Raw genomic sequence first — 134,460 nt, 5'->3', positions numbered from 1 at the left:
GACTGTCACTGTAGTGCAAACTGGTGTCGTAAATATTTTGGTAAGAAAATTAAGTGACAACCTGCACGTAATGCGTCGTGGGCACCCAGCTGCGCGAGTCGCCTGGAAAAAAGCATTAGTGTGTACCTTTCAGAGGCACAGGTGGAGAAAAAAAAAGAGGCCATTATCCTCGCTATTAACATTCCTTTGTAGAAAGCATCGCAAATACGACACACTCAAACTTGAAAACCTATCATTACACTGTGGAGCTCTTAATTTATGATATTTACTGAAATGCCTAATGAAATGATGAGAAACATTTTACATTTATTGTCTTTCTAATTGAGAGATTGTTTTGCCTTTGTAGACGCCATTTGCCTAGTGAATGACTTTTCATACATTGCTCTATATAGGCTATATATATTTGCTCACTTCGTTTAATATCTAGTTTCTAGTTGCACTGCAGCATTGGTTATTATAAAATTAAATAGATGTACTAATATCACTATTTTCTGTCTACAGACCCAGGAAAGAATACATTTATGATGTACTTTCTTAGAAAAGAGAGCACAAATAGACATTTCCCTTCACAGGAAGTGCATAAATAATTTTTTAAACGATTTGGGAACTTGTCTGCTACAGTAACTTATCGTGATGCATCACTCTAGTATGAAGATGTGACATAGGTATTAGACATGGCCATCTTTAGTGTAATATTTTTTCTGATTGAGCTTTGTCATGTTTAGATATAAGTTATTGCATTTGCTGCTGCTGTTTCCCAGGCATAGTGCTACTAAATTTCACTTTGTGTTACTCTGTTAAGATAGTTTTACTGCTGATTTATTTTTCTTGTTGCTGCACATTGGCTCATATTAGTTGTAATGTTGCATTGCTTGGTAATTTAGATTTATTGCATCTTGCTTTGACAATTTCCATTTTTTTCATTGCTGTTTGTATTAATTGTTTTGTGCTGCTGCATTGCGTCGTCCCTTAGTTTAGCATCTGAGCTCAGTAGGTTTAAGTTAGCTTAAGAGGGGGTAGACTATATAAGAGAATGAGTTGCGATGAATTGGAAGAAATGCATTGAGAAGTTTTACGAAAAAAGCACAGAAAGCAGGTATAGATAGCACTTTTTGAAATAATGAAGAACGAAGGGAGATCTCCAAGAAGTAAAGAAAGTTTTGTTTGCAAGATACTGCAGTAAAACAAACCCTGTCCTTTCCCTTTCTGTTATTCCGCTATGTGTTTGTGTACTCTTGTATATTTGTGTTCTTCCTGTCTTTATGTGTTTAGCTGATATGAGTTATGTTGTGGAATTTTTCTAATAATATGTTATTATCTTTGTAAAGATATTGAGACATTAGTTATTCTCATGTTTATTATGTATGCTCATGTGTGAAGTTGATGTTTCGAAAGTTATTCTGATTTTTTATGTATGTACTAATGTCATAATTCCTGTAACACTGATGTATATGTTATTTCGATTCTTTTGTAAAGCCTCCACAAGACTCTTCAATGATGATTGTGCACCTGCACAGTCACAACAGATGGCTGCTGGCCATCTCTACAAGGACTACAGTGGGTCTGCACCTTTGATGACCCACCAATACCATTATTTCTACAAGGACTGCAGTGGGTCTGCATCTTTGATGACCCACCAATACCATTATTTCTACAAGGACTACAGGGGGTCTACACCGTTGCTGACTCACCAATACCATTATTTCTACAAGGACTACAGTGGGTCTGCACCTCTGGTGGCCCACCAATACCACAATCTCATCAGGACTACAGTGGGTCTACTGTGTGATGACCTACCTACCAATATTCTTCAAAATTTCGAATGACTCTGCTGTGGGTTTGCTCTGTTGTGGCCCATTACCTGTCTGCATGTCGAGAGTCAGCACTCTTTCCGTTGGAAGGACAGCACTACTTCTTCAAGACTGCATGAAAATCCACTACTTCCATGTGCATTTTCTATTACTGCTCAGACTTTGAGAAAAAAACTGCTATTTTACTGTGACGAACGATCAGGACTGTCTTTATGGACTGTGAGAAAATTTTAGCTTTTGACCAACATTGTATCAATAAGTGTGTGTATTTAATTTCTTTGTTACTGTAATTGTGAAAAAATTTTAACAAATATGTATTGGCCAGTGCCCAAAACAATTCGTAAAATTTTTTGTGGGGAGCATGGAGGCTATGTAAGTAGGCTGTTTAGGTTTTTATATTGGTAACACCACGTAGCGCTCTGTATGAAAATCACTGGCTGTGCTGTGTGCAGTCTGTGGCTAGTTTGCATTGTTGTCTGGCATTGTAGTGTTGGGCAGTTGGATGTTAACAGCGCGTAGCGCTGTGCAGTTGGAGGTGAGCCGCCATCAATGGTGGATGTGGGGAGAGAAATGGCAGAGTTTTGAAATTTGTAAGACTGGATGTCATGAACTGCTATGTATATTATATTTTTCAACACTATTAAGGTAAATACATTGTTTGTTCTCTATTAAAATCTTTCATTTGCTAACTATGCCTATCAGTAGTTAGTGCCTTCCGTAGTTTGAATCTTTTTATTTAGCTGGCAGTAGTGGCGCTCGCTGTATTGCAGTAGTTCGAGTAACGAAGATTTTTGTGAGGTAAGTGATTTGTGAAAGGTATAGGTTAATGTTAGTCAGGGCCACTCTTTTGTAGGGATTATTAAAAGTCAGATTGCGTTGCGCTAAAAATATTGTGTGTCAGTTTAAGGACAGTCATGTATGATTGTTCAAAGGGGATGTTTCAAGCTGAGCGTAGCCCTTCACATATTTTTTAAAAAAAAACCTAAATGTAAGTATACATCGCAACAATCGGTTTAATGACCAATTTTCCTCTTGCTTGTACCACATAAACAGGGAAGTGGAGCCGCCGCCGTTCATTTAGGACACATGTCTAATAACAGATGTCGCTGTCGCTCCCTGTCGCACACGTGCGCACATGTGCAGTACTTCCGCACGTCTGCACACTGTGCAGCATTTGGCCGGCCCTGCTTTAAATGATTGTTACACAATTTATCTTGAATTTACGTGTGATCAACTGAGGTAATTCAGATCCTTGTTTAATTTTGTAATGTAATTAACTCCTTTATGATTTCAATGATTTATTTACGTCAGATATACAAGGATACGTAAATACATCCAGTTAAAGATAAAAATTAAAGCACCTCCCACATAGTGACAACTTACACTACGAGTTAAAAATCTCGTGAGACTAGCGCTGTGTATTATCATACATGCTTGTGCAAAGAAGCAATAAAATTTATAAACACTGTGATCGTTTTGACATAAAGGGAGGAGGAGTTAAATAAAATACGGATGACGATTTTGTATGAAGGTGGTTATTCTAATATCGTTTCGTTCTAACGAGATTTTCGTCGCATGTACGAGATAATCGTTTACTCACCATCTCATGACTAATGGTGATGCCCACCATACAACTCATAATGTGCCCGTAAATTTGGGGACTCTTGAGCTTTCGATGCAATTGTCAGGTTTATCTCGGAAGATGTCTCTGGCAGTTGGGGACGAAACGTTATTAAACAGTTTTATACATCGACCGTGGCCTCTTAGTATGGAAGGTTTAACAGAAAAGGGTAGCTGGCATTTGGCTGACACAGATGGGAACACGGCCTCACGGAGTTTTCCTCCTGTTATTTTGTCCGTCAGGCCCCTGTAATATCGTCTTCGTTAAATAGCCAGTGGAAGGGCTCCACGTTCCTAGCTGTACAGTTGGGGCACGCATCGGCGCCTCGTTCACACAAAATAAGGAGCAGACATGCTGATAAACTTGTACCGACACAGTGTGTGAGAGGCCACACTGACTGCAGCACTTAATGGACGAACGGCTCGTGTTTAGCTATGAAACAGAAGTGTTAACACAAGAAAATCCACGACAGGATAACACTGGAAAGCTACTCGTGCACTATTCCATTAAAGAACGCAAAATCTGATTAATAAAAGAAATTTAGAGGATAAAGAACTAGTATTGGTAAAACCTTTAGACTAATCAGTTTCATTAGCACACTTGCAAAGGTACAGGAAAAACTCCTGTGTCACAGGTTACACTCACACAGAGAGCGTCACGGACTTATCCAGTGACAGTCTGGTTTTAGAAAAGGGTAATGTATCGAAGAAGCATTTAACAAGGCGATCGAAACACTTGACAAATGTAACAAAGGACTCACAGTAGCAATATTAATTGACATCACGGTAGCATTCGATAATTTATGATGGCACGCTCTATATACCAGTATGCGTGAACTACCGGTCCCGCAGTATCTGCACTACACGTTCACAGATTAATCGAAGGTTAGAGCTATAGATTGCTCAGTCGGCACACAAGAAGTAATAAAGAGAACTATGGATGGGTGCCCACAGGGGTCGATTTACGGACCAGTGTTTTGGGATCAGGCAGTCGAGCCACTCTTGTGCCAACTGGAAGAAGATGACCACGCCGATGGGGTGGTAGTGTATGTCTGTGATGTCCTGGTTGCGAGGTCGGGGAACTCAAAAGCTCATTAGAAGGAGGTTGTGAATGTGGTCCTCTCCCGAATGCAGCGATAGTGCTTAAACAATAAACTAACCATAGCCCCACACAAAACCACATACATATTCTTTAAAGGCCAACTGTCATTACGTAGGAATCCTACTGTTTAGTTAGAAAGCACCTCCGTCACCAGCCAAAGAGTCATACGATACCTTGAAGTACAGCTGGAAAAGTGCAGCTTCACTCAACTCATTCAGACACTCGCAAACAAAGCAAGTAACATTATGCACAAAATTGTCCCCACCTCAATAGCAGAATAGGAGCTACCTTTTCTTGAATTGAGAACCTTTGACGATGCCATTTTCACGTCTGTCATAGGTTTATGCAGTAAGTGTCTGGGTGCCCAACCTTCCGTGAACACCGAACACGGCACTCTTGCGACGTTAACAGAGCCTGTGCTCCTCAGACTCACAGGGGCCCGCGACACCACGCCAAACCATACTTTACTAGTGATCCTCCGAATCTACCCAGTAGGCATTACGGTAACATGCCTTGCAGCCTCCTACTAGTTACGTCAAAGTGATCTGGTCGTGTACAGCAAATCGCACACCAAAGGTTAACAACGAAGACTCAACTTCTGAACTGGAAAGTGAGTACACGGCAGAACGACTGAGGCAATAGTGAAATGCGTCAGAGAGTTTACCAACTACTCCCGCCTATTCGAGAACACCTAGCGTTTCTCCATGCGCAATCTCACTCAGGGCAACGTGTATTATCCAAAGGGACATGGCCGATGTCCAGTTAGCCTGTAAGGGTTTTACAGGAGAGACAATGATGTCTGTCAGTGTGGTCATACGGGAACACATGACTACATTATCTTTAGCTGTGACGCCTGTAACGGAATTAGGGAACCAGTAGAAACTAAGTAATCATCATACGAACTTACAGGAAACAATGGGTAATGTACAACAATAGAAAATATTTCTAACAGTGTTCCGGGGCATGAAAAGGACAAATTTTGCAGCGTACGGAAATTGCAAAAGCCCTCCCATTATGCACATCATCTCCATAGGAGCGTCTACGTGTATGTATGTTGTGGAAGATGTGAATGCGAGTGCTGTGGCATAAAATGTGCGTGTGGAACCAACATCATAGCAACACACGAGGCAGATCCCGCAGTACCACATCAACGCCACGTCGGCGCAGCTTTTAGTTCCACCTCAGCGACGGAGACGAAAAGATGCTCGTCGAATGTAGATGTACAACACAAGAAGTGTAATACAAATCCGTAAACAAGCCCTATATTTTTCAAGACTGCCTGGTGTTTTATTTTCTTTTTTTTATTTAAAGTAGTTACTACGGCAGAGATGGAACGGTAACGTGCTCTGATGCCATTCCACAGGATATTCACATTTATACACGCACTAATACTTTTATAAGTGGATAGTACTTACTCTAACTGTCTTTTCTGAACATAGCCCTAATCTTTAGAACGTAGTCTGAAATGGCCCTGACCATTCAATATCGTCTGTCCAGTATTCACTCGTCTGATTAAACTTTCACTTCATTCTTTAGTTAATACAGAACTATATAGTCTCTGATATATATATATATATATATATATATATGTGTGTGTGTTACTTGATTATTGTCATTACCACTATTTTCGCTATTTATTATTGTAATTGTTGTTGTTATTATTATTGTTGTTACTATCTTCAATATCTATATTAAAACTGCCATTCTCTTATTACACTGAAGCGTAATTTTTAATCAACTGAAACATGTAACAACTTCAAAAACGTTAAAAACATTATCTATTACATTAATCGGGGTTACATCTAAAAGAAACAATAAAGTGAATAAATAAAAACTATAAATGAATTAAAGATACTCCCGTTTTGATTAATGAGCTTTGACTCTCAACGTGATAATATGGCTTTGATCTCTTGTTTTTTTTTTTTTTTGCTCTCTTATTACGCATGTGTATGGGTGTTGTGTGTAGCTGTTCTTCAGCTTCCAGCGTTATTAATACTGGCCAGTGCAGCACACAATTACAACTACAATACACTGACTGACAAAGAACGTGAAGCACCCAGACGGAGAGGAGGAAACGAAATGAAAGTTTATGGATTCAGAGGATATGCGATACTTTTTCACTGATTGCAAAATTGGGTTAGGTTTACAAAGGGCCTGCCAATATGAGCCCAATTATCAGTATGATGTTGCACTCCCTCTGGGCTGGATGCATGCACTGATTCGGTTGGGAAGGGAATCAGGAAGGTAATGTGTCCTCTCCTGAGGCAACTTGCCCCACAACTGTTTAATTGGTCCTTCATATCATAGATACTAGCACTGGACCGGAATTGACACTCGAACTGGTCCCACACGTGTTCTGTCGGGGAGGCATCTGGGGATCTTGCTGGCCACAAGAGCATCTTAATATCACTCAGACAGTTCGTAGTGATACGTGCTATGTGTGGACGGGTATTGTCGTGTTGAAAAACGGCACCACAGAATTGTTGCGTGAGAGGTAACACACGAGGACGCACGATGTCCGTGAGATATTGTTGTGCCGTCAGAGTTCCCTCAAACACTGCCAGGCATAACCGATGGCTCCCCACACTATAACAGCAGGAGTGACACCGCTGGTTCTCTGAAAAATATTGGAAGAATGGCACCTCTTCCCAGGTCACCGCCGTTCTGACCTACGGTGATCTTTCAGGGTGGAGCAAAACAGCGGTTCATCTTTGAACACAATGCGACGTCATTCATCAGCAGTTATGCTTCCGTCTCATCATGCTTTCCGCTCAAAGCATCAGTCGAAACGCTGCGTTGTAGCGTTAACGGCAACCTATTTGTGGGACGGCAATTCCCTGGTCCGGCAAAAACGTGTCTCCGATCATTGGTTCAAATGGCTCTGAGCGCTGTGGGACTTAATATCTGAGGTCATTAGTCCCATAGAACTTAGAACTACTTAAACCTAACCTAAGGACATCACACACATCCATGCCCGATGCAGGATTCGAACCTGCGATCGTAGCGGTCGCGTGGTTCCAGACTGAAGCGCCTAGAACCGCTCGGCCACTCCGTCCGGCTCCGATCATTGGTAATGGATGACAGATTATTGCAGGGCGTCCAATACTTCTTGCCGGATGGCGTATGTGAAAGGTCTACTATGTGCTTAGTCCACAATACGGCGATCTTTACCTGTGATGGTCTTGAGACACGCGCGAGCAGAACCTTGACGAGGAGTATGTTTGCTCTCATGTTCTCAAGTAGTTCAGCATTGGACTGCTACGGCATTAAAATGTCTCACATATCTGGATGCCAAACGGTTCGACCAGCAGACCAAATGGAAACGCACAACGAGGACTCTTGTAAACTCTATCAGGTGCTGATAATGCTGTCACGTGCTGATAATGCCGTCTTACACAAGTAAGCCGGACCTCTGTGTCCTTCACAGTGATCACTCAGCATCTAACACTGTTCACGTCCCTTATATACCCCACCAGGCCGGGTAACAACACTAAACATGAACATCTAACGTCCAACACATTCTTTCCTCTTCACTGAAATATGAAATCCAAATTTGAATCCTGGTTATGGAGTGAATAAAAACAAGAGAGCTACTCTTTCAGAACACAGTGGATAACCATCTAACTACCGAAATAAGTACAGTGAGCCTAGACAGTGATCTAGATTAAGTACAGGGTATTTATAAATGATTGGTGCGGTTTTAAAAATTAACAATAAATCGATTTATTACTTTATTTGGGCAAATGTTGCAGCACAAACAGCGCAACTCTCCCAATTTTTGATGCGCTAGTCTCTGTTCGCATCTCACGCTTACTGCGCAGTTGGCGTCGCGACAGGGAAAGGCTTTCTGTGTGCTCCGTTATGAGGTGTCCAGATCTGTGGTTACAGTGCAGCGAGATTTTCGTGAAGAGTTTGGGAGAGACTCACCACACAAGAACAACATAGGTACGTGGTAAAACATTAACGGCCGGAAATGTCTCATTTAATAAAATGCTCCGTCCTATTGTGTTGTGGTCGAATGGATTCCACATTTAAACCTAACGTTTCGTCCCCTATCTGCGGAGGAAATTTTCAATTTCAAGGGGGATGGTAGCTTCTTTGAGTGTACGATTCACACCTTGGCTCGCTACTAACTGCAGCAAAATTCCGTTTATGCACGCTGCGTTCAGTGAAGCGACGCCACATGTTTTTGAATACCCGAGCGCAATTGGCCGTTGTCGATTGCGGTCGTTCACTGTTGCTATCACCCCATAGTGGAAGACTAGTACGCATCTTCTTCTGCAGCGGGATTCTAAAACCATTCAGTTCAACGCCCTGCTCCTTCTCTGAAAATGCAGGTGGTTGTACTGTTTGTGGTCCCTCCGTATAGGTTTCCCTGGTATCCGCTTATGACTGCCAACAATTGAGTCCTATCAAAATGAATGTGGTGGTCTCTCGGCTACAAAGGATGTTCCGCAGCAACTAATCGACCAGTTTCCTCCCTTCTACAATTGCCTTTTGCTCTTCTATTTCTTTTTGACCGTTCTTTTCGTAGTACTCACGTACACCTCCCCACAGCCACACGGAATCAACTAAATTCCTTCTTTCTCCAGCGGTTTGCGAGCATCCTTGACCAGTTTTAGGTGATCATGTATATTCCTGGTGCGTTTGTAGATCTCCACGACGTTCTGTTTTTCCAAGAATTTTCCTATGCTGTCAGTAACGTTTTTAATGTCCTCCGCTAGCAGCTGAGTGGTCAGAGCGACGGTATGTCACACATGTCTGCCCGGGTTCGATTCTCGGTTGGATCGGAGATTTTCTCCGATCAGGGACTGGATGTTGTTTTGTCCTTATCATCATTTCATCCCCTTCGATAGGTAAGTCGAAAGACTTGCACCAGGCGAACTGTCTACCCGACGGGAGGCCCTAGCCACACGCTTTTTAGTAACGTTTTTAATGAAGGGCAGGAAAACTTTCGATTTACACTGCTATGGTTGTTGGACGGCGATCTTAACACTCTTTTAACCTTAGCGGACGAATAACCATTCTTGAGCAACGCGTTGGTGAGATGTTTTAATTCTGTTTCAAGCAGCTCTGGTTCGCAAGCGTTCTTTGCTCTATCCGCCAACGTCTTTTTGATGTCTCGCTTTTTTGTGGATGGTGGTTAGAGTCCTGGTGCAGGTCAAGGTCTAAGTGCGTGGGTTTTCGGTCAACAGTGTCGCCTGAGCTGTCATCTTCTGTCTTAAAAACGAGCACTTTAAAAGAATCTAATCCTCAGCCTGCTACCTCCTCGATGGTAAACTGAATCTTCAGATTAATCTCCTTGAGATGTTTCTGAAAACGACCTAGTGCCTCCCTGCCATGCCTCCACAATACAAACGTATCATACACGTAGCAGAACCAAGTATTCGGCTTTCTGTCGGCAGCTTACAGTGCCTGCTTCTCGAACGTTTTTCTTCAAAAATTTGCTCCCCATAGGCACATCCGTCCGTTCATAGAATTCGCCGTTTTATTTGAAATACGCGGTCGTGAGGCAATAGTTAAAGAGCTCTGCAATACTGGAAGGGAAAATCCGATTCAGCTGTTGCAACAATTCATTGAGCGGAACCATAATAAATAGCGTATCACATCAAAACTCGCAAAATGACCTCCGGCTGGACCACAATGCCGCTTAATTCACTGATAAATTGTGACATATTGTTCATAGAGAAATCCGATCGGTGGACATACGGTCGTAGTAATGTTGTCAAGAACTCGTCAGTCGAAAAGATAGGCGAACGAATGGCACTCACTATAGGTCTTAGAGGAACATGTTCTTTGTGCACCTTCAACAACCCACAAAGTCTTGGTGGTGGCGCAGCAGAATTGGGCAGGCTTTTCTGAACTCTCTGATTGATTGAGCACTTTTTTATCAACGGTGTAACAGTTCTGCGTACTTTGTCAGTAGGGTCTCTTCTGAGTTTCCTGTATCACTGTATGTCTATTAAATCGTTAATCTTACTACGACAGTCGGTCACATTCCGAACAGCCACATCATACAAAGTGGAATTAGTGCAGAACCTTACACGAGTAGACAAAGTGAAAAGGCGTGACTTTGTGAAGAGCAGCAGCTAAAAAATGGAGGACGATAGTTTTGTAGAAAGTCTCACCATCAGCGATGATGCCACTTTCCATGTAAGTGGCAATGTGAACTCACACATACAGTGTTCGTATATGGGGAGGAGAGGAACCCCATAAGCTGGTAGAGCATCAGCGTGACCATCCAAAAGTGAATGTTTTCTTTACGGTGTCGCGCGAGAAAGTGTACGAATCAATTTTTTTCGAACAAGAGACGGCGACGGGTAATTCATTTCGAGACATGTTGGAAACATTGTCCTCACCTGGCTGAAGATTAATTATGATGATTACATTTTCCCCCGTCGGAGGTTCGAGTCTTCCCTCGGGCATGGGTGTGTGCGTTGTCCATAGCGTAAGTTACTTTAAGTTTGATTAAGTAGTGTGTAAGCTTAGGGATCGATGACCGAAGCAGTTTGGTCCCATAAGATCTTACCACAAATTTTCAAAATCACATTTTCAGCTGGAAGGTGCTCAATCCCCTTTCCACGGGAATGTACGAGAGCTTCTTAATCGTGTTCTTGATCAACGCTGGACTGGACGTGCTGCAAAATTAGACAACAACCTACTCCCCTTACCACCCCGTTCGCCGGATTTCTTTCTGTGGAGGCTTGTTAAAGACTGAGTTTATGCACGGCCAATGAGGAAGCATATGATCGGATAAAGCACGCACTTCAGACCATCACAAAGGACTTGCTACACCGAGTGTGGAAAGAATTTCATTTTCGTGTCTGGCAAACAAGGGTGCACATATTGAAGGATTCTGACCAATCCATCAAAAGCTTGTACAGTTGCTGCTGATTATGCTGTAAGGTTTGCCACACAAAGTAATATATCAATATATCATTAGTTTTTAAAGCCGCACCAATCATTTATAAACACCCAGCGTAGGAAATCAGTATCGAAAAGACACAGTCGACATGGCAAAATGGTAATAAGTGAAACTCATCAGTCCCTACCTGTTCCTCCTTTTTCTCCTGTTGTAGAGGTTGTGGTAGTGCAGTAAACACAGTTAAGACAAGAGCCGCTACTTACCATTATACTTCCCACTTGAATGTTCGATTAAGATACGCTGGAGCGCCAAAGAAATTGGTATAAGTATGCGTATTCAAATACAGATAATGTAAACAGGCAGAGTATGGAACTGCTGTCGTCAATGCCTATATAAGACGCAAGTGTCTGGCGCAATTGTTAGATCGGTTACTGCTGCTACAATGGCACGGTCTCAAGATTTACGTGAGTTATAGTCGACGCACGAGCGAGGACACAGCATACCCGAAGTAGCGATGAAGTGGGGATTTCCCCATACGACCATTTCACGAGATTACGCGAATATCAGGAATCCGGTAAAACATCAAATCTCCGAAATCGCTGCGACCGGGAAAAGATCCTGCAAGAACGGGACCAACGACGACTGAAGAGAATCGTTCGGCATTACAGAATTGCAACCCTTCCGAAAATTGCTGCAGATTTCAATGCTGGGCCATCAACAAGTGTCAGCCTGTGAACCATTCAACGAAACTTCACCGATATGGGCTTTCGGAGCCGAAGGCCCACTCGTGTACCCTTGATGACTGCACGACACAAAGCTTTACGCAACGCTGGACTGTTGATTCCTGGAAACATGTTGCCTTGTCGGACGAGTCTCGTTTCAAATTGTATCGAACGGATGAACGTGTACGAGTATAAAGACAACCTCATGAATCTATGGACCCTGCATGTCAGCAGGGGACTGTTCAAACTGGTGGAGGTTCAGTAATGGTTGGAGCGCATGCAGTTGGAGTGATATGGGACCCCTGTTATGTCTATATACGACTCTGACGGGCGTCACGTACGTAATCATCCTGTCTGATCACCTGTATCCATTCGTGTCCATTTTGAATTCCGTCGGACTTGAGCAATTACGGTAGAACAATGCGATATCCCACACGTCCAGAATTGCAACACAGTGGCTCCAGGAACACTCTTCTGGGTTTAAACACTTTATCTGGCCACCAGACTCCCCAGATGTGAACACTATTGAGCATATCCGGGATGCCTTGCAACGTACTGTTAGAAGAGACCTCCACCCGCTCGTACTCTAACGGATTTATGGACATCTTTGCAAGGATCATGGTGTCAGTTTCCTCCAGTACTATTTCAGTCATCAGTCGAGTCTATGCTACGTCCTGTTGCGGCATTGCTGCGTGCTCGCGGGGCACTGCGCGATATTAGGCAAGCATACCATTTTCTTTGGCTCTTCAGTCTAAATACCATGAATGTTCCTCATCGAATAGCAATAACTGTGCCAGGAACTGAATGTAAAATTTAACTTTACTACAGAAAAATAACGCCAACAGTGTCAACAACTATAAACTTTGACGTTTTTGCAAAACTGTAATGGTCAGAGAAGACAGAGTTACTGCCGGTTATCTGAATTCCAAAACTATGGAAAACGAAACAGTGTCTTACCTTTAGAATTATTTTTCAGCATGAATTTAATAAACACTGTGTAGTTACTGGTAATGAAAAGACTGTGAATCTGCAAAAACAGTTAAACTTTGTTGTCTAACAGAGAATCACTACAACTTGTCTAGTGCAAACAAAGCATCAACTATACAACGACTTTAACCTAACTTCAGTATGTGTAGGCATATTAGCTATTACCTTACATAGAGTAGCTAAGAATCACTTCATTCCTACTGTGTGGTATTCACTTTCCAACAGTAAACAGTGAAACGTCCCCTTTGAACAATTATACATGACTGTGCTTAAACTGACACACAATCTGACTTTAATAAATCCCTACAAAAGAATGGCCCTGACTAACGTTAACCTATACGTTTCACAAATCACTTACCTCACAAAAATCTTCGTTACTCGAACTACTGCAATAAAGGGAGCGCCACTACTGCCAGCTAAATAAAAATTAATACTACTGAAGGCACAGTTAGCAAAAGAAAGATTTTGATAGAAAACAAACAATGTATTAATATTAATATTGTTCAAAAGTCATATTATATAATCAGTTCATGACATCCAGTCCTACAAATTTACTCTTTCTTAATGAGACACGTCCAAATCGTCCGCTCTCAAAATTCCGCCATCTCTCTCCCCACATCCACGACTGCTGGCAGCTCACCTCCAACTGCACAAAGCTATGAGCTGTTATATATTTATTATGATGAAATATTGAAGAAGTGTCGACGAATATGTATATGTGTAGTAAGGTAAGGAATAATGAGTAGTGGTTAGCGACTTTGGTTTGTGAAAAAGGATGTTGGAATCCAAGAATCGTACTTTAAGAGTTATGAAATGTGTGTATATGCGTGAAGGTATCACAATGCCGGCGAAAATTTTTTGGATGCTGTTATATTTATAGGATTTTCTTTCTACACATTCGTGACGCAAATTCTCGACCTGAGAAATTTTTTTTTATATGAGACTGTCACTGCTGTCGTAAATATTGCGGTAAGAAAGTTAAGTGACCTTCAAGTAATGCGTCGTGGACGCCCAGCTGTGCCACTTGCCTGGAGAAAAAGCCATTAGGTGAAAAAAAAAGAGACTTTTAACCTCGCTGTTGACATTCCATTGTAGAAAGCATCGCAAATACGACATGCTCATTACTTGGAAACATATCATACTTTGTGCTACTTACTAAAATGCTTATGAATTGATGGGAAATATTCTTACATCTGCAAACCTGATTATGACAAGTGCCTTTCTACGAGAGTTGAGAGCTACTGACTTACGTAATGCCACATAGCTATTGAATGATGTTTTTATGCTTTGGTTTGCGTAATTGCTTATTTCATTTGATATCTGTTTTCCTGCTGTGTTGCAGCATTGGTTTTATAAAATAAACTTAAATGTATTTGCTAATGTGAACACTTTCTGTCAACAGATCTATTAAATAATTATTTTATTATCCACATTCTTCGAAAAAGGAGCTCTTGGAATGGAAAGAACAATAAGAAGGGACTAATAACAGTAACTGCAAATATAATTTTCTTTTCAAGTACTTGGTAATTTTTTGTAGAATTAGTTTTTGTGGTGCACCACTTTAATTACATAGACATTAAGATGTGATTATACATTTACCTTATCTGCAATGTTGTCTTTAGTGTACTATTTTTTCTGCTTGTGGGTTTGTCATGTTTAGATATAAGTTATTACATTTACTGCTGCTTGCTTTGCCCATTTCCATTTTTTTGTCATTGCTGTTTGTATTAACTGTTTGTGCTGCTGCATTGCCTCATCCCTTAGTTTATGCATCTGAGATCAGTAGATTTAAGTTAGCTTAAGAGGGGATAGACTATATAAGAGAATGAGTTACGATGAATTGGAAGAAATGCATTGAGAAGTTATATGAAAAAAGTACAGAAATCAGGTATAGATAGGAATTTTTGGAAATAATGAAGAACGAAGGGAGTTCTCCGAGAAGTAAAGAAAGTTTTGTTTGCGAAATACTGCAGTAAAACAAACCCTGTCCTTTCCTTGTGTTATCCCACTATGTGTTTGTGTACCCTTGGATATTTGTGTTCTTCCTGTCTTTATGTGTTTATCTGATGAGAGTTACGTTGTAGAATTTTTCTGATAATATGTTATTTACATTGTAAAGATGTTTAGACATTATTTATTCTGTTTTGTTTTAATGCTCATGTGTGAAGTTGATGTTTCAAAAGTTATTCTGATCTTTTATGTATTTACTTATGTCATAATTCCTGTAACACTGATGTATGTGTTTATTTCTATTCTTTTGTAAAGCCCCTATTATTACAAATGTTATCTGTATTGTTATGTTCTTTAATGATGTATTCTGTACCTTTGTTATTGTATTCTTATGTTATAAAATTGTAATTTACACCAGTTCATCCAATTAAGTAACTTGTAAGTTACATTTCACTGCACACGTTTCTGTTGGTCATAGTATATGGACAATATTTGAGAAGTAGGGACTGATAGTGTTTGCACGTGTGCTAATAATTCAGCAAGGGACTGGATAACAGCATTGCTGGTTATAAGGACATTTCAAACAAATTTTTTGTGAATGGACAAGTGGTGGTTTATGGACTTGCTATATTCTCCGCAAGACTCTTCGATGGTCATTGTGCACCTGCACAGTCGCAACAGATGGCTGCTGGCCGTCTCTAAAAGGACTACAGTGGGTCTACACCTTTTCTGACTCACCAGTACCATTATTTCTACAAGGGCTACAGTGGGTCTACACCTTTGTTGACTCACCAGTACCATTATTTCTACACCTGTGGTGGCCCACCAATACCATAATCTCTACCAGGGCTACAGTGGGTCGGCTCTGAGGTGACCTACCTACCAATATTCTTCAAAACTTCGACTGATTCTGTGGTGGGTTTGCTCTGTTGTGGCCCATTACCTGTCTGCGTGTCAAGAGTCAGCACTGTCTTTCCGTTGGAAGGACAACACTACTTCTTCAAGACTGCATGGAAATCCACTACTTCCATGTGCATTTTCTTTTACTGCTCAGACTTTGAGAAAAACACTGCTATTTTACTGTGATGAACGATCAGCACTGTCTTTATGGACTGTGAGAAAATTTTAGCTTTTGACCAACATTGTATCAATAAGTGTGTGCATTTGATTTCTTTGTTATTGTAATTATGAAACATTTTTTCAAATCTGTATTCGCCATGTCCCAAAACAATTTGCAAATTTTTTTGTGGGGACCATGGGGGCTATGTAAGTAGGCTGTTTATGTTTTCTTATTGGTAACGCCACGTAGCGCTCTGTATGAAAATCACTGGCTGTGCTGTGTGCAGTCTGTGGCTAGTTTGCAATGTCGTCTGCCATTGTAGTGTTGGGCTGTTGGCTGTTAACAGCGTGTAGCGTTGCGCAGTTGGAGGTGAGCCGCCAGCAGTGGTGGATGTGGGGAGAGAGATGGCGGAGTTTCGAGAGCGGATGATCTGGACAGAGACAGTAAATTTGTAATATTGGATATCATGGAGTGATATATATATATATATATATATATATATATATATATATATTTAATGACTTTTGAACACTATTAAGGTAAATACATTGTTTCTTCTATATCAAAATCTTTCATTTGCTAACTATGCCTATCAGTAGTTAGTGCCTTCAGTAGTTTGAATCTTTTATTTAGCTGGCAGTAGTGGCGCTCGCTGTATTGAAGTAGTTTGAGTAACAAAGATTTTTGTGAGGTAAGTGATTTGTGAAAGGTATAGGTTATTGTTAGTCAGGGCCATTCTTTTGTAGGGATTATTAAAAGTCAGATTGCGTTGCGCTAAAAATATTGTGTTTCATTTTAGTGTTGATCAGAATAGGGAAAAAGCGAAATGTCTGAGGACGTTCATTTCTGCTCAGCTGTTTGAAATCAAATAATGTAAGAGGTTTATCAGCAGAGTAATTCATTAATTTTTCTAATGGGACGTTTCAACAGACATTAGCCGATATAACTTCAGTTAACTAAAAAATGTGCATTTGTCTTAGCATTCATTCGCTTCATTGAACAGTAAATTAATTGATTTCACTGTAGAAACAGTTATGCAATCAAAAATGCTTTTTCTGTCAGATCTTTCGGCATTTGTTATTTTACTTGCAATCTAAAACATAGTAAACGTGTAAAAAATTTAGTTCTGCTTTAATTATTTCAAATGAATGTTATGACGATCAAAGGGTGGAGGTATTTTGGATGTGAATTGGTTATATAACTATATACAGATAATCATCCAGATATTTGCATTCTATTCTCACTTGCTATTAAGCAGTACTTCCCTTTGCAAACAACAACAAGTTTGGACAATGTCTAACACGTAATTGGTGGTTTTCATGATCTTGTGTCCCGGAGATGTGCAGCCGAACGAGACCACACGTGGGCAGCGTATGCAGAGCAGCCATCCGCTGGCGATGGGATCGCGGCTTCGAATACCGTTCCTGCCGGGCGTGTCCTCCACAACACACGCCAAGAATCAACGCACCTTGTTCCAGACTTCGGCCGCGGCGTCGGCACTGTCAGCCGTCGGAGAAGCCTTTAGTTGATTTTTCATCGTATAATGATAGGAAATTTTCAACAAAGAAGTTTGTAACTTTTCGGTTATATTCAGAGACATTTTACTAAAAGTGCACATTGCACATGGAGTAATGCATCCTCCATTACACCAAGTGGGATAGACATTAAGAGCTTTGTCTTTATCTGCAATATTACGAATGTGGAGTGCAAAGGGGAGGTGGGATCGATCCATGGAGGGCTTTTGTAGAGCCTTTTTCTCCCGTGCACCGTGCCTGAATAGGTGGACCCTTCGATTAATTGCTGAAGTTACTGGACCCCCTCTCCATGAACTAAAGGGTAATTCAAGGTGCAAAAACTTTAAACAAAAATTAAGCAGCAAAAACAAGTACAGTGAACCCATTAACTGTAAATGAACCGTAGAATTTCAAAGTGTGAAAGCTATGACAAACTGAACCGCACAGTAAGCTTGTGACATTCGCGAACTGTGATAAATAAACTTATGTAGTGTGTGACAGACGCGCAGGTGGTATATCCACAACACTATTACATTTTTGTATGGACATCCCAGGGGGCGATGTTGCATCCTTTGGGTAGTGAATTCAATAAATCGGATACAACGTATAGAAAAAGTGACATTAATAATTAACGAAAAATATTTTTAAACGTATAAAAACGAACAAACTCTGATGTATAGATATTTTGTGTAATTATGTCCAACATTAATTATATGAAAAACGATGAGAAATGTAGATGTAACGAGATATATAAGAATCACTGCCATTGAAATTAGTGTATAAATAGCAATTCACAATTAGAATGTATCTTTATTGTTTTTTTGGTTTTGATCTTGTTGCTCGTAAGTCGAGCTACCTTTGTTTCACTTGTTACAAGAGCTATTGTTCTTATCTGACTTAGATGTCGGTATTGTGGTAAATGTACCGTGATTATGTTTCTTAATACACTGTAAAGCAACACTGAGCGTACATGTATTTATTTGTTAGACCATAACCTCCACTTGCCCATTATTTGGGATTTTCCAGCAATTTAGCACATCTGCTGCGGAGGCAAATAGGATTATCGCTGACCGCCATTTGATCCGCCATTACGAGTACTTTTTAAATTTCAATATATTTAAAACCAACAGCGCACTCTAAGGTCCTACAAACGCTCACAATATGCAGTAAATGATCGTGGCGAGTACTTAAACACAAAAACTTTGATTCAAAAACCAGAACTTGACGTAAGTAGAAAAGTGGCATGACTGTATCAAACTGCGAAATTAGTTGACATCTGATTGCCAACTGTAGTGATAGTGACGTTGATATTTCTGTGATCAGCTTCAAATGTTCCAATTTGAGTATCCCAGTGTGACTCTAATAGCAGCCTAGCTTCATCGTTTATCATAACAGCAAGTTGTAACACTTGAATCAGTTGGCCTTAGTGTACAATCACCTTGGCCATGGTAGGCTGATATGTCCCATGAATGACGTATGGTCGTAGTAACGACATTATCATCCACAGCACTTGCTTAAAATAGATCACGTACAAATTCTTTCCAAGAAGTAAAGGAGCTGTAGAAAAATAAGTTTTGTGCGTTGTGCCGAGTTCTCTCAGCACCGTCGTGATCACAGTACATGCGCAAAGTAGGCCGGTAAGTACAACAACCTCCTAAATATAGAGGGTGTAATGGATGCGCAGATACTCCTGCTGGTGACCGAGGACGGTATACTGAACAACTTTAGATCTACATCTACATCTACATCTACATACATACTCCGCAATCCACCATACGGTGCGTGGCGGAGGGAAAAACGACTGCCTATATGCCTCTGTACGAGCCCTAACCTCTCTTATCTTATCTTTGTGGTCTTTCCGCGAAATATGAGTTGACGGCAGTAAAATTGTACTACAGTCAGCCTCAAATGCTGGTTTTCTAAATTTCCTCAGTAGCGATTCACGAAAAGAGCGCCTCCTTTCCTCCAGAGACTCCCACCCGGGTTCCTGAAGCATTTCTGTAACACTCGCGTGATGATCAAACCTACCAGTAACAAATCTAGCAGCCCGCCTCTGAATTGCTTCTATGTCCTCCCTCAATCCAACCTGATACGGATCCCAAACACTCGAGAAGTACTCAAGAATAGGTCGTATTAGCGTTTTATAAGCGGTCTCCTTTACAGATGAACCACATCTTCCCAAAATTCTACCAGTGAACCGAAGACGACTATCCGCCTTCCCCACAACTGCCATTACGTGCTTGTCCCACTTCATATCGCTCTGCAATGTTACGCCCAAATATTTAATCGACGTGACTGTGTCAAGCGCTACACTACTAATGGTGTATTCAAACATTGCGGGATTCTTTTTCCTATTCATCTGCATTACTTTACATTTATCTATATTTAGAGTTAGCTGCCATTCTTTACACCAATCACAAATCCTGTCCAAGTCGTCTTGTATCCTCCTACAGTCACTCAACGACGACACCTTCTCGTACACCACAGCATCATCAGCAAACAGTCGCACATTGCTATCCACCCTATCCAAAAGATCATTTATGTACATAGAAAACAACAGTGGACCTACCACACTTCCCTGGGGCACTCCAGATGTTACCCTCACCTACGATGAGCACTCACTATCGAGGACAACGTACTGGGTTCTATAAGTAGTGTTTACGTTATGTGGATGCAAGTAACGATAGCAATTACAAGTCGTATGTGTTTAGGTTTCGTAGTACCTCGAAGTACATGTTGCAAGGGCAGGCTTTTAATGCTTATTTTCCACTGGGCAACTCATCAGATGTCCAAATCTGGACCCGTGAACTCAACACGGTTAGTCTATACTGACAAGCATAGTCCACTTAGTCGTGCACTTACGACCATGCAGAAAACATCAGGTCATAAAGTTTGTGGGAACATTATTCAACACATAAAAAACAAGCAACACACTAATGTGTGTACTCATTAAGTTACCACATACAAAAATATATGCACGTGTTCCTGTTACATTGTGTGTGTGTGAGTCCCCCGTTATGGTCCTCTCCTCTCAACATCACTTTTTATAATAACCTCTAATCCAATATTCTTAATCTAACATTCTTTCATAGTATGGCTGTGGACTGTTGCTGCCATGGAGGTGGCTTCCCATCTTTCCTGCCGTTAAAACAGCTGAACATCCTCTCCATAACTGGTTATAAAGACCAAGCGAACAAACCAAAACAGCAAATTGTTAGTGTCGTTTTTAGCGATGAGAGAATATAATCGTCACTCCCCCATGTACCAGACTTGTGGCATAGTGACTCATGAAAATATCACAGGGAAATAAATCATAAGTAGTTTAATAATTGACGTTGATCATGATAGCGGTTTGGCTGAGAACATGTATTTTGTAGTGTGAGAAGTTGCGATAAGTGTCAGCTTTCCGGGTAAAAGTAAAACTAGATCTTCTCTAGTATTCAACCGTTCTTGGGGGAACCGCCTTTGTCTTCCTTACACTTGAGGATGTGCTGTTCTCGTTCTGTTTGTCCAACGCTAAGAAAGGTCCCGCCACTCTTCGGTCACCACATGTGCACACTTCTCGCCGATCATGATGGAGGCGACGTTGGTGTTGCAGCGAACAATTACTGGCATGACGGAGGCGTCAGCTACACGCAGATTGCGCACTCCACGGACTCGCAGCCACGGGTCAACGACCGCGTCAGCATCTGCAGAGGGTCCCATCTTGGCTGTGCCCACTAGGTGGAAAAGCGTGCTGGTTAGGTACGGCACAGCACATCGCCAGTAGTCGTGTTCCAGCAGCGATGAGCGGTTGCAGTTCTTCAGAGGGAACTGCTTTACAGAGTAACCAGCCTTCTTCATTGCCTCTGTCGAGCCCAGCCTGTGGGCGATTTCCACGCCAGCCAGTAGATTCTCGAAGTCGCCAGGGTCTCCAAGATAGCCGGGGTAGATGAGTGGCAGGTCCATCGGGTCGGCAGTCCTCAGTTTGACGCGGCCACGGCTCCTAGGTGCTAATAATGTCACCGAAACTAATATCACGTCCTCGTTTTCAACAAGTTTCTTCAGGGTGCTGGTCACTTCGTCATTCAAATTGAAAGCTTTGGCAACGAGGCTTGCAGTGTTGCTTTGAGCAAGGACGAAGAGGAGCTGTATGTCAGGGTAGTCAGTTGGATCGATACCAGGAAGTGTTGGCGGCGCTTTATCTGTCACTGTGAACCCTGTGTAAGAAAAAAGCCGTATGGTTGAAAGAGGGCCTGTCTTGTTCATCAAATATTTGAATAAATCCTCTTCAGGTCTTGTTCCCACCAACTTTTGCCTTCTGTAATATTGTCCAATGTATGCCAGATGGTCCTGAAGGTTGTAACCAACTCTGAGATCCTTCAGCACTCGTACGCCAACCTTATCCAAGTGGGTTTTTGGCCCAATTCCAGAATGCATCAGTATATGAGGTGTGTTAATAACTCCTGCTGACAGTATTACTTCCTTTCTTGCTCTAACTTCCTTGACAGTACCATCACGCCATATGCTGCCTGGTCCTTTTCCCGAATCAGAACCTTGGTTACGTATGCAAACTTCAGGACATGCAGGTTCGACCTCTGTGTCACTGGCGTCAGGTATCCACGAGCTGTGCTCCACCTCGTACCATTCTTGATGGAGCAGTGTATATCCCCAAACCCCACAAGGGGCTCGGCGCTGTAGTCCTCAATAATTTTGTAGCCTAGTTCTTTGGCAGCAGCGTATAGTGTCTGAAAGGCAGGATCTAGGCGCTCCAGTTTCGTGACGTAAATAGGTCTACTGCGCCCATGTACACCTGCCACGAGCGGCCTTTTCTTCAGTTCTTCCTCATCAAAGGCCTCCAGTTTCTTGAAAAAGGGCAGTACCTCCCGGTAGGACCACCCATCATTGCCGAGCGCTGCCCAGCCATCATAGTCCTGCTGGCTGCCTCTGATGAACAACATGCCATTGATTGAGCTGGTACCACCGAGACCTCGTGGCCAAGCACATCTTCCATTCACCTGCGCCAGGCAAGTTTGATTTTCTGGTTCCGTCCGGTAAGTCCAATCCATCTGGAACAAAAGTAACCCGATTTTCTTTATATTTATTACCTACTTAATGCTCATTTAACTCTTATATAATTGGTTGGGCTTATATTGTCCGAAAATTGTGGTATATTTTTACACCATACACGTAATTGTTATTGTGGTCTTCAGTCTGAAGACTGGTTTGATGCAGGTTTCCACATTCGGCTATGCTGTGTACGTCTCTTCGTCGCTGGATGACTACTGCAACTTACATCTATTTGCATTTGCTTGCTGCAGTTAAGACTTGATCACCCACTTCCATTTTTACCGAGCAATACTTAAATTACAAAATAAACTGTTTTGAGATGCCTTGATGATCTGTCCTACGAATCGATTCCTTCTTTTAGTTACATTTTGCCATACTGTTCTTTTCTCCCCAGCCCGGTGCAGTACCTTTTATCAGTTACTTGACCTATCTCTCTAATTCTCAACATTTCTCTGTAACAATGTATTGCAAAAAATTCTCTTCTCGTTTTGTCTCTACCTCTTACTGTCCACTATTCATTTAATAATAAATTTACTCAGGCAAATATTTTCAGAAAAGACTCTCTAACACCTATATTTACAATAGATGTTAACAGATTTATGTTTTTGAGAAATTATTTTCTTGATATTATTAGTCTTTACCTTATATCTCTTTTTGTTGTCAGCACTGTCAACAGCAAATTTTTGGAAAACAGCAAAACCGAGCAACTACTTTCAGTGTCTCATTTCGTAATGGAATTACTTCAGCATCACCTGATTTTATTCAGCTATATAATATTACTCTTATATTACTTTTGATCGTGTTCATTTAATATCTTCGTTTCAGGACACTACGAATTCCAAATGTTTTATTGTGGTGGACAAATTTACATTGCAATCGGCAATGCTCAAGGTATTTATTTATTCTTCTTGAAGTACAATGAAAATACATGAACTATCTAGAACAGCGGGTTGGACGTAGCAATCAACATTCCCTCAATCTGGTGTCACTGAGGGATCTGTTAATCAGTCAGTGACTGTTGAATATGGCGTACATGAAGAAGGCTGTGAAAAGTTTCCATCGCCGAACTGAAGCCTTTATCAGGTCTACAGACGTGTTACGCGGTATTTGTGTGGTGTCTCCTATTTTACTCTGCGGTATCCTTATTTAACCTCTAGGTGAATGTGGTGGAGCCGCCAGTGATTGATTTCCTGCGTGCCGTGTACACACACAGGCAACGGCCTTGCAGCAGTAGTAACATCGGTTCCCGTCAGATCACCGAAGTTAATCGCTGTCGGGCTGGGCTAGCACTTGTATGGGTGACCATCTGGTCTATCCAGCGCTGTTGGCAAGCGGGGTGCACTCGGCCCTTGTGAGGCAAACTGAGGAGCTACTTGATTGAGGATTAGCGGCTCCGGTCACGAAAACTGACAACGGCCGGGAGAGTGGTGTGCTGACCACATGCGCCTCCATAATCGCATCCAGTGATGCCTGTGGGCTGTGGATGACACGGCGGCTGGTCGGTACCGTCGGGCCTTCATGGTCTCTTCGGACGGAGTTTAGTTTAGTTTTTTGTGTACATACACAATGATCCCTAGCTAAGCCGTCAACAGATAACAGACGCAATGATTATCTGAAGTGTGAAACGCCAATTAAATTTTTATATAAACACGAATGGGGGACGAATGAAGTCTCGAAACGGTGTAGAATGAAACCGAGAGCAAATGTTTCAGTGCAGATGGAAATAAATTTCGATTAACCCTTGTGAATATGTACGGTCTACCTGGTGGTGTTTGTTGTACATAAGAACTACACGTATGTCCGCCCCCGGTAGCTGAGTGGTCAGCGCCACAGAATGTCAATCCAAAAGGCCCGGGTTAGTTTTCCGGCTGGGTCGGAGATTTACTCCTCTCAGCGACTGGGTGTTGTGTTGTCCTAATCATTATCATTTCATCCCCATCGACGCGCAAGTCGCCGAAGTGGCGTCAGATCAAAAGACTTGCACCCGGCGAACGGTCTACCCGACGGGAGGGGCTACTCACACGACATTTGCGTTTTTACTACACTTATGGGCCAAAAATACACCCTAAGACAAAAAACGACGCGTCATGAAGGAATTATCCGAAAGGAATGGAGATCGGTAGATGTGATATACATCTACAAACACTTGATTAAAATTTCAGTAAAATTGAAAGGTTTATTCAAGAAAAAGAGCTTCACCAATTGAGCAAGTCAATAAGCCGTTGTTCCATCTCTGGGCACTGTGAAAGCAGTTACTCGGAATGGAACTGATTGACAGAGTTCTTGGGTGTCCCCCTGGTGCATGTCATGCTAAATTCTATACACTTGGTGCGTTAGATTGTCAAAATCTCTATCTGGTTGGGTGTCCCTGCCCTTAATGCTCCTTACATTCTCAACTGGGGAGAGATCCGGGGACTTTTCTAGTCAACGTAAGGATTGGCAAGCACAAATACAAGCAGTAGAAACTCTCACCATGTGCGGGTAGACGCTGAAAAGTAGGCCCAGGATGGCTTGTCATGACGTACCACTGTGCTGTATGGATGCCACGGATGGTAAACAAAGATGTCCTGCTATGAGATGAAATGTCACCCCAGATCATCACCACTGTCTGGCCATAGGGCGCGCGACAGCCGGGTTGGTATCTCACCGCTGTCTGGTAGGTCTCCAGACATGTCTATGCTGATCGTTGAGGCCTGGAATCTCACTGAATGGGGTACAACTGTCTTCAGTGATGAGTCCTGCACTGAACTGAGCTCTGATGATCAGCAAACACATGTCTAGAGACGCCCCTGACGCCGGTGGGATACGAACCTATCACCCGCCATTCGGACCGACAACCAGGAGTGCGGGTCTGGGGTGCCATTTCAATTCACAGCAAGACTTTTAGGTTCGTACCCTTATAGCGCAGCGGTACATCGATGATATTCTTCGCTTCCTTTTGTTTCCCTTCGTGGCAAGCCATCCTGAGCTTACATTTTAGAAAGATAAGACCTGCACGCAGACGGTGAGAGTTTCTAATGCTTATCATTGTTCTTGCCAAACCATACCACGATCGGCAAGGTCAACAGATCTCTCCGGGATTGAGAACGTTTTGAGCATTGTGGGCAGGGCACACCAACCAGCTCGGGATTTTGACGATCTAACGCGCCAATTGTCATGATGTCCCTCAGGAGGACATCAAACAACTTTATCAATTAATGCCAACTCCAATAACTGTTTGCGTAAGGGCCAGATGTGGACCATTGCGTTAAGAAGTGCCCAATTTGTGAAGTTCTTTCTCCTGAATAATTCATCTAATTTTTCCGAAACTGTATTCATCTGTTTGTCTGTACATGTACGTCAAATCTACTGATTTCGGTCCCATTCGGATAATTCCTTCGTGGTGCGCCGTTTCCCTTTTTTTTTTTTCCTTAGAGTGTGTCATGAACATCTGCCTAACATCCCGTTGGCCGGTGGTCTACATTCGGAACGCAATACAGCAACGACACTGTGTCCCGTACACTCAACAAATCCTTGGCAGGTTTTCAGAGGAACGTGGCACAAGCTGTCTGTTCTTTCGCGTTCGGATCCGGTGAATTTACTGACCGTGACATTAACGTGTGATCATTATCAAGCTACTCGAACTACTGTAGCACGATAGCACGATTATGACCTTGTCTCACAGACAGTTGTCTTCCTAGAAAATGCCATCGTCGTGGGGGAAGATATGAAGCGTGAGTGGATGCAGGTGGTCTGCAGCTAAGTTCAAGCAGACACACAACTGTCATGGTGCCATCTGTTACCACCACAGGTCCCATGAAAACTAAGGTGAAAGTCATGCATGATACTCACCACACTGGCCTACGTCCGCGTTGCAGCGCACGTTTTGAGCAGCCATTCGCCTGGATGATGGCATCTCCGGCCACAACCATTGATCACGAGTAACAAGAAAATCATTTCCATTGATCCACAGTCGAGTCTCAATGATAAGTACCCACTACAGTTGGAAATGGGAGCGGCATTGACTTGATATGGAAACATGTACGTGTGAAAAACTTGCAGCTGCAGAGGCATTATACTCTGCCATGATATTAGCCACAGATCGCTACAGCAGTGCAGATATATGCGTTGTGAAACACTTTATTTGCATTTGCAACATGTTACTAGAGGTCATTGACTGAAATCCCATGACATGAAAAGTCACGCCTCCTTTCAATGACGTCACACATACGGCTTGCCAAGACGCAAGCTGAGATTCTGTGTCAGCAGTAACCTGACACACGGCAAATTCTGCCTCATCTCACACACACACACACACACACACACACACACACACACACACACACACACACACACACCAGACCACAAACATTTTGCTGTGGCAATGAGAGCTCACTGTTTTATCTGTCATTAAAATGAAACAGCCAAAAATAGCCAAGTATTTTAGCTGGCGTTAATAGGTAACAGCCTATCAGTATGTAGCCGCCATCTTGACCGTGCTCAAAAATACCCCCAGACCTGAACTTTCTGTAAATTGGCCCTATGTTCAGAAGGAATCAATTTTTAGTAAAAATACATAGAAAGTGTAGCTTGCAGTTTTTCCATAGCTAAAATATGTGTCAAGAAAACATCAACACACACAGTGTGCCTGCCAGGTGTGTTCAACATGTAATACAAAATATTTTTTTTCTCCACCAGTTTCGGTTACAAATGAGGAATCTGTTTCGTCACACCGTGGAATATTCCCGCCTCAGCTCTTATAGTCTCATGAAGTTCCGATTGGTGGTGGTGCTACATGTAACCTTCAAAAAGACATCTGCAACGGATGTGCTTTCCAACCAGAGAGATGTTATCGAGTTTCTTTTGGCGGAAAACTAGAGCAGCACAGATATCCACAGGCGCTTACAGAATGTCTACGGAGACCTGACCGTGAACGAAAGCGCGGTGAGTCGTTAGGCGAGGCGTCTGTAACCATGGCAACGAGGTCGCACAAATCTGTCCGATTTCCCGCATGCTAGCCAGTGCTCACTGCTGCGCTACCCTCAGGGAATGGAAGAAAAGACTTCAGAATGTTTGTCGCCCCAAGGAAGCAAACGAATTTCTCCTTCTGCATGATAAAACAAGGCCCCACACAAGTCTGCGTAACCGAGTGGAGCTCACAGAAGTTCATTGAACTGTTCATTCTTATCCGACCTACAGCTCGGGTCTCTCACCTTCTGACGAATGAAGGAATGTCGAAACACTGCTCCAGAACGACGTCTGGACTCGGCTGATAACCCGAGAACACTTCATCATCGAGATTCGCCGAGAAAGCCTGCATTCCCTCGATTCAGGATGTTGGGCGAGTGAAAACGAACTAAACCACTCAATTTAAATGCATCGTATGACGCCACATTGTATGACTTTCTTCCAAAAGTAACCAAAAAAAAAACAAAAAAAAACGTGAACAGCTGTGATCAAGTCAGGGACTTGATGAACTTCAACTCTTGTAAGACACATTATGATCACTAGCACTGTGGCCGGCCGCTGTGTCCGAGCGGTTCTAGGCGCTTCAGTCTGGAACCGCGCAACAGTCGCAGGTTCGAATCCTGCCTCTGGCATGGATGTGTGTGATGTCCTTAGGTTAGTTAGGTTTAAGTAGTTCAGAGTCTAGAGGACTGATGACTTGAGATGTTAAGTCCCATAGTGCCCAGAGCCATTTTTGAACCAGCACTGTGAAAACATTAACCAGGGAAATCATATGTGTGTGTGCAACAGAGAGAGTTGGGAGAAAATGTGTGTGGAGAACAGTCTTGCACATCAACCATTCCAATTTCTCATTAAATCAATGTTAACATGCCATGATGAGTTACATTCGTGAACCTTCAAATCAAAGTCTAACTCCGCATTTCTCGTACCAATCCATTGACTACATCGACATCGTGTGATGAAATAATTCAGTGCCTAAAACCGAAGATAATGTTTTGAGTCTGTTTTCTTTAGGTGACATTTTAATGATAGTTAATAAAATATATTATGTGTTCAACTTGGGTAAGAGAGACTGACCTGCAGGTCTTGAACAAGAGCAACAAAAAAATATTGAGATGTAATGTTTGCACATCTTAAACATCAATGACTGATAGTATCATTGTTGATGTGGTATTCAGTCCAGAGACTTGTTTGATGAAGTTCTCTATGCTACTCAATCCTGTGCAGGCTTCTTCATCTCCGAGTAACTATTGCAATCTAACATTCTCCTGAATCAGCTTAGTGTATTCATCTCTTGGTCTCCCTCTACGATTTTTAGCCTCCACGTCTCCCTCCAGTACTAAATTGGTGATCCCTTGACGCCTCAGAAGGTGTCCTATCAACCGATCCCTTCCTCTAGTCAAGTGGTGCCACAAATTCCTCTTCTCACACCTGTCAACACCTGCTTTCTTTGGGATTGGAATTATTATATTCTTCTTGAAGTCTGAGGGTATTTCACCTCTGTCATACATCTTGCTCACCAAATGGTAGAATTTTATCATGGTGAGCTCTCCCGATGTTGTAAGTAGTTCTAATGGAATGTTGTCTACTCCCGGGGGTTAGTTTCAACTTATGTCTTTCAGTCCTCTGTCAGATTCTTCACGCAGTATCATATCTCCCATTTCATCTTCATCTAAGTCCTCTTCAGTTTCCATAATATTGCCCTCAAGTACTTCGCCCTTGTATAGACCCTATGTATACTCCTTCCACATTTCTGCTTTCCCTTCTGTTCTCAGGACTGGTTCTCCATCTGAGCTCTTGATATTCATGCAGGTGGTTCTCTTTATTCCGAAAGTCTCTTTAATTTTCATGTAGGCAGTATTTATCTTACCCCTAGAGATATATGCCTCTACATCCTTGCATTTGTCCTCTAGCCATCTCTGCTTAGCCATTTTGCACTTCCTGTCGATCTCATTTTTTAGATGTTTGTATTCCTTCTCTACTGCTTCATTTGCTGCATTTCTATATTTTCTCTTTCCTCAATTAAATTCAATATCTTTTATGTTATCCAAGGATTTCTACTCGCCTTTCTACCTTTTTGCTCCTCTGCCGCCTTTCCCTGTTTCATCTCTCAGAGCTATCCATTCTTCTTCTACTGCATTTCTTTCTCCTGTTCTTGTCAGTCGTTCCCTAATGCTCTTTCTGAAACTCTCTACAACCTCTGTTTCTTCCAGTTTATCCAGGTCCCATCTCCTTTTTGCAATTTCTTCAGTTTTTATCTACAGTTCATAACCAATAAATTGTGATCAGAGTGACAGTATCAGTATAAAATTGAATATTTTGAATACATAATATAAAAATTCATTTTTTGACTTGTTCTTTCATCTAAGAACCTATACAGAGAACAAGTGTGTAAATTAATATTTGGCCACACTACTGCAAAGTGTGTCATTGTGCAGCTATGTACTATTATGCACATTTTGGCATTTTATCATGTCGTAATGCACATATTTGTAAAACCGATGAATGAGTTTGTGATGTCGTCCAAAGACTGAGGTCTCATTTTACAGCTGGTACCTGACAATGGGACCACAAGCTAAAGACAATACAGTCGGTGCCAAATACAGCCACGAATGAGAGACATAGGTGAAGACACTTGCTCAAGGTGTTCCATACACCACAGCTTTCGGATGTCTGCTTACGTCAGAGCGCAGCGCCGCTGGCCACTCTCTGTGATCATAGATTAAGAGAACATCATCAGCTCTGGCAGCACTAGTATCATTAGTCAGAACTGTGCACCAAAATTTTAATGTTAATTGCACATTAATATGCGACTGCCTCCCTGTATTAGTCATGTACAAACATTTCTTCTTGTAGTCAGCTATAGTAGTATGGTTCAAATGGCTCTGAGCACTATGGGACTTAACATATGAGGTCTTCAGTCCCCTAGAACTTAGAACTACTTAAACCTAACTGACCTAAGGATATCACACACATCCATGTCCGAGGCAGGATTCGAACCTGCGACGGTAGCGGTCGCGCGGTTCCAGACTGAAGCGCCTAGAGCCGCTCGGCCACAGCGGTCGGCAGCGATAGTTATAAATATATATTGTGATTCTAGTGGACAGGGAGTTTATCTGAGTTAAGTATTCTGTATTGAAAAGTTACAGTAAAATGAACTAATATTTTATATGTGTGTTGTAGTACTTACTTGAACTTCTCCTCAAGCAAATGTAAGTTTGCTACGACACAGAGAAGACTTAAATTTTAAGAAATTATTTTGGAGTGACAGTGGGCATCAATTGGTCTTTTAAAAAGGAATGAAAAACTATGATTGAACCTAAATCATCAGTGTGCGAATGAGTAAGAAAATTAATAATGCATCTTTTGTAAAGTCAATAAGAATGAATGAAATTTCAGACAAGAACAGATATTTTAATACTAATTTAAGCGAAAAATGAATTGCTACATTAGCTGATACCCTTAATGAATGTCACGTTGTTTAATTAAGTTATCTTTTATACCATCCAGAAAAAGAGTGAGTGTGTGATGGCGTAGTAGAATAACAAGGGATATGATAAATGATGAAATGCACACTTAGCAAAAATCCTGTCCTTCATGAAGCAATGCAATCTTAGGACAGATCTGTTTGATGCGATAACGCTATAACAAGTTTTGAGTGCAACTGCAGCTGCATAAATTTGAAAAGAGGAGGAAGGGGAAAGTTACATGCGACCTCACATCGCAAAAATGTTCGGGCTCACATGCGGTTCCTCTTTGTCGAAATGCGTCGGCTCAAAATCGTCTAGGGGTTGAACCGCATGTGTCACAATACACGCCCTAAATTAGACAGTTGTGACCCTTTGGTTAAATTGTCCGGCTGATGGCATGTTTGCGAAATTGTATGAAACATACAACGTTAATATAACATGTAACAACGTTAATAATAATGTCGGGAGCTAAATTAACGACCCATACATGATGTAGGCCACACAGTTGCGATTTGGAGAGAATAATGTTTATTCATAAAGCAAACTAATAGCGAAAGTGATCGTATTTAGAGTTACTACTATACTGGAGCGCCAATCCATTTGACACAGTTCGATCATTCACAATCTCATCTCGAAATATAAGTTATCTATGCGAAAAAGTTAGAGTTCACACCAGGCTCACGGCTGCTCACCGCTCAGAGACTAAGTCCCGCCATACCACACTATTTTCTAAGTCGTTTCACTTGCTAGCTACCTAAAGACCGACCGTCCGCTTTCGCATCTCCATCAGCACTGTCCCTCTGCCCGTCCCCGGCCGCGTTTCCCGCTCGCCGAACACACTCGCTCAACTGACTAGGGCATTTCCCTTTCGTGAAGCCGTCCATCTGATTGGCTACAGCTTATTCTACATTATTTTACATTTTAACATGTTTAAATAATCAAAGCTTAACCACTTTCACGTTCTAAATAAAGTAACAATAATATCCATTACATAATAAACGTTAAATTCTTTTACATAAACCAATACCATTTTCTTCTTAACTTTCAATGTCACGGCCAGTAGCCTTGTACCGATGTGCTTTCTGATAAATAAATAAAGAACAAAAGTAACTATTATGCACTAAAATTTACAATAAATGTTCTGTTACCTAATGATTCAATAAGGTGTGATGCTGTCATCGTTCATTGTGTTTTGTATGGAGGAAATGAAGATCTGATGCTGAAGTGAAAATAATAATAACTAAATTTACTATATCTTTCAAACAAATAAAGTTGCAGAGTTGATATTTACAACATTTGTCGTTTTAATGATGCGCTTCTATATGAAATATCGATCGTTAAGATCGACCAAACTGTTCAGATTTCAGCATTCAAATCTTTGTTACAAAATTTGTTAATTTCACTTTAATAGCAAATCCTAAACTATTATAGATATGATCAATATTCGAGTTTTGTTGGGATCGCCATGAAAATTTATGAAGGATGGTAGGTTAAAATTACTGTATCTCCATTCCCTGAATTACTACAGAGCTAAAAAGTTTTCATAAATGTTTCTCTTTATGGCCGATCTTAGGTCCGCCTTATTTAACACTGCTACATCACCATGGCCACACACAGCTTTTACGGGGTTTCCCTATGATGTAGGTTCTTGTCTGTCTCACTGGCACACAACAGCACTTAGGCCTCATTTAGCACAATAGTCGCCTGTGAATTTCCCCAAATTGTAGCGAATCTGCGTTCTTTGTGGCACACGGTCCTGGACGACAGGGTTTGTTTCTGAATTCCTGGATGCTGACTCTTTCGGCCATGTACTTAAATGAGAGTGAAATGCTCATTAACTCACACACCGCCACTTAATAACATGTTGGCGTGACATGTATGTTATGAAGTACCACCCAAATTTGCAAGACACAGATTCATAATACAAAAACATAAATATCCTAAGCGCCAGATCAATAGTGTACTTATTTGTAGTGGTGTTGATGCAGCAAGCTTTAAATTTAAAGAAACTTATATCTAACATAAATTATGAATTGCGGCATTTTAATTAAATGCCAAATAAAACTATACATTTATCAAAATCGACTGTCTATTGAAATGCCGCGGAAATATCAGCGGCACTGCGCTCAGTTTCACAGAACTTTTTGTCACAACGAAGTCTCCAGCGGCGCTCCACAGATTCGGAGCCGAGTACCCCACCGAATTCTGTATGGCTCTGCGTTTCATCGCCAACGTGTTTCGGGAACAAATCTGTTGAAAATCGAATCGGGTGTAGATACCAGAAAACAATCACTTTCCGAAACCACCCAAGATCTGCACTGAACGCTTCCTCCAATGGAATCGATACAAACAGATCTAAACTACACAGTAAACAATTGATTTACAACTCGTAAATTCTTCAATGATTTTAACACGTAATTCAGGTCCCACTAGAGACTTGCATTTCTTGACAGATTCCCAATCGACTTCATCGGCAAATTAATATTTTCTTCATAATTTAAATAACCCCCTTAGACTACATAGAATACATAGAAAGAAGGATCCTTTATTGTATGATTATATGATAGCGGAACAAACACTGGTAGCAGTTACTTCTGTAAAATATCTGGGCGTATGCGTGCGGAACGATTTGAAGTGGAATGGTCATATAAAATTAATTGTCGGTAAGGCGGGTACCAGGTTGAGATTCATTGGGAGAGTGCTTAGAAAATGTAGTCCATTAACAAAGGAGGTGGCTTACAAAACACTGGTTCGACCTATACTTGAGTATTGCTCATCAGTGTGGGATCCGTACCAGATCGGTTTGACGGAGGAGATAGAGAAGATCCAAAGAAGAGCGGCGCGTTTCGTCACAGGGTTATTTGGTAACCGTGATAGCGTTACGGAGATGTTTAATAAACTCAAGTGGCAGACTCTGCAAGAGAGGCGCTCTGCATCGCGGTGTAGCTTGCTCGCCAGGTTTCGAGAGGGTGCGTTTCTGGATGAGGTATCGAATATATTGCTTCCCCCTACTTATACCTCCCGAGGAGATCACGAATGTAAAATTAGAGAGATTAGAGCGCGCACGGAGGCTTTCAGACAGTCGTTCTTCCCGCGAACCATACGCGACTGGAACAGGAAAGGGAGGTAATGACAGTGGCACGTAAAGTGCCCTCCGCCACACACCGTTGGGTAGCTTGCGGAGTATAAATGTAGATGTAGATGTAGATGTAGACTCAAAACTGAATACAAGTATGAACAAATGTAACCCCTCGTTTAACTCCGTTCAGTGAAGCTGTGTACACAGATCGATACTACATACAACAATAAAGTATTCCCCAAAATATTCTCAGATAAGTAGATAAACATTCATCTGTCTTCCTAGGTAAGCATTCTTAATTTTCATTTTCCAAATGTCTCCGACCTCCATGCACCCAAAAAAAAAATGGCTCTGAGCACTATGGGACTTAACATCTATGGTCATCAGTCCCCTAGAACTTAGAACTACTTAAACCTAACTAACCTAAGGACAGCACACAACACCCAGCCATCACGAGGCAGAGAAAATCCCCGACCCCGTCGGGAATCGAACCCGGGAACCCGGGCGTGGGAAGCGAGAACGCTACCGCACGACCACGAGATGCGGGCGCCATGCATCCCAATTGGCCTTGCACTAACTTATAATTTGGAAATTACAGCTAATATAAAACCATCCAAAAACTTAAGTCTAACAGACACATAAATAAATCTCTTGTATACCCTCAAAAACCTAATTTATATGCATACTGTGCACTGATGTTTGACTTGATACCGTTCACCAAATAATTTAGTTCTCTGACCTCCTCGCACCCAAATGTGCGTCTAAACTATCTCTTTATAGTTGCACAGAGCTTGTGCCAAAAAACAAATCCTTATGTGACGAAACAACAAACAAACTACAATAAATCCTGAAATGAAACATTGCAAATTTCCCCCCTTATAATCTAAACCAGATACACTCATTTCTTAACCTACTTTCCCTTTCTCAATGTACAGTCTCAATTTCGTCACATTTCTTAATCCTAGAAATTTTCCTGAAACAGGGTATTTGAGTCGGTAGGCATTAGGTTGTGGACATTCTGCGACTACAAATGGCCCATAGTACAGCTCAAACAACTTTTTTATTTTTCCATCCACTTCGCTGGATTTTTCTTTTGTACGTACTAGGACGTTGTCTCCTATTTTGTATTTAATAGGTTTGTACCGCCCATTATGCCGATTCTTCCTTTCCGCTGCCAACTTCTCCATACGGGATTTTACCACCTGCTTCCTCTCAGCGGCCGACTCAGTCTGGCACTGCGGAGGCTCCACAATTTCCGTCAGTAGAAATTTCGGTTTGACTCCCGTCATCACCTCCAAGGGTGAATATCCTGTTGCGTTACTTTTCACGGTGTTTAGAACGGCCTCAAACGAACGTACGTATTCCACCCACTTTGAGTGTCTATCACTCGCGTAAATCCGACACAGTCGTCCAACTCCTCGCATATACCACTCGCGAGGGTTACTCGCTGTGTGGTACACGGATATTTTAATGTGTTTTATATCCTGGTCGTTCATAAATTTGTTCCAAACGTTTAATGTAAACTGAGATCCGCTGTCAAATAACAACCATTCGGGTTTTATTTCGTTTTTAAATAAATCCTTTTCTAATTTGGCTATCAGCGTGTTTCTGTTAGCTTTCTGTATCGGATAAAGTTTAATAAATTTTGAAAAGAGGTCCACAACAACAAATATGTACGTCATACCTCCATGTCCTGCGGGCAGTTGGCCAAAAATGTCAACCGAAGTAGCTCTCCTACCTTGGTCGGTATTATAAAAAAAGCACTCCGTCTTCAGGCCACGAGTGGCCTACCGGGACCATCCGACCGCCGTGTTATCCTCGGTGGAGGATGCGGATAGGAGGGGCGTGGGGTCAGCACACCGCTATCCCGGTCGTAAGATGGTATTCTTGACCGAAGCCGCTACTATTCGGTCGAGTAGCTCCTCAATTGGCATCACGAGGCTGAGTGCACCCCGAAAACTGGCAACAGCGCATGGCGGCCTGGATGGTCACCTATCCAAGTGCCGACCACGTCCGACAGCCCTTAACATCGGTTATCTCACGGGAACCGGTGTATCATCTGCAGCAGGGCCGTTGCCCTTTGATCGGTATTACACATTGCATTTCCCCTTGTTGAATTGTAGTGCAATATTTTACTCGCTGACATCGATCACAGGCAGCCAGGTTTGTGCGTACTAGTCTAGCGAGGTTATTAATATGGAAGTATTGCTCTATAAGTTCCGTGCATTTCTGGGCCCCATAATTACCGTGACTTACGTGGACGTAATCTATCAGCTGTTCCACATATTTGTCTGGGAAGCACAGTCTCCAGTGATCCGTCTTCTCGTAACTTCTGCGGAACAGCACACCCATGTAGATCTTGAAATAGCGGGGTGTTTTTTCGTAGCCCTTGCTGTCAAAATTGATTTTGATGTTCTTCGGTCCAGGGTCATCATTTTGCTCTCTCTTCGTATCCCTGCAGACCGCACGAATTTCCTTCTCCCCCGATTCATGTACAGCAGTTAAAATTCGTTCTTTGTCTCCTCCCCTTCATTGCCTTCCTCTCCAACGGGAAGCCGTGACAGAGCATCAACAATACAATTCTCGGTCTCTTTAATGTAGCGTATCGGGTAACTAAATTGCTTCAGGAACATTGCCAGGCGCATCAAACGGTCGCTTAGTATTCTACAGTCTTGCAAAAAGCTGAGGGCCTTATGGTCGGATGGCACTGTTACCTCTCTACCTTCGAAATACATACGGAACTTTTTGAATCCATACATGATTGCAAGCAGCTTCTTCTCTGATATGCTGTAGCCGCTCTCGTGTTTGTTGAGTATGCGGCTGGCAAAAGCCACACTCCGATGTTCTATCTTCCTGTTGATTTGTTTTTCTTGGCTGATTTTGCAGCCTATCCCATAATCTGAACTGTCAGACGACAAACAGAACGGAAGTGTCAACGGAAGTGTCATGTCGGGATAATAGAGCATCTTGCTCGAAAACAGTTTATCCTTTATGTTCTGAAATTCTTTTTCACATTCCACGGTCCATTTCCAAGATGCAATTCTCTTTAATAACTTTCATAAATTTGGCTTATTCATTCCTCCATCCTCAAGAATTTTCGATGAAACCCACAAAATCCGACGTACGATTTTAATTGCTTTCTGTTGGTTGGCCTTTTACAATCCGAGATTGACTTTAGTTTCTCGGTACTCGGTAAAATTACCTCAGATGTAAGAGTGTGTCTCAGAAACTGAATTTCCTCTCGGACAAATTCGCATTTAGCAATCTTTAACGTCATCCGACCTTATCTTAAGGCCACAAGCACTTCCTCCAGCCATTTACAATGTTCGTTCCAGGATTCCGTCGCTGTTAAAATGTCGTCAACATAGATCACCAACTTACTCATCAAGTGTTCTTCTAAGACATGGCTTAGCGCTCTCACAAATACTGCCACTGAAATCGTGAGGCCGAATGGTACAACCCTGAACCAGTAGCTACGTCCTTCGAATAAGAAAGCTGTGTAACGTTGAAACTCAATTCTACAGGACTGTGCTTAACCTGACACACAATATTTTGTTAGCGCAACACAATCTGACTTTCAAAATTCCCTACTAAAGAATGGCCCTGACAAACATTAAACTATACCTTTCACAAATCACTTACCTCACAAAAATCTTCGCTGCTCAAGCTACTGCAGTACAGCGAGCGCCACTACTGCCAGCTAAATAGAAGATTCAAACTACTGAAGGCACTAACTACTGATAGGGATAGTTAGCAAATGAAAGATATTAATAGAGAGCAAACAATGTATTTACCTTAATATCATCACAAGTCATAATATATATATCAGTTCATGACCAATTAGAAACCTCCGCCATCTCTCTCCCCACATCCACCACTGCTGGCGGCTCACCTCCAACTGTGCAACGCTACGCGCTGTTAACAGCCCAGCTGCCGCTGCCCAACACTACAATGGCAGACAACAATGCAAACTAGCCACAGACTGCACACAACACAGCCAGTGATTTTCATACAGAGGTGGCGTTACCAATAAAAAACCTAAACAGCCTACTTACGTAGAGAAAACATAAACAGCCTACTTACATAGAGAAAACATAAACAGCCTACTTACATAGCCCCCACGCTCCCCACAAAAATTTTTACAAATGGTGTTGGGCACTGGCCAATACAGATTTGACAAAAATTTTTCACAATTACAGTAACAAAGATATAAAATGCACACACTTATTAATATTATGTTGGTCAAAAGATCAAAATTTCTCACAGTCCATAAAGACAGTCCACATTGTTCATCACAGTAAAAATGCAGAGCTTTTCTCAAAGTCCAAGCAGTAAAAGAAAATGCACATAGAAGTAGTGGATTTCCATGCAGTCTTGAAGAAGTAGTGTTGACCTTCCAACGGAAAGACAGTGCTGACTCTCGACATGCAGACAGGTAATGGGCCACAACAGAGCAAACCCACAGCAGAGTCATTCGAAGTTTGGAAGAATATTGGTAGGTAGGTCATCACAGAGCAGACCCACTGGAGTCCTGGTAGAGATTACGGTATTGGTGGGCCACCAGAGGTGCAGACCCACTGCAGTCCTTGTAGAAATAATGGCGTTGGTAGGTCATCATAGATGCAGACCCACTGTAGTCCTTGTAGAGATAATGGTATTGGTGGGCCACCAGAGGTGCAGACCCACTGGAGTCCTTGTAGAGACGGCCAGCAGCCATCCGTTGCGACTGTGCAGGTGCACAATCACCATCGAAGATTCTTGCGGAGAATATAGCAAGTCCATAAACCACCACTTGTCCACTCACAAAAAATTTGTTTGACATGTCCTTAGAACCAGCAATGCCGTTATCCAGTCCCTTGCTGAATTACCAACACACGTGCAAACACTATCAGTCCCTACTTCTCACATATTGTCCATATACTATGACCAACAGAAATGTGTGCAGTGAAATGGAACTTACAAGTTACTAATATCATGAACTGGTGACAATTACAATTTTATAACAGAAGAATACAATAACAAAGGTACAAAATACATCATTAAAGAACATAACAATATTGATAACAATTGTATTACAGGCTTTACAAAAGAATCGATATAACATATACATCAGTGTTCCAGGAATTATGACATTAGTAAATACATAAAAGATCAGAATAACTTTCAAAACATCAACTTCACACATGAGCATTAAACAGAACGGAATTAATGTCTAACATCTTTACAAAGTAAATAACATATTATTAATGCCAATTATATTCGAGGATAACAGTATTCCTCATCATAGTGAATGTAGCTTAATATTAAAAGAAGAAAAAATTCTATGAAACTACACAGAGACAGGAAGAAAACAAATACACAAGGGTACACACACACATAGTGGGATAACACCAATAGGAAAGGACAGGGTTCGTTTTCAGTGTAACATTTGGTACTGCAGTCCAACCCAAAACTTCATATATCTTTCCTCTTATTTCATCCTTTGTTTCCACCAAAAAAAATTCTAACTAAGCATGCTTTCTGTGTTTATATGTTCACACATTTCTTACCTCATTTTTATTTTCCATTATCTTACCTCATCATTTATTTCCAAGAAGATCCTACCTAAACCTGTTTTCTCAATGCATTTCTTCCAATTCATCGTAACTCATTCTCTTAGAGGCTACCCCCTCTTAAGCTAACTTAAATCTACTGAGCTCAGATGCTAAACTAAGGGACGAGGCAATGCAGCATCACATAACAAATCAACACCAACAGCAATGCAAAAAATGCAAATTGGCAAAGCTAGCAGCATAAATGAGCAAAAGTCAAATTCAATAACACTATGCCTGGCAAACAGCAGCAACTTATACCTAAACATGACATAGCGCAAGCAGAAAAAATATTACACTAAAATGGCCATGTCTAATACCTATGTCACATCTTAACATTAGAGTGATGCATCACAAAAACTTACGCTAGTAGATAAGTTACCAAATCGTAAAAAAATTATTTATGCAATTCCTGTGAAGGGAAATGTTTTTTTTTTTTTTTTGTGCTCCCTCATTTGTTTTGGATAGATTATAAAATTATTTACTGGATCTGTAGGCATAAAATATTTATATTAGTACATATATTAAATTTTATTTTAACCAATGCTGCAGTGCAGCTAGAAACTTGATATTAAACAAAATGTGTAAATAAATACATTAAGCAAGCCATATGGCATTTTTCTTAACTAACAAGGCAATAGCTGTGAAATGTTTCTCATCGTTTCATTAGGCATTTCAGTAAATATCATAAATTACGAGCTCCACAGTATGCTTTCAACAAGGAGATGTCAGTAGCGCGGACAATGGCCTTCCCTTTCTTTTTTTTTTCTACCTGTGCCGCTGAAAAGGGCTCGCAATAATGGCTTTTTCTCCAGGCGTCTGACACAGCTGGGTGCCCGCGACGCATTACGTGCAGGTGGTCACTTTGGTTTCCAACATCCTGTTTCACAAGTCAAGAGTCCCTACCCACTATTCATTACTCCTTACCTTATTACACATATACGTATCCATCGACACTCGTCAATATTTCGTCATTATAAATATGAAGCATATTCAAATAACTCGTATAGCCTCAGCCTATTAATCATAAACATACCTCAGCAGCATAATACACATCGTCGTCGTAAAAATAACCTCATAACACTTCAGTCAAATCTTAAAATCGTCGTAACTTCCTCCAATAATTAAAAAAATTCTCTGCTCATGTCAAAAGTGTCATCTGCCTCAAACGTACTTTAAAAATCATAATCCCTTTACCAAATGCATCATTCAAAGCTCTCATAGTATCACAATGGTTCCGAAAAAATATGAACAGTTTACAATGCACAGACAAAATACAGTTTCATAAGTATAAAGTTACCCAACTGTGTATTGCGTAAACATCTGTCACTGATGTAATAAAAAAATGTTTATCTCTCAGTTAAATGATCAGATAGCTGTGTAATTTGTGTGTTAGAGAAATATGGTACCGATGTGTAAAGTTGTATAAGCAAATACCATATTAGCTAGGGTTCCTTGTGGTTGCCACACACATGGTACACAAAGTAGGCGTGTACCCCCCTGAGGATTAATGTAATTATACCCTCAGGTGTTACAGATTACACCAATGGAATGAAATATATCACGCAAAACTTTCTTTGTAATTCAAAAATCTTTAAAAATAAATGTTTTAAGTATAAAATTGATCACTGAAATGCGTGTCCTGTAGCGCTAAATGTGCATCTTGTTGTAAGATAATCTCTGTGGAAGTGTCGTAGTTATTTTCCTCCGAAAGCTAAGTTCTGCAGAAGCCAATGTACTTACCTCATGATACACAAAAGTGAAATGCTTTGCGTATAAATGTCTTAGTTATTACGCTTATTGCCGTGATGAAGAAAGTACTGTGCAGTAACGTATTGTTATGCCACGAAAAAGGCTGTCTCATTGTTGCTATACCACACAAGTTATATATGAAACGTCCCCTTTGAACAATTATACAGGACTGTGCTTAACCTGACACACAATATTTTGTTAGCGCAACACAATCTGACTTTCAAAATTCCCTACTAAAGAATGGCCCTGACAAACATTAAACTATACCTTTCACAAATCACTTACCTCACAAAAATCTTCGCTGCTCAAGCTACTGCAGTACAGCGAGCGCCACTACTGCCAGCTAAATAGAAGATTCAAACTACTGAAGGCACTAACTACTGATAGGGATAGTTAGCAAATGAAAGATATTAATAGAGAGCAAACAATGTATTTACCTTAATATCATCACAAGTCATAATATATATATCAGTTCATGACCAATTAGAAACCTCCGCCATCTCTCTCCCCACATCCACCACTGCTGGCGGCTCACCTCCAACTGTGCAACGCTACGCGCTGTTAACAGCCCAGCTGCCGCTGCCCAACACTACAATGGCAGACAACAATGCAAACTAGCCACAGACTGCACACAACACAGCCAGTGATTTTCATACAGAGGTGGCGTTACCAATAAAAAACCTAAACAGCCTACTTACATAGAGAAAACATAAACAGCCTACTTACATAGAGAAAACATAAACAGCCTACTTACAACGTCTGTTTTCTTCTGCCAATGAGATTTGCCAAAATCCTGAAGTCCAATCAACACTAGACGTTAATTTTATGTTCCTGAAGTTTTGCAGCAGTTCCTCCATATGACCAGACTGGTCGAGTTCTCTCACAATTACCTTATTTATCTTACGCGCGTCTAACACGATTCTAACCGATTTGTCTTTTTTCTTTACGATTACAATTGGATTACAATAACCGCTCCTACATTTGCCTTAACCTACACCTGACGGCTTCCCGATTAACAATAGGATTTACATAAGGCTTGCACATAATCGACTTGTGCGGCTTTGCTTTAATGGAGTATTCAAAGTCTGTTACTTTACCAGGATGAACATAAAATATGTCCTCATAAAGACACAACAATTCACATAACTCCTTCTTCTCTACCTCCGATATACCCTCGACTGCTTCTAGCGTTTCCTTTACCTAGTCACACACATTGTTATCTTCATCCCTACCATGTGTAATTATGGTGTGCGTAATCTGGTTGTCCCCCGTCAAAAGATTCTTAAACTTTCCTTTCCTTTTGTAAACCCTCAGTTTCAAAATCCAAGCACCTTCCCACGCAGTGAAGCGAAGTTTTATATTTACGTAAGAAATCCGTTCCCAGCACCACATCTTTTACATGTCCTTTCACTTCAAAGCATCCTATATTAAAATCATTCTCCTCGCATTTGAATTCCAAGTCCACTTCATGCCTTATCGGCTTACTTAAACCGCAACTGCTATTTTAATTTTTACACTATTTAATGTAGTAATATTAATTTCTTATTCTTTACCTTACGTATAAAATCATCCGACGCTGCCGACACATTACTTCCAGTGCTGAGCAGTGCATCTACTTTCTCGTCATTAACTTTAATTTCAATGATAGGCTGAACATTTATCGATTCTTTTCGCTCTATATGCTGTTCCCTCAATAAATCATTATTTATGCCTCGTCCCTTCTCTTCCATATCTAGAATACACATATCCTTTTCGATCCACCCCTCAATTTCGTACTCGTCCCAGAATAATTCATTAAATGCTTCTTTCACCCCAATTTTATTTTTTCTCCCTTCTAGACCTCTCGCTATCTTAAACTTCCCTTGAGTCCACAACTGAGGCAATAACGATAGTAATGTTCTACCGTACCATCGCCAATCAGTTACAGTAAAATCACATTCCTTCTTAAGATACCATTCTGTCCAAATATCACTTTCTGTATTAGAATCAAACTCACTGTATTCTCCCTTAAGATTATCGACATTAGTAGCTAAAACATCATTATCATGAAATAAAGCATTACTATTTACTTCTCCTTCATTAGAAACGCGTTTACAAACAGCACATTCAACAGCCGCTGGTACATCATACAACTCGCAACTTAAAATCTCATTTACCTCCGTCGACAAATCACCAATACAAGAACCGTTCATAGTTTCACCACCCTCTGCCATTACATCACCTAAATCATAGCTACAGCGTAGCGCAATTTCAGAATCAACAGTACCGTTAAATTCCGCTACGTTTTGATTTAATCTGACCATGATAACTTTTCCTCTAATACACATTCCTGCGCCACGTCAATTTCAGATCGCACATCAAATTCAGATCCACATTCATTCTCAAACAAACATTCAAGATTCACAGATCCATCCATACTTTCGGGTTCACCTCCATTAGTAGAAAGATACGCACAGGTTTCTTACTCTGAAGTATCAATACCAGCAGCTTCAACTTTCGTAACTTCAGCACATAAAACATCTTTAATACCTTCCTTCAAAAATAATTCGCCAATATCCGCCGATACACGCACAAATTCATCAACAGCTGACGAGACTAATGCTGTGCCACCCTTATTGACCTTCTTAACAACTTTCGCCGTCACAGTATCACTTGAAACCTTCATCACTATAATCGTTAACACTGGTTAGTGCCTCTTTAGAATTTCCATACTATCTAACTCCACCAAATTCAGCTCGACCTCAGCCTCCTTTTGGCGCATAGAATCTTTCATTGTATTAACATTCACACAATTTTTCGTCTCATATTCATAAAACAAATCATCTAGCCCTAAATCGTCGTGATCGTCTTTATCGTTACCCTTCATTATCTTGGAATTACGCATTTTACGTACGATCTCATTTGAACATTTACCTATTTGGTTCTCATCTCTTACTAATTTCATTTCGAAAATTCTGACGCCTTTCTGCCGATTTATTGACACCTATGACATTACCATTTACTCGTGTCCTATTCATCGGCGGATTATTTTGGCATCTCCGAACCTGAGATGCGGCGAATCTGTTTCCCGATCTCCCATTACGCTGGTTCATTTCGCCAGCTGCTGTCCCTCAAATCTTCCTTCTTGGTGTTAGTCCCTGTCATGAAAGTATCCGTTCCCATTACCCCTTTGAAATTTATCATTGGATGTGTTCCTGTTACCATTTCCATTATCAAAACTGCTGTTTGCATTCCGTTGATAATTTCCCGGGTGTCTTTCTTAGTAGTTACTGGGACTGTAGTTACGATTTCCATTCAGAAACTATTTGTCTACTTACTTTGCGATTTAAATTTCATCGCTTGTTCTAATTTTTCTACAAAGTCCAAATATTCGTCTATTGAGTTGCTAAGACTGTGCGCTAGATCCCACTGCAAATTTTCCGGTAACCGCCTTTTAAACGTCGTAATTTCAGTAAGCACTCCGAATGGACGTTTCACACGAATTAATATCGCAAGTTCACGTTCACAAATTCTCACATCGACCCGTTCCCGTATTTAATTGTTGGCTCGTTCAGAAACCCATTTTGGAGTCGCGTTTGCTTCGCTTCACTCCAGAACTTGTGCAGGAAACTGCTTTCAAACATTTCGTAGGTAGTGAATGTATCACTGTGTATATTTGACCACGATTGCGGCTCACCATCCAAACGTCTTTTCACGAATTTTATCTTCGCCTCGTCGGACATTCCACTTCCCTGCATGCTGCTAGAAAATTTACTCGGTCATATTTCCCGTCGTCTCCAAAACATTTGACCGTTCCCGAATGCATCCACGGAACACTGATTACTGTAGAGGTTTGATGTGCAGCTAAAGAATTCAGTTCGCTTTTTATTTCATTGATTTGCTCTTTAACTTCAGCATTTTCATTTTTAATGACAGATTCCAGTTTTCCCTTTATTTTATCTACTTCTTTCTCCCCTTTACCTATTCGAACGGATAGCTTGCTAATAGCCATTGTCGTCTCAGCTATTAGATCATCTTGCCCACTCATACAATTTCTTACGTTGCTTCCCAGATCTGCCTGAAACTTCTCCAACTTATCACTGAAATTTTTCTCCGCTTGATCTACCTTACAGTCAAGTGTCCCAGCTTCATCAGAAATTTTGCCAACTGATGACAAGCAAGCAGAGTTTGCGCATATCGCCACCCAAAGATCGTTGTCATTTTGGCTTAGAGCATGCGATACACGTACACCCGATTTTTGAACCTTCTCCATTCCATGCAAATGTCGCGCGATGGTGGAATGATAGCTGTTCATCATATTTACGAGTTGTCATGTACATTGACGTGGATCATTGTGGGTGAATCCACTGAAACGCTCTTCATGAAACCCTAAAAGTGTTCCTGAATGCTGAGAGTCACTAACGTCAAAACGATTTTTCTTAAAACGAGAAAACCATTTTCCTGCCGCGGTCTGTCCAGCGACAATATTCCCATACCTTCGCTGCTGTCTCCCCTCTGTTCAACTCAAACAGAAGAATATTTCGGAATTATTCCGGTTTCTCCACTTGGCACTCTATTTTCTAATGCCCACAGCTCCACTCACTATCTCCAAGTGACAAAATTACACTCAAATCGCAACAGTGAACTACAAATAAGAAATGACTATCGATAAATAAGTCCATAGTAATCTGAATACCAACATACAAAACGAAAACGCCACGACCTTATGCACCAAACTAATAAAAGAAGTTTAATGAACCCTACATGAGCTTCTTATAATTTTCTGTGTCATAAAACCCACCAGTTAATTGGCGTCCACCAGCGGGATTTCCAAACCGAAGCCAAATATATTTTGCTGTTGTTGTTCTTAGTTGCGATGTGATTTCCACTTATTTACTTTAATTGGATCTTCTTTAGTCCCTACAAATTTTCTCCACGTCTTTGCTGCTGTACCCATTCACCAAGGTCACTTTCTTTCAAACACTCAGTTCCTTTTGTGCTTTCTGTTGCCTTAGCGGCAATCTTAGTAACCTGTACGCCACTGAATTGAAATATGCCCACTTACGTCTTGGACGGTTGCACGAGCGCTCATGAGTGACAACATCTGTAGATGAATGATTCCTACTGTGCTCAATTCATATTTACCGTCTTCCTTTATTAGTGTCAAATTCAAGTAGTTAAGTAGTTTAGACAATTATCTTCTTCAAAGTCCTTAGTGAATTGGATGATGAGAACTTCTTTTATGTGCTAAGCTTCCATTATCATGTTTCTCTTCTTAATGTAATCAAACCCAATAGTCTACATATCTCATGTAATATGCGATTTTCTTTGTAAAATCAAGCCGGCCACGGTGGTCTAGCGGTTCTAGGCGCGCAGTCCGGAACCGCGCGACTGCTACGGTCGCAGGTTCGAATCCTGCCTCGGGCATGGATGTGTGTGATGTCCTTAGGTTAGCTAGGTTTACGTAGTTCTAAGTTCTAGGGGACTGATGACCACAGAAGTTAAGTCCCATAGTGCTCAGAGCCATTCGAACCATTTTGTAAAATCAAAAGGTTCATCAAAAAACTTGTATTTTATAAAAATTTCGGCCATGGTTCCAGCTAAACTTATACCCACTGCAAACTATCCTTCTGCTGGTAAATTTTGTCATTGAATGTGAAGTAACTGCACAAGAACACCAGTTGCAACATTTTCACTAGTTCAATCATTTCATTTTGCTACTTTTTTGTACGAGGAGACTATTTTTGATGGTGTTTTTTTCGCGGGAATATTCCTGTACCCTGAGGTGACAAAAGTCATCGAATAGCGATATGAGCATAAACAGATGGCGACAGTATCGTGTAAACAAAGTGTAAAGGGGCATTCCATTGGCGGAGCCGTCATTTTTACTCAGGTGATTTGTGTGAAAAGGTTCTCTATGTGATTACCGCCGCACGGCGGAAGTTAACAGACTTTGAACGTTGGATGATAGTGGAGCTAGACGCATGGAACATTCCATATCGGAAATCGTTAGGGAAGTCAATATTCCGAGATCAACAGTGTCAAGGGTTTGATGAGAATATAAAATTTCAGGCATTACCTGTCATCACAGACAATGCAGTGGTCGCCGACTTTCACTTAACGACGGAGAGCAAGGTGTTTGCGTAGAGGTATCAGTGCTAACACATAAGCAACGCTGTGTGAAATAGCCACAGAAATCAGTGTGGGACGTACGACGGACGTATTCGTTCGGACATTGCGGCGAGACGTGGCGTTAATGGACTATGGCAGCAGACTACCGACGCTGCTGTCTTTGCTAACAGCATGGCATCGCCTGCAGAGCCTCATCTGGGCTCCTGACCATATCGATTGGACTGTGCAAGCTGGTGGTGGCTTCATAATAGTATGGGCTATGTTTATATGGAATGGCCTGGGCCCTCCGGTCCAGCTGAATCGATCATTGACTGGAAATGGTTATTTTCAGCTACTTGGAGACCATTTGTAATCATTCATGGACATCGTGTACCGAAACAACTATGGATTTTTTCTGGATGACTATGCGACACGTCGCTGGGTCACAGTTGTTCGCGATTGGTTTGAAGAACATTCTGGACATTTTGGCCACCCGGATTGCCCGATACGAATCCCATTGAACATTTAAGGGAACTAATCGAGAGGTCAGTTCGTGCACCAAGTCCTGCACTGGCAACACTTTCGCAATTATCGTCCGCTGTAGCGTTAGCATGGCTCAGTGCTTCTGCATCGAACGTCCAACAACGTATTGAGTCCATGACACGTCGAGTTCCTGCACTATGTCGGGACAAATGGGGTCTGACACAGTATTAGCAGTTAGTGCATGTCTTTTTTACCTCTGTGAATAGTATAGTGAGAAGACAACTTTTTTTCAACTTAAGAGATCGCTCTCCTGCTGACAATATCAGGTAACACTGACGAACCTTCTAGTATTACTACGTCTTTAATTTACTAGGCTAATTCATAACTGTTCTTAATTCGAGGAATTGGAACTTTAATGGTGGCAACTATTTATTTACAGCTCGTACAAAATAGATACGTGATTCAAAGTTTGACTGACCTTCAGAGTAGTCACCAACATTGTGTATAACCCGTTGCCAGCGATGTGGGAGTCGTAGGATACTCTTAGCAGTGCCAGTTGTGTTGACAGTTCGAGCGGTGCGGTCTATTGCCCGACGAATTTGTTGCAGTTCTGAAGTGAATGCCGTGAAGTGTTTCCTTCAGTTTAGAAATCGATTTGAACTCACGAACACAACCTACGACCAGCTTAGAGACAGAAGTGATGACACGTGCTCAAGCACGTACAGTGCAGGCTGTTACTGATTTGTTTGACTCATGGGGATGCCAAGTGCTATACCACTTACTGCATTCTCCTGACTTAAGCCCTCGTGAGTTCAAATCGATTTCTAAACTGAAGGAAACACTTCACGGCATTCACTCCAGAACTGTTACAAATTCGTCGGGCAATAGACCGCGCCGCTAGAACTGTCAACGCAACTGGCACTGCTAAGAGTATCCTATGACTTCCACATCGCTGGCAACGGGTTATACACAATGTTGGTGACTACTCTGAAGGTCAGTAAAAATTTGAAACACGTATCTATTTTGTACGAGCTGTAAATAAATAGTGGCCGCCATTAAAGTTCCAACCTTCGTATTGATATGTGCTTGCCGCCTTCAGTCTTTTATTCAACACATTCTTTATTTTATAATTTGTGCGACAGGTGTTTTTCTCAGTAGGACATATCGAATTTTTCTCCTTATGTAGTTTTCTTGTAAGCGTAATTCGGGGATTCGCTGGCTCATTACTTAAAGTTTAAATGTTTCTCCGTATAGGTAGACTGATAAGGTAAGGAATGAGGAGTTTCTCCAGAGAATCGGCGAGAAAAGGCACTAGATAGAGGTACTAGAGGGAGCTGTAGAAGGAGAGATTGGAACACAAGTGTGTTTATAGACTTTTTACTTGCATCTATTTGAAATTTGCTCGTTGGATCTTTTTTGACTACTATTATTCCATTCTAGGTAAAAAAGAAAAAAAACTCGGTTTCCTTGATGTAGTCCGTAGCATGTACTGTAACCACCGTTGCACCCATATCAGCCATAGTCAAGACAGCCTTCTGTGATTCTAGTTTCTCCAGAATTAGAGACATTTTCGTAAGAAATGTAAAAATAGTCTTCGCACAAATCACTTGTTAAAATTAAGGTTCCGCCATACTCGTAAATCCGCAATAGTAAGAATAAGTTTCAAAATTGAGGTACTGTAATGACTACAGTTAACAATACTCGTACGTAGGATAAACAGGGAATAGAATTGAAACAAGATTTGAATAGCAGAAACACTCTCAGAACAGAACAGTGTTTGGGGCACATGTGGCTACGTGGAGCATCCAGTCGCGAACAGTGAGCAAAACTTGGACATCCTGCAGAGAACCCGAAAGTGACGATACCGTAAAGTCCTGTAGGAGCTTGAAATGTATACTTAGGAAAAGCAAGATCCAAACGTAATTCTGAATAAGTAGAACCAATTCAGTTATAATGTTTATTTCAACGTTTATGTTTATTTAATATGATGATAATTGTTGTGTATATACACTGAAGCTCCAAAGAAACTGGTGTTGGCATGCGTATTCAATTACAGATATATGTAAACAGGCAGAATATGGCGTTGCCGTTGGCAACGCCTATATAGGAGAGCAAGTGTCTGGCGCAGTTGCTACATCCGTTACTGCTGCTACAACCGCGGGTCATCAAGAATTAAGTGAGTTTGAACGTGGTGTTCTAGTCGGCGCACGAACGATGGGACACAGCATCTCCGAGATAGCGATGGAGTGGGGATTTCCCCGTTCAACCATTTCACGGGTGTACCGTGAATATCAGGAATCCGGTGAAACATCAAATCTCCGACATCGCTGCAGCCGGAAAATTATTCTGCAAGAACAGGACCAACGATGACTGAAGAGACTCGTTCAGCGCGACAGAAGTGCAACCCTTCCGAAAATTGCTGCTGATTTCAATACCATCAACAAGTGTTAGCGTGCAAACAGTTAAGCGACACATCAACGATACGGGCTTTCGGAGCCGAGGGCCCACTCATGTATCCTTGATGCCTGCACGACACAAAGCTTTACGCCTCGCCTGGGCTCGTCGACACAACACTGGACTGTTGATGACTGGAAATATGTTGCCTCATCGGACGAGTATCATTTCAAATTGTATCGAGCGGATGGACACATATTGGCTTGAAACAACCTCTTGAATCCATGGGTCATGCATGTCAGCAGGGGACTGTTCAAGCTGTTGAAGGCTCTGCAGTGGTGTGGAGAGTATGCAGTTGCAGTGATACGGGACCCCCGGATACTTCTAGATATGACTCAGGTGATACGTATGTAAGCATCCTGTCTGATCACTTCGATCCATTCATGGCCATTGTGCATTCCAATGGACTTGGACGATTCCAGCAGGACAATGCTACACCCCACATGTCCAGAATTGCTAAAGAGTGGCTCCAGGAACAGTCTACCGAGTTTAAACACTTCTGCTGGCCACCAAACTCCCCAGACATGAACATTATTGAGCATATCAGGGATGGTGGCACTACACGATATTAGGTAGGTGTACCAGTTTCTTTGGCTATGCAGTGTACATTAAAGGCGATAGACGAAAGGAAGCGTGCTGTTGGAAATTTGTGAAATGCATGCCATACATGACACTGGTGAAGGGGCATTCCTTTCCTGCTCTCTGCTACGGCGGTGACCCGCAGACCACTGGTTGGCTCACAGCACAACACCAAAACAGCGATCACAAAAGAAAGCAATTCCCGACGAAGACAAGTCTGCAGCAATGTTATGGATATTTTCGCAAACAGCGATCACAAAAGAAAGCAATTCCCGACGAAGACATGTCTGCAGCAATGTTATGGATATTTTCGCCACTGGCCTTTAACTTTGGCAAATTTTTATGATTTTTTATTCCAGTACATATTCTTAATTTTCAATTAAGTGCCTGCAAGAACACCATTCTCTCTACAAAACAATTATTATTATTATTTCAATGAGAGTGAACACGTATTATTCAAATGTGACAAATATTCCAAATGCCACCCTGTGGCAGCAATCTTCTGGTCTATATTTTTAACTTTAATTATACAAAATCATAATTTTATTATATGATGTAGCATCTACAGTGTGCTGATAGTTGGACAGGTTAGTCTTTTACCCAGTACAGTCAGTTACGTTCTGGTGTATCTGATATTGGCTAGTAGCATGGTTTGATAACCTTTTAGTATTTTCATAGAACTGTAAGGTGGCGTGGTCTCCTGATCTTCATTTCTTACATATTCCGACCTCACCATCGTATTCTGAGTATCAAGACGTTTCATTCGAGCCCAAACTCGATAGGGTAGAGTCAATTTTACATATTTGCATTTCATCGATATGCAAATCTAATAAATACATTGCAAGTGCAAATCTAATAAATAAATCGCAAGTGCACACCGAGATTAAGAAGTCGAGGCTGGTGTACACAAACATTCAAGACACGACAGGCACAGGAGTTTTTGTTTGGTGGAGGCAACCAGCCCACGGGAAAGTCCATAGGAGGGTGAGTTAGCACACAGCTGTGCCGTCTGGCTGACCTCCGAGGGACCAAACCAGTTTTTGCTAAAGAAAAGGGATAATGGCCTGCGTGTTCACCTTAAAAGCAAAACCCACTGTATTGTTTGGGAGAGCCCCCTGCATACGCATTTTTGATGGACCTAGTGCGCAGTTTCAGAGTTCTCACAGATGGACAGTAAATGCCTAACACAGATGCTTAATATTTCCGGATTTGTCGGCTTAAATGGTGCGCCATTCTCCCGTTTGTAAGAGTAACGCTGATAGGAGGACTATTTCTGACGCAATGAGCCGGAGAAGTGAGGGAAAGACAGCGGATGATATACCCCTTCGCTTTTTGCGTGGAGAGAAGTCGTTCCGGTGACACTCTTGAAGTGGGAACATGTAGCAGGAGCAAGTGCGCTCGTGCGTGTACGCAGAGAGCGAGGAACAAAGTCTTTATTCAATACTGCACTGAGAGACCACCTCTGTCGCTAGTGAATCAGAGTGATATTCTGTACTGAGTCGCTCGCAATTAAGCATTGTTGACTGTGTTGGCCACGACACTTAATGTGCAGTGTGAACACAGAGTATTAGTTAGCGCCTGTGAGGGAACATTGAGTGGCATCAAGGTGGACTGGTTATTTGACAAGTGTACCATGCCAATAGTTAGACTAGGGGCAGATAGGAGTCCTTGACTTCATCAAGGCATAGTGAGAGTTTGATTGGTGAAGGTCAATCCAGATGGAAAGAGATAGTTTTGCTATTTTTTAGCGGCGATCAATGCAGGCAGCAGTCGTCGCTCATGGTATTGTGCGCTACAGTGTAGGCGAGCCCCATCTTTCCTCCATTAGAAATAACATACTTCATTCATGTCACTCCATTACATCTCTCACGTGGCAGCCTGGACCGTGCTTAGAAAAATTCAATCGGATAATTATTCAAGTTGAGTAGGTGCACTTCTCAGCCATTCTGCTGAGTAAATAACAATTTTAAAGAAAAGGGATAAAAGAGCTTTCAAACAATTTGTGTATAAATTTCATTAACAGGATTCCAATCCATAAGAGGTAACCTTCTATACCGATAAGAACCCAGAGATTTGTATATTAGTTTATAAATAAAAGTTTCACTTGATTTTCTCAGATTTTGCAGTAAATAATATTTTCCGTTCGTTTAATGTTTTTCTTACACTAACTAGCAATACTCCAGTAGCCAAGTGTCCCACTAGTTACACAATAAAATGGAGAATTTTTGTGTCTGTTCCTTATAGTGGACGACTTCAGAAGCTATTTATTGCTGAAAGTTTTTCAGGCATTTCATTTTGGTACGTTAGGAGCGTCTGTCTGACTTCTGTAGTAGTGTGGGGTGGAAATTGCTTCTGGCAGGATCCCAAGGATACTGGTCAGATCAATCTGTTGCACAACACGTCAACATAACACTACACACACACAGAACATGTGCTGGTTATTTATTTTACTGTCGTCTGTAGATCTGCAGATGGTTCATGTTGTACCGAAATCGGTCGGCCATACTTGACACAAACAAATGGAATTTGTATAACTGTTCTATAAGTGTCAGCTAGTGGAAAGGTGCAATTAAGGTGTAACTTACACTTGAAGCCCAATTCTAAGGGTGATTTGAACAACACAACACTTTATTAGACATGGTGGCTATATGCTCTTCGCTTCCTCTGGCCCTTGAACTTATTTACTGACTTACCCAGACAATTACTAGTAATCTGTAGTTTAATAAGGGCTCCAAACTTCGGTGCAGTTTTGCGCATCTCACATTTACAAATTATGATCTGGGGTGATTTTTTGTGTTTGTCTTTTATCCATGAGCACTATCGATTCCTCATTCATGGCGCGAGGCTACTACATCTGGAAATTCGATAACTCTTTCCTGGCACCTCGTGAGAGGATGCGTGAGCGACTGGTCGTGGTGACTTAACGAGCTACTTTGGCTCTTGGTCAGTTCCGTCTTGCCACTAGCTGGAGATGGAAGTTCCTCAGCTGCCAGAAGCGCTCATTGTGTGGGGCCGTAAACTGATGCGGATTTCTCGGCATTGCGCTGTGTTGGGCTGCTAAGCTCACTTGTCTGAGCAAAGAGACGCTCGAGTTCCAATACGGCCTTGGTTCGGCTTTGCTGTTTGGTCCGTGAGTATACAGATAGAATGGGGCAGCGGACACATATGTATTTGTTTGGTGAACGTCTTGCTTGCTCCTGTGACATGCTTGTGCTCGGCGGTTTAGTGTACCCACTTTCGAGGATGGTGTATCAGTAGCGGCGTTATTGGGTTCTTTTGCCAATGTGCAACTACAGCATTTGCCTTTTGGCTTCAATGTGTTTTCCAAATGTGTGCAGTGCATGGGATGGTTCATGTTCTTTGTTTTGAGCCCAATGAGTTGGTCAGTGCTGGCCATATTTACTTGTACTGCATGAGGCGAAGGGGTTCTGTCAAGCATGAGCCAGTTGAGTCTTTCATGCTATAAGTCATTGGCACCTTTCTTTAATCTTTAATCTGTTGTTTATTTGTTTAATATTTACTTGAAACGAAAAATCCCTTTTCTGTAAACTGTATTTGCCCAAAACTGCCATTTTGAGGATACTTTGTGGTGTAATGTGGACATTGCTTGAAGTTTATGATTACTGAAAAGATAATCTTGAATATGTAGTACGGGCTTTGTTTGAAGTTCAGTATTTTGAGCACAAGTGTTCGTGCAACTGCTGGGGCCTCATTTCCTTAATAGCACTTAGAATCCACCTTCTGTTATAGTCATTGGGTTATGACTCACTGGTTGATCTGTACCGATTCTTCAACCTTCTTGAATGCTGCTTCTCATCAATATATCAAATGTACATTTTTTCTCATTTTTAGTATTGTTTTTCTGATGTAGAATGAACCAGTGGCAGCAAAGACTACAAGTAATTAAATCTCTCCTTTCTGTACCTCCTGTAATTATGTTATTTATACATCACTGTTTTTAAAATTTTGCTCTTTTGCTTGAAAATTGATTCACTAGAGAAGTCTTTTTGTTAAATTATTATTGCTTACTAAGTAACTGTCTTGACCTTTCTTTTCTTTTAAGTTCTTTACACTGTGAGAGTCATCCATTCCGCTGCCATAAGAAAGCGTTTTGTAATAAAAATCAAAGTGGAATATCTGAAATTTTATCGTAATTTATTTTAACTTATGTTTCCAAATAATTGTCTTTTCTTGTTGGGAGGTAACAGGCGAGTTGTGGCGTCCTGAAAATATTCTAAGTTCGGAGTTGCCGTGGCCGCATCGGCCGCTCGATAAGCTGGGGCTCCTCAGCAACCATGTGGTGCCAAATGTTACCTGGAGCAAGAGGGGTAGACCAAGCGCGTGGTCCAGGCCGACCACGTGGCTGCGAATTTCATGTTTATCCTGTGTCGAGGACTGTGAGTTGTTTAAATATCTTCAACATTTCGCGGCCCCGTCAGCAACTGTGTAAACATTAATTTTAATTTTAATAATTAACAGCCTCAGTTGCACTGTTTGCCTAGAATTTACCTAGGTTTCAGTCGGGATAACCCAACCTTCTTCCTAATAACCGTAACTACCGTCTTTCCATAGTCGACATCGTCAAGTTAACACTACAGATCCATAAATTATAGTCAGCCTATAAAACTTATCTGGAACTGCCCCGGCCCCACTTCGTGACTCCGATTTGGCAGCCACGAGTGGTTTCCACAATGGAAAGACGGTAGCTACTGTTATTCTGTAGAAAGTTGGGTTATGCCGACTGAAACCTAGGTAAATTCTAGGCAAACAGTGCAGCTGAGGCTGTTAACTATTAAAATTAAAATTAATAGTGTGCTTTGCGTTGATGAAGGATATTTGTACGCCAGCAGTGCCAAAGATGGCGGATTTCGTGAAACCATAATGGCAGACATTTCACAGTTCATGTAGAAATTAATAATAGTCAGAGTAATCACGATAGAAATAAACATATACTTTACCATTATTTGCACGACGATTCTGATGGTGTAATCAGATTTTCAATATCTTTACTAGTTTAAAGTTTAGTATCTGACCGTAAATTACACAAGTAATACTCAGCAACGAATTTCCAAAATCTAAACGGTTCATCCTATTTTGTCGATCGACATGTCTTTAGAAAGCTATTAGTGTAAACCTAAATTGGTATGAATTACAGGCATGTAACTTGAATAGTACATGAGTTATTAGAGGTCAAAGTGGCGATTACTATTGATCATGTCACACAATAAGTACTTCACAGTTACACAAAAAAACGGTAGCAGCATGCTCATAAATATATATTTATTCGTCTGTGTCGTTGTTTATATCCGATATATACTATTCATGAAGAAATTGATCAAATATTTACTGTGTTTTAGAAAGCATACAGACATTAGGCTACTGGCCTACTTTTGCTTCCATTCCTTTGGTATATGTATATTTAATTTGTTTTTGTATTTAATAATGTGTGTAAGAGCATGTTTATGGTCCAGCCAAAGGAATATTTATTTAATTTAAAGTTATTTAAATGTAAATGCAGTATTTCGTACGTGTTTCAATATGTTTATGAGAGTGCGCTGGCTTGGAGACATGGCGGGAGCGCTTTAGCCAATAACAGCGCTCGTTACTAGAGTAGCCGACTACCGAAGTCAATGGAGAGACTGTATGGAGGTGGGGGAGGAGCACCAGGTGGCACAGGACAGGAGGGAGTGCTGGACGAGAAGGCGCGGTGGACGCTCGCAGGAAATACTTGGAGAGTGTTGAGCAGTTTGTGCGTGGCCACGGGAGATAGAAGTATTTCGTAGTGCCGACTTGTGCACTTGTGATATTTCCGTGGCTTCTGCAGTGAAGACGTAGTATTTGTTTAGAAGTGAATATTTCGCGAGCTATGTTATTGTTCATAACTAATTGCGTGAAGTAGGAACCTATTGTTTCCATGTTCTTCAACTTACATTGTATTGCTAGGCCATCGACACCAACATGTGTTTTGCAGTAATAAACGGCATGCTTAAAGGTACTTCTGCTATCGTACTCATCATTTTAAGTCGTTAAAAATAGTACCTGCAGATTTTATTTGATTGCAATCTTTCATTTATAAATTTCTATGTTGCATTCAAAATTTGTAATTGCCGACTGATAGGGACCTTCGACCATTCGATCCATGTGTACATTCATATTGTATACTGTAGATTCAGCAGTATTTGGCTTGTAACGCGGCAACTACGTATCCCAGCCCCTAGACAATGAAATCAGCCAAAACTTTCAATATTTCAGTTCTGAGTCGGAGGATCGTAGTTGAGGGTCACATTTTTTATTCGAAAGCCAGCATAGTGATAATGTCAAGTTTTATTTGCCAGCACCTTATCGCTTCCAGTTCCCCGCTGCCCTATAACAATCCTTTTTATTTTCTCTATTCTTTCTCGCCAAACCCCCTTTTTTTACTTTTAACGCGCGTGCCATAACTAGTTTAGCACAACCTTTAGTACGCCAGTTTCGCTTTCAACGGCATAGACCCTAAGGCCATCATTACAAAGAAAACTGCTTTAATGTTGAAAACAAAGCTGAAAACAGATATTCTTATCTCTTTTAAACTAAAAGTCTCCTTTTAAATTAATTTTGTTCTCTCCGCAAAAACAAATTTCTTACCTCTTGGGAATGGAAATTCGTTACGTGTTGTTACTCAAAACATTTTTTTCCCTTCTTTGAATGTAGAATTCCTTGTTCTTCAAACTTAAGTGGTTCCGTTTTAGATTAAATCCTTCCCATCGAGCACAGTGTACTACATTCCGTATTGTTACAACTACAACCTGTATGACTGTACTTGAAGATCGGGGTAGACTAAGATTAACCTCCCATTCACGATAATGTCATTAGGGACGAAGCAAAAGCTCGGATTAGAACAGGATAGGGATGGAAAACAGCCACGCCCTTTTCGAAGGAACTATCCCGGCATTCGCATTAACCACGTAAGAGAAATCACGGAAAACGTCAATGTGGATGGCAAGAAGGGTATGTGAACCGCTTTCCTCCCAAATACAAATCTAATATCTCACTACAGAGGCACAAAGCTGAGTTTGTCCTTCGGCGACGTCTGCTGTAATGTATCTAGAAATTCCAACCAGCGCTTTGCTCAGATGGTGTCTTCAATGCTGCTAGACAGCTACATGGATGCAGTATTTATTGATTTCCGAAAAGTATTTCCCGTAGTGCCACACCAATACTTCTTAACGACAGTTCGACGTTATTAGTTCTCCAACAAAATTTTTGACTTAATTGAGGATTTATTGGCAGGGAAGTTGCAGATTAATGACCTGGCGGACAATATTAATAGTAATGTCAGACTTTTATCGATGATGCAGTTGTATCTATAAAGTACGACATTGTGGAAAAGTTGTACAAATATTTCTTCAGACCTAGACGATGTTTCAAAGTGGAGCATAAGTTTCGCGACAAGTTTTAAATATTAAGAAATATAAAAGTGTGTACTTCACATACAACAAACCATATTACGCTATAACTACAAAATAAATCAGTCTCAACTGGAATTTGTCAACTCATACAAATACATGGGCGTAACAAGTTATATGGGTATGAAATTGAATAGCTGTACAGAAAGTCATAGGAAAAGTAGATGGATTACTTCGGCTTATTGATAGGGCACTAGGAAAATGAAGGCAGTTTACTAGAGAGGATTTCTTACAAAATACTCTCGATACTGACCTCGGAACACTGATCAAATATCTGGGACCTATACAACATTGGTCTAAAACGGGACTCAAACAAATACAAGGAATAACAGCACGTGGTATTAAATGTTGTCTGATTCATGGAGGAATGTCATGAGAATGCTGAAGAACATGAAGCAGAAGGTGCTTGAAAGTAACTTGGGAGAATCATTTACGCGGTCTGTCTGTTCTGTCTGTATTTCGCCAAAGAATTATACAATCCAGATTCAATGAGCTGTTAGAATAGTATAAGTGGTTACCATATCAGGAAGAGATTTGTAGTACTATTGCAGTATATTTAATCAGGCCCATCATTTCCTTGTTTCAGGATCGAAACACGACCTTCTTCCTAATCTACATAGACACCAATAGGGTCTCATCCTCACAAAGCAAAAAGGATACATAAGGTCCCATTAATATTTTAAATTTGTATAATTTTTATTTGACTGTTTCGAGAACGTACTCATCACACGATGTCGTCCGAGATAATTTCATTCATTCTAAGATCCTCCCCTAATGAGCTCTGTGACGGAGGTGCGTTCCAAGCACAGAGCTGGCACTGAGTTTCTTTTGGCGGAAAACGAGAGCATCGCAGATATTCATAGGATGTTGTAGAATGCCTTCGGACACCTGGCAGTGAACAAAAGCATCCCGAGTCGTTGGGCGAGGCGACTGCTATCATCGAAACAAGGTCGCGCAAACCCGCCTTATCTGCCGGTTGTCGGCCGTCTACACACAGCAGTGACTACTGCTATGGTGGAACGTGCGGACACTCTCATTCGAAGTGACCGACGGGTCACAATCAGACATTCGCTTTTCAAATGGACGTCTGTGTTGGTAGTGCTGACACACTCGACCACCGGTTCTGGTACTCAAAGGTGTGTTCCCACTGGGTTCCTCGCCAGCAAACAGAAGACTGCAAAGACCAATGAAGGACAATCTGTACGGAATTGCATGCGAGTTACTAGGCTGATAATGACAATTTTTAATCGAATATCGTCATACGCAATGAAGCATGAGTTCAAAGCTTCGATCTGGAGACAAAACCGCAATCTATGGAGTAACGCTACACCACTTCTTCTCTAAAGAAAAAGTTTAAAGCCACAGTTACAGCCAGTGAAGACAAAGCGACGTTCTTCTGGGACTTTGAAAGGGCTATTCTCTTTTATATCCTCCCTCGTGGTTAAAAAATGGTTCAAATGGCTCTGAGCACTATGGGACTTAACATCTGCGGTCATCAATCCCCTAGAACTAAGAACTACTTAAACCTAACTAACCTAAGGACATGACACACATCCACGCCCGAGGCAGTATTCGAACCTGCGACAGTAGCGGTCGCGCGGCTCCAGACTGAAGCGCCTAGAACAGCTCGGCCACTCCGGCCGGCTCCCTCATGGTGTAACGATGAACTCTGGGATGTATTGTACCGCCCTCAGGAAACAAGACACAACTTCAGCGCGTTCATCGACACAAAAATTCAAACGAGTTTCTCTTTCCCCATGGCTACGTAAGGCTTCAGACAAGACTGCTCGCGAGAGAGCGATTCAGAAATCCTCATTGGACTGTTCTTCCTCATTCAGTCTGCAGAACTTTCCAGCTTCCATCTTTTCGGCCCAATGAAGGATGCACTCGGCAGACCCGCCAGGATAGCCGAGAGCGCTAACGCGCTGCTTCCTGGACTCGGGTAGGCGCGCCAGCCCCAGATCAAATCCGCCCGGCGGATTAACGACGACGTGGTTTTTAGGCGGTTTTCCACATCCTACCAGCTGAATACTGGGCTGGTCCCCACGTCCCGCCTCAGTTACACGATTCGCAGACTTCGAATCCGGCCACCCCTTAAAATTAACCATGCCAACTCCGTACTTAACCCTGCCGACCCTCCGCACTATGCGGGATAAAGGCAATAGCAAAAGAAAGAAAGAAAGAATGTGCTCGGCAGGAAGCAGAACGAAGATGGTGGTAGGTTATTGATGCAGCAAGACGTTGGCTCCAACGTCAACCAGTAGAATGGTACCACGAAGCCATAAGAGTCCTCCCAGTAACGTGGCTAAGGCCATCGGATTAAACGTAGATTATGTCGCAAAATTGGGTTTTTTAGCCAATAGAGCGGGGAGTAATATCGTGTTTTGGAATCCTGAATAAAACCAATCAGCTTCAAACAAAAAATTGCGTTGCGTTGCTTGTTGAATGCCCATTGCACATGCCAACTGTCTCGCGATATCCTACTTACACAGTTTCAGGTACTACTATTAAATGAACCATGTAGGAATTTACTACTGCTTCCTGCGCATTGCTCCCACATGGGGACTACGAAGACATACTTACTTAACTACCCTGCGCGTAGCGGGTTTAAAGTACTCGTTATTCCCCTGCTCCATTCGTGAATGGAGTATAAGAAGCTGTAATGCGTGGCACTGTGGGAAGTACCCTGTAACATGTACGCCACAGCGACGTTTACCATGTGGTGTCGTACCTCTGTCTGACGCAACGTCGGGAAGAGACTGGGGACGTCTGACGTTGGGGTCGGGTCTCCGCCCGCCTCCAGGAGCAGAACATTCCAGGCCGGGTTCTCGGAGAGCCTGGAGGCCACCGCCGCCCCCGCGGACCCGGCGCCGACCACCACGAAGTCGTACTCCGGCAACGGGGGTGACGCGTCCCGCGGGAAGATGCCACGGTCGGCGAGCGCGCACTGCGCATGGGCGAGGGAAGCCAGCAGCTGGCAGAACAAGGACCCGGCGCTGCCGCCGCCACTCCCCGCACCGCAAAACTGCGCAGAGGCTGCAACCGCGGATTCACTCATCAGGGCAGGTCTGCAGCGCTGCCACTGTCCATTCTGTAACAGATTTATGGAAAACCTACTACATCTGCATATACTTCTACGTATATAATCCACAAGCCACTGCATGCTGTACAGCGAAGGCACCTGCGTACCACGACTACACTCCGTACCGCAAGAGAAGAGCTGTGACTGTCCTCGATGGTGAGTGTTCATCGGAGGTGAGGGTATCATCTGGAGTGCCCCAGGGAAGTGTGGTAGGTCCGCAGTTGTTTTCTATCTAAATAAATGATCTTTTGGATAGGGTGGATAGCAATGTGCGGCTGTTTGCTGATGGTGCTGTGGTGTACGGGAAGGTGTCGTCGTCGAGTGACTGTAGGAGGATACAAGATGACTTGGACAGGATTTGTGATTGGTGTAAAGAATGGCAGCTAACTCTAAATATAGATAAACGTAAATTAATGCAGATGAATAAGAAAAAGAATCCCGTAATGTTTGAATACTCCATCAGTAGTGTAGCGCTTGACAAAATCACGCCGATTAAATATTTGGGCGTAACACTGCAGAGCGATGTGAAGTGGGACAAGCATGTAATGGCAGTTGTGGGGAAGGCGGATAGTCGTCTTCGGTTCACTGGTAGAATTTTGGCAGGATGTGATTCATGTGTAAAGGAGACCGCTTATAAAACACTAATACGACCTATTCTTGAGTACTGCTCTAGCGTTTGGGATTCCTATCAGGTCGGATTGAGGGAGGAAATAGAAACAATTCAGAGGCGGGCTGCTAGATTTGTTACTGGTAGGTTTGATCATCACGCGAGTGTTACGGAAACGCTTCAGGAACTCGGGTGGGAGTCTCTGGAGGAAGGGAGGCGTTCTTTTCGTGAATCGCTGCTGAGGAAATTTAGAGAACCAGCATTTGAGGCTGACTGCAGTAAAATTTTACTGCCGCCAACTTACATTTCGCGGAAAGACCACAAAGATAAGATAAGGGAGATTGGGGCTCGTACAGAGGGATATAAGCAGTCATTTTTCCCTCGTTCTGTTTGGGAGTGGAACAGGGAGAGAAGATGCTAATTGTGGTACGAGGTACCCTCCGCCAAGCATCGTATGGTGGATTGCGGAGTATGTATGTAGATGTAGATGGAGACAGTTGAAGTCGCCTTGGCGCACGTCCTTCGCACGTCCACCACGACCAATGGGGTCACCACACTTCGTTTACATTACCGTAGCAACGCACCAGTGTTGCCGCAGTGCTAGGCAACCCCTGCTTTCAGTCAGTGCTGCTGCGTGATTCATTCAGGATTGTGTATGTACGTTTACATTCCACTAATTTTGTCAGTTTGTTGCTGTGTGTGTGGAATATGGCTTCCTGTAGTACAGAGAAAAGGACTTTTGGAAAAGGAGCTAAGCTGAACTCTCAAGTACGAGAATTTGTACACAGGCTGCGTGTTTTCTTTGAAAGGGAAAGGGACAATGGTAGGCCTTTGGTACCAGTGAATAAAGTGACTGACAGGGTGGCAGAAGTATTGAACGTATCTGCAGCGTCACTGAAGAGAGTCACAAATGATAAAGAGGCTACCAATTCAGCTGGGACCCCTGTTATAATTGCGCCTGGAAAGTCAAGGAAAAGACTTTGTCGTGTGAGTGAAACAATCAACTTTGATAGAAGTGCTATCAGACACATAGATTGATGAGCCAAAAAATTATGACCACCTGCTTAATAGCCTGATTCTCAGCCTTTGGAACGAAATACATCACTGATTCTACGTACCAGGTTCAAAAATGGTTCAAATGGCTCTAAGCACTATGGGACTTAACATCTGAGGTTATCAGTCCCCAAGACGTAGAAATACTTAAACCTAACTAACTAAGGACATCACACACATCCATGCCCGAGGCAGGATTCGAACCTGCGACCGTAGCAGCAACGCGGTTCCAGACTGAAGCGCCTAGAACGGCTCCGCCACAGTGGCCGGCTTGCGTATCAGGGATCCAACAGTTTCGTGGTAGGTCTTTGGAGGTATGCAGCACTAGACGTCTACGCACAGGTCATGTAATACGTTTAAATATGGGGCCGCTGCTTTTCGTACGTTGTGATGGGTTCCGTAGGATTTACATCAGGCCAGTTTGGTCACAGAGTCATCAACGCGAGTTCCCTATACAGCGTCTCAAACCACTCTAGCACAGTTCTGGCTCCGAGACACGGGCAGTTATGCTCCTAAAAGACGACATCGCCGCCGGGGAAGACATCAAGCATGAATTGATACAGGTGGTTTGCAGCTGTCAGCGTGTCTTTGATTACTACCAAAGGTCCGACACAAGTGCACGATAATGTCTGTCATAGCATAATATTGCTCCCACCAGCCTGTGTCAGGTTTCGAGCTGCCATTCAGCTCGATGACGGCGTTTGTGGAGACGACCCGCGAGCTACTGTAGCAAATATGTGGTTCACCCAAAGAACCGGCACTTTCCCATTGATCTACGGTTGCATCTCGATGGACCCGTGCCCACTGCAATCGTAACTAACAATTTCATTGGGTCACCATGTGAACACGAACGAATGGTCTGCTGCGGATCTCTGTGTTCAACAATGTACGATGAACATTTTGCTCTGAAACATTTGTGCGGCGGGCACCAGCATTGTGCTCTTTCGGCAGAGATGCCACAGATCACCACGTATCTTACTTTAGAGAACAGCCAAGCCTCTGAACCCCATGTTCTCTGAAGAGTCTTGGACGTCCAACCGTTAACTGCCTAAAGGTAGTTTCACTGTCCTTCTACCTCTTTTAGTAGATGCTCACGACAATATCACGTGAAAATGCGGCTAGCTGGCCGCTGTGGCCGAGCGGTTTTAGTCGTTTCAGTTCGGAACCACTCTGCTGCTCCGGTCTAGATTCGAATCCTGCCTCGGGCATCGATGTGTGTGATGTACTTAGGTTAGTTAGGTTTAAGTAGTTCTAAGTCTAGGGGACTGATGACCTCAGAAGTTAAGTCCCATAGTGCTTAGAGCCATTTTGAAAATTTGGTTAGCTTCGCCGTTTTCGAAATACTCGTTCACAGGCCCTGTGTAACAATAATCCGCTCTTTGTCAAAGTCGTTTATCTCAATAGATTTTCCCATTTGCAGCCCATATCTTCGCTACGGTGATCCTCCGTCCGTGTCTGATCTGCTTACATACTTTTGTTACCGCGTCACACGCCCGCAACGCGACCAGGTGGCAACCATCGCGGGGGGCAGTGGTCATAACGTTTCACCTTATCAGCGTGAATAGGCATACTGCAGCCGGGAGGAGTATCTGATTTTTAAAAGTTGATAACATCACTGTCTTTCAGATTCGTATGTGTACATGTACATTCCACTAATTCTGTGAGTTTCTTGCCGTATGTGTGGAGAATGGCTTCCTGTAGTGCGAAGAAGAGGACTTTTGGAAAAGAAGCTACACTGAAATTTCAAGCAGGAGAATTTATATACAAATTGCATGTTAATTTTGAATGAGGAAGGGACAATGGTCGGCCTTTGACAATTGGCAGAAGCACTGAACTTCTCCACAGCGTCAGTGAAGAGAGTCACAAATGATAAACAGGCTGCAGTTTCAGCTGGGAGCCCTGTTTTTGTGACATCTGGAAAACCAAGGAGGACGCCGTGTCGAGGAAGGAGTACCTGACACTTAAAAAGTTGATGGTTTCACTGTAGGACAGTGGTTTGTTCACAGGCAGAACGACAAGTCTCTCTACTGTTTTAGCAAAAATTGGCTTCTGGTGGGAAAAGTTCTCAGGAAGAAAGGTGCCAATGCGATGCACTGACATTGTGGCATGTAGATGTCTTTTCCTGCCTGAGTTGTTAGCAGCAAATCCGGAAATGTAATATGGATTGACGAAAAGTCGGTGGACAGACGACGGAACTATGAGTGTGCCAGCTGGTAAGGGAGGGCAACTAATTACTGTTCAGCCCGCCTGGTTAGCAGTGCGGTCTAACGCACGGCTTTCCGGATTGGGAAGGAGCGCCTGGTACCCGGCACGAATCCGCCCAGCGGACTTGCGTTGAGGTCCAGTGAGCCAGCCAGTCTGTGGGTGGCTTTTAGGCGGTTTTCCATCTGCCTCAGCGAATGCAGGCTGGTTCGCCCTTATTCCGCCTCAGCCACACTATGTCGACAACTGCTGCAAATAAAAGTTCTCCATGTATGAGTGCACCAACATTACTCCACCACGCAAACATAGGAGTTACACTCGTCTGGTGTGAGACGTTCCCTGGGAGGGGGGAGCGAGGAGGGGGGGGGGGTCCACCGGGGGCCGAACCGCACAATAACCTTGAAAGAGTTGTTCGGTGGGGCGGCGGAGGGGTGAAGTGGACTGCGGTAGTCGACATGGGGTTGCGGGCCACTGCGGCTGTGGCAGGGACGGAGCCTGTCCGTCGTTTCAAGGTCACCAGTTAACACACAATACAGTACAATACAACTACTGTTCACGCTGGCTCTATGAATGGTTTTGTGCCTGGTGCGATAATGATGTATCAGTAAAAAAGAAAAAGAAAGAAAGAAACTTTCTATTATCACCAGAAAATTAATATAGATACATTTAAAGGCTGGTCCGTTACTCGTTTGCTACCAAATGACAGTTCTCGTAGTGTTTTTGTAATTGAAGGTGCGCCGTACCATTCAGTAAAATTAAACAACGCACCAACGGCTGCTGCATGGAGAGACGAAATAGTCAGATGGTTAAAAGGTAGTGAAATAGGGTTTGAACAGAATATGCAAATAGTGGAACTTGTGGAATTAGTGTAACTATACAAGCCAATCGTGCTCACAAATGTACACAGTACCACTTCAATTACAACGCTATCGAACTTCGTTCAAAATGGTTCAAATGGCTCTGAGCACTATGGGACTTAACATCTATGGACATCAGACCCCTAGAACTTAGAACTACTTAAACCTAACTAACCTAAGGACATCACACAACATCCAGTCATCACGAGGCAGAGAAAATCCCTGACTCCGCCGGGTATCGAACTTGTATGGGCTCAATAAAAGCAGATGTCGCGGAGCGAAACAAAACATTTACGTCGCAAGACACAGACGGAGAGGCCCGTATATGAGGCTGACACACGAATACCGCCAGAAAATTGGGAGAACGTCGTGAATCATGTGTTGAAAGAGATTACCCAGACGAATATAGGAGAAAGCATAAGAGAAAAGTCCATAGAAAATACTGTAATTTCCTTATCAGACTGGGAGGAGAGCAGCAGCGGAGATACCGAAGTCTGTGTGTTAGTGAGAAGAGATCAATCAGGCAATGATGATCTAGAGGTTTCAGTTGTCCCACACGTAATAAAATGTAACGTCTTCATTCAATATTTTACTCATAACATTTGTGCATTTTGCTGTACGTTGTTAGTGTCGAATATCTCTTTATTTGTGTGTAAATAGGCAACCTGCTAGCATATGAAGAAAAATACTTCCAACAAGAATGCTGCTATCAGTCATGCAGCATTGTCAGGCTCTGTAGCCCAGGCTATCACAGGGCTGAATGGTGGGAGGGGAAGGCCTGTCAACCCGCTCGCTCCCACCCCCCTCCCAGCCCTTTCCGCCAGTCCATGGCCCTCTGCACTTTAATGTCGAATACTAACAACTGCGCTCCCAGCTGTCAAAGCATTCTCTCACAGTTCAGAGTGTAGCCAGTTTCTTTTGTGTTCCACTCCCAAATGAAGTGCGGGAAAGTAACTGAGTATATGCTTCTGTTAGAGCCCTAACTTCTCTTATCTTTCCTCACCATCCTTATGCGAAATTTATTTATTTCTCGTCTCATCCTTTTTTAGCCTTACTCTTTATTGAGAAATGGTACCTAGCATTCACAAATTATGTTTACAGACTGTGGAAAATCCAGTCTGGACTGCATCCTATAATCACTTTGTTAATGTACACGCAATTTGCAATGCTACGTTGTTAGGCTCATCTGTACCGCACTGCATGGTGTCGGGGTTGCAAAGGTGCACCTCGCCATGGACGTCGTCTGAATCGTAACACGACGTCCTGTGGCTGCACGAAAAGCATTATTCAACATGGTGGCGTCGCTGTCAGGGTTCCTCCGAGCCATAATCCGTAGGTAGCTGTCGTCCACTGCAGTAGCAGCCTTTGTGAGGCCTGAGCGAGCCATGCCATCGACAGTTCCTGTCTGTCTGTATCTCCTCCATGTCCGAACAACATTGCTTTGGTTCACTCCGAGACGCCCTTCCTCGCACAAAGTAACAATCCGGACGCGATCGAACCGCGGTATTGACCGCCTAGGCATGGTTAAACTACAGACAACAAGAGCCGTGTGCCTTTTACCTGATGGAATGACTGGAACTGATCGGCAGTCGGACCTCCGCCGGCTTATAGGCGCTGCTCATGCGTGGTTGTTAACATCTTTGTGCGGATTTAGTGACATCTCTAAACAGTCAAAGGGACTGTGTCTGTGATAATATGTCCACAGTCAACGTCTATATTCAGGAATTCTGAGAACCGGGTGATGCAAACTTAGAACTACTTAAACCTAACTAACCTAAGGACATCAGACACATCCATGCCCGAGACAGGATTCGAACCTGCGACCGTAGCGGTCGCGCGGTTCCAGACTGTAGCGCCTAGAACCGCTCTGCCACCACGGCCGGCGAAAATAAGAGGAACCGTCGCTATGGACCAAGTGATAAATCAACCACAGGGAATGTTCTTTACATTGTGGGCATCATGGATTAAAATTTAGCGAGAATAGCGCTTTAGCGAAGACAACGCAGTATCATATGAGCATATACAGAAAGTCAGTGGTAATTTAAAAACGCTATGATTATTTTAACAGCAAAGAAGATGGAGTTAAATAAAATGACAGCTTGGCACCACGCCAGTAATTCAAAGCATCACTTGGTTCTAACGAGAGTGACATCACCTGTTACAAATAATCATGCATTTCTCATCATGTGATCAATGGTGATACCCTCTATACAGCTTCTAATACGCCGATGAATTCAGGGGCTTTGGTACCGTCGATACTATTACCAGTTTTAGCTCTGAGGATTCCTCCCGCCTATGGGCTCGAAACGATATAGAACTGTTTCGTACATCGAACACGGCCTTTCGTTAGGGGAGTCCTAACAGAAACGGTTGCTGGCGTTTGGCTGCTTCGGACGGTAGCGTGGCCTTATTGAGGTTTTCTTCAGCTGCGCTGCCCCTGGGGTCCTGATAACATCTTCTTGGTTAATTAGCCACTTGACGAGCTCCGCTTTCCGAGTTGGACAGCTGAAGACACGCTTCGGCGCGTCGCTCACACAAAGCGAGTATCAGATCTGCTGGTAAACTTGTGCCGACGCCTTTTATGAGAGGCTACACTGAATGTAGGATTCAGTGGACGAAGGACTCATGTTCGACAACGGATACACGTGTTTGTTGGAGAAAATCAACACTGATGGGATAACACTTGGAAGCATCTCGTACAGTATGGCATTAAAGTCACTCATGTTTTCATTAATGAACGTCGACAGCCAACACAATATCGTCGCTTTGCTCTCTGTTTTCATTTTCGTGCTCTTATTATTCTTGTAAAAAGAGGAAAGAGACCAAAACCAGACCCATACTTCTTTTCTCATTTTAAAATAAGTAGTCCAAATATAAGTGTTAATAGAATGTAATATTTACTTTATAATGTTACGCACCATTTACATTTCACTCTTGAAAATGTAATTAAAAGTTATTACGAAATTTTTTTTCAAAAACCTTACACTTAACTATTTTGAAAAATAGCTGCGAGAATCGGACCCTTTTTGAAAATAATCAAAATAACACAAAAGAATGTTAGCAAATATCATGAAATAAGAAAGAGCATAATCCGGTTGCAAAGGAGGTATAATGTAACATCTTACCATCTTCCAGAAATATACAATTTCTCTGTGTTTTCTTCACTGAACCCAAGAGCCTTGCTATAGAATATTCCTGTGGACTTTATTTCTAACAGTTTATATTTGTGGCGTTTTGGAAAAAGAATAAACTACTTTTTCCCAGAAATTTCGTCCCTCAGAGGAAGCTCAATGTTATTTCTCTCTTTCTAGTGTACGGCCATTCATCACGAATCTTCACGAATAAGCTCAGAGGAAGAAGCTTCAACAGCAAGACAATACTGAGATCTTTGCCCAAAATTGTAGGTCTGCTTCTTTTTGTGTTTGCTGCTTCCTCAAGGTACTGTACTTCATGTTGGGCAACCTTGTAAGTATTGTTTTTCGAACAATGAACTTTACTGGCCTTCTTCCAGTCCATCTTCTTTTTCGGAACTGTATCTGTACTTTAGTCATTTTAGACGTACTCCACTTTCTTTGATAAGCCGTCCCCATTACCCTCTTGGAAGCTGCAAGAGAATAAGTGTATGTAGTAATACAGGCAGACTTGAAACATAAGAAATTAAGGGGTCCGGTTTAAGCAAGTGAAGGGGGGCCAGTTTACGCGACTAGAGCCTAAAATTTGTAAAGACTAACTTTTTGTCCAAACGTCTAAATAGAACGATTTGATCGTCAGAAACATTAAGTGCTATTCAAGAACACAAATAAGTTGAAGGTTTTATCTGTCACTATCTAAAAGAAATAGGAAAAATTTGGCACAATGTAAAAAATTTTTCCATTGTCAAAAATTTTAATGGTTAATTGTTAAGTAAAAAGTGAAGCAGGTAACTTGTGTATCTCACTATAGGACGGTTGAAGCCTAAACTACAATGTAGACTTGGTCCCACAAGAACGCTCAGGAGAATTCGGAGACCAGCGGGGATGTGGGGAGTCCTCTATGTCTCGTGCATAGCTGTTCTTCTTCTCCAGCACAATTGATACGAGGTGCGACAATAAAGTAATGAGACTGATTTTCTTTGGAAGATGTGGCAACCCTGCAGGCTTGCGTAGGCACAATGTCTTTGACCTTGGTCTATAAGCTGCTTCTAGTCCAAGCGGCACATCAATGCAATTGCTCAGTCGTGAGTTGCGCTGTAATAAGTTAACATGTGTTTGTGTCTCTCGTTACGGAAACGAAACTGCATAATGTTGTGCAACGGTATGCCATCAATTAAGAATTGTTGAGCCATGTTATCACTGGTGATGAAAGTTGGTTTTTTCAGTACGATCCAGAGACAAAACGCCAAATTTGAGCAATCAATGAACCGTGTACAAAGCCAGACCAACAGACATTACATGCATTGAACAAAAATGATAGTGCATTGAGAATGGGTAGTTTCTAGGTGAAATCTAGATCCGCCAATAAAAATTCCAAAGAACGACTTATAGCTGAAATCTATTATTTACAAATGAAAACGCCAAAGTTCGCAATGGTGCTCAAAGGGATCACCCAGACCAAAAAAAGCTCGAATGTCAAAGTCAAAAGTGAAGTGCAAGCTTGTGTGCTTCTTTGATTCCAAGGGAATTGTTCGTAAAGTGTGAGTGCCCCCTGGACAAACAGTTAACCAATATTATAACAAAGATATTTTATAAAGACTTCGTAAAAGAGTTCTTCATGTCCGTGTCAACATACCTAATAATTCGATTCTGCATCGCGATAATGCGCCATCTCATACTGCTCTGTCAGTACAGCAATTTTTAACCTCAAAACAAATTTCAGTACTAACATAGCCACCTTATTCACCAGATATCACTCCATGCGACTTTTTTCTATTTCCAAGAGTCAAAATGGCGGTAAAGGGAAACCCTTTTCAAACAACACAAGATGTCCAAAAATCTGTGACGAGGATCTTGGAATATATTACAGAAGATGAGTTCCAGAAATGTTACCATCAATGGCAGAAGCAGTGGAAAAAGTGTGTGCAATCAGAAGGGAACTACTTTGAAGGAGACAACACTTAACTAGACTAAAACGGTAAGCAACATTTTTTTCACATCAGTCTCATTACTTTATTGTCACACCTCGTATATGTCATCGCAACACACAATATTTCCCACAATTTTCAACTACGATACACTCACTGACAAAAGGCATTAAAGCATCCCGAAGAGGAGGAGGAAATGAAATGAAAGTTCATGGTTTCAGAAGGTTTGTGATGTTATTTCAGTGATTAAGAATTCGAGTCATATTAATAATAGACGTGGCAGTACGTGCCCACTAATGAGCACCCCGTCTGGCCTGTATGTATGCACTGATTGGAATGGGAAGGGTGTCATAAAACCGTTGTATTTTCTCCTCCCGCTAGCTGGCCCGTAGCTGTTGTAAGTGTTTCTTGATATCCTGTACGTCGGTACTGGGACAGTGTCAATAGCTGAGCTGGCCTGACACATGTTTCATCGGGGGCAGACCAGGGGCTCTTGCTGGCCACAGGAGTATCTCAGCATCACGCACCAGTTCATAGAGTGTGTGAAAATCATTGTCCTGTTCGTAAAGTCCACAACTCCACTGCTGCATGAGAGATAACCCTTGAGGACACATCATGTCCGTGACATACTCTTGTGTCGTCGGAATGCCCCCAAACACTACCAGTCGCAATCGGTTTCTCCACGCACCATGACACCAGGATTAACACAGCTGTGCCTCTCCAAAACACTGGAAGAATAGAACCTATACCCAGGCCGCCGCCGTAGACGCCGACGATGCTTTCCTGTTCAAAATGGATCTGAGCACTATGGGACTTAACAACTGAGGTCATCAGTCCCCTAGAACTTATAACTACTTAAACATAACTAACCTAAGGACATCACACACATCATGCCCGAGGCAGGATTCGAACCTGCGGCCGTAGCGACCACGTGTTTCCAGACTGAAGCACCTAGAACCGCTCGGTCATAACATCCGGCGATGCTTTCCTGTCACGGTATCAAGCGACCCAGCCGTTTGCATTGTGGCGTTAGCGGCAGGCTACGCATGGGACGACAGTTCCATGATAAGGCTGCTCTTAGTCTCCAGTTAATCGTAAGGATGGCCGGCGCAGATGTGAATGGGTTACGATGTGATTCGTGCACAATAAGGCGTTCGTTCCTTCTGGTAGTCAGACACGTCAACTGGAACCTTAACGACGGCAGTCCAACAATGGGTCACTGTCACCTCGGAAGCCCCATGCATCTGGATACTGCACGATTCTATCAGCTGACCAAATGGAGACCAACAATTTGGCTGCTTTCAAACTCTCTCAAGTGCTGACAACTTGGTCTCATAAGAGGACGTGGCATCACGGTGTTATTCACTGTTATCACTCAATATTTGACTCTGTTCACGCCTCTTGGATACCAGGCCTCGTAACAACACTAAACACGAACAACAGTAACGCACCCAGTGGCCGTTCTACTTGTTGTAGAGAATTGGAAGGCACATGATTTACGTACCCGCCGATGATGTCTATATGTAGGTATCAGCATTGATATCCAATCCTGTCTTGTGGATGCTCACTGTTTCTGTCGAGCAATAAATTGTGTTTAATTTTTCTGTAGTGCAGCTAACTGTAGAACTTGGTCTGTATGCTGCGTTTAGAGAAGAACAGCTTGAATAGTAGACACGTAAACACACACATAGAAATACACTAACATACAAGATGACTAATAAAATACAGGGCTATTACAAATGATTGAAGCGATTTCATAAATTCACTGTAGCTCCAATCATTGACATATGGTCACGACACACTACAGATAAGTAGAAAAACTCATAAAGTTTTGTTCGGCTGAAGCCGCTCTTCAGGTTTCTGCCGCCAGTGCGCTCGAGAGCGCAGTGTGACAAATTGGCGACAGGAGCCGAGAAAGCGTATGTCGTGCTTGAAATGCACTCACATCAGTCAGTCATAACAGTGCAACGACACTTCAGGACGAAGTTCAACAAAGATCCACCATCTGCTAACTCCATTCGGCGATGGTATGCGCATTTTAAAGCTTCTGGATGCCTCTGTAAGGGGAAATCAACGGGTCGACCTGCAGTGAGCGAAGGAACGGTTGAACGCGTGCGGGCAAGTTTCACGCGTAGCCAGCGGAAGTCGACGAATAAAGCAAGCAGGGAGCTAAACGTACCACAGCCGACGGTTTGGAAAATCTTACGAAAAAGGCTAAAGCAGAAGCCTCACCGTTTGCAATTGCTACAAGCCCTGACACCGGATGACAAAGTCAAACGTTTTGAATTTTCGGCGCGGTTGCAACAGCTCATGGAAGAGGATGCGTTCAGTGCGAAACTTGTTTTCAGTGATGAAGCAACATTTTTTCTTAATGGTAAAGTGAACAGACACAATGTGCGAATCTGGGAGGTAGAGAATCCTCACGCATTCGTGCAGCAAATTCGCAGTTCACCAAAAGTTAACGTGTTTTGTGCAATCTCACGGATTAAAGTTTACGGCCCCTTTTTCTTCTGCGAAAAAAACGTTACAGGACACGTGTATCTGGACATGCTGGAAAATTGGCTTATGCCACAACTGGAGACCGACAGCGCCGACTTCATCTTTCAACAGGATGGTGCTCCACCGCACTTCCATCATGATGTTCGCCATTTCTTAAACAGGAGATTGGAAAACTGATGGATCGGTCGTGGTGGAGATCATGATCAACAATTCATGTCATGGCCTCCACGCTCTCCCGACTTAACCCCATGCAAATTCTTTCTGTGGGGTTATATGAAAGATTCAGTGTTTAAACCTCCTCTACCAAGAACCGTGCCAGAACTGCGAGCTCGCATCAACGATGCTTTCGAACTCATTGATGGGGACATGCTGCGCCGAGTGTGGGAGGAACTTGATTATCGGCTTGATGTCTGTCGAATCACTAAAGGGGCACATATCGAACATTTGTCAATGCCTAAAAAAACTTTTTGAGTTTTTGTATGTGTGTGCAAGGCATTGTGAAAATATCTCAAATAATAACGTTATTGTAGAGCTGTGAAATCGCTTCAATCATTTGTAATAACCCTGTAGTTAGTGATTATGAAAGATTCACAATCGAACTGTTCCTTGTAAGTACACTGTCACAATATGTAAGTTATGGAGGAAGTATGTCTTAATAAGACGAAAATGGGAAGAGGTACACCATGAACATCTTTACCGAACGCAATCCAACTCATACTCCAGTATTTGCATACCGATGGGATATGTTGATTACAACATCCTTCTTATTTGAGGTAATTTTCAGAAGAGGAAAAAGCCTTCACTCTAGATGATCACTGGTGTGAGTAACTGTACAAAACTATTGTGTGTGGAGATCCCACCTAGATGACGTCCAAGTCAGTCTCATCACCTTGTGAAATACACTGACGGAAAAAATAGGAACAAAAAATAATTAATGTAGAGTAATAAAATCTGGGGAATGTATTTGTCTTGGTAAAGTGATTAGCAATGTCGGATCGCGGCTTAGCGTAAGAGCTAGGTAAGCCATTGCAAATGTGAAACGGTGGTATATTAGAAACCGGTATAACCGCCGGACTGTTGAAGTCGGATACGAAACTTCCTTTCTTTCATGAGTGCTAGTTCTGCATGGTTCGCAGGAGAGCTTCTGTAAAGTTTGGAAGGTAGGAGACGTGGTACTGGCAGAAGTGAAGCTGAGAGGAGGGGGCGTGAGTCGTGCTTGGGTAGCTCAGTTGGTAGAAAACCTGCCCGTGAAAGGCAAAGGTCCCGATTTCGAGTCTCGGTCCGGCACACAGTTTTAATCTGAAAGGAAGTTTTATATCAGCGCACACTCCACCGCAGAGTGAAAATCTCATTCTGGAAACATTGCCCTTGTATAGACCCCCTAAACACTCCTTCCAACTTTCTGCTTTCTCTTATTTGCTTAGAACTGGTATTCTATATGAGCTCTTGATATTCATACAAGTGGTTCTCTTTTCTCCAAAGGTCTCTTTAATTTTCCTGTAGGCAGTATCTACCTTACTCCTAGTGATATACGTATGCCTCTACATTCTTAAATTTGTCCTCTAACCATCCCTGATTTGCCATTTTGCACTTCCTTTCGATCTCATTTTTGAGACGTTTGTATTCCTTTTTGACTGCTTCATTTACTGCATTTTTATATTTTCTCCTGTCATCAATTAAATTCAATATCTCTCCTGTTATCCAAGGATTTCTACTTGCCCTGCGCTTTTTACCTACTTGATCTTCTGCTGCCTTCACTATTTCGTCTCTCAAAGCTACCCTTTATTCTTCTACCGTATTTCTTTCGCCTGTTCCTGTCAATCGTTCCCTAATGCTCTCTCTGAAACTCTCTAAAACCTCTGGTTCTTTGAATTTATCCAGGTCCCATACCCTTAAATTCCCACCTCTTTGCAGTTTCTTCAGATTTACTCTACAGTCCATAACCAATATATTGGGCTCAGAATCCACATCTGGCCCGGGAAATGTCTTACAATTTAAAACCCGGTTCCTGCATCTCTGTCTTACCATTATATAATGTATCTGAAACCTCCAGGCCTCCGCCTATACAAGCTTCTTTCATGATTCTTGAACCAGGTGTTAGCTACGATTAAGTTATGCTCTGTGCAGATTTCTACCATTCGGCTTCCTCCTTCATTCCTTAGCCCCATTGTATATTCACCTACTAGTTTTCCTTCTCTTCCTTTTCCTACGATCATTCCAGTCCCCCATAACTATTAAATTATCGTCTCCCTTCGCTGTCTGAATAATTACTTTTATCTCATCATACATTTCTTCAATCTCTTCATCATCTGCGGAGCTAGTTGGCATATAAACTTGTACTACTGTGGTCGGTATGGGATTCGTGTCTATCTTGGCCACAATAATGCGTTCACTATGCTGTTTGTAGTAGCTTACCCGCATTCCTACTTTCCTATTCATTATTATAGCTACTGCTGCATTACCCCTATTTGATTTTGTATTTATGATCCTGTATTCGCCTGACCAGAAGTCTTGTTCATCCTGCCACCGAACTTCACTAATTCCCACTATATCTAACTTTAACCTATCCATTTCCCTTTTTGAATTTTCTAACCTTCCTGCCCGATTAAGGGATCTGACATTCCACGCTCCTATCCGTAGAACACCAGTTTTCTTTCTCCTGATAACGACTTCCTCTTGAGTAGTCCCCGCCCGGAGATCCGAATGGGGGACGATTTTACCCCCGGATTATTTTACCCAAGAGGACGCCATCATCATTTAACCATACAGTAAAGCTGCATGCCCTCGGGAAAAATTACGGCTATAGTTTCCCCTTGCTTTCAGCCGTTCGCAGTTCCAGCACAGCAAGGCTGTTTTGGTTATTGTTACAAGGCCAGGTCAGTCAATCATCCAAACTGTTGCCCTGCAACTACTGAAAAGGCTGCTGCCCCTCTTCAGGAACCACACGTTTGTCTGGCCTCTCAACAGATACCCCTCCGTTGTGGTTGCACCTACGGTACGGCCATCTGTATCGCTGAGGCACGCAAGCCTCCCCACCAATGGCAAGGTCCATGGTTCATGGGGGGATAATATCGAAAATTGACACAATTAAGTCAAACAAAAATACACATTCAGAACGTTTGAAATCAATACTATTTTGTATGTATATATCGACATGATGAAAATAAAAGGTCCAAATTAGTTCAGAAGATATTTTCACCTTTAATCGTCTTTGTGTTTTGAAAAATGCGATGACGGAGCTCTTCTTTTGTTTGCCGTTTCATCACTCTCCCTAACAAGAATGGCTCTGAGCACTATGGGACTCAACTGCTGAGGTCATTAGTCCCCTAGAACTTAGAACTAGTTAAACGTAACTAACCTAAGGACATCACACACATCCATGCCCGATGCAGGATTCGAACCTGCGACCGTAGTGGTCTCGCGGTTCCAGATTGCAGCGCCAGAACCGCGCGGCCACTTCGGCCGGCCCCTAACAAGAACCCAGCAGTAGTCACCCACCGTGGAAGAGTTCCAATGGCCTTGGTGTCCCATGATAAGAATATCTTGGTTAAAGCGTTCACCATGCTAATTGCTTGCGGCTCTAAAATATCCCGGGAAGAAATCAAAGTGAGAATGTAAAAAGTGAATTTTAAGAGACATTCTACACCCCATGTTCTTATAGTTCTGATCATTCTGTTACGCAAGAAGCCCTTCACAACTGCTTTAATAGAAGACTGAGCAGCTAATTGGATATCTGCGAATTTGGTATCAAAGGTTGGATCTTTCAGCAATTTTCTTATTTGTGGTCCAACAAATATACCCTCCTTCAACTTTGCCTCACTTCATTTGGGAAACTTTTCTTTTAAGTGATTGAAGGCCTCACCATCTTTATCCAGAGCTTTTCCATAATTCTTGATAAGGCCCAACTTGATATGAAGGAGAGGCAAAATGATTTTATCGGGCTCAACCAATGGGGTGTTGTTCACATTTATGTTTCCAGGAACATATGACTTCTTTGTAGGCCATTCCTTGACCGTATGTGGTTCTTGGTGTCACTGATATCCCAAAGGTACAAAAAGCAGCAGTATTTCGTGAATACAGCCTGTAAACCTGCAAGGAGTGCAACAACTTTTAAATCACAGCAAAGCTGCCATTCATGATCTTTATATTTTATTGCCTCTAGAATCTAAGCCAAGGTTTCATAAGAGGCAATAAGCAATAAGGCATAAGCCAAAGGTACCGATGGAAATGCATTGCCATTATGTAGTGGTACTGCTTTTAAGCTGATTTTACTGGAGTCAATAAATGTTCGGTACTCCTGCGGATTATGTTGTACACCTAGGTGCATCAGCAGACCATTGACATCTCTACATACACACATTGAATTCAGCATGTCGAAATACTGAGCGAAGGAAGCACCTCTTGATCTGAAACAGGAAATTTTTGTTGTTGCAGTCTCGACCCCAAGAGTTCAGCTTGCTGTTTCGAAAGTTTTAGATCGCGAACCAAATCGTTCCATTCCTTTTGATTAAAGAGCTGAGGCGAAGTGTCAGATATTGAGGGCAGTACTCTTAGATATGTTCAATAGTTTCTAATTCTCTTGACATGGTGCCTGGTTCCGTGGCTTCCAAGTTGCAGACAGGAACACACAACCCCTTATCATGGGGCACAGGCAAATGCACTGAAGATACATTTGGATACTCTATATTGTGTCTAGTTTTGCTTGAATGTCCCTAAATATTTGTAAGACGGAAGTAACAGTCTGAGTATTGGTCTTTAGGCTCACACCACAGCATGGGAACAGCGAGTGGTATGGCTCGGCGTTTTCCTCTCAACCGCTCGGATAAGGTTGTAGTATTGGTTATGCAGGCAATATGAGGTGCAACATTTTTATCTTGATGACCAACAGGACAATGAAAATACAATTTATATGCCTTCTTAACCAAATCAGTTATTAGAATTATAACGAAATTAGAATTGCGTTAATACGTTCAGCTGCTGAGGGCGTTGATATATATCAACGGGGACAGGTGAAAATGTGTGCCACGACCGGGACTCGAACCTGGGATTTTCTGCTTACATGGCAGCCGCTCTATCCATCTGAGCCACCGAGGGCACAGGGGATAGTGCGACTGCACTATACTCGGGCACTCTTCTCGGTAGACCCACATTACGTTGTATGTTCACACACTACATTTGTAGTGTCCCACCTCAAAGCACTCATTACTCGTGGAAGACTTTCTTACCAAGTCCCGTAAGAGTTCGGGGGATATGTGTGCATCCGCACAGAAGAAGAAGGTCATGGCCGGTATTGCCACAACTATATACTTATATGGATATGGTGTCTGTTCTTTCGGACATGTCCGAAAGAACAGACACCATATCAATATAAGTATAAATCAGTTATTGGTTTTCTTTGGGCTTTTGGAGTGAATTTCCCACACACATAACAAAATTTGTTGGGGTGGTTTAGACAGCAACGAGATTTACTAGTTGCCATTTTTCTTAGTGCATGTTTTAAACGCAAAAAATGTTCAAATGTGTGGGAAATCTTATGGGACTTAACTGCTGAGGTCATCAGTCCCTAAGCTTACACACTACTTAACCTAAATTATCCCAAGGACAAACACACACACCCATGCCCGAGGGAGGAATCGAACCTCCGCCGGGACCCGCCGCGCAGTCCATGACTGCAGCGCCTTTGACCGCTCGGCTAATCCCGCGCGGCTTGAACACAAAAAGTTTGCACTATCTTTCAGAGGAATCACTCACTGAGGATCTGTTTCATACCACTGGATTACCACACCAACCATTTACTGATAATTTGTAGATCTTCTAGCTCTGTTCTGCAGATCAAAAACAAACAATTAAACATCAAAACAGAAGAAAACCAAAAAGCGAAATACTGAATACGAAAAATAAAAAACCTTTAAAAACTCATAAACGGTACGTGCTAGAACATTTTGAAAGGTATATTCGGTTTCTACACACCAAAATACATACTTGTTGATGTATCATATCCCAGATGCCAGATAGCTGTTGACTAGTGTAGCCCTGCCAATGCCATTTTCAATTAGAAACGGACAACAAAAGTGAAAAGAAGCGACGGCATCTCGAATTCCGAATGGAATGAAAGTTTAAGTCTTTAACACTAGTTACGTGATACACAATCCCACAAGTTTTGAAAACCATTGGTCTGGAGATTTGTGGAGCAATACATAATATTTCCGTCCGTGTAGAATACGTCACTGTCGTGACGGAAGATATCTGGGTTCCAAGTGTTACCCGCAACTTAAGGGAAGTATCCTTTTACACACCACATTAGTGTAAGCCACGACGGCTCTAAATGTTATTTCTAGAACCCCTAGTGTTTATGAACAATTTCTATTCAGACACACTGCAGCGGCCAGACTAACGACGTGTTCTCGCTGCAGTTAATTAAGTAAAAGTAAACGCGCCGTGTAGCCGCGGCCTGACGCACGCAGCGCTCTGGTTTCCTGTCGCTGGCGCCATTAGGCGGCTGCTGCGGGCTCTTCATCTGCGTCACAGCTCGCGACAGCCAGGTATCAACATTTCCAGAGTTATTTTAATGAAGAACGACGCGGCGGAAGCCGGGGCTATTTTGATCGAGCGACCCGGTCCGCGGCTGACGGAGACCGTCCTAAAAGGCGGCGGCCATCTAGCACGCGACGTAATTTGTCTCTCCGAAGCGCCAGTGATTAATAGGCCGGCAGTCGACATCAGCGCCTCAAAAACCAAGTACATCGAGTTCACCCTGGTCCGATCACGGCCAGTTAAGTGCCTCGGACACGCAAATGTAGTCTGTAGCGATACGGCAGGGCATTACGTGAAGCAAAGCAGTGGGAATGTACTGCTCACCGTTCTCAGCGAGAGACACGGAGTGCCGCGGGGTTTAAATTATTATTTTGTAGCATCAAACGCAGTAAGGTGAATCAGATTTGTGTGCTGCGGCCAGATGAAAGTGGTAAATATTTTCACATTTACCGCTTTCATCTGAGCGCTGTATTTGTGACACAGTAGTTAAATGGAGCAAAGCATAAACATCAAGTTATGCCAAGAACTGCCAGAAACATATATATGAAAGATACCAGGGAACACTCGTAAAAAGTCGAATTCAACGATTCTGGCTGCCAAGAGAGCAATGAGTGAAGCCTTCAAAGTTACCGTAGCAGAATATTATCGAAAAATCTCTTACAAAATTCAAATAAATTCTGGTTATCAAATGGCTCTGAGCACTATGGGACTTAACATCTATGGTAATCAGTCCCCTAGAACTTAGAACCACTTAAACCTAACTAACCTAAGGACATCACACAACACCCAGCCATCACGCTCTGGTTATCTGTAAAGGCTGTTGGTGGTTAGTGTGTAGACATTCACGGACAAAAAATGAAAGGAAACTGAGGATAGCGAAGGAAAAGCAGAAATGCTGATCTGTTTTCAAATGTTGAAATGCTAAACTCCGTTTTCAAATGTTCCATTGCAAAAGACAATTCAGAGGTTTGGTCCTTATTTAATTCTCGCGCCATTGCAAAGATAAATGAATAATAGATATAGTGCTGATGAGAAACAGGTGAAATCGCTAGAACTGAACCAAAATGCTGAGCTAGACGAAATCGCTATCAGATTCTATACCGGATCTGCGGCTGAGTGAGACCCTCTTTTAACCACAACATATCGCAAATCCCTCGAACAAAAAGCCGTGCCCCGTAGTTGGAAGAAAGCACAGCTCACATCCATCTACAAGAAGGGGTACGAGGAGTGATCCACAAACTTACCGTCTAATATACTTGACATTATTTGTTGTAGAATCTTAGAATATATTCTGAGCTCAAACATAGTGAATAATTAGATATCTTTAACAGAATGACCTCCTCCTCCATGACAACCAAATCGATTCTGAAAACATCGGTCATCTGAGTCCCGACTGCGCGCTTTTATCACGCGAGTTCCCGAAAACCATGGTTAGGGGCAGTCAGGTAAATGCAGTATTTATTGACTTACAAAAGCATTTAAATCAGCACCTCACCTATCCTTATTATCGAAAGCATGATCGTATGTATTATTAAGCGAAATTTGTAACTGGACTGAGTTTTTCCTGGTAGGGAGAACGCAGAATGTTATATTGGCTGGATGACTCCATGTAACGATGCAGAAGTATTTTCAGGTGTGACCCACGGAGATGTGTTGAATCTCTTGCTGTTCATACTGTGCACTAATAACGTTATAGATACTATGTTTCAGACTGTGACTTTTCGCAAGATGAAGCAGTTACGTACACTGTCCAACAAAGAAGAGAAGGAACGTGAAGAGTAGGGAGAAATGAAATGAAACCTTACCAATTGAAATTGTATGTGATGTTATTTGAGTGATTTCAGAATCGAGTCCAATTTACAGAGAACTTGACGGTAGGAGCCTACATATCAGAAGGACGTCAAGCTCCCTCTTGTGACGTCGCGAGTTAATGCACGATAACAATAATTACGGTAAGCTACGTTGCAGTACATCCTGCAGTACTGAAGCCAGAGGCTGTGAAGGAGGCAGCAAGTTGTGTCCTAGCAATGAGTCGTGTGCACCTGTTGCTACTGCAGCATGTGAACACCCCAAGAGTGTTACTTAATAGGAGCTTATATTCATGCCACCTATGAACCTATATAAACTATGTTAGATATAATTCAATCTTGTTCAGAATCGGTACGCTAGATTTTGTTGTTCAAGAGAAGATTGTATATAAATTTCAGTCTTCTATCTGTCATAGTTTCGGAGGTACATAAAATTACCTAAAAAGTCAAAAACCGACACTTATGGAATTAAATTCAGTTAGGAACTGTAACAATTTATCTTTTGGTATCATTTGAAAACATAACCAGAACTGTCAGTGTGCAGCATTATTTAATTAAAATTTACTTACAAAACTTTAATTATTTTTCATTTTCGTAATACAAAAATCATACTAAATTATTATTGTTTATGGATACTATGCCACGACGAATAAAGGCTTGCATCAATGCAAGAGGACGTGCTACTGGGTATTAGGGATACCGGTGTGTACAGCAGTCTGGACCACCACCTCTGAAGGTCTCGCTATTCTGTGCTGTGCTGTCATGCAATGTGTGGTTTTCATGAGCAATAAAAAGGGCGGAAATGGTGTTTATGTTGAGCTCTATTCCAATTTTCTCTACAGGGTCCGGAACACTCGGAACCGAGGTGATGCAAATCTATTTTTGATGTGTGTATAAAAGCATTGTTTAGTGTTTGTTTCCACATACGTAAACCAGAGGGAATGATGTAATTGCAATTAAAGGTAGTATTTGGCGAACTGAGGCGTCTGATATCAGTCTTATCAAAAACCATGTGCAGTGGGGAGACACGTCATTTTTAGAGAGGTGCGCTTCCCCGGTCGAACGGGACGGATGCGCTGCAAGTGACGCTCCGTCTTAATGGCACAATTAGCTTTGTGTGGGAAATAATGTGCTAGTAGCGTCATCTAAGTAAAGTCACTCAGGCAGTGAACTTTAATATTGTATTTACAGTATATTTCTGCAGGGGACAAACGGCAGAGGCTTAGACGTGAATAGTCTATGAATAAAGCTCATGGTGTGTCCGTCGCAGCGCTCCCATGTTTGAAGACATAAATGATTGAAATAGTTCTGAGCACTATGGGACTTAACTTCTCAGGTCATCAGTCCCCTAGAACTTAGAACTACTTAAACCTAACCAACCTAAGGACATCACACATATCCATGCCCGAGGCAGGATTCGAACCTGCGACCGTAGCAGCAGCGCGGTTCCATACTGTAGCGCCTAGAACCGCTCGGCCACTCCAGCCGGCGTGTGAAGACAGATGAGCACTGCGTACTGGTGAACTGTTCTCTACTCTAGTTTTGTCGTGTTGTCGTTGCCGATGGCTTGTCACGTCTCGCAATCTGTGAGAACTGTTCTATTGGATAATATCTGATTCTGTATTTACTGCTTTCGCCGCGTGGGATTAGCCGAGCGGTCTAGGGCGATGCAGTCATGGACTGTGCGGCGAGTCCTCCCTCGGGCATGGGTGTGTGTGTTTGTCCTTAGGATAACTTAGGTCAAGTAGTGTGTAAGCTTAGGGACTGATGACCGCAGGCCGCGGTGGTCTAGCGGTTCTAGGCGCTCAGTCCGGAACCGCGCGACTGCTACGGTCGCAGGTTCGAATCCTGCCTCGGGCATGGATGTGTGTGATGTCCGTAGGTTAGTTAGGTTTAAGTAGTTCTAAGTTCTAGGGGACTGATGACCACAGATGTTAAGTCCCATAGTGCTCGGAGCCATTTGAACCATTTTTGACTGATGACCTTAGCACTTAAGTCCCATAAGATTTCACACACATTTGAACATTTCTTACTGCTTTCCTGGCTATCCTGGCCAGATGTGTGAGATCTCGTGTGGCAAAGAATATTAACGGTGTCTTCCCAAAGCAGATTAGCTGTGTTGTGGTATTTATAAAACATAAATTCTTACGCGAGTGAAGATTCGTGTGTGGTTTTTGTACCACTGGTGACGGCACACTCATGTTTGAGCGAGCTCTTGATATCTCATGGGCACCTTCTTTGAATGTTTCTTAAAAGACATCGTAGTCGCCATTGACTGTATAAAATATTTATTGTTACTATTGCAATTTCGGCATGGCCATTTTCAAGTAACACTGCAAAGTTACATTCTGTCAATATACAAAACTACCCGACATGAGTACATGTCCTCGTCACAATGCAGACTTTTGACCTGTCGAAACGATATCAGGAAAGCTACACGTTTTTCTCCCACATGTGAGTCCAGTGTGCTAAAGACTGTGCCACCTCGTTCGGTGTATGTTTACAGGAGGAAGTTCTAAAAAGAAATGTAACTTTAAGGTAACTTACGTTCTGCAATAGTTTACATGTTTTAGGTCTTGCACGATCTGTTTGAGAATGACTCATATTTTACACAATTAAGTTCGTGCACTCGACTCTCATTGCTCATCTTACCCGAACATTCCTAGAAGTAGATTTCGGTATATTTAATGATCGCACAACTTTGCACGCTCGTTCTGTGTCGTAAAGCAGCAAATTTATGCAAGATAAAAACTGCTGTAGGAGAACAGGAACTAATAAATACACATTCATCTTAATTTCACCTTCGAGTTCTGAATTCCTCCACTTTCAGTGTTTTTCACCGCTTGTGTCATATTCGTCTCGCCAGCTCCCTCGCCTACGGTAGACGGCAGACGTAAATCTCGCACTTCAATGTTTTTGAGTGCGTTTCCGCAGTCAGACGTTTATGATCGAGCGTGGAAATTCGCAGCCAGCGGAGAGCAGGCGAAGGGGCGGGAAACAAATGCGTGCCGTTCGCTTTCCATTTGCCCTGGCGTGCCTACTTTTTGCGTGGAACTTGCAAAGTACACTCGTTCTCTCTAGAATGAACAACTCGTTTGTTCTCAGATAGCAAGCTGGAACGATCCCCATTGCAAATGAAAACGTCGACATTCAAGAACGAAAAACAGTTAGCGAACGGCAGTAGGAGAACATCTGAAGCACAGAAAGGGCGGAAAAGAAATACAGCAGCAGCTTGTGCTGTTCGCAATCGTCAGCTATCACTACGTAAGCAGTGCAGATTAAGAGGCAAGTTCAGACCGGGTGGATAATGCCCTTGGCACCTTTTGCCTTATATTTAAATGTCATATGTAAGCAGGGTGTCAGGCAACTGGACAGTGTTTCGAGATTCTCGGAGAGACGTTTGCTTTTCACTTATTTACTTGCTGAATAGGTGAACATGAATTTAAACTACACTGTTGTCCTTACATTAAGAAGAATAGAGAAAAAGAAGAAAATGAAAAAAAAGGCCAGCCATCACTGCAAACAAGGTTTACGAATTCTTCATAAATTAGAATCATGTTATATGCGTAGAAAAGGAGCAATGAGAGTTTCGAATTGGCATGTGATCCAACCAACAGAAGAATCGAGGAATGTTCTTTTTCTCAAGTGAACCGTCTTGATTCTATCCTTAAGTCATATGGGGCAAAGGTACTGAGACAGCCTGTGACGTTTCAAAATTGCAGTTGAACTACATTATTTCTTCACGACCGATTCTACGCATCCGGTAGCTGTGATTGATAAATGTCTCGAAGCTGAAAAGTCCATCACAAGGACTATAAGTGATATATATTATTCTGAACACACTCACATCTCATCATTCTGCTGAAGAATAAACACAGTTACATTCCACATAGACGCATCCACCAACGCACCCATCCACCCATCCACACACACACACACACACACACACACACACACACACACACACACAGATGTAGAGACAGTCAACCATCCATACACACATATGTAGCTACATACACACATAAAAAATTTAATTATTGTGTAGGACAACATCTTCCTTGAAACTGTAACGTACCAAGATTTGCTGGGCAATGTTAAGGACGAGCTTGTTGCCTCTACTCATTAAAAAATAATTTACAGACTAATGTATAGCTAAAGCTGCGATTATTGTAAAATATTTTGTTATGCTGCGTATACATTGTTGCAGAGAGCTGGAAGGGATAAAAGAACGTCACTACCTCTGTTGTAACGTGTGTTCCAGACAAGCAACATCCCGTGTGACAAAGATCATACTTACCGCCGCAGTTGGCAGCTGTTCGAGATCACAACTGCCTACAACTACAATCTCTAAATTTTTAAAAGTGTAAATAGCGCGCAGCGCGGGGTAGCCGCCCGGTCTTGGGCGTCTTGCTACCGTTCGTGCGGCTACCCCCGTCCTCCCTTGAGCATGGGTGTATGTGCTGTCCCTAGCGTAAGGTCGTTTAAGTTAGATTAAGTAGTGTGTAAGCCTAGGGACCGATGACCTCAGCAGTTTGGTCCCACAGGAACTTATCACAACTTATAATTTTTAGTAAATAGCGCTGTTAGTTTATTCATTTTAATGGTTCCTAGTGGTTTTACATGTGGTTAATAGCCAGTACAGTTTTGGTCGGGGTATGGCTTGGATCAGGTAGGAGGTAGATCATGTGTCCATACTTGAACTTGCCGAGAGGTTCTAGGCGTTACAGTCTGGAACCGCGCGACCGTGTGTGTGATGTTCTTAGGTAAGTTCGGTTTAAGTAGTTCTAGGGGCTGATGACCTCAGAAGTTAAGTCCCATAGTGCTCAGAGCCATTTGAACCATACTGGAACTTGATGTTCGAAGCGGTAAGTCATCGAGAATGTTGTACTTCCAATTAACGTCATGTTGACAGAGGTAGCTTTCGACGTTATGATTCGACTACGAATCGGTATTAAGAAGTGCATGGAATCTTGCATAGTGCGTAACACCAGGGCGTGAATAAATAGTTGAATCCTACGAGATTATGTTTCGATGTTACTGTGTCTCAATGAATCAGTTGTTTTTTGAGGAAAGTGACGAGTGAGAAATTATTGGTGTTGAGTCCGGTACTATGTTCCATTATATTGGAAAAGCGGCCCGGCACAGAACACTCTCGCGCTGAGGAATAATTACTGCGTAGATTATAGGGACTGGTTGTTTGGAAATCACAGTAAGTGCGTAGAGACGATTCATTTGCTTAGGCTGCACTATTCCGTTCTGTTACTGAACTATAGATTCACTGGCCTTGAACTTCGACAACATCTTTGCCAGATTTATTGTTTTCGTTTTTAAGGGAAGGAACCGTTAAAGCGACCAACCATCAGGTACAAATAAACAAATCTGAGTAGTGTGGTGGCTGTATGTGGTACCACCATTGCAAGCCCCATCAATCAAACAAATCAGTGCAACTTTCTGCGTATGTGCCATGCATTGTCCTGCAGAATGATGGGTGTGCAGAAAGAGTCGCAGTTTCTTTCTCTAAGGTCACAGGGTGTGTTCCAAAAATGAACGGTTCAGAGAAAGAAGCTGCGACACTTTCTACAAGACCTGTTTATAGGAAAATTCTTTGATGGAGTTGAGCCCTTGTGATTTCAGCTTGATTCCTGAATTGAAGGAAGGACTTCATGGCAAATGCTTGAGAACTTTTACAGAGATTCGTCAGACAATAGACCACTCCACTCGAACTATCAACACTACTGGCGTTACTAAGTATATCCTATGATTTTCACATCTCTGGCAATGAGTTATACACAACGCTGGTAACTACTTTGAAGGACAGAAAAGTTTAAATATTTTGCGTAAGTTGTAAATAAATAGTTGCCACTACTGAAGTTATAAATCTCCTAGATATAGCAATATCCCAGTATGTGGAAGTTGGAAACTATATAGATAAAGCAGAGTGGAAGTATATATGCCCAGGATCTCTTCAAAACCCCTGGATCGATTCACTCAAATTTGCCAAGCAATCAGCAAACTTCACATTAGCACTGTGGGTTTTATAACCTTCTAGCTCAAATAGGACCGGAGATACAGGAAACAAGCGTTTTTTTTAGCCCCTGCCATATAAGCTGCCATTCACAATAGACCTGTTGCATAGGAATAGAAGCCAGCCTTATCAACCAACTCTGAGGGCAGCCTAAATGTCAGGAGCAAAAACGGTTTTCCAGCCTCAGAATATAGGCGGCCCTGCATGAGAGGTGTGTTGTATTGTCAGCTTACTTTATCAGCCTGCTTCACAGGATAAGAGTATACATCTGGGGTAGAAAACAGTTTTCAAGCCTCTTAATGCAACAAGTATCTTGTGAGACTGGGTTTGATCTGCTTCATCAATCTGTTGTGCTGGGGTTACATGTGTAAATGGGCATGGATGAGGGGGATAGAGATGGATAGGGGAGGGGATAGACAGGGAGAGGTGGGAAGGAGGGAATGGATAGGGAGAGAGGGGGCGGGAATGGATTGACAGAGAGAGAGAGAGAGAGGAACAGCAGGGATGGGCAGAGTCAAGGGTACAGCAGTGTACAGACAAACAGAGGAGGACAGGAGGGGATGGACAGAGACACTAGGGCAGGATGAAATGGTCAGAGACAGAAAGAGAGGAGAAGACGGACATAGAGAGAGAGATGGGAGGAGAAGATGGAAAGAGGAAGGATGAGATGGACTCAGAGGGGGCAAGAGGAAATGGGCAGAGAGGGTGAAAGGAGGAGGTAGTCATAGATGTGGTGGGAGAGTTGGGCAGAGAGTTGGGGAGGAATAAATTGTACAGAGAAAGAGGAGAGAGGAGACAGGTAGGCAGTGAGAAGAGGAGGAGAGTGGAAGCTATAGGAGTGAGGAGATGGAAAGAGGGGGGTGACACAGAGACATAGAGATTAGTGGGCTGTGGGGGGGGGGGGGAGGAGGTGATCAGAGAGAGAGCAAGGTGAAGATGGTCAGAAAGAGGAAAAGGAGGAGATTGGCAGGGGCAAAGAGAAGGAGATGGGACAAGAAGTGGACTAAGAGAGGAGGGAGGAAGATATGTGTGCAATATATGTGCCAATCATGTAAATAGGGAAAGGCTATACATTAAACTGAATGTATGTATAATGGGTGTTCAAAAAGAAAGGAGCCAGTGTCTGGAATGTGCAAACCGGTGACAGGAGGGTAAAATCGAGGCGTGTGTAACGAGATGTGGTTCCAACCAGCCCTTGGCTAGAGGGCACACGTGCATTTCACTTCACTATACACAGATAGCAGCAGCATGCATCAATCATCCAACACTGACAGTCGCATTGCAAACAGAGACATGGAGACATCAAAACAAGAGCAAAGACGTGTTGTTCGTTTTCTGACAGCGGAAGTAGTGGGAGGAACGGACATTCATCGACGAATGTCACAAGTGTATGGCGAAAACTGCATGTCCATTGCAAGGGTCAAAGCATGGCACAAGCGCTCCTGGGAAGGACAGGTGTCGTTAGCCACTGATGCATGGTTAGGAGGACCACACTGCATTACCAATGACATCGTACAGCTGGTGGATACACCGCCAAGTGACAGTGAAAGCCATAGCTGCCATGGTCGGATTGATTGTTGGATGTGTTCCCACCATCAAGAAAGAAAACTTTGGAAACATGTGGTAAGGTTTTATGGGACCAAACTACTTGGGTCATCGGTCCCTAAACCTACACACTAGTTAATCTAACTTGAACTAACTTACACTATGGACAACACACACACCGATGCCTGAGGGAGGACTCGAACTTCCGACGGCGGGAGCTGCATGGACCATGACAAGGTGCCTCAGACTGCATGGCTACCCCGCGTGGCGCTCATGAAGGAATGACTGTACATGCACAAAGAGTATGCCCAATAGGTGCCCCACAGTCCTCAACCACACAAGAAAGCATGTCAAATGGTCCACTGCCTTGCTCATCTGCAGCACTATGCTCTGGAAGGGAATGCGTTCCTGGCACAAGTGGTGGCTGGGGATGAGTCATGGTGTCATCACTTCGAATCTGAATCAAAATGACGAAGTCTCCAGAGGAAGCATCCAGGGTCGCCACCACCAAAAGAAGCCAAGGCCATCCACACGAATGCTGGAAAGATAATGCTAACATTCTACTTTGACCAAGATGGCCCCCTTCTGATTCATTTCCTGCAGCATGGGACAACAGTGAATGCCCAGCGTTACTTGCAAACCTTGACCACCCTTCCCAAAGGGATCAAAGCAAAACGACCAGGCAGCCTGACCTGTGGGGTCATTCTGCTCCATGACAATGCAAAGCCTCATATGGCCAACACAGTCGCGGCACTCCTGTAGAAATTCCAATGGGAGGTTCTCGGCCACTCTCAATACATTCCGGACTTCTCTCCCTCTGATTAAACTATTTTTGGTCCCCTTGAAAAGGCTCTGAGGGGCAAACGACTCACCTCCGACGACGACGTCCATCTGTACACAAGGAACTGGTTAACATAGCAGCCCCAGTAATTTTATGAGACAGCCATTCACTGCCTTGTGTCACAGTGGGACAATTGTCTCATCAGCTGGGGTCAAGACTTCTAACATACAGGTACTGGTTTCTGCAATTATGCCTTTGGCTCATTTCTTCTTGAACGCCTCTTATATGTATGAATGTATAAGCTGGAACTACTCCCACATCCCTGGACCAAAGTGTGCCAAATCTGGCAAACAAACTTATTGCCCTTAGAGGAACAGCATAGAGGTTTCATAATACTCACAGACATAGGGACATGTGTGTTTCTTAAGTCCTTACTGTAAAGGACACCATGCACAACAGGTCATGTGGGAATAATATAGACCTTCCTTATTGACTGGCTTTGCAGGACAGCCTGTGCATCAGGGTCAAGAAATGGTTTTCCTGTCCCAATGTGTAGGCTGCCCAGCCCCAACACATAGGCTGCCCAGCACAACAGGCATGTTGTTTTGGAGTAGTATCAACTAGTTTTATTGGTCTGCTTTGCATGGCAGCTTATACATAATGGGGAAAAAAGGTATCCATGACCTTGGCAAGAGTAGATGTAAGGACAGAGAGAGGAGGGAGGAGAAGATGGACAGAGAGAGAGAGAGAGAGAGAGAGAGAGAGGGGTGGGGGGTAGAGGAGGAGATGGACATAAACAGTGGAGGAAAGTGGACATGGGCTGAGATGGTGGAAGGTAAGATGGACAGATTGGGCACAGGCAGAGAAGAGAGGGAAGGAGGAAATAGACCAAGAAGTGTGTGCATTAAATGTGACATACATGTGAAGCTACGGGGAAAAGGCTACCATACATACGGGGTGTTACAAAAAGGTACGGTCAATCTTTCAGGAAACATTCCTCACACACAAAGAAAGCAAATATGTTATGTGGAAATGTGTCTGGAAACGCTTACTTTCCATGTTAGAGCTCATTTTATTACTTCTCTTCAAATCACATTAATCATGGAATGGAAACACACAGCAACAGAACGTACCAGCGTGACTTCAAACACTTTGTTACAGGAAATGTTCAAAATGTCCTCCGTTAGCGAGGATAAATGCATCCACCCTCCGTCGCATGGAATCCCTGATGCGCTGATGCAGCCCTGGAGAATGGCGTATTGTATCACAGCCGCCCACAATACGAACACGAAGAGTCTCTACATTTAGTACCGGAGTTTACGTAGACAAGAGCTTTCAAATGCCCCCTTAAATGAAAGTCAAGAGGGTTGAGGTCAGGAGAGCGTGGTGGCCATGGAATTGGTCCGCCTCTACCAATCCATCGGTCACCAAATCTGATGTTGAGAAGCGTACGAACACTTCGACTGAAATGTGCAGGAGCTCCATCGTGCATGAACCACATGTTGTGTCGTACTTGTAAAGGCACATGTTCTAGCAGCACAGGTAGAGTATCCCGTATGAAATCATGATAATGTGCTCCATTGAGCGTAGGTGGAAGAAACTAAAATGAGCTCTTACATGGAAAGTAAGCGTTTCTGGACACATGTCCACATAACATCTTTTCTTTATTTGTGTGAGGAATGTTTCCTGAAAGTTTGGCCGTACCTTTTTGTAACACCCTGTATAAATCAGATGATATATGTTCAGAAATTCCTGTTACATACTTCTAGGACTTGTAGAGAGGAGTGAGTACATAATGATTTGAACAGGAAACCATTTCCAGAAATGTACTGCTTCCATTCTATGATTGTTTCAGTTTAGATGCTTAACTCACGCACATTTACTTGAGAAATTCAACTAGATGTGTTGCAGTACAGTTTTTATACAGAATGGTACTGATGCTTTACAATAGCAGCTTGATGTGGCACAACTAATATTGTTACAGACATAGCATCGATGAAGCATGTTCTGGAACACACTCTCGATCCTGTTTGGCATCTCTTTAATTTCTAGTGCAGCAGTCACATCTTGTGCCAGCAAATCTTCCTCTGTCTCTAGAGGAGTTTCATAAATTAACCTTTGCAAGACAGATGTTGACATTAGGTTACTATCTGAGATAGTACATATCATTCTCTCTACCCTATTGCATTCCAGGACAACCAACTCTGAGATTTTTCTTTTTCCCTCAGCAGACAATGACATGTTACACATCTGAACTCAAACCATTATAGAACAGAAATGGCACATTCTGTACATAGCTTGCTGTTCAAAATACTACGGACTCAGTCCCCTCTACAGGTCCTAGAAAATTTTAATGAGGATTTCTGAACATGTTGTATATATCTGGGAACTTTTCACAAACCACTGGATCAATTTCAGTAAAATCTGACACACTGACAGCAAATTTCCTAGGTACCAGCACCATGGAGTTTATAACCTCCCAGCTGCAATGCGGCAAATACCAATATTTTCAGCCCCTGCCATACAGATTGCTCCGTATGACAAGAATGTTGTATGTGAATGGTATCAGCCTGCTTCACCGATCTGGTTTGCAGGGCAACCTACGCATTAGGAGCAAGAAAACTAATTTCAGGCCCTTGACATGTAGGCTGCATGACATGACAAGCACATTGTGGCAGCAGTATCGGCCTGCTCTACTGACCTATTTTGTAGGGATGTGTGGATGCATAGGGGTGGAGGAACTATGGGTGGATAGAGTAGGGGATGGACAGAGAAAGGATGAAGGAGAAGATGAGCAGAGAGGAGGCAGGAGGGTGTGGACAGGGAGAGTTGTGGTGTTAGTCAAGAGATAGAGAAATGGGACAGGATGGAATAGATAGGAAGAGAAGGGTGAAGAAGATGGAGAGGAAACAGGAGGAGATGCATAAGAAAAGGGGGAAGAAGCAAATGGACAGAGAGATGGGGGCAGGAGGAAACGTGCAGAGAGGAGGAGAAAGAGAGGGACAGATAGAGGGCGAGGTGGAGACAGAGAAAGATGGTTGAAGGCATGTCTAATCTTGGCTGAGCAGAGAGAAAGGGGGAGAGGGAGGATATGAATAGTGAAAGATAGGGAAGATGAGGAGGACAGAGAAAGGATGAAGGAGAAGATGAGCAGAGAGGAGGCAGGAGGGTGTGGACAGGGAGAGTTGTGGTGTTAGTCAAGAGATAGAGAAATGGGACAGGATGGAATAGATAGGAAGAGAGAGAGAGCTAGGAGGAGACAGAGAGAGAGAGAGAGAGAGAGAGAAGGGTAGCAGGCATGATGGGCAGGTTGTGTCAGTATGCTTTGCAGGGGCTATAGGTGCATGTCTAAGCATGGCTGAGCATAGTGAGAGGGGGAGGGGTTATGGGCAGTGAGAGAGGGGAAGAATGATGTTGACTCAGAAAGGGGAAGGAGGAGATGGACAGACAGAGAGAAGGCAGGAGGAGATGGGTGGAGAGAGGGGAAGGAGGTGACGAACAGAAAGACATGAGAGGAGGATGTGATAGATAGAGATAGTGGGAGAGGGAGACCAACACAGAGAGGTGGGAGGAGAAAATGTCTGCAATATACAGGATATTTATAAATTAGTCATGCAAAAGTAAACTTTAATTATGAAAAAGGTACATATCTTACAGAAGTGTTTGATATAGCACTGAATGGAATATACCTTCAAGTTTTATTTACAAATGTTCAATGTGGCTACCTTTTATAACACGACAAATGTCCCATCTGTAATCAGTTTCTTGCCAAATCCTATTAAGAAAATTTTTATGTATGGTGACAACTGCTTGTGTTATCCAGTTCGCAACTCATCAACATTTCCTAGAAGTGGAGGAATAAGCACTCTGTCTTTAATGTAACCCCATATGGAGAAGTCTATTGGGGTTAAATCAGGTGATTGTGGTCGCCAGGATATTGTTCCTCCACGTGCAGTTCATGTCGGCACATTCCTACGGAGGTACACGACAATTTCATAGTGATAACATGCTGCGCACCATCTCGTTGGGAAATAAATTCTGTGCCCTTATCCTGTTGTAATCGAGGTATTAGATGGTGTTCAAGCGTGTCCAGGTACGACGTGCCAGTCTGCTCGGCGACTCTGAGCGACGTCCTATATGATACGAAGCAAGCTTCGATGAAACGATTGTACTGGTTAATAACAGTTGGAATAACTCATTCGCGTGTGCCGCCTAACTGTCGGGAGGGAATAAAACCTGAAGATACACTACGTTCAGTGCAGTAGCAAACATTTCTGTAAATTATTTACCCTTTTCACAAATAAAAGTCAGTTTTGTATAAGTAATTTATAATCACAAGGAATGTAACGCGTACACTAACGGAGCCGTGGGGGAAAGGCTAGTAAAGAAATAAGATAGAACATAACAAGATTAGTAACGGAGAAATATTGGCTCAGTTCGCGATTTTAGAATTCGTACTGTCTTTCAACTGTTTCAAATTTAGCCTTAAGTATTTGTGAGTTTTCCGAGGCTACTATATTCTGCAACATCTGGTGATTGTAGAAAATCGGTTATTACGCACGTAAGACGGACTACCCAAAACATATCCATAAAAACTAAAGGTTTTCATTAAGTTATGTCGGACGATGAGACGAATCTTAGGACGAGCACAAATAAGTTGCAACGTTTATAAGTTTCGAATTCTGAGACAAAGTTTAATTTTTAACAGAACTATAAACTCTTTTCGTTGCTTACGAAGAGGGCTTATAAAGATGGCTTCATCGGTACAACATGTGTGGTACTTGATCAAATAGTAAAAACATAACACAGCTGTAAACACTGATGTCAGAAGAAGAGGTCTCACACGTGTCTCCCCTCCTGCAGGACATGCTAGAGTACCTTATCTTTGAATGGGAACTGCGAGACATGCCTTGTGCAAGTCGCCTAAAATCCGACGCGAGTCAGCCAATAGAAATGCCTGGCGTGCCTGATTAGTTACCGAGGGCCGCATTGTCAGTGGACAACGCGACACACGGGGTTCTTCCATCTAGTGCTGTGAGCACGTGTCTATCTGTAATTGTATTCTAATGAAGAAATGCAAACTTTCAAGAGGGGAAAAGAAAACGGCTTGTCATTGGTGAACGGCCTATGTCGTCTGTCTTACGTCCCACCTGTTGGCCAGGGAAACGTGATAAAATAGTGGAATTGAAGAGAAATTAATACGAAGTTGACGCAGGGAATAAGAGAGACATTACAAATTTTTACTATTGGCCTCCATTGGCAACAAAGCCAGAAATGGAACAGTAATTTACAGAGGCGCGAAAAAGCTGTAGACGGGCGGGAGAGTACGTTTCCTAGGAGGACAGATTCGGGCGGTCGATCAGAGGGCATGGAAGAGAGGAGATTCGATCAAGGGACACGAAACAGAAAGGTTAGAGCAAGGGAAATGCTGATCAGAACAGATTAACGGCCAGATTGTGGGTGCCGAGATCAGCAGAGCACACACATAGACACAGACGACAGGCAGTGACGGAGAGCCACGTCGAGTTCTGCGGTTCGGCGGCAGTCAGCGCAACTCAAGGGAAGAATACATAGCGGCAGCCGCGTGCTCTGGACATATGGGCACAACGATTCGCTTTTTCAGTTATAAACGACGGCCTCCATAATGATCTTTCTGTCCCAATAGTAATATCATCTTCTGCGCTGTCAATTCCTCGCCGTGCAATTACTACTTAGCAACCATGCAACTTCGCGTGTCTCTAAATATGATATGGTCACAACAAATCCTGCTTCTTATCCCTATTTGTTTGTAAAACTTGCTAACACATACCGAAATTTGTTAATATAAACTGTTGTACATTAATTTATATGAAATTGTGAATGATAATTGTTAATCTTGATAAAGACAACGTTATTGGGGAATTACTTCAGGATAATGGAACTGATGACTTTAATTACATAGATATTAAATTCCATATCATGCTGAAGAGTTAGAGCAGATTCATAGAGACCGCACTCAGGATACATCGCTTTACTACAGATAACGTTATTCAGATCCTGTTGCGTAACTTCATTAATTAGTGTTGTACTCTAAGGTCAGATATGCTGCTGGAATCAGGCCAATCAGGTCCGACTGTAGAAGCATAATTGTGGTGGACATTTACAAGAAACGACGGAGGTCTCGCATTGTCTCCTGATTTCTCTGATTTGCCTAATATTGCTTTATGGAACAGCAGATCCATTTATGCAAGGTACTTTGCAGTCGTTTTTAATGCGGACTTTATTAGTTCTTTCTATATTTTCGAAGCTTTACTGGAACACGCAGAAATCAATATCCAACATCTATTCAGTCATCTGAGCTTGTAAGTATATCTCATTGCTTTTCTACTAATTAATTAATATCTTGGGCATTAATATGAACATAGAGTGATTTTCATGTTTTTCTTATGCACGCTACTGGCCACTAAAATTGCTACACCACGAAGATGACGGGCAACAGACGCGGGATTTAACCGACAGGAACAAGATGCTGTGATATGCAAATGATTAGCTTTTCAGAGAATTCATACAAGGTTGGCAACGGTGGCGACACCTGCAACGTGCTGACATGAGGAAAGTTTCCAACCGATTTCTCACGCACAAACAGCAGTTGACCGGCGTTGCCTGGTAAAACGTTGTTGTGATGCCTCGTGTAAGGAGGAGAAATGCGTACCATCACGTTTCCGACTTTGATAAGGGTCGGATTGCTGTTTATCGTATCGCGACATTGCTGCTCGCGTTGGTCGAGATCCAATGACTGTTAACAGAATATGGAACGGTGGGTTCAGGAGGGTAATGCAGAACGCTGTGCTGGATCCCAACGGCCTCGTATCACTAGCAGTCTAGATGACAGGCATCTTATCCGCATGGCTGTAACGGATCGTGCAGCCACGTCTCGATCCCTGAATCAACAGATGGGGACGTTTGCAAGACAACAGCCATCTGCACGAACAGTTCGATGACGTTTGCAGCAGCATGGACTATCAGCTCGGAGACCATGGCTGCGGTTACCCTTGACGCTGCATCACAGACAGGAGCGCCTGCGATGGTGTACTCAACGACGAACCTGGGTGCACGAATGGCAAAACGTCATTTTTTCGGATGAATCCAGGTTCTGTTTACAGCATCATGATGGTAACATCCGTGTTTGGCGACATCGCGGTGAACGCACATTGGAAGCGTGTATTCGTCATCGCCATACTGGCGTATCACCTGGCGTGATGGTATGGGGTGCCATTGGTTACACGTCTCGGTCACCTCTTTTTCGCGTTGACGGCACTTTGAACAGTGCATGTTACATTTCAGATGTGCTACGATCCGTGGCTCTACCCTTCATTCGATATCTGCGAAACCCTACATTTCATCAGGATAACGGACGACATTTCAGCAGGATTATGCACGACCGCATGTTGCAGGTCCTGTACGGGCCTTTCTGGATACATAAAATGTTCGACTGCTGCCCTGGCCAGCACATTCTCCAGATCTCTCACCAACTGAAAACGTCTGGTCAATGGTGGCCGAGCAACTGGCTCGTCACAATACGCCAGTCACTACTCTTGATGAACTGTGGTATCGTGTTGCAGCTTGATGGACTGCTGTACCTGTACACGCCATCCAAGCTCTGTTTGACTCAATGCCCAGGCGTATCAAGGCCGTTATTGCGGCCAGAGGAGGTTGTTCTGGGTGCTGATTTCTCAGGATCTATGCACCCAAATTGCGTGATAATGTAATCACATGTTAGTTCTAGATAATATATTTGTCCATTGCTTCTTGATGTAGCAATTTTAATGGCCGGTAGTGTACATGGTCATGTAAAGTCACATTGTCCGTTGAAGGACAACTGTATGTGGTTCAAATGGGTCAAATGGCTCTGAGCACTATGGGACTTAACATCTGAGGCCATCAGTCCCCTAGAACGTATAGCTACTTAAACCTAACTAACCTAAGAACATCACACACATTCATGCCCGAGGCAGGATTCGAACCTGCGATCGTAGCGGTCGCGCGGTTCCAGACCGAAGCAGCTAGAACCGCTCGGTCACACCGGCCGGTAACTGTATGTGAAACATGATAATTCCTATTTATTTTTTAAAAATATAAAGGCCTAGCAATTATGTAATTTGAGATTCCTGCGAACGTATTTTTCACTACTCTGTGCATCATGAAAATCTTTACATGTGTTTACTTAAGCATGTAGAAGGAACTATGTTTTGCTATCTCTATTGTCGCAATATTCACTCCTCAACAACTGGAGCACGAATAGTGCAAAGTCTGCGTCGATCCGTCTTTGTTGGAGTCTGCTAATCACTGGAAAAGACGACTGATTAACTATGCATATGGTACACTACGTTCTGCATGTTTTGCAACTTACAGTACACGGTCGCTTTCATTTCCCAGACCATAACGTCTGCCAATTTCCCTGTGGAGTAATAGGCTTCCAATACGCTGCTGACTGCAAAGATAAAACTACTACATGATTATAACTAAAGTAAATCTATTTACGGAGGCCCATTATGGGCTGTAATTATTATATGTCAGTGCCACTTTGTAGATATGCTAATGCATTAATGCGGGTCCGAATTAAACTGGAAAAACTTAATTTCAGTTTTGGCCATCAGGTGTAAATCTGGCGTTGACAACATCTCATCGACGTCTACGAGGCTCATACTGAACAAATTGTGTAAGTGACGGTCAAAATAAAACCGACAATATGCCTTTCTCACTTGTCTGGCCTTTTGTGCCTACGCCCTGTTCTTAATCCATTGCATATGGAAACATTTGTATACTTATTTCTTGAATTGGCAGTGCAAGTTTTGCACCTTGTGGCCAAAACTGAAACTAACTTCTTTCCTGCGTAAATCGGTTCCTCGTTAACGCATTAAAATGTGGCCGCTCGGTCTAGGGCGCCATGTGACGGATTGAACGGCCACTGCCACCAAAGGTTCTAGTCCTCCCTCGGGCATGGGTGTGTGTGTGTGGTTCTTAGCATAAGTTAGTTTAAGTAGTGTATATGTCTAGGAACCGATGACCTCAGCAGTTTGGTCCCTTAGGAATTCACACACATTAAAATGTCTACCAAGTTTCGCTGCCATACGGTAATTACGACACACTACGGACCTCTGTGAGCTGCACTTAAATTATAACGAACCTGCGCAATGTAGAAGCGTTTCACCAAGTTATGGATTCACAAACTTGTTCCATTAGAACTAGTGTATGCATCGCAGTTACACGGAATTGTGATTACGGTTTACAGTAACAACCTTAGCATATGTTTACTGCTTGCTGTATTCACGGACAGTAACACAGCAATTGTCGTCATTTGTTGGTCGTTCATAAGAGCAAAGAATTTGCAGTAGATGTATTTCATAGCAGTGAAAATGAACGTGTGGTCATAGCTCTTCAGGTATACATTTTAGCTTCCATGTTTACTGGATCTTTTGTGTCTTTTTGATACATACTACGACATCTCAAAACATGGAAATTTATTTTAATATCACGTATATGTGAGGCATGCTCAAAAAGTTAGTGTGCTATGAGGACAATGGGCAGTGGAATTTTGGTAATTGAGGGTTGCCAACACTAGTTGGTAGTGCCCAGTTGCTTGGGAGATGTCGGGAAGAAATCCTGCTAACGGCGAGCCACAAGCTGTGATCCGCTTCGTACTCGCGGAAGGAATAACATCTGCCAAAATTTTTTTACGAATCAAAACGGTTCACGCGAACCTGTTACGAACAGAATTAGTGTATTTGAGTGGTGTTGAGAGTTTAGTGAAGCGTAGCAAATGTTCATGACGGAGAGAAAAGTGGTAGATCTTCCATTCTGGTTGATTAGCTGGTGTAAAAAATTGAGGAAACTGTTGGTGAAGACCGACTATTGACAGGACAAGAAATTTCAGCAATGTTTCCACAACTCTACAGAAGTCTCTTATACGAGATACTCACGGAAACTCTGGGATGCCGGAAACTGTGGGCAAGATGGGTCCCAAAACAGCTGACAGAGCAGCACAAAGTTCCTTGTGCGACTTGAATTTGAAGGACAGGATTTTCTGAGCTCTGTTGTGTCTGGAGATGAAATGTTGGTGACTCATTACACACCAGAGCCAAAAGGAAAGTCGTCATCGTGGTGTCACAACAGTTTCCATTTGCCAAAAAATTTAAAACCACGATTTCGGTCAAAAAAATTGTGGTGTCAGAATTTTAGGATCAACAAGGCTTAATTTTGGTCGAATGTCTGCCCCTGGAGGAGACCATTAATGCAAAACGATAGTGTGGGGCCGTAAAAAGCTCAAAAGGGACATTATGAAAGGGTGGGGAATACTGACAACAGTGTGCTTGAATGAAACTTCCTGGCAGATTAAAAGTGTGTGCCGGACCGAGACTCGAACTCGGGACCTTTGCCATTCGCGGGCAATTGCTCTACCAATTGAGCTACCCAAGCACGACTCACGCCCCGTCCTCACAGCTTTACTTCTGCCAGTACCTCGCCTCCTACTTTCCAAAATGTGAGTCTCGGTCCGGCACACAGTTTTAATCTGCCAGGAAGTTTCATATCAGCGCACACTCCGCTGCAGAGTGAAAATGGCATTCTGGGAACAGTGTGCTTGTCGCACGTCATCACATAGCCTTTCTCACCAAGGCGCTCTTTGCCTCGTTTGGTTGGGATTCTTTAACCCAGCGCCGTATTTGTATGATTTGACGCTCTCACATTACCATCTTTTCATCTCCCCGAATCCACACGAGAGGAATTAAATTTTCAACCGACTAGCACGTGCTGAAAGAGAATCTGAAGTGGAGAAAGGAGCTGTCGGGAGAGTACTTCGAGGAGGACATAAATAAGCTTGCGCCATGGCTCACTAGATACAATGAACGGGATGGGGATTAGGCGGAAACGTAATCAACAAGTGTATCAAAAATATCCTGGAAGTTTCTTTCAAATACACTTTTCCCAAAAACTATAATATTCTAGTATACTTACATTCTGAACATGCCTCATAAGAGTGACACAGTGTTAGTTTTACAGGGTCGCCACGCGATTACTTCCTACAGTTATCACTCTCCTTCAGAACGTTACCTTGCTATTACATCACTTTGCGTGGGTCTTTACATCACTTTGAGTGGGCGGGAGGGAAGGGCACTCGCTGCCGCCTCGCCTGCGCGCCGCTTTGATCCTCAGCAGGTGCTGACAGGCCGGGGGGCCACGCCCTCGTACATCACAGACCGCGGACCCGCTATTTGGAAGGCCGCCAGGGTCGCCGGCATAACGGCCAATTCCCCCCGCGGTCCCGGCGACACAATAAAGTGGGGGTCCTCCTTCCCCCGTCGCGGTATCTCGGGCGTGTATTTATAGGCGCCGCTCGCGAGACCCCCAATTGTCGCCGCCGTTTCCGAATCTGGCGCCGCACGTACATCTCGCCGCCCCCGACTTTCTCTCTTTCTGCGCCGGAGCACCCTTTCTGAGCTCCCGGCCTCCACCGGACGTAAACATCGTCGCTGGCGCCGCCACCAATTTCGTCGCAGACGCATATCCCCGGCCTGCAGTCTTCGCGTGCCTTCCAGCGGACGGACGGTGCTCCGTCTCCCTGTCCCTGCACTCAGTTTAAACGCGGGCGGATATTTACTTTCTGCGCTGTCTGCTACGTCGCCCGGTGATATCTTCGCGGATACGCGGATGTTGTGATGTCGCGCCTCTTCCGCCTTCCTACGCTATTGTATTCCGCTCGGCGGAACTTGCGGGTGGTGAGAGATTTCGTCGTAAAAGCGAAACGTGTTTTGTATACAACTTCCTGCACCGGCGTACTTTTGTTTTCGTTACGCGTCTGACGTCTCTTTTCGCACAGACTTCCTGTCTGTCCTCCCCTGCCCTATCTAACTGGATGTCTCCGCCTGGAGTAAACTGCCACGTGCGTGTTTACGTCTCTCTGCCCGCCTATTATAACTGTTTACTGTTCGTTGGTCGGGTGGAAAGATTCGACATGCGAATCTGTCGGAATAGTCGAGCCGAAGTTGACACACCGACTGTTGATGGACCTGCCATTTACTCTTCAGTCAAATTACACAATCGGAAGAACTGGCACAAAAACAAGGCCATCGTCGCAAACGATGCAATCTTGAAGCAGTTGGCCTCCGATAGGGGATCCGGATTCCAATGCTGGTCCGGAAAATCTGAATTACATCTCCCACAGTTTCAACTGACATATACGGTTTCTCTTGAGAGGCACCCACATGCCTTGCTCATACTGTGGCATCAAGCAGTCAGGCCTGCAAGATGAGTGGTCTGCCAAGCGAGTGGGTTCATTCTTATTTATTGAGTAACATGAACTCTCGTACTCACAATTAAGTTACAAGTTATCCTCCTATATGAATAATACGCAACGGAAACACACATCTGACTATCAGTGATTTACAGAACTCTGACTGTTCACTACGCATTGGCAATACCACATTTTCTTTCTTTTTTGTCTTTTATTTAACGGCTTTTATCAACACGTGGCCACCACACTGAATATGAATGGCCCACACATTATAAATTCGGGACATCGTGACAACATGCAATTCGAAGGAAAAGTCCACCAATCTTTTTCTTTTCACTATCTTATTTATTCCGATAAATTCTATAACCTAAACACACAAATTCTACAACCTACAACAATAACACATGAGAAATTCCGCCCAGTGGGCATGGCTTTACACTGGTGAATCTCTATATTATGGTCTCGTGCACTTTCTGGATAGGATGGTGGATCTTTTATTATTTCTCACACTTCGACTCTCACAATCATCATCACGAAACTTTCCTCCAGACCGAGCAGTACAAAAGGAACACGCATAACCCACTAATCTTTTGAAACTACCTTGCTACTCTCCCATGCAAACCACACATACCCAAATTACATGGCATACACCACACTACGACATGGAATACAAAACACTAAATAGTCACAACACTATCACTTTCAGCTTTCCCACTTCAATTAGTATTTATCCCAGTTTCACACGACACTGCCCCACTTCGTAATTCTACTTTCCTACTATGAACTCTGGAGATATATGCACGTCTTCGTGTGCAATGCAAGCCAAGTGGCGTTGCTGGATAGACGGCCGACTCACCTTGCTTCTCTCTCAGAGTTCGAATCTAGCGTCACACGGAATCATATCACGCAAAGTAATATTGAGAACGTTTTCATCACACACGCGAGTCCTCAACTGATACCATGGACGAGTACGTCTCTTTATCCTTTGTCTCATACACAGATTGAGACTCACACAGTACTCACCACGTGGAAGTACTCGTCTCCAATTTCAAGTCCTGCACACGCCATTTCTTAAATATTTCAACCTATGGTACACACGCTATTTCTTAAATATTTCAACTTATTGTACACACGCTAGTAATTCAGCTTATCTTAAGCACATGGAAGTATTTCAACTTATTGCTACACGTGGTTTCATTGTGACCATTGGTCACTTCCGAAGATTACTACAATCCCATTAATATTACCTGCCTGACATTTAATCCTCCCCACAAAAGTTCCTGAAATAGAGAAATTATTATATCAAACTACTCTTAAATATTCCACATGCATACCATGTCTCCACTCTTTTGTGTTTACGGAGCACAACTAAAACAGGTCTTAACAGCACAAGATCCACCGGCAGAGTGCTGAAACATGGCCGTTCTCGAGGTCCTCTCGCACCTCTGCTGAAGTGGGGGAGCACCTTCCTACCGTATTGGTCAGCCACATTTCAGGTGCTCAAAGCTCAGGTAAATTTCATCTATTTGGTCCCACCAAAGGATCGACTCAAAGATGATCATATATTCACATTCACTATCTGCGGTTAGCAGACGACCATACATTCATTCATTTCACAGATCTCACCAAACTGGATGTAGGGCTTTACTTTGTGGGAGTGCACATGTGATAAATTAAATAAATAAATTGTCATTCTTTCCCACACTGGTATCCAGCTTCGCTGTATTAATTGAAATTGAGTTATTTTACCAAAAAAATGCGTTGTTCTGACAAAAATAATGAAGTATGTTGTACCTATTTTCAATGTCAGGCGGTACTGTACCCTTTCACCACCGGCTACCCATGCAGAAAAAAATGGCACGGTACTATCCTTGCAATGCGAGGGTAGTTCCGAACATTTTTTTAAGAAAAATGTATTAGAACAAACGTAGCAAGTCATAAAAATAACCAGGAGGAGACCTTAGCCCCTGGTGACCTCAAATTGACGACCAAATGTTGTTACTTTACCAAATTATTGACACAGTTGTTGCATTATTGTACTCTCCACAATCCGGAGTAACGTACACATACAAATTTACAACAATCCACATGACAAATAAAACATTGCATCATACAAATAAAAAATAATGGTGAGATAAAAAGAGTTACTGGGATCTCCGTTATTTTTAGGAGTAATCCAAACTTCACTAATTCTATGACAAATAAAAGAAAATACTACTTGTACTCGTGAAATTTTAAATAGCTCACCGTCCAAACACAGAACAAGTAATCTGACATTCATAAATTGCGTTGCAATAATCTTTACACGGCAATGTATAAATACAAAACAAAATCAACAAAAGAAAAAAATTGCATACCCTAGTTACACGTAGAAGTCAGGTTCCATATCAATACACGCAATAAATAGTTAGCAATAAGTGCTTGAATCCACCAGTAGCTCTCGTATCTTACTCTACTGCTCATTTCTCTGTTGTCACACATTTAGACGACAAGAACTTGCATTTTGACTAGCTTTCGTTACACTTTAATGTGAAATACCACCACTGTGATAATGCAAATAAGTGGCTTCAGTCAACACACCAACAAGATCATTACTGTCCACGACATCAAAATGCATCAGTTAATTCCGATATTTGTTGTGCAATGCAAACTCTTGTCCCCTGTGACAACCTTACTGACCAATGCAACAAGAGCCGCTACGTTACTATTACGCCACTGGCTAATAATTAAAGCATCATTGTACCAAATATTCTAATAAACATGCTACGTGAACTGGTAACCCAGAACAAACAAAAACACTAACTATTCTAAACACAAATGTTAATGAAATACAATTACACTTGCTGTCCCTTCAGGAATGAAACATATAAAAAAAAATTTACACAATTAAAAGTACAAATACATTATTCCCTATCTTGCGAGTCACACGGAATCATTTCATTCTGTGATTTTCTTGGGGTCTAAAAAGTTGCTGACGGGTTCCCTAGAAACACTGTCTCGGTGTCAAAGCTCTCCCATGGTTACCCGGACGAAAGTCTTTAAGTCACTCAAATCGGCATTTTGAACACGCACTGAACAGTAAACTGTATCTCACATTAAACACAAATGTCATAGTCACTCTCAGCGTACCATCCACACGAATCTGGTCGTCCAGAAATCGCCGTACAACTACTATTACCCACGGTTCTGTCCTTTCAGTTCATGGTGTAATTAAAAGTCGTAAGTTCCAACAAACAGCACTTATTCCCGCACCAATTCAAGAAATGTCTCCTACTACAGACGCAAATGTCAATGTCCCACTCTAGTTTCTTGCGTTCATACAATAATTAGTCACCAAACGACAACTGTCGTCTTTAAGTATACCAAGCGTCCCACATGCAATTCATAAAGCACACTTAACAAGTCACTGCCAAAAGTTTATGGATCCCACTGTTCAGTGGTCAAGACAAAACAAAACAATCGTCCTGTCTGCTAAAGACAAAATCTTTTCCACCACTCACAACGTGGAAACACCAGTCCTTCACTTTCCACCTTATGGAGACATACGAGCAGTCACAGCTCCACAGTCCAGTACTAGTTAATAGTTGCTGGTAAAAAATGCCCGCCGGGCTCTGCCGCGCGTCGTTCATTCTGCCGTCTCTCCGCCGTTGAGCAGAAGAAACCACCCGCTGTTGCCTCCGCGGGATACTTTCCCCAGCCGTAAGGGTGGCGGAACTTATGAATGGCCAGTGGTAGGTGCGTGTCTCTCCAGGCCGTTGACCTGCTGTAGCGGGCGCGTGGAGTGTACCCCGACTGGCAGTGGAGTGGGGAGCGCCGCGGCTCTTATGCAGGTACGGGCGCGTTCTGCATGAGCACCTCAGCACTACGACACCCAATCAGTCAGACCCTTCCGCGCATCTCGGAACATTACACACAAAAGGATATTCTTACAGTATTTAAATACTCATTGATTACATGTATGATCTATGAGATACATTGGTAATAAAGGAATCTTTGTTCTAAAAAACAAAATCATACACCCTACTTTTCTACACATACAACATCAACATTTATCCCTTTTCTATATACGGCCCGCACTTGTGCTATTGATTGTACCTGTCGTCCCTCATACAAAACATGAAAGTGTAAAAAAAAAACCAAAAGGAATAAGAAACAATCTATACAGCTCATAATTACAACATCAAATAGTAGGCTACTCTTAACATCCTATCACAGTGAAAATATTAGAAACTGTTGATTCTAAAACTACAATATACAATGAACCTTTGTGCTTGTGACAGACTGAAATTAATACCCCTTTAGAGTGTTCTAACAAAAATATAAGAAATAACCTACACAGCTCACAATTACCTACCACATGTTATTAAATAGTAAACTACTTTAACATCCTAACGCAATAAACATTTTAGAAACTGATGACTCTAAATCTATAACATACAATGCACCTTTGTGCTTGTGACAGACTGAAATTAGTATCTCTTTATATATTTTACATTTTACTATATATAACAACATTTCTAGGACACGTATGTACCATCCACATGTCAGATCCTGACCTGCCATCGAGGTTCATCCCAATCAAACAATAAAACACAATAATGTTTTAGTTATGGATCGGTAGCATCCCCTTTACAAGAGTGTGCGCATTGATCACACTACTCTACGACTCTCACTCACCAGACATCACATTTTCCTTCTCATTCAATCCATTAATACACTAACAGGATAGGTCTAGAAGTCAGCTAACCTTAACACCACCACACTCACGACAACATACCATATCTTTGCTCCCTTATACTCAACCACATAACACATGAAGCTGTATCGGAGATAGCTTTCCAGTCTCTGAATTCGTCCTTTCACTCTGGCACCTCTCTCCATCGGCTTACCTCTGCATTCACTTTACCAATTATTCATCCTGCTAAATATCAACTTAGAATTGCGACATTTCATCTAAGAACAAAAAATACACAATTATTCATCCTGCAAAATAACTGTACACATTCTTGGTACCGTTTTGATTAGTTATACTGGTACCAGGCTTCAACAACAACAACAAAATTATTTTTGCCAAATTGCAAATCTTATGGTAAGAATTGAATTTACACTTGTATTACATCCTACGTCAGTATTCCACAACGTTCACCATCTGGTTCTGATACTCCCTTTATGTCCTTTCACATTGTGCAGTTGTCCTCATCTCTTCATTCGTATTTCGGCTCTCCGTCCGTCCATTACTCCATCATTTCCTGGTCTTCCTTCGCCATTGGCATCAATCTCTATTGCAGCATACACAGGCCTCTCTGTAACATACATATAAGACATCTTCACATTATTAATTCCACTCACCTTTATTTACCACTGTTTCATCACGTCGAATCTCTCTTTATTAATCACACTGCTTCACGTCGCTTCTCTCCTTAAACATCACCTTTATCCATTACTATTTATCACGTCGCTCCTCTATCTACCATCTTTATCCTCTCATTAATCATCACGTCGGTTCTGCTTGATCCTTATTCATATGACAAAAAATACGTACATACACCACTCTGTCGACTCCTGTTCATGACTCATTCAACCAGTCTATTCCGTCATACTTCCTGACATCTCGCCTGAAAATTGTTATGTTCGATTTGACCCTGCACAACGTTCACACCACAAATAAATACACTGACTATCTACCATAAATTGCCTACTTTCGATCTATCCTTAACTTTTCCATAATTTGATGTTAGAAATGTGATGAAACCCACGAGATTGCTTTCCCTTGATCGTCTCAATCAGTACAGCATTTTCCTGGACAATCGGCCTCACTCTGAATGGTCCACTATACACAGTAAAGAATTTGCTAGTTAGGAATCTAAGCTTACATGAAAATTAAATGTGTGCAGAGAATATACAAGCTGGGAGAAATGGGCAGCCCAAGTGTTAGTAACTTTGGTGCTAGTGGCCTCTTTCCCTAACACCAGATTCTGAACAACCATACGCAGCTTCTCATTATAACTGTCACTATGACAATGGCATGCTACCGATCAGATGGCAGCTAATCTAAAAACTTCGATCACAATGTTGACTTTTTACATTACGTGTTAAGTACCTGCAATAGTCAGACCGCACTAATTAAACCGGACTCATTGGCATTATTACATAACTTTTTTTTAGCAACTGGTTTGTTTGAGGAAACAGTCCTTTTACTTTACTGTTCGAAATAAAAAAATTGCAAATTTTGCTCTGAGAGACCAGCCTAACAGATGCCGTTACTGGTGCTTTATTCTCTGATCAGAAGTATGGTATTTGCATTCCTACATATCAGTAGAGTATGTCTGTTACCTAGACAATTTTCAGTGCCAGCGGCATGTGTTTTAAGGCAAGATGCTAAGGGCTGATATGTTGGATTAGTTTCTCCTATTCTTCAATCCATTATGACAAGAATGAAATGCCAGGATTCCATGCTCTCCTGTCATTCTGATAGTTTCTGCCTTTCTTATCCTCGACACTATCTGACCTATGAGTCGTGTCTCAGTTCACGATATTGCTCTCATTACCAAGTTCCTGTAACAAGTGCTGAAATGACGAAGAATCGTCTAAGTCTCTACCTGCTATCACTATATCTCTGCGCAATTTCACTGGCAACTTCGTTATATAGATCCTAAAGAGCTCCCCAGGTTCGTATGGCACATCCAAATACCTATTTCGTCTCAGCATTTCCTGATAGCACGCCACTGGATCTCTTATACCACCTTCGTTACAATTTGGCATCATCAATATGCTTTGCGTAACCTGGTCCTGCTTACTTTTCGACCAGAATTCATTTAAATAGCTACTACAGTCTTTAATAACTTCCTGCATTTTCACTCTAGCCTCGTCCCTCAAATGGTTACACACAAACTTCGTTTTGAGGAGCAGTCCCCACGATGAAGGTAATGAATCTTGAAATTGAGACAGCCTTGGACTATACCCAGTTGGGTTTGCCACCTGTTTTATCTGACACAACCGTTCTTCTATCTCTCTGAGTTCGTCTTCCGCATTCTGCCTATTTTCGTTTTTTGAATTTATCTCACTCTCCCTCTGCAATCTACCTGGTGGTGTGTCACCTTCGCTACTGCACATTATTTTGCAACTGTGCTAGTTCTTCCCAATGTTTCCTATTTATTTCTAATTGTGCCTCTTTAAACTGTAATGGTGTTTGTATCTCCTCCTGGTCGGCATAAACCTCTCGCTGCGTACTGTCAGAACCCATCTCCCCTCTTATACTGATCTTTTCTACATCTGCACTAATCTTATTCATTCTGACCACTACCTCCGCAACTTCATCCCTGTGTTTATTTAGCGCCACTTCTTGCGGGGTGATTTGAGCTTCCACGCTGTCTAATGCCCCTTGTTTATCTGCAAGTAAGTCCTCCACTACCTCTTTGATTCGCTCATCTGGCAACACATCCCTACGTTCTGTAATATCACTCTTTATTGCAATTATTCGTACCTCCAAATTATTGGCTTTTTCTTTCATGGCGCCACATACTTGCTTCAACACACTCAGATTCTTCTCCCCCTCATCTAACCGATTATTAACTGCGGGCAGACGCTCATCGCTAACTGTGTGTCGCTTCCTCTTTGCCTCTTTATTTCCCTTATCCATTGCCTCCAATCTTTCCTTATTTGCGTCCAATCTTTCCTTAGTCTCCCTATCTCTCTCCTTATTATCCCTATCCATCGCTTCCAGTCTTTCCTTATTATCTCTATCCAACGCGTCCAATATTTCCTTAAACTCCCTATCTCTCTCCTTAGTCTCCCTATCTCTCTCCTTATTATCTCTATCCATCGCTTCTAATCTTTCCTTATTATCTTTATCCATCTTCTGTAAAAACTGCAGTAGCATATTGTCATTTGCTACTTTCAGTGCACTCACCTCATTCGCCTGAGAAACCATAGCTTCGCTAAGGGTAGCTGCACTTTCACTGCATACCTGACCTAGTCCCGGCTCGCCCGCATCATCGGGAAAAGCCCGCGTTTGTGGACAAAGCCTGCCGCATAAAGGATCACCAAGCAGCGGTCCACTGAACAATTCAGCCCCTTACGAGTGTTTGCCGTTCCCGCTCATTTGCCCATGGTCGACACCTACTTCCTGCTGCACTGCTACGTTCACCCCAGAATCGCTATTCACCATGGTGACTACACTTTTCGACTGCAACCTAGTTACTAAGGACATTACGCAAAAAAAATTATGCAACGATCTTCCAGCCTTGGACGATATAGCAATTAATTACATAAAAAAAATAAAAGATCCTCACCAATCCAGAAAGAAATTGCAAACAGAAAAAATTTTACTTCTTAGCGCTATCACAATATATTCCATCAAAAATTTAAAAAATCTTAACAGCAAACCCTAACAGCAAAATATCCTGGCAGAAATCCAGGTTCGAATATCCTGGCAAAATATATCCTGGCAAAATATATCCTGGCAAAATTAATCCTGGCAGGTTCGAAATTATGAGAGGCACCCACATGCCTTGCTCATACTGTGGCATCAAGCAGTCAGGCCTGCAAGATGAGTGGTCTGCCAAGCGAGTGGATTCATTCTTATTTATTGAGTAACATGAACTCTCGTACTCACAATTAAGTTGCAAGTTATCCTCCTATATGAATAATACGCAACGGAAACACACATCTGACTATCAGTGATTTACAGAACTCTGACTGTTCACTATGCATTGGCAATACCACATTTTCTTTCTTTTTTGTCTTTTATTTAACGGCTTTTATCAACACGTGGCCACCACACTGAATATGAATGGCGCACACATTATAAATTCGGGACATCATGACAACATGCAATTCGAAGGAAAAGTCCACCAATCTTTTTCTTTTCACTATCTTATTTATTCCGATAAATTCTATAACCTAAACACAGAAATTCTATAACCTACAACAATAACACATGAGAAATTCCGCCCAGTGGGCATGGCTTTACACTGGTGAATCTCTATATTATGGTCTCGTGCACTTTCTGGATAGGATGGTGGATCTTTTATTATTTCTCACACTTCGACTCTCACAATCATCATCACGAAACTTTCCTCCAGACCGAGCAGTACGAAAGGAACACGCATAACCCACTAATCTTTTGAAACTACCTTGCTACTCTCCCATGCAAACCACACATACCCAAATGACATGGCATACACCACACTATGACATGGAATACAAAACACTAAATAGTCACAACACTATCACTTTCAGCTTTCCCACTTCAGTTAGTATTTATCCCAGTTTCACACGACACTGCCCCACTTCGTAATTCTACTTTCCTACTATGAACTCTGGAGATATATGCACGTCTTCGTGTGCAATGCAAGCCAAGTGGCGTTGCTGGATAGACGGCCGACTCACCTTGCTTCTCTCTCAGAGTTCGAATCTAGCGTCACACGGAATCATATTATGCAAAGTAATATTGAGAACATATTCATCACACACGCGAGTCCTCAACTGATACCATGGACGAGTACTTCTCTTTATCCTTTGTCTCATACACAGATTGAGACTCACACAGTACTCACCACGTTGAAGTACTCGTCTCTAATTTCAAGTCCTGTACACGCCATTTCTTAAATATTTCAACCTATGGTACACACGCTATTTCTTAAATATTTCAACTTATTGTACACACGCTAGTAATTCAGCTTATCTTAAGCACATGGAAGTATTTCAACTTATTGCTACACGTGGTTTCATTGTGACCGTTGGTCACTTCCGAAGATTACTACAATCCCATTAATATTACCTGCCTGACATTTAATCCTCCCCACAAAAGTTCCTGAAATAGAGAAATTATTATATCAAACTACTCTTAAATATTCCACATGCATACCATGTCTCCACTCTTTTGTGTTTACGGAGCACAACTAAAACAGGTCTTAACAGCACAAGATCCTCTGGCAGAGTGCTGAAACATGGCCGTTCTCGAGGTCTTCTCGCACCTCTGTTGAAGTGGGGGAGCACCTTCCTACCGTATTGGCCAGCCACATTTCAGGTGCTCAAAGCTCAGGTAAATTTCATCTCTTTGGTCCCACCAAAGGATCGACTCAAAGATGATCAAATATTCACATTCACTATCTGCGGTTAGCAGACGACCATACATTCATTCATTTCACAGATCTCAACAAACTGGATGTAGGGCTTTACTTTGTGGGAGTGCACATGTGATAAATTAAATAAATAAATTGTCATTCTTTCCCACACTGGTATCCGGCTTTGCTGTATTAATTGAAACTGAGTTATTTTACAAAAAAAAAATGCGTTGTTCTGACAAAAATAATGAAGTATGTTGTACCCATTTTCAATGTCGGGCGTTACTGTACCCTTTCACTCTAAATAGTATAGAATGGGATGTCCCATATAAATATTCTCTTAAAAAATAAAATAGGAAACAACGAATAAGTTGTAAACCTTCTACAGGCTAAACCCAGATGCTAGACAAATAATGTCAGTGGTTGTTCAAGAATATTTTCTAAGTACATCATGGTGTCCAGTGACTCGTCGTACATTAATTCCATTTGTGTTTGTTTATTAACCACTTTTTTATTAATACGAAGGGACGTCTCACAGAAAGTTTCGCGTTATTATGACGAGTCAAGTAACTTTTACTGAATTCTGGAGACCACTGCAGAAGGACAAAGATAAATGGCACTATTTATCAACGTAGTCACCGAATCTCTCTAAACAACCGTTGGAACTTACTACTGTCGTTCAGTTCCTCGGCGATCGAAATCCACTCGCTCATTGATCACGGACTCATTCCAAAACCGCTGTGTGAATAACCTCATCGTTGGATGATCTCTTACACCCCCCCCCCCCCCCCCGCAATGCCCACCACCCACTCCCCTTTTGTCCTTTCCCCAGTTCCTTGAAGATTGTCCTTTGTGGTCGATGTCGACGGTCTTTCTTCCGTATCAACATCACCCGCCTATGTGCGGACTTAAAATTGTTGGCGCCAATTCACTAAGCCTGGACCCATTTGGCTATATACCGTCACGGCAAGTATGTGTGCAGTTTAAATGTTTCGCCCGCAAGAATTGCACTGTCACTCGTCCTTTAACTCTGGATTACGTTTCCAGATTCCATGAAATTTCGCTCCCACTGCGATTCATCTCTTATCCGTACCGCAGCAGAAACGTGTACTTGGTTTTAGCCGAGTCAAATGGCACATTTCCTGTAGCAAAATTGTGGAAATTTTTTTCTCAGCGGTTGTATGTGTTTTTTTCTTCGGGTGCTGAACCCGAGTGTCATTTTTGCTGTCTTGTAGCAGGTCAGATCCAAGAAGGAAAACGCAAGAAACCTCAAAACTTTCGTACTTTGTTCACTTTTTCGCATATGTTGTTGTTGTTGTGGTCTTCACTCCTGAGACTGGTTTGATGCAGCTCTCCATGCTACTCTATCCTGTGCAAGCTTTTTCATCTCCCAGTACCTACTGCAACCTACATCCTTCTGAATCTGCTTAGTGTATTCATCTCTTGGTCTCCCTCTACGATTTTTACCCTCCACGCTGCCCTCCAATACTAAATTGGTGATCCCTTGATGCCTCAGAACATGTCCTACCAACCGATCCCTTCTTCTGGTCAAGTTGTGCCACAAACTTCTCTTCTCCCCAATCCTATTCAATACTTCCTCATTAGTTATGTGATCTACCCATCTAATCTTCAGCATTCTTCTGTAGCACCACATTTCGAAAGCTTCTATTCTCTTCTTGTCCAAACTATTTATCGTCCATGTTTCACTTCCATACATGGCTACACTCCATACAAATACTTTCAGAAATGACTTCCTGACACTTAAATCAATACTGGATGTTAACAAATTTCTCTTCTTCAGAAACGCTTTCCTTGCCATTGCCAGTCTACATTTTACATCCTCTCTACTTCGACCATCATCAGTTATTTTGCTCCCCAAATAGCAGAACTCCTTTACTACTTTAAGTGTCTCATTTCCTAATCTAATTCCCTCAGCATCATCCGACTTAATTAGACTACATTCCATTATCCTTGTTTTGCTTTTGTTGATGTTCATCTTATATCCTCCTTTCAAGACACTGTGCATTCCATTCAACTGCTCTTCCAAGTCCTTTGCTGTCTCTGACAGAATTACAATGTCATCGGCGAACCTCAAAGTTTTTATTTCTTCTCCATTAATTTTAATATCTACTCCGAATTTTTCTTTTGTTTCCTTTACTGCTTGCTCAATATACAGATTGAACAACATCGGGGAGAGGCTACAACCCTGTCTCTCTCCCTTCCCAACCACTGCTTCCCTTTCATGCCCCTCGACTCTTATAACTGCCATCTGGGTTCTGTACAAATTGTAAATAGCCTCTCGCTCCCTGTATTTTACCCCTGCCACCTTCAGAATTTGAAAGACAGTATTCCAGTCAACATTATCAAAAGCTTTCTCTAAGTCTACAAATGCTAGAAACGTAGGTTTGCCTTTCCTTAATCTTTCTTCTAAGATAAGTCGTAAGGTCAGTACTGCCTCACGTGTTCCAATGTTTCTACGGAATCCAAACCGATCTTCCCCGAGGTTGGCTTCTACTAGTTTTTCCATTCGTCTGTAAAGAATTCGTGTTAGTATTTTGCAGCTGTGACTTATTAAACTGATAGTTCGGTAATTTTCACATCTATCAACACCTGCTTTCTTTGGGATTGGAATTATTATATTCTTCTTGAAGTCTGAGGGTATTTCGCCTGTTTCATACATCTTGCTCACCAGATGGTAGAGTTTTGTCAGGACTGGCTCTCCCAAGGCCGTCAGTAGTTCCAATGGAATGTTGTCTACTCCGGGGGCCTTGTTTCGACTCAGATCTTTCAGTGCTCTGTCAAACTCTTCACGCAGTATCATATCTCCCATTTCATCTTCATCTACAACCTCTTCCATTTCCATAATATTGTCCTCAAGTACATCGCCCTTGTATAGACGCTCTATATACTCCTTCCACCTTTCTGCTTTCTCTTCTTTGCTTAGAACTGGGTTTCCATCTGAGCTCTTGATATTCCTACAAGTCGTTTTCTTATCTCCAAAGGTCTCTTTAATTTTCCTGTAGGCAGTATCTATCTTACCCCTAGTGAGATAGGCCTCTATATCCTTACATTTGTCCTCTAGCCATCCCTGCTTAGCCATTTTGCACTTCCTGTCGATCTCATTTTTGAGACGTTTGTATTCCTTTTTGCCTGCTTCATTTACTGCATTTTTATATTTCCTCCTTTCATCAATTAAATTCAATATTTCTTCTGTTACCCAAGGATTTCTACTAGCCTTCGTCTTTTTACCTACTTGATCCTCTGCTGCCTTCGCTACTTCATCCCTCAAAGCTACCCATTCTTCTTCTACTGTATTTCTTTCCCCCATTCCTGTCAATTGTTCCCTTATGCTCTCCCTGAAACTCTGTACAATCTCTGGTTCTTTCAGTTTATCCAGGTCCCATCTCCTTAAATTCCCACCTTTTTGCAGTTTCTTCAGTTTTAATCTGCAGGTCATAACCAATAGATTGTGGTCAGAGTCCACATCTGCCCCTGGAAATGTCTTACAATTTAAAACCTGGTTCCTAAATCTCTGTCTTACCATTATATAATCTATCTGATACCTTTTAGTATCTCCAGGGTTCTTCCATATATACAACCTTCTTTCATGATTCTTAAACCAAGTGTTAGTTATGATTATGTTGTGCTCTGTGCAAAATTCTGCCAGGCGGCTTCCTCTTTCATTTCTTAGCCCCAATCCATATTCACCTACTATGTTTCCTTCTCTCCCTTTTCCTACACTCGAGTTCCAGTCACCCATGACTATTAAATTTTCGACTCCCTTCACAATCTGAATAATTTCTTTTATTTCATCATACATTTCTTCAATTTCTTCGTCATCTGCAGAGCCAGTTGGCATATATCTCAAAATTGATACGAAGTATGTCCACAAAGTAAGTTTAGTTTGGTTATATAAAATAAACGTGTACAGATACAAAAAAAAATATTGTACAAAAATCTACAACTGTTAAACAAACTTTTCTACATAGCTTCCGAAATCTTGTAGGCACTTGTCATAGCGTGGCACAAGTTTTTGTATGCCTTCTTCATAGGAGGTTGCCGCCTATGTATTCAACCATGTCGTAACATGTTCTTTCAGCTCGTCATCTTCGTTGAAGTGGTGACCACCAGGGACAGATTTTGGGCGCAACAAGAGATGAAAGTCGCTAGGAGCGGGCTGTACGGAGGATGATCAAACGCCTCCCAGTGAAATTCCCGTAAGAGTTGTCTGGTCACATTCGCCGTATGAGGTCGGGCATTATCGTGAAAAAAAAAAACACTTTTTAACAGTAATACTCGGCGCTTGTTCTGTATCACGCGGCGCAATTTCTTAATGGTCTCGCAGTAACCATGTGCATTGATTGTTTGGCCTCGTGGTAAGAAATCAATCAGCAAAATGCCTTTTCTGACCAAAAAAACGGTGTACATGACTTTTCGAGGTGTCAAGATTTGCTTAGGCTTAACCTTCGTTGGGGATGAAGTGTGCCTCCATTCTGCTGATTGCCGTTTTGTTTCAGGGGTGTCGTACGATACCCAAGTTTCATCCCCCGTGACTATCCGAGAAAGAAAACCATCGCCTTCTTCATTATAGCGTCTCAAAAATGGAAGTGCACTGCCCATCCACTGTTTTTAGCGTTGTTCAGTAAGAATTTTGGGTACCCAACGTGAGCAAAGCTCTCGAAATTTCAGTTTGTCAGTAACAATTTCATGAATTAGTGATAGTGAGATTTACGGAACTTCCATAGCAAGGGCACTAAGTGTAAACTTACGGTTGTGCTTAATCTTCTCTTCAATAGTGTGAACCAGTTCATCAGTAACCACAGACGGGCGCCCATTCATTCTTCATCGTACACTTGATCACGTCCTTCATCGAACAGTCTGACCCATCTTCTAACCATTGAATCACTCATAGCATTTTGTCCGTAAACCTCGCAGATTTACCGATGAATTTCCTTTGGTTTAGCATAGCGTTTAGAAAACGGATCACAGATCTGATTTCACACGCAGCGGAGTTTTCAATTACAGCTGACATTATAAAGAAGCACTACAAAGCACACGTAGGCAGCAGCGATCTGAAAATGGCGTACATGTCTTCTCCTTGAGTAACTGCCGCGCATGCTCGGAACTGTGATCGTAGCGCTGCCGCGGATAGAAATAGAAACGGAACTTAGTTTGCGGACGACCCTCGTACGTTTTTCAAAGATGCCAAATTTTATGCAAAATGTGCCACTCAAGTTTGGCTTTCTGATGAGCGCTATAGGCACAAGAGCGTGATGAAGAGTGGTATTTCTTGGCCCTTTCGAGAAAACGTCAAAAATGTCCACTAACACCCCCTGCAGCTCTAGAAGTAATCATGTCATCAACAAAGACCCTTAAATCACGCAACATTTCATCGGCGATATACTTTCCATGTACTACGCTTAAAAGAAGTCGCTTTAAATTAACTGATGAGAAAGCATGTATATCGAAAACATCAGTAAATTATATTTTAAACATATTAGGTACATGACACTGAATAGCAAAATCAGTATGCGATTTGTGTGTAGTAACCTACATATGTCATGAAATGAGTGAATGCCGACCGCAGGATTGGGTTCTCACATCTAGTAGGTAGTCTGTCTGCGAAAAACGAAGGCATTTACCGATGGAATATGGATACGAAAGACAGGTGGACTGTAAAATGAATTATCGGTGTATAAAGAAATACTTGTACTGGCATCGTGTGCGCAGTTACTTTACTCGTCTCTGTTTGGCTGTGGTAGCCCAGGCGATGTTTCTTGGGCAATAGACGGTCCATGTAAAGCGTCAGGGGCCGTGGTATGTCCTGGCCGGACTGTGAGATGTTGCCGTCCTTCAACTGAAAAAAATGTAAATGTATGATTAATGTTATGATAGAGGAAATTCATTTAATAAAGATGGATGATGATTAAAATGTTATATGAATTAATACCTACTGTCGCCTCAGGTGCTTCAGACAGTGGTACTGCAAGGAGCTCGTTCATATGGTCATCATCTTCTATATCAAAATTGTCGTCGATGTTGGAACACGACCGATCACATTGCTGGCACACTTTCATACAAAAGAGTTGTGCTCACTTAAACGCACATCCACCTTGTCAACCTGTCTAGCGTTTGCAAGATATAATCTGAAGAAGCCTCTCATTAGCCGAGCTTTCAAGTGTGGTAATGGGAGCCAACCAGCTCCACCCCCACTGCTCTAGATTCTGTTAGTATAGGACATGGGATAGATGGGGACTTCCTGTTGCACAGATTTGTATGGTCGGGTGGGTGTACCTTCGAACAAATCTGCTACTCATATGACAATGCGCTACTCTTGCGAAGCAATTGTCTTAACATGGGACAACACGTGTAACTTACTTCTGAAGTCTCTACGTATCTATAATACACTAGAAACATCTGCACAACAGTACGGCAAGCGCAGTGTGTTTTGTCCGAAAACAAATTAATTCCATTCACTAGCCGTTGTGAGTTAACGAGCATTTCGCTCTCATTTAAGTGTATGGTCGAAAGAGTCAGCCTTCAGGAATTGTGAAACGAACCCTGTCGTCCAGGACCGGATGCCACAAAGGGCGCAGATTCACCACGAGATGGGGAAACTCACAGGCGTCTATTGTCTATTGAGGCCTAAGCGCCGCAGTGTGCGAGTGAGACAGACGAGAATCTACGTCATAGAGAAACCCTGCAGAAGCCTTTTGTGGGCAAGGAGACGTAGCAGTGTTAAATATGGCGGACCTAAGAACGGCCACAAAGGGAAGCATTTATGAAAACTATTTAATTCTGTAGTAGTACAAGTAATCAAGACACAGTAATTTTAAGCTGCCATCCTCCATAAATTTTCATGGTGATCCCAATAAAGCTTGAATGTTGATCATATCTATAATAGTCTAGTATTTACTGTTAAAGTGAAATTAGCAAGTTTTGTGACGACGACCTGAATGCTAAAATCTAAACGCTTTGATCGATCTTAACGATCGACATTTCATGTAGAATCGAATCATTAAAATGACAAACATCGTAAATATCAACTCTGTAACTTTATCTGTTTAAAAGATGTAGTAAATTTAAATTATCGGTATTTACATTTAAGCATCAGATCCTCATTTACTAGACACAAAACATATCGAACGATGACAACATGACACCTTATTGAATCATTAGATAATATAATATTTGTTGTAAAGCTTAGGTCACAATAGTTATTTCGTTCTTTATATATTTATCAGAAAGCACACTGGTGCAAGGATAATGGCCGTGACATTCAAATTTAAGAAGGTGGTGGTGGTGGGTAGTGTATAACGTCCCGTCGACAATGAGGTCATTCGAGACGGAGCGCAAGCTCGGGTTAGGGAAGGATTGGGAAGGAAATCGGCCGTGCCCTTTCAAAGGAACCATCCCGGCATTTGCCTGAAACGATTTAGGGAAATAACGGAAAACCTAAATCAGGATGGCTGGAAACGGGATTGAACCGTCGTCCAATTCTAGGAAATTCTATTGGAACCGCATGTGATCCCGAACATCTTCAGGATGTTAGCTCGCACCCTGCAGACTGTTTACAACAGTAATGTCCACTTCACTCTCCGCCCTCAAGCGTGGATTCAACACATCTCGTTTCTGTCTTGGATTCGTTTCTCCGGCAATGTTAGTTGCACGTTTAAGGTAATACCCAGCAATATCGATAGGTTTATCTACGCACCTCGCATATGGATTCACTAAATGCAGTGAAAGAGAGGCAAAAGGATGCCCTGCTGAACTGTTTCCGCAAAGAGGTAAGCGTTTCATGAGGGTTTTTGCTTTATTATGTGACTGAATGTTGCACAATTTTTGATTTTTGTGAAGGTACTTTCACAGAAAGAGGTAACTGTGGAAACGACTAAATAAATCGAAAATACATTGTTACTCTGGAACGAGCCACAGGAGACCACTGGCCCATGATACCAAAATATTCAGGAAGAATCCGAAAAAAATCTCAGATATTATGTCGTTAGAATCTGGTGTCAGCTACAGGGATGGACAAAGTATAGGAACACCAAAAATGCAACACATTATCATGCCTAATACGGCGAACAAAAGCTTCCAATCGTTCCGGAATAAATATAGTTGCTGCATGGTTTTCAAGAGAATCTTATAGCAGTCTTTCCGCTAAATAGTGACAAATCCAGGTAACGATGATGAAGGTGAATAGCGATCGCGTGAAATTCTTCCCAAAGTAGACGAAAAAAGCTCAATAACGATGAGCGCTGGTGACTGATGGCCAGGAGAAATGCGACAATTGATCATCGTGCTCACGAAACCTGTTCTGAACAATGCGAGCTGTGTGAACAGCGACCCTGTCGACTTGGAATACAGAATCATCGCTGGGAAACGAAACTTGTGCCATGGAATAGACCTGACCAGCCAAAGTGGTCGATGATGACCTTGCAGAATAACCATGTGGCCCATGTAGTATCACCGAGCGAGGTGGCGCAGTGGCTAGACACTGGTCTCGCTTTCGGGAGGACGACGGTTCAATCCCGCGTCCGGCCATCCTGCTTTAGGTTTTCCGTGATTTCCCTAAATCACTCCAGGCAAATGCCGGGATGGTTCCTCTGAAAGGGCACGGCCGACTTCCTTCCACATCCTTCCCTAAACCGATGAGACCGATGACAACGCAGTCTGGTCTCCTTGCCCAAACAACCAACCAACCAACCAACCAACCACGTAGTATCACGATGTGGCTGCACAGATCATCACCAGACTCCTTCTACGTTTCACTCTTTGGACGTAAACTCGGCTAAATGTTCGAAACAGAGTGCAACAAGACTCATGTGACCAAATTACTTTCTTCCATCGCTCCACAGTCCAGGTTCTATGGTTTTGGGCGCCACTTTTTCCATCGCTGATGAGTAGTTTGGAATTTCCTACTCGCCCTGCATTTCCCTTGGAGATGCTTCGGTGGTGACAGGGACTGCGAACGCAACAATTATTTCAGCAATAACTTCTGGAGCTGTCGTTCTCTTATTTTTCGTCACAATCCTCCTCAATGGCCATCTGTCACGATGACTCAGCACACACTTTTAACCGCGCTGTAACTTAGCGGATGAGGATTTCTCGCTTTCCCTGTATGCGGTATCGACATTCGATACGGCACCTCTTCAAACACCAAACACGTCGGATACTTTGATTACGGAAACACCACACGAGCACCAACAATTTGCGAACGTTCGAATTCACTTAGCTGCGACGTAACGCTCTCACATCTACACAGGACACTGTTTTGCCCATAACTGACACTTACTACCTCTAGAGGACGTATTGGGAATTGCATATATGTTGTCCGTTCCACAGCCAGATGCCTTGGTCACTACATCAGCGGCGTTTCCGTTGAATAGCGTTTACCTTACGGGTATATAAGCGGCAGTCGGAAAAGTTTGTTTCCTCGACTGCTAGAAAAATACGCGTTCTGTACACCATACATTTTAATGAATAGTGCTCGGTTTTTCAACATCTATCAGTCCCGCCAGTTCTCAGTCGACTCCGTGTCATGAACTTTAGGGGTAATTTTTTCAAAAACAGGTTGATGTTGAACAAAAAAATCTTATAACCTTTCATTTGAGGTTGTACATAAACGACTTGCCAAATAAGAGGAGAATCGATTGGCCGCGTCTCGGGGCTTCCCCTTTTAGAGAGACGCTAGGGACAGCCGCCAGCAGCGCAAACGAGTTTGCCGGGTTATCTGTCTGTAGGAGCTTCGCTCAGGATACAGTAACATGCCGGTTAACCGAACAAGGGTCAACCGAAACTCGGGTTATTCGAAGGTAACCAAGATCGCAAAAATAAAAATATAATAAATGTATACTGCACAAAATAATTCGAGGGCGAGAGTGTGCTCGGCTACAGCTAGTGGGAAGAAGTGAGCGCCTGACCTTGAGTTGCTCCGCCAGTCACCGACCACCAACCTACAGCCAGCAATACTCCATTCAAGCGGTTGTTTGTTTCAGTTGCAAGTGTATCTTTGTGTTGCGGTGACTAAGCAGAAACGTCTTGTGAACACTTTCACTAGTAAATTAGTTACTAATAAAGGTGTTAGAAAACGAATTTTATTAAAAACTGTTATGACTGAATATGGAGTTGGTATTTCTACCGTTTCAGAAAGGGTGAAATCTATACCAAAACTTCTACAGCAAACTGTGAAATATTCTCACACTATACCACTGAAAACATTTGACTTTGAAAAAATAGGTGAAGCTATTTAACACCGAGAAAAGTCATGCTTTTAACAGACTCGATACTTCAAGAAAAAGCCAAAATGTTACCTTAGTTGTTACGCGAGGAGGGAAAAGACATTGTTTTCAAGTTCTGGGTGGTTAAACAGATTTAAATATAGATATGACATTTGGCAGCTGAATGTGAGTGGAAAGAAGCTGCTTGCAGAACGAGACGTGGCTAATGTGCCCAAAACAGAGCTTGAAGATTACACGCAAGGGTGCACTAAGGAGGGATTTCAAGATGTTGCCTACAAAAATCTTTCAATTCTCCAAAATACATGCCTGTCCTAAGACAGAAAATGAAAAAAAGAACGATTGTCTGCTCTTTCGGCGTTAATCACTTTTGGCACACATTAACTGCCCTAACGCATGTCGGTAGGAAGAACTCTGCCCTTGAAAGATGTCGCCCGAAACATACCGTCTTTAACAGCTGCCCACTCTGCATTGAACAATTGCACCATATGGTTAAATTCATTTCAATTTTCGTGTAACGAAATTTAACGATCTATTTTAGTACTCATATGGAGAATCTGATACTTTTTATTGTTCTTGGTAAAGTGCAAGCCTAGTACCATGCAGATATCTTGTATAAATAATTTTGTGACTCGTACTGGTACTAATTTTCTAACGAATGTAGTAGACGGTTAACGACAGCATCGTCTGCAAAAAATCTAAAAGGAATGCTCATATAGTTTCCTAAACCGTTTATGCATATTGCAAAGGGCCTATAGCACTTCCTTGGGAAAACCCAGTTATCATTTTTGCTTCAGTGGATGATTTCCCGTATGCTTAAGTGCATGCTTGTAGTCCACTAGTCTGTGGCCTTCTGTTGTAGAGATCGGACAACTTTCTCGTGAACCTATTCTAACTCCAATAACATACACTAAAGCGCGAAGGAAACTGGTATAGGCATGCGATTCCAAATACAGAGAGTCAAATACAGACATATGTAAACAGGCAGAATACGGTGCTGAGGTCGGCAAAGCCTGTATAAGACAACAAGTGTCTGGCGCGGTTGTTCGATGGGTTACCTCGGCTACAATGGCAGGTTATCTAGATTGAGGTGACTTGAACGAGGTGTTGCAGTCGATGCACGAGCGGTGGGACACAGGATCTCCGAGGTAGCTATGAAGTGGGGATTTTCCTGCACATCCATGTCACGAGTGTACCATGAATATCAGGAATCCGATAAAACATGAAATCTCCGACATCGCCGCTTCCATGAAAATCTTGCAAGAACGGAACCAACGACGACTGAAGAGAATCGTTCAACGTGACAGAAGTGCAACCCTTCCGCAAATTGCTGCTGAATTGAATGCTGGGCCATCCAGAAGTGTCAGAGTGGGAACCATTCAACGAAACATCATCGGTATGGGATTTCGGAGCCGAAGGCCCCCCTCCTGTATCTTTGATGAGTGCACGACACAAAGCTTTACGCCTCGCCTGGGCTCAACACCGAAATTGGACTGATTCACTGGAAACCTGTTGCCTGGTCGGATGAGTCTCGTTACAAATTGTATCGAGCGGATGGACGTGTACAGGTATGGAGACGACCTCATGAACCTATGGAGATGGCCGAAGTGGCCGTGCGGTTCTGGGCGCTACGGTCTGGAGCCGAGCGACCGCTACGGTCGCAGGTTCGAATCCTGCCTCGGGCATGGATGTGTGTGATGTCCTTAGGTTAGTTAGGTTTAATTAGTTCTATGTTCTAGGCGACTGATAACCTCAGAAGTTAAGTCGCATAGTGCTCAGAGCCATTTTTGAACCTATGGACCCTACATGTCAGCAGGGGACTTTCGAGCTGGTGGACGCTCTGTAATGGTTTGGGGCGTGTGCAGCTGGAGTGATAACGGGACGCCTGATACGTCTACATTCGACTCTTGACAGGTGACACGTACATAAGCATCCTGTCTGATCACCTACATCCATTCCTGTCCATTTTGCGTTCCGACGGACTTGGGCAATTCCAACAAGATAACGCGACACCCCACACGTCCAGAATTGCTACACAGTGGCTCCAGGAACACTTTTCTGAGTTTAAACACTTCCGCTGGCCACCAGTGCCCTGCAAGATTCCTGGTGTCAATTCCCTTCAGCACTACTTCAGACAACAGTCGAGTCCATACCACGTTGTGTTGCGGCACTTTTGCGTGCTCCCGGGGGCCCTACACGATATTAGGAAGATGTACCAGTTTCTCTGGTACAGCCGAACAGGGTGGGAGGTGGCAGGTTAATTTTTATATGCTCACTTAAACAGCTGCAATATTAATTCGATACGTGATTACGGCACAGGAAGTTGTAGAGTACTTTGATGGGCATCCATAAATAGGCTGAAGCTTGACACTCGTAACTTACTTTCCCTTGTCCACATTTCAGCTCGACTAGACTGAAAAACAAAGTCATACTCTGTACTTAGAAAAAGTAGTAAGGAAATGATGGGGATAACTTAAACGTTCATTGTTTTCAAAAAAAAAAAAAAAAAAAAAAAACGTGTAGTCAAAGATCAGTTGTTTCACACGTGTCGGGAAATACATACTGATGTTACAAAAGTGAAAGTAACTCTGCTGTTACGCTTTCACGACTAAAGTGCTGAACAGATTTTGATAAAATTTTATACACGGAGACAGTTTGAAGGCTTAGAAAGAACATACGCTGCCTTAGAAAGTGTGTAGTACAAAATATTTATTGATTTGAAGAATATAACGCGACTTAGGGAACAATAATTACTCTTCGAAAAAGCTATTTACTCTTTGACTTTTGAACTTAATCATAAGTGTGCAATTGCAGTTAGTGTTTGATATGTTCTACATAATATGATTCAACGTAATGAATACAATATTTATACAATCACCAACGTATTTAATCCATGCTTCCATATTAATATCGGTCACAAAACCGTCACATTTTAGCTGCTCAGCGTCATGCGCCTTTGTTGTGTTTACATTTCCGTGAACAGTTCGCGGTAGCGTAGCTAGCTTTTCTGTTTCACGATCTTGGGTTCCCTGGTTCAGTTCCCCCACGGGTTAGTCTTTTTCCGCTCGCGTCTGGATGTGCGCTTTGTCGTCAGCATCATTTTATCATCGTCGACTAGCAAGTCAATGAAGTGGCGTCAAATAAAAAGACTTGCGTGTTTAATCCATGCTAATCCACACTTCCATACCAATATATAAATACGAAAGTAAATATGTCTGTTACGACTAAACCGTTGACCGATAATCATGAAATTTGGAATGAGACAGCTTGAACACTGATGAAGAAGGAAGGATACTTTATAAAGTGTGTAGTACAAGATATTTAATGATTTCATGAATGTTACGCAAATTAAGAAAAACTCTTTACTTTCAGAAAAAACTATTTGCTCTTTCGCTTTTGAATTTTATCATACTTTGAAAATGCTTTTATTGGTCGATATATTCTACGTAATATGATTCAACGTAATTAACACAATGTTTATTGAATTCTCAGCGTGTTTAATCCATACTTCCATGCTAATGCTAGTATTATTAATTGCGAAAGTAACTCACTGTAACTTCAGGACTCTACCTCTAAATCGAATCATACGGTATTTGGTATGGGGACAGCGCGAACCCTAAAGGAGACCACAGACTACTTTAGAAAGTTGTATCTTTGTGAGTATTATTAACATTTTTAATTATGGTATACGTGAGTGGCTTGCAGACTTGGCTAGTGCAACGGTCGGCGACTCTTAGTGTCTATAGATCATTCCATGACAGCACAAATCCAATTTATTGCGCGCGTGGTTTCTGATGTTGCTTTCCTGCACTACCTGGAATACCTGGAGAGTTTTGGTGGGGATCCAACAATAAAATCGGACGGTAGGCCCGAAAATCATATTTAAAACTGTTACCACAAACCTCCCAAACGAAAATCTGATTCAACGCTTAGTTCTTGGAGAGCTCAAGCTGCGAAAGTTACCCAAATGCAGCAAACCTTAGAGCAATTTCATGTCTGCCAGAACTCGGATGCAGAACGTCAGGTGGCTTTAAGAGCTACAGAAGCATTGGAAGAGTCACAAGCCATCGCATTTTATACGCTGAGTGCCTCACGTCTCTCAACACCTTCCAAGACGACTGAACACACAAACCGACAGCGTCATTTAAAGGCTCTACGAAAAACAGAGAGTCATACCTTTAGATGTGGAACGTGGGACGCTTTTGGTGAGACTGCATCAGTTATGATCTAACTGACTATGTTAATCATAAATTAGTCACAGTGGGATGGATGCGGCATAAAGCATTAAAATAAAGGGGAGAAACAGTTGCTATGTATTTCACTGACGACAAACTCTCACATCGAGTACTAGTTGAGCCAGAGAAACCCCTATAAACTCAACTTCTGCTAAAATCGTCAAGACATTTTTTAAATAGAAAATATAATGCATGCTTCAGATTCGACATTCAGCAAAATAACAGAAACACATTCATAAGGTATATACGTGCCGACACTGAATATATTTTCTGTACATATGATTGCACACCACTGTATACTCCAATATCTCGTAAAATTACTAGTGTACTCACTCACCATCACTCATCATTACAAAACTACAGATATGAGAGCGAAGCGGCAGGTAACAGCCTATCTTTTATAAAACACATCAATTTTTACTACTCTAACCAACATTCGGCACAGTTCAGTGCCTAAACCTCCTACTCCACTTCCCACGCAGATTTTCAACACGACATGAAGCACACAGACTATATTAGGTCGAAACGAAAGAGGCTTTCCAAAATTGCAATTCAGGATCTCAGATCGATTCCATATTCCTAGATTTCCAGAAGGCCTTTGATACCGTTCCTCGCAAGCTACTACTATTACTCAAATTGCGTGCATATGGAGTATCGTCTCTGTTGTGCGTCTGGATTCGTGATTTCCTCTCAGACGGGTCACAGTTCGTAGTGATACGCGGTAAATCATCGAGTAGAACAGAAGTGATATCTGGCGTTCCGCAAGGTAGTGTCATAGGCCCTCTGCTGTTCCTGATTTACATAAATGATCTAGGTGATAATTTGAGCAGCCCCTTAGATTTTTTGCAGATGATGCTGTAATTTAGCGTCTAGTTAAATCATCAGACGATCAATTCCAATTATCAAATGATCTAGAGAGAATTTCTGTATGGTGAGAAAAGTGGCAATTGGCACTAAACAAAGAAAAGCGCGAGGTCATCCACATGGGTACTAAAAGAAATCCGAGAGCATGCAGCTCCACTGTATGGTTAAACAATGATAGCATCCTCCTGGGTAAAATGTTCCGGAGATAAAATAGTTCCCCATTCGCACCTCCAGGTGGGGGCTGCTGAGGAGGACGTCATCAACAGGAGACACAAAACTAACGATCTATGGATCGGAGAGTCGAATGCTAGATCCCTTAATCGGTCAGATATGTTAGAAAACTTAAAAAGTGAAATGGGTAGGTTGAAGTTAGATATGCTGGGAGTTAGTGTAATTCGGTGACAGGAGGAACAGGACGTGTGGTCGGGTGAACTCAGGGCTATAAATGCAAAATTAAGTAAGGATATTCCAGGAGTCGGTTTAATTATGAATAAGAAAGTAGGAATGTGGGTACACTACTATGAACGCAAATAATACTAACTAGTGTTATTTAACGTTTGTAACAGTTCGTCGTTAAATGTGTATGTTGCATTCTCTTTAGCCGCTTTTATGTCGTCTCGTTGTCTCTGTAGAGCTGTACCACGGGGAGCAAGGAGAGGAGGTTGGTTGATGGCGGTATCCACGTTCTATATTATAAACTACACGCAATTAATAACTGGGTTCTTTAGTCAGAAAGAAAGAGCTACTTTACTTGAAGTTCCATAAACTGAGGTACAAGCTGTCTTCTGTATTCGAACTAACTAAGAGTGAAGGCTTTCATGACCGGATGACGTAGCTGCTGGTACATCTTTCGGGATGTGAGGTCGTGGTCTAAGAAACTCTTCTGTTCCTGACGTTTAGTCCAGAGCTGCGCTGGACATCTTCAGAGGCGCTCCTCCACTGAGTCTTTCTGAAGCGGAGGAGCGCCTCGGAAGATGTCCAGCGCAATCCTGGACGAAACGTCAGGAACGGAAGAGCTTCTTGGACCACGACCTCACATCTAGAAACGTGTACCACCAACTATCGAACTAACTTGCTAAACTGACCCTCCGGCCTTCCTTTTTCTTTATTGAATTTCTGCCCCCCCCCCCCCCCCCCATAGGGGGTGCGGGCTGGTAGCAGCGTAATATGCCGCTCTGCAGCCCACAGATGTTAAAAATATAATGAGGAGATAGTAAAACAATAAAAACACACGACAAAACGGCGACAGGTCAAAACTGGAACATGAAGAAACAAAGGGCTCGTGATGCTGATTAAAACACATAGGAATTAGACAGGCACAATTTAAAAACACGGCGACAGTCTGGTTTCTGTCACGTGGGGTAGCGGCGCGGTCTAGGGCGTCTTGTCACAGTCCGCATGGCTCCCTCCATCAAAGGTTCAAGTCCTCCCTTGGGCATGGATGTGTGTGTTGTCCTTAGTGTAAGTTACTTTAAGTTAAATTAAGTAGTGTTTGAGCTAAGGCACCGATTCAGCAGTTTGGTCCAATAAGATCTTACCACAAATTTCCAAAATTTCTGGTTTCTGTTCGCAAGAGTTAAAAATACACCTAGCGATGATATGGTGTCTGTTTGCAACACTGAAAGGGGACACACAATACTGAACACTCACTTAAAACTGCACCATAGATGAGACACGATGGCAGATTGGGGGGGGGGGGGGACCCAGAGCGATGAGGGGGAAAAAAGAGGGGAGATGGAAAGAAAAAGGGTGGGATCCGATGGAGGGAGAGGACGCATAAAATGAAGGGCAGGGTGGACGTGGGAAGGAGTGGGGAAGGCAGAGGAGGGGAAGCAAAAGGACTCAGGGGAGAGAAGGGAGTCAGAGGGTAGGTGGGGAAAACAGGATGGAAGTGGGGAGAGAGGGAGCCTGGGGAAAGGATTGTGGGAGGGAGGGGCAGGTGAAGATCAGAGTTGATAGGAAGGATAAACTGGGGGAGAGAGAGCATCATCTGGGAGGGGGAGTTGTCAGAAGCCACCTTGGGAAAGAGATGAGGAGTGTAGAGGTGGAGGGTAGGGGGGATACAACAGTGAAGGCACAGCAGCAGGTGGGGGTTGGAGAGGAGAGGAGAAACCAGGAGATGAGGGGGGGGGGGATTAAGTCAGCAGAAGGTGTAGAGGATGCGGATATGTTCGAGAAAAGGAACAGATGGGGGAAAGGAATCAGGTTATAGAGGATCCACACGGGGAATGGGAGGCATATATGGAAGGTGAGGTGGAGTGCATGAAAGCCCATCAGTCCGCGGCGGTGATCCTAAATACTGGTGGTTGAGAGAGTGTTGGCGGCGTGTTTCCAGCGAGTTTTGCCATTGGTCTCTATCAATACTCTCGTAACCCCTGTGCCGCACAGTGTGCTGGCGCCAGTGTATGCCAGCACAGTGTAAGTGGCGGTCTCAGTCAAGCAGCCCCTCTTGAACTCCAACTGTAATGAACTAATTAAATGGTTTCCATGTAAGTTTGAACTGTCAATGAGTACATTAATTTCTTAAGAATTTTTGGTGAATATGGTAGTAAAGTAATTGAATGGTAATTATTCAGGTTTTTTTCTGTGAATTTTGTTATGAAGATATTTACTTACGGCAACTTTTGTGTTTCTGGTGCATTCATTACATGTATCACTATGGACATCATTTGCTAAGGTTGGAAACCACTTGAGACATTGGTGTGGAATTATGAGGGTAATCCCAAACGTAAGGTCTCCTATTTTGTTATTAGTACATAGACCTGTTATTTCTACAATGGTTTATATCAGTTTACAGCTTGAACATTTAGCTATTTTTCGACATAATAACCATTTCTGTCGATGCATTTTCGTAGACAGTGAGGCAGTTTTTGTATGGCCATGTCATACCAGCTCGCCACCATGCTGTTCAAAAAGTCATGAACCTCTTCTTTCACCTCGTCGTCGGAGCTGAATCGCTTTCCGGCCAAACGTTCTTTTAACTTAGAGAACAGGTGATAGTCACTGGGCGCCAAGTCAGGACTATAGCGTGGATGGGTGATTATGTTCCACTGAATCTGTTGCAGGAGAGCAACGGTTTTCCGAGCGATGTGTGGGAGAGCGTTGTCATGGAGAATGTGTACAGCCTTGCTCAACATTCCTTTTCTCCGGTTATGAATTGCCCCTTTGAGTTTTTTCAGAGTCTCACAGTACCTGTCAGCGTTAATTGTGGTCCCAGTGTGCATAAAAGTCGACCAACAATATCCGTTTCCGATCTAAAAAGACGATTGTCATGACTTTACCGGCAGACTGTGTTTGAATTTCCGCGGCTTTGGCGAAGAAGGATATTGCCACTGGCGTGATTGTTGCTCGGTATCAGGTGTAAAGTGGTATGCCCAGGTTTCGTCACCTGTGACAATTGAGTTCAGAAAGTTGTCCTGTTCGGCTACAAGGCGGTGAAGAAATGCGCGGGAAGCATCAACTCGTTTCCACATGTGGTCTTCAGTCAGCAAACGTGGCACCCATCTTGCGCACACCTTCCGGTAGTTCAATGTTTCCGTTAAAATTTTGTGAGCGGTGCTTCGGGACACCTCAGGAACCAACGTGCAGAGATCATCCAGGGTGACCCGCCGATCTTCACGCAAGCTTTGCTCAGACTTCAACACTGTCTCCTCAGAAATTGACGGTCTCCCGCTCATTTGTTCGTCGTGAATTTCGGGTCGACCAGCTGCAGACTCTCTACGCCACTTACGAACATTTTTGACATCCATACACTTCCGTCAGTTGGCGATGGATTTCAATCTGCGCAGTGCCCTTTGCGTTCTAAAACCAAATAACTGCGTGCAGATCGCACTTGGCGGTAACATCCAACGGCAGCTCCATTCTCAACGGCTCCCAAGCCAAGACTGAGCTCCTCAGCGCGGCGTGCGCATGTTTACACACAGCGCGTGAAACACTGTTCATAACAGTGTGACCAGCTGCCACACAAACAGGGTTCTGCACTTATAAAAAAAACAGGAGACCTTGCTTTTGGTATCACTCTCGTACATTATCAGTAATATTATGTTGAGGATGATCAGCCCAGTTGTCAATCGTATCCTCATGCCGCCACCACAAACATAAACTAAGATTTTTCAAAAATCCGTTGCACAAGGCTAATTCCATACCTGTATGTCCGGAAACCAAGACTGAGCAAATGAAAACTCTTAACAAATAGCTGTAGAAAATGGTTCTGATGCTGGTTTGACAAAGCGGTTGGATGTAGCAGTTAGGCATGGTAACAGAAAAGTGATAAAAATCTTGACAATATAGAGTCATGTCGTATTGGGGGACCATCTCACATAAAATAGAAAGGTTGGTTAGCAAGAAAAGGGTTAGAATTGCTTTCAAGACGAACAACAAATTGGGACAGAGGCTGAGGTGACATACCGACACAGACAAGAAATGGATAAGGAAATCTTGAGTTTATGAAGCAAAATATCAGGACTATGAAGCGAGACAGAAAGGGAAGAAGGGACAGAATTCTGAAGTTAGATTCAAAGAGCATAATAATAGAGAGAAAGGCTCGTCAGCTATAGCAAAGCATCTTAAGAACGAACAGCATTCGTTGGGGGATATAACGGGAAGCATGAGGGTATTGGACGTTGAAGACAAAGAGTAGTTGCTATCAAATTTAGAGGAGATAGAGATTTATTGCGCCTTGAAAGATCAGTGCGTCGGCATTCTAAATGAGAGGACAGAAGTGTCTAAACGGTATTTCTGGGCACACTTTAGCGATATCCTCCTTAAGAAGCAGCTACCAATATGTTTTATCTGGTGACATAGGATTTATGCATGCTGTTTCCATTCGTATTGCAGCGTAAAGGTAGTTTTAAGTTAGAAAGGACTAGGACGAGAGAGGTACTCCTCAAAGATTTTATGACAGATAGTAGTATGGTCAGTGCTGAGCTTTAGGCTTAAGTAAATATCATCGTTGCTAGGGGATGGCACTGGCTTTCAGTTTGCAATTGTACCACGGAAACGATAGATGCACCGGCTAGTGATATTTTATGTTTTATGGTTTGAGTTGACAATGCAAATGTACAGTTGGTTTTTAGGTTGTGAAGAGACCTAGTGGCATAAAAACCTTTTTTAAGGTAGCTTATGACTCAGGACGTCTGTGCTTTTATCTTGTTTCCTTGTTTTAACAACTGAAAATCAATAATGTTGTTGCGAAACATGTTGTGGTAACAATCACACGGCTCACGACTGGCCTGAATATCCACAATATTGCTTGAATAACAGTTGTATAATAGCTCCATGTCAGTTATACATTATCAGAATACGATATGGGTTTTAGATCTTTGGTGAATGTGTTAATTTTAATAAAAGTTATTGATACTGCTTCTAGCTGCTTCTAGATTTGTAGAATTGTCTTTTAACATCTGTTTCTTGCTTCTTCGACTGAATCATTTGACCCTCCTGGTTTTGGTGCTGTGTTTTTCTCTTCTTACACAAAATTCCAAATGCTTTTAATACTAATGTTAGCAGTACTAAATTATAATTGTGTGGTTATATATAGTTTCAGCAGCTTCTGTTGATATATTGCAGTAATGTTTGTAGAATTCAAATGATACATGATGTTGCCTTGCTCGGACAATTATATACATTTCCGTTACATCGTTGAAGGTTTCAGCTGTTGATGTTAGCATCTCGACATGTGGCCGGCAAGAATAAATAACGTCTCTGTACGCAGAAGTCCCCTGTGTTTCTCGCCAATACATACAAGAGCTGCAGTTTGTCGCGGGCAGTATCTGCGGCCCAGCCTGCTGCCCGCCGTACGCAGCAGCCAGTTACGGGGCCGTACGTCACCCAACGCTTTGCAGGCGACAGGCGTAAATTCTTGCCGCACTGCGTCGTTTATTTACTTTGAAATATCCAGCGGCCAATACAGGTTGTCGAAGGCGACACGGCGTAGCTCAAGGTCCGTATCTGATCTCAGAGAGCGATGTAGTTGTTGGAAACGGCGGATGCAAGCGTACTCACCTTGCACGCTCGGACGTGTGTATTTTAGCAGCAAAGCTTACAGAACGTGCCAAGTTAATGCAGGCACAAGACTCCTTTATCGCGTTCTGAATTCTCATTGGTGGATTCAGCATTCATACGTTTCCATTTACGCAAGTGCATTGTTTCCATTTCTCAGCGTTCT

The 134,460-nt window shown here is 42.6% G+C and overlaps 1 protein-coding gene across 1 annotated transcript; it reads right to left on the bottom strand.

Moving 5' to 3' along the window:
- Positions 1–21,147: 21,147 nt before the first annotated feature.
- LOC126412915 (glucose dehydrogenase [FAD, quinone]-like) lies at positions 21,148–80,446 on the bottom strand. Its single transcript, XM_050082803.1, has 4 exons — positions 80,390–80,446; positions 61,302–61,661; positions 22,256–22,679; positions 21,148–22,148 (listed from the first exon to the last, which is right to left on the bottom strand). Exons 1-4 carry the CDS (start codon positions 80,444–80,446, stop codon positions 21,148–21,150), a joined length of 1,842 nt encoding a protein of 613 aa, XP_049938760.1.
- Between the last annotated feature and the right edge of the window lie 54,014 nt (positions 80,447–134,460).

This window comes from Schistocerca serialis, chromosome 7 (assembly GCF_023864345.2).
Source record: "Schistocerca serialis cubense isolate TAMUIC-IGC-003099 chromosome 7, iqSchSeri2.2, whole genome shotgun sequence".
Classification (NCBI taxonomy): Eukaryota; Metazoa; Arthropoda; class Insecta; order Orthoptera; family Acrididae; genus Schistocerca; species Schistocerca serialis.
Note: the sequence above shows the minus strand (reverse complement) of the source record. Positions and strands in the feature narration are given on the sequence as shown.

Coding starts and splice junctions, on each gene's coding strand:
- LOC126412915 (XM_050082803.1), bottom strand. CDS start 80,446: ATGAAGAGCCCGCAGCAGCCGCCTAATGGCGCCAGCGACAGGAAACCA. Junction 22,680..61,301: donor CGACGTTGCGTCAGACAGAG/GTACGACACCAC, acceptor CTTTTGTTCCAG/ATGGATTGGACTTACCGGAC. Junction 22,149..22,255: donor ACACTGCTCCATCAAGAATG/GTACGAGGTGGA, acceptor ATTCGGGAAAAG/GACCAGGCAGCATATGGCGT.